A 122,825-nucleotide genomic window follows, 5' to 3' on the forward strand; every position below is an offset into this window, starting at 1 on the left:
TCATGGACTAGTTGCAGCCCAGAGAGTGGTGGGACGATGATGAGTGGTCAGAAGGAGAAGACAAGGAAGAGGTCTCAGAAGCTGAACAGATAACAGGGCTTAGTGAGCTGGGAGTGTCTGTGGCAGACAGAAGTCCAGAATCAGAGGCGAAAGCTGAAGCAAAAGAGTGGGAAGAGAGAAGCCAAGAGGCAGAGATGAGCCTGGAGAGTCACGGGTATCTCCTGCTGCTGTGACAAGCTCCCCTCTCCACTTGTCTCCCAGGACCAGAAGAGGCATGAAAAGGATGAGGCAGCAACAGGCTCCCATCAGCCCCCTTCAGCATGGCCAGTGGTCAGGGATGGTGGGAATTGTCTTCCACATGATCTCTGACAATATATTGTGCTCTATTGTGATGTGAGGGTTATAAAGGAAGCCCCTTATACACAGAAAAATCAGGAAATGAGAAGTAACCAGTATTCATATGAAGAAACTCATCCCCAAGGGCTGTAAAATCAAATTATAAGCCTGGCTAGGAAGACTCTGGACCTCTTAACATTTATCGCAAGTGCTAAATTAGTTAAAACATAATTGCATTTAAAACGGTGAAAGTGAATTGAAGATGGAGATGCTAATTATTCTCCCTGGTTTATTTTATAATTATGGGTTCGTTGAGTTAATGATAAAGAGACAGCAGCTATATTTTCTATTTCGGGACTACACTGGGGCTCAAGCTTGCCTACTTCACATGCTCTCTGTACTTAAAAACATAGCTCCTGCATCCAAGAGTTGATTGAATGCTTGTGGCACTCTCCACATTATTATTATTATTATTATTATTATTATTATTATTATTATTATTATTATTATTACACCCAATCCCTTTGACTGGTTTGCCCCAGCCACTCTGGGTAACTTCCAGCATAATAAAAACACAGCAAAATGTCAAACATCAAAAGCTTCCGATACCCGATACAGGGCTGCCTTCAGATGTCTTCAGAAAGTTGTGTAGTTCAGTGAACCCCTTTCCTTACTGTTGTTTCACATTTTAGTGCCTGAGCTCTGTATTTGTAGACACAATGGATTGTATCCATCTAATTTTTACTCAGAGCAGACCCACTGAAATTAAGAACCATGGCCAACTTAAATCCATTTCAATGGGTCTACTCTGAATGTCACACATTAAAAACTTCCCTGATCAGGGCTGCCTTCAGATGTCTTCTAAATGTCAGGTAGTTATTTATCTTTTTGACATCTGATAGGAGGGCATTCCAGAGGGTGGGCACCACTACCGAGAAGACCCTCTGCCTGGTTCCCTGTAGCTTTGCTTCTGACAGTGAGGGAACTGCCAGAAGGCCCTTGGTGCTGGACCTCAGTGTTCGGGAAGAACAATCAATCCACCCTGGCCCTATGGCTCATTTGACTGAAACTCCTGCTAAGTGGTTGGAAGTTCATGGGAGAAACTACACTGCCCTATGCTTGTATCATAATTATATTCCTATGTTTCTTTCTTTTCTTTTAAATCAAAGGGGCTAGCACACATGCAGTTGATCTCAGCAGGGTAGCCTTACCAGATCTCCAGCTTTGGCTCAGACATTCCAGCCTCACAGCCCAACCTTCTGAGCTCTGGGCCAACTACAGGTTTAGGAGGCCCTGGGAAAGTTGTGCTGTGCTGTGCTGTGCTCTGCAAGCACACACATGTGGCAAACTGCCAGCAGTCAGCAAAGACCCTGATGGTTATGATGTAACAATATAGTAGGTTCTTGTTCTTCCGTTTCACAATGCTTGATTCTTACAAGATAGCATATGTAATGTCTTGGAGGCTTCAGATATATGGTGGTGTAGGGGTTAATGTTGCAGATGAGGCTCTGAGGGACCAGAGTTGAAATCCCCATTCAACCATGATGCTGATGATGATAATAATAATAATAATTTTATTATTTATACCCCACCCATCTGACTGGGTTTCCAGCACATATAAAAACAATAAAGCGTCAAACATTTAAAATTTCCTGATACAGGACTGTCTTCAGATGTCTCTTAAAAGTTGTGTAGTTCTTTACCTCCTTGACATCTGAAGGGAGGGCATCCCACAGGCAGGGCGCCACCACTGAGAAGGTCCTCTGCCCTATTCCCTGTAACTTCGCTTCTCGCAGTGAGGGAACCACCAGAAAAGGCCCTTGGAGGTGGACCTCAGTGTCCGGGCTGAACTATGGGGGTGGAGACGCTCCTTCAGTGATCTTCAGCTAGTCCTTCTTTCTCAGCCCAGCCTGCTTCACAGGGTTGTTGGGAGGATAATGTGAGGAGAGGGAGAAATGTATATACTACCCCGAGCTCCTTGGAGGTACCTTTAATTGATAAGTTTAGTTAAACTTACTTAAGTGCTACACCAGAAACAAATGAACGAGGCCGTTTTTTCTTGGTGCTTGACTTTGTCAAAGCACCAAGCAGAAGGAGCACCCAAATCTGTTTTGTGCCTCTAGTTAAAATCTGTGACACTCGCCAATGCTATCAACACCGTCTCTTTAAAGAAAGGCACCATGAGTGGTCATCAAGGTAGTGGCATGAATTCGTCAACAGCGAGAGATTGTTGTCAGGGAAACTCACCAGAATGAGCTGTGTGGCGGGGTAAGGAATCAAACTTCATCTTAAAAGGATAACTAAAGACACTTCTTACAAACTCAAGATAAGGAAACAAACTGCAGGACATTCTGCAGAGACTGAAGGGCTCCTTTGTGGTCTACAGTGGTACAATCCAAGCAAAAAAATTGTGGGTGCCTGGGTCCCCAGACCCCCCTGGAGATGGTGCCAGTGACGGAATACCCGTGTGGCCCTCCAGGGTCCCATCATCCTTGACCACTTACTTACTTACCACTTACTTGCCATGCTGGCTGAGGCTAATGGGAACTGGAGTCAAACCACATCAGGAGGGCCGCATGTTCCCCTTCCTTGCGGAACTGACCTTTCCCCCCTCATCTGCCTTGGAAATTGCATACCCACAGAGCCCTCCATCAGAGCTGTCTTTGCCTGGGGGGTGGGGGGTGGGGGGTGGGGAACCAGGAGCTACAACCTGTCCAGCTACATAGGTGAAATATATTGTCTCCCACAGAGTCAAAAATGTCACAGTGACCCTCCCTGCTGGATCAGACCAAAGGCCCATCTAGCCCAGCATCTCGTTCTCATAGCAGCTAACCGGATGTCGGTGGTAAGTCCGCAACCCGGACATGGTCGCCAGGTACCACACACACAGGGAGAGGGAGATTCTCCTCCATGGTTACCAAGGAACCCACAAAGAGCATCATTTGAAACAGCCGCAGGGGTCTTGGGATTAGACATCGTCCATAGCTGTTCCCCCAGTGCCTGTACAAGCCATCACTGCCTTTTTAAAAAATAATCGTATTCTACGTACACAGGTTTTCACTTGGAGCTTCACTGTCTAGTAGAAAGGCAGGCTATAGAATCATCAAATCAGTTAATTGTATCCACGTACAGGCTCAAATGCCCTTATTATACAAGACCGAATATAGCAATCTTGGCTTTCAAGAACATGTTTAGGGGGAAAAACCTTCTCATGTGGGGCCAAGAGGCTGTCAAAGATGTCCCTTGCATTGTCCTAGGATCATCCTGACAGAATGGGCACCTGATATTTCTTTGCCATGCCATTTTGAAGCTGTCAATTGAGGGATTTAGCAGCAAGACTCCCATTGCAGCCAGCAGGAGACGAGCCATTAAAAAGCCCTTGTGAGAAGCTTTAGAAGCAACTCACTAATGTCCCCATTTCTGTGTCCAAACAGAACGGTTATCTGTCAGTAAGGAGGCGGCGGGTGGCACATCAAAACTTGGCTCTCCTGTTCGACAGGAGCTTCCATTTGCACACAGCAGGATAATTTGGGTTCTCTCAAAGCTTGGTTGGAAGTGTTTTAATTCTTCTCTGAGCGGACATAAAGATAGGCCTCCCAGATCTGGCCAAGGCTCCTGACCGCACCGCAAGGCCTCAGTCCCCCTTTGCTCTGTACTTTTCTACAGTCTTTCCCTTGAGAGACAGCCTCTTCAGCTGACCAAAGCATCAGGTCCTATTCTGGGGAGAAACAGACCAAACTGCAATGATGTCTGGGAAGGAAAGAGCGACAGTGAAGGTAACTGTCTTCACATCCGTGCAATGCTTTGAGTACAAAGTGGCTGGGGAAACCCAGCAGGATGGGTGGGGTATAAATAATAAAACAATTATTAATACAAGGCTTCTCAGCCCTTTCCCAGCCCTTAAACGTACGACTTACCCTTTGCGATCAATCCTGGCTACAGACACAAATCCCTCAGGAATCCTCTCCCCTTTCCGTTCCATTTGCCACAATCACATTATTCATATTTTAATTGCATTTTTGTTGCTGCTTTGATTTGGAGCATCACATGGCAGGACAGAGTCTCAAACAAAGATGTGCTCTTCCAAGCCCACAAGCTCAGCATGTTTGCACTCCTGTCTCAGCGATGTCTACGCTGGCTTGGTCGTGTGCACAGAATGGAAGATGGCAGGCTCCCCAAGGACGTGCTTGAAGGGGAGCTGGCTTTAGGCTCCATTCCTTTAATGTCTTCATTGGCATCCAGTGTTGGTGCATAAGCACTTAAAATAGTAGTAGCCTGTTGGTTTTTTGGTAAGTTTTATTTGAAAGGTTGAAAGTTGCTCATTAATGCCAGTAGGGACTTCACAAGATCATTTTTGATAGCAAAGCCTACCCCATGTATTCGATGTTCTTTTTTCAGGTAGACCTTTCCAGAAGAATGTATAACCTCCTCTTTCTTCCTTCAGTTGTCCCTCGCCTGCTCTTTGAGTTTCTTGAAGCGCTGCAATATCGATGTTAAAACATCGCAACTCTTTTGCAATGATGGCAGTCCTGCGTTCAGGACGCTCATTATCTTCGTTATATTGTTCTGTATATTCCATGTTCCAAAGGTCAATTTTTATGACCTCTGGGTGGTGACTCCACTGAGTGCAGTAATCCAGTCAGGGGGAAAGTGAGGCAGGCTATGTCTAGGGCACCTTTTCTAGCCCTTCCCCCTTTTGGGGGTAAGCAGAGTGGATCCTAAATAAGACTGCTCAGTCATGGATACAGCTGCCAAGCTACTCAGCTGCCTCATTCCTTGAGTCAGAACAACTGAGTCTGTATCCACTGCCCATGTGCCATGACTAGGAGCTTCCAGATTTCATGGTCCTTTCCCCGTTACCATGGGACTTTGCGGGGTTTGGGTTTGGGATGGGTTTTTGGAAAATGCCTATGCATGAATTTGTTTTATTTGTGTATTTATTTATTTGTGTAGATCAGTGCATGCTGACCAGCACATCGTCTTTGCAGTAAGGCTCTGTTCTGATGGCATGAATGTCACAATGACTGGTAGATTCTTATCTGCTGCAGCCCCCATCCACCTTCACAGCCATTGTAACATACCACCTGTTATCTTCTGCCTGTGCTGCCATTGAGAATTTCTTGGATCATTCTTTGTCTAGCTCCTCCCCCTTGACCTTACCGCCTTGGGTGACCCTCCTGGGAGTACGAGACTCTCCACAAGGATCATAGGAAGGTGCAAGCCCACTCACTACAACAAGGTGATGATCCAGCGAGTGATCCAGACGCATGCAAATTCCGAAGAGTGATTTTTGCTTAACTGAGCTTCAATTCAGTAGATAAGATTGGATTTTTGCAAGGTGCAGAGCAACGAGAAAAGCTCTCGGATGCCGGGAGAATTAATTGGTACACAATACAATTAAGAAAACGGGCCAAGCAAAAGTGTGGATGAGCACTCAGTGGAGAATAAAGCATTCTTGATATGCTCAAATCCCAACTTTACTTCTGATCTTCCAGGACTGTGTTGTGGCTCAAAATTAAAGCCTCATTATACTATTCATCTACTGACTACAGTTCTACACGACTCCTTCATCACATGCGCACACAAGGCAATAAAAATTGCTCTTCTTAGTTATGCGTTCCCCTTCCCCTTGCCAGAAGTTCAATCAAAGCAAAAGCTCTAGCTAAAGACACGACTTGGAAGTCAGCTCCTGGAGTGGCCTTGAACTTCTTGACTCTTCTCATTAAGCAGCTTGGCTCAGGAAGGGCAGACTGACTGAAGCCACCGCAGTGCCCCTTCGTGCAATATCCAATTACAGCCGCTTCTCTTTCAGTCTTTCAAACTACTAGATAGCGGGGGGGGGGGAAGGGTGCCACTCAAAAGCTAAATTTGGCACCTAGGCAGAGACATTATGATCTCCCCACCGTCTGATTCTTCCTTAGACACATGACATAATGAAGTGGCAAGGCCTGAAATGTCTGACTTGAGTTCCTACCAATTACAGCAGGCTTCCTCTGACATAAAGACCCTCGCTGCGGGTGTGACAGTATGATAAACTTGAAACAACCATCTGCATGAAGTCTGAGCCTAGGCATGCACCCCATAATACACTCCATCTCCATGTCAACCTCAGACTAGTTGACCTGCAGAGGTCAAAGTCTGAATTGCTGTCACTGGGTTAAGATATAAAACCTGCCTGCAGCAAGTATTCTGCTCATATTTGTAAAGTGGTACCTTGACTTACGAACGACTCGACAACCGAATTTTTCGACTTACGAATGGGGCAAATGGCCGCACGCTTACGAATTTCTCGACATTCGAACGGAAACCGTGGCGGTTTTAGATAGGGTTTTTTTCCCGACTTACGAATTTTTAGATGGGGCTGCTCTGACTTACGAATTTCCAATGCATTCCTATGGGAAATTGCGTTTCCAATGGCGCTTTTCGACTTATGAATTTTCCGACCTACGAAGGTGCCTTCGGAACGGATTAAATTTGTAAGTCGAGGCACCACTGTATCTCAATGTGCTGCATGCAGCTTCTATGCTTCTACCACAGGATTTTTTTCTTCAGTGTGAAATTCAGCATCTCCTGAAGCACATAGTAATCTTAATGCGATGTCCCTTAGGTTAGGGTGGTGTAACACGATTTCTTGCACTGTCCCCCACATCCCAATCATTGCCCCAGCTCCTTCACCTCCAGCTCTTCACTATAACTATTTCACCATGCAAGTTATCAAGATTTTGAACAGCCGCTTCCATTTCAACCTTGTAGATACATGTTGAAGTACAAAGGTCGAAATCACAGCTAAGAAGCTCAAATCATATACATGACTGACACTCTTCTTTGGAATGTCCAGACTTTAACATTCAAAAACTTGCATGTTACACTAGGGTAAAGTGTGCCTGTAAATGTGTAGCTCAAGAAAGCCATAAACAGAAAAGGTTGTGGGTGAGATGTTTTGTTGACTCCTTTTTCACTCTGAAGGGACAGCTAAAAACATTTGGTCATCCTACCTCACCTGGGCTGCATCAATAGGAGTATAGCATCTAGATCAAGGGAAGTAATAGTACCACTGTATTCTGCTCTGGTCAGACCTCACCTGGAGTACTGTGTCCAGTTCTGGGCACCACAGTTCAAGAAGGATACTGACAAGCTGGAGCGTGTCCAGAGGAGGGCAACCAAAATGGTCAAAGGCCTGGAAACAATGCCTTATGAGGAACGGCTAAGGGAGCTGGGTATGTTTAGCCTGGAGAAGAGAAGGTTAAGGGGTGATATGATAGCCATGTTCAAATATATGAAAGGATGTCATATAGAGGAGGGAGAAAGGTTGTTTTCTGCTGCTCCAGAGAAGCGGACACGGAACAATGGATTCAAGCTACAAGAAAGAAGATTCCACCTAAACATTAGGAAGAACTTCCTGACAGTAAGAGCTGTTCGACAGTGGAATTTGCTGCCAAGGAGTGTGGTGGAGTCTCCTTCTTTGGATGTCTTTAAGCGGAGGCTTGACAGCCATCTGTCAGGAATGCTTTGATGGTGTTTCCTGCTTGGCAGGGGGTTGGACTGGATGGCCCTTGTGGTCTCTTCCAACTCTATGATTCTATTACTCTAACAGGACACAGCCTCAGAAAACATATTTGGAACAAATCTAGGATGATTTATTAGCCTAATTCAGTTCAGGTTCTCACCTTCATATCATACAGACTCTGCACACACAGCAAAATGCACCTCAGGAATGCCCTTCTTGACAAATTCTTACAAGTAACAAGGGTAAGCTAGTTTTGAAACTCACTGGGGGAAATGGCAACAAAGAGAAGAAATCAGATATCCCTGACCGATTTTTTGGTGAATATAATATGCCACACCTTCAGCAGGAGGTTCCCAGATAGCTTACAAACACAAGAGAAAAATACAAGACAATAAAAAAAATCAATAAAAAGCAGAGGTAGATCAGCAAACTCAAGATGCTTTTAAACAAGTACAATATATAAAAAGCTGAGGAGAATTTTTAAGCGCTGGTAACTCACCAAACCAGGCCCTGAGTCAACAACTGCAGAGATTATTGTGATCAGAATCTAGGGGTGTGAATTAAGACCTGAATTTGGCTACACTTGTACGCCAGTATTACGAATGGGGCCTGCAACAGGATTATGGGTGTGCCCCACACAACCCCTGATTCCTGTCACCTCCTTTTCCTCACCTGACACTCCATTTGTGACTCTCTCTTTTGACCCCATTTTTTTGGGGGGGGGGGGAAACCTTTTCATTAAAGATTTCTGAGTTTACAAAAATACGCACATTGTCTCTTTTTTCAAGTTGTGTTACAGATCAGTTTCATTGGTTGTGAGACATTAGTGTTGCATACAGTATTAGGTTGGGAAGAAAAGAGGGGGAGGGTGCATGGGGTCGTGTGGTAATGCCTCTATCCTTCTACTTAGTGTATGTGTGGGGTTTTATGTCAGCGTCACTTGTGTGGGTTCCTTTTTCTGTTCACTTGTTATATTTCCTTGGGGGTGAGGGAGGTTGTGGGTGGCCCAGGGTTTGGTTAGTTGTCCTTGGTTGGCAGATTCTTGTTGTTGTCTTGTTGGGCTGTGTGTGATGAAGGGGAACCATACCGGAGTGAAGGCGTCTTCTTCTATTTGTCCCCGTGTCAGCTTCAGTTTATTGGTTAACTTTTCTAGTAAGGCTGTTTCCCATATTGTTTGATACCATTGGTCCATGTTTACTCCTGACAGCTCTCTCCAGTGCCTGGCTATGGTGCTTCTGCGTGCTGAGAGGTGGTGGGTTATGAGTTCTTTATAATGTGAACAGACATTGTTATCTTGGAAGATGTTGAGTAGGGTCAGTTCTGGGGTGACTTCTAATACCTGCTTAGTTATTTTGTGTATTTCTTATATGACTGATGTCCAGAAGAATTGGATTTTGGGACATTCCCACCACATGTGGAGGTACATGCCTGTGGAGGTGCAGCCACTCCAGCATTTTGGTGAGGCTCCTGGGCGTATCGGCGCTAGTTTCCGTGGTGATAGGTACTATCTGTAAGTGAGTTTCAGGGTTCTTTTCTTTTAGCTAAGATGGATTTAAAGGGGGGTTTAGACCACGCCCAATCCATTGGGTGAGGTTAACTCCATAGCCTATGTCGTCCTCCCATTGTTCTTTGATTATGTCGATGGGGGCTGTGGGATTTTGGTGCCGTATTTTTCATATTGTGGATACCATTCCCTTGCCATGTCCCTTTGCTGTTAGGACGAGGTTTTCAAAGGTTGTCAAGGGCCTGGTTGATGCTGATTTTACTACTGGATTGTTTAAGAAGGTATGTAATTGGTGGTGTGTTAGCCAGAGTATTTGGGTGTTCCCAAGTTTTTCTTGAGGCCACTTGATAACTCACTGCACCTGGTGGCAAGAGCTGGGAGGGATAAAAGCTCAGCATTTCCCTTCAGCTCTGCCACAGCAATGCGATCCCTGCCTTGTTGCATCTGGCCTCCTGTTCTTTGAGCCTTCGCCTTGCTCCTCGACCCTTGGACCTTTGCCTTGCTGACGCCTTGCTCCTTGACTCCCAGACCTTCGCCTCCGCCTTGCTCCTTGACCCCCGGACCCTTGCCTCCGTGACACCCTGCTTTCCAACCTTTGGTTCCTCGACCCTGCGACTGCCTGCTGCTGGACCCTCAGCCCTGCACCATCCGGACCCCATTCCTGCTTCCACACCACCATCTTGTCCCAGGTCCTGACGTCCTCAGGCGGGCCTGCTACCTCCCGCCAACCAGACCATGACACCAGGGGGATTAGTGGGGATGGTGTTGGGGACAGTTTGCCTGCTTCTTCCTTCCATGCTTTAAGTATGGTTTTGACCCCATTTCTAACCCCATCTTGCTCTTCCCTCCTTCTAGTCCTCTCTCCACCTTATCCACTTCTGCCCTTCTAGCTCTCAGCTGCTCATTCACCTCTTTCTCCCTCTCTGCCACCTTCTACCTCCTGTTTCCCCTCCCCAGCATGAAGAATCAAGCACCTGAACAATGTTTTCTTTGAAAGTGAGCCTTGCTCACACGAGACCAGAGAAAGTCAGGCCTGTCCGCACACATGTGTCATTGCCTTCTAAGCCTTCAGTTCCCATTTTGCCTACAAAGATGTTTGCACAGGTCACCCCAAGTTCAGCAATAGAGGGAGTGACCGAAAAGAGTACCACCTGCTCTTTTGGCTTCAAAGTTTCTGTGTATGCCAGATACGAAAAAACCCTAGTCAACAGAGTTGCAATTATGTGTTTTCCACAACAGGGAAATGTTCAAGTCAGTATCTCTCTCTCAAAAGGAAGCATTCTTCGGAGAGAAGCTGAGCTGCTTTTCTCACAGGTAAATATAATAATAATAATAATTTATTATTTATACCCCGCCCATCTGGCCGGGTTCCCCCAGCCACTCTGGGCGGCTCCAGCCACTCTGTAAAAATGCTTCTGTAATTCCCTGCTGTGAAATATTTGCTAGCAGCAGTGCTCTGTCACTACAGAAGATAGGCAGCACACTGTATATTGCAAAGTAGATCTTGTTATTTTGGTATATTTTGTATTCTGTCATTCTCCTTGAATGAAGATTTAGCCTTCCTCCTAAATGTTAGGCTGGGAGACAGCAGCTTTCCCAAAGCCATGCTGGGAGCCTCTTATTGGAACATAGATTTGAAACAAGTTTTCCAGACCTGAAGCCACATCTAGGCCACTCAGCGCACTGCAACACAAGTTGTTGATGAAATGCAGCCCTCTCAAGTGGAATATCCACTTTGATATGAATTCCATAAAAAAGGTGACTAAGGAACTATGACTCTAGGCACTGATCAGAGAACCTTGCCATTCCTTTCTACATTCTACAGTGATTCCACTCCTTAAGGTGAAACACATTAAAAAACGCCTTGCTGGATCCATCCAAAAAGTTTATGGCTTTGGAAGCTCACAAGAAGGACTCGGAGGTGGCCAACTTCTCCTGTGGTTTGCCCCAGCATCTGGTACTCATAGGCAGATGGCCTCATAACCTTATATTTCAAATTATTCATTAATTCATTGTTGAGAACTCACTGCTTGATAAGGTACTGGAAAAACCATTATCAGGAAGGACTCTGCTTCCCTCATCAGGACTGTACGTTTGTCTACAAAGGCTATTTAGTTCCTCTTGAAGCTACATGGTAGAGAGTAATTGGTTACACATGGCTAGTGTATGGCTTAGAGGCCTAGCTGGGAGGATGCTATATTCACTTGACCAGAGCAGTGAGGTGGCAAAAGTCTTGCAAACTGAGGCCAACAGAAATTATTGTACTCCAAATAGGTCACTTATTTCTAAGAGTCCATTAACTCCTGCTTAACCAATGATGAAGAGGGTCGTATAGATAGAACGGTAGAGTTTGCCCGAATACTAACTAATAGATTAATTCATTTATGACCCAAGCCATTACAGTTAAGGGAAAATGAAATCTTTTTTTAATGGAGCTGTAAAAATATTATAGGCACAGCAGATGAAAGGAGTCTCTGTAATAAAATGGGCATTTTGCTAGCAACCAGTGACCTGATTCCTCCATTAAGTCTAACATTAGTTATTACAGAATGACAAGTGTTGGATCCAAGTCCCGCAGGTTCATCAAGCTCCAGCTAGCAGAGCAATCAGGTACTTGCTGACCTATCAGAACCTCCCTGCTCAGCTCTTGTGCACCTCGGTTGTCAAACATTTCGGAAGTTGTACGGTCTTCCAGAACCAATTATGTTCAACAACCGAGATTCCTTTGTACACACACACACACACACACACATATACACACACCCCAGAAATAAAACAAGGCCTATAGTGCTAATCCAAACTATCTCTCTCTCTCTCTCTCTCTCTCTCTCTCTCTCTCTCTCTCTCTCTGTGTGTGTGTGTGTGTGTGTGTGTGTGTTTGGAGCAAATCCTCCCCATCTCACTTAAAGGATAAGCACAACAAGAGGCTGCATATGACTAGATACCCTCCAAATTAAGGATCAAACTTTTGGATAAATTAAAACGTTTTTACCTGTCACCTAAAAGCAATTGATGGCACCAGACATTCTTCCCTGGAGATAATGTTCCACAGACAGGGAGCTGCTGAAATGGCCAGATTTCTTTGTCGTCACCTCTCACACCTCCCTGAGAAAGCACATGGAGAGGGGCCCGTGCAGTCATACTAAGACTGGTGATGCTCGGATTGTCTTGCCCCAGTGAGCTACTGAAATCTGAGCTGCAGTTTCCAACCATCTTCAGAAATTCATTGAGGTAATCTAACCTGGAGGTTTTCTGTCAGCCACAACTGTACAGTGGTACCTCGGTTTATGAACACAATTGGTTCCGGAAGTCTGTTCATAAACTGAAGCATTCATAAACTGGAGTGAACTTTCCCATTGAAAGTAATGGAAAGTGGATTAATCTGTTCCAGACGGTCCGCGGAGTAACCGTTCATAAACTGAAGCGAACTTTTCCATTGAAAGTAATGGAAAGTGGATTAATCCGTTCCAGACGGGTCCACGGAGTACTCAACCTGAAGCGTACTTAACCCGAAGCATGGGTGTAATTGGTTCCGGAAGTCTGTTCATAAACTGAAGCGTTCATAAACTGAAGCGAACTTTCCCATTGAAAGTAATGGAAAGTGAATTAATCCGTTCCGGATGGGTCCGCGGCATTCGTAAACCGAAAATTCGTAAACCGAGGTGTTTGTAAACCGAGGTTCCACTGTACTTTACACATTTCAGTTTGTGTAAAGTCATGCTTACGTATTTAACATCACACACACACACACACACACACACACACACACCGCACATCAGGGTAGTCGGATTGTCTTTGTGAACTTTGAGAGAGATACTGTGTTGCATGTGTAATTCTTCAGTGTTGTCTGGAAGTAAGGAGAATTTCCCCAAATATCATGTGTGGCAAAATGTATCCATTCATGAACCAAAATATTACATGTACACTCTGTAATGCTGCTACACTACGCAAATGTCTATAACATACCCTCCAACATTTCTCTGGTGAAAATAGGGACATCCCATTCCATAAAAATAATTCTACTGTTTATACCCCACAGATCATACTAGGCTGCCTCAGACACTCTGGGCAGCTTCCAACATATATAAAAACATAATACAACATTTAAAAAATCTTCCCTATACAGGATTGCCTTCAGATGGCTCAGGGTTGGATAACTCCATACCCTCCAACGAAAATAGGGATGCCCTAAGGAAGAGTGGGACATTCCAGGATCACATCAGAAATAGAGACAGCTTCTCTAAATCAGGAACATCCCTGGAAAATAGGGACACTTGGGCCAAAAGTTCCTGTTTCAGTTAACTGGTAGTGTAGTAGTGTTGTATTGTTTTTAATATTCGGTTGGAAGCCGCCCAGAGTGGCTGGGGAAACCCAGCCAGATGGGCGGGGTATAAATAATAATAATAATAATAATAATAATAATAATAATAATTTTATTTTTATTATTTATTATGTGCATATTGAAGGGAAACAGGTGCTACTATCCATAGCAAGTACAAAAAAGTTTCCCCATAATTTTATGAAGGTAAAATTGCATGACTAAACTTAAGCCAGGCCTGCCTTTAGTTTAAAAAGGGGGGGGGGGGTTTGAAGGGAAATCTTGCTTGGTTTTCCACACATGGTTAATGGACCCTCCCTAAAGGCAGATGAGATCAACTGTGAAATGTCATACACTGTGGAAAAACAACTTGGTTGGTATTCAACCAAGTTTTATCCAGAGTGGTCTTATTGAAATTAATGGAAATTAGTCATGTTCATTGATTTCTTTGTTTTGTTTTGTTTTGTTTATACTTTTCAAGTATATACATTTCATTAGTTTTACAATCAAATTTAACATTTCAAAGTTTGACTTCCCCCTCTTTCTGCGGTTCCTTAAATTTATTTTAGTATCTTCTGCATATCCAAATCCATTTAATTTGCTCATTTAATTATCTACTTTAAATACGTACTCTTATGAAACTGCAGGTTATTACAATAAACCTGCTAATGTTTTTATCTGTTTCCAATTTATCTGTAAATATTTAATAGACCATTTCCATTCTTTTATAAACGGTTTATTATATTGATTTCTTATTCTTCTGGTAAGTTTCACCATTCCTGCATATTCCAAAAAAAAAAAAAAATTGTATCCATTCTTCCTTTGCTGGGACTTCTGCTTCTTTCCACTTTGGGGCAAGTAGCATTCTTGCTGCTGTAGTAGCATACGTAAATAAATTTCTATACAATTTGGGTAGTTCTATCCCTATAAGTCCTAAAGAAAAGCTTCTGGTTGTGTTTTTTTTTACAAAAGTTATTTTGAACATCCTTTTCAATTCATTTTATAGCATTTCATTGTATATCATTAATTGAAATTAATAAACATGTTTAATGAACAGGATATATACCGTATTTTTCCACGTATAAGACGCCCCCATGTATAAGACGGCCCCTATTTTTTAACCCAAAATTAAGAAAATTCACTATGCACTATCCATGTATAAGATGACCCCTTATTTTAAACTTCAAAAAATTAGGAAAAAATATAGTCTTCTACACGGAAAAATACGGTACATGTCCACTAATTTCAAGAGGTCTGCAGTGAGTAAAACTTCACTAAATATCAGGTAGTGGGGCAAACATCAAGAAAGAAGTGGTTTTTTTTTGTACCTTGTTTGTGAGTTCTTTGGAGACAACTGCTGGACCTCTGTTGGCTAGCAAAACAACCCTATGCATGTTTACTCAACAATAAGTATTCAATGGGGCTTACTCCACTGTGTAGGGGATTGCACTATGTTGCAGGAAATGTTTGGACTGTCATCAACCACACTTTGATTTCTGGATAGTTCTGGTTGATGTAATCAGGATCCCACGGTTAAGTGATACACAAGTTTCCTGACCTCAGAACCCAACCCAGGCTGTCAACATTTTTTCCACCAGTTACCAGTAAAAATATTTTCTCCTGTAGCAGTTGAGCATCTACTGCAGTATTGCCTGGCAACCACAACAGAGCCCCTGTGTTCCAGCTGGGTGGAGTTAAGTCTCCAAAGGTGTTGATGAGATTATTCACATTTTATTGAAGTAGATTAAAGGCAACCCATGGAGATGAGATCCTTTTATCAAAGCTGCAGAGCTGTGGAGATGAGAAAAGTAACTGAAAATAAATTCTGACAATGTTTGTTCTGTTTGTCTAAGAAATAACCCAAACCCCCAAAGCACAGAAAAATTAATTATTACCGTACCTTTGATGGAAAGACCAATGCTGGGGGCTTCTGACAGCAAGCAAACACCTCCGAGGAGCAGGAACATTGATGAAAAACGATTTCCATGGTTTCACTAGTAAGAGGTTAATTCAATGTCAATTTATCTAATGCTGATGAAAGGCTGGTGTCAACCAGAGTTATGATGATAAAAAGCTCAGCAATACTTACAATACCCCAGGGTCACCATGCAAAGGGGTAATTTACAGGCATCCAACAAGTCACAAGATATAATCAGACTTCTGAAATGTGTGTCGGGGGGGGGACACAATGGCACAAGCAAGAGTTGGTGAGAACAGGAGTTGGGGTACATAACTGATCTCAAGTTAGCTTTCTAAAAATGGAGCTGAATAGGCACTCAAAAGCCATTCTGTGGCAGTCAAACAGTGATTGTGATAGCGCTTACTAGCCTGGCTCTATGATGGGTGGTATGTATGTGAAGCCCTATGTATTAGGAACACAGGAAGCTACCTTACACCAAGTCAGACCATTGGTCTGTTTAGCTCAGGATTGCCTACACCAGCCTTCCACACTTTGGGGGCTTCCAGATGCTTTGGATTACAACTCCCATTATCCCCAGTTAGCATGGTGCATATTTAGGAATTATATAGGAGTTGCAATTGAAAAGGAGAGCAACAAGTTGAAGACTGGCAGACAGTGGTTCTCCAGGGTTTCAGAATTGGGTTTTCCCTAGCCCTTTTGGAGACAGGTGCCAGGGATTAGATCTGGGACTTACTGTACTGCATGCAAAGCATGTGTACTACAACAAAGCCTAGAGTCTGTCCAAATGGATCCTCCTTTGTGACCCGTTGGTGAACTAGTGTTGACCATTAGCGCAGAGGAAGCTCACTAAACTCCTTTCCAGCCTTTCCATTACTGGACATGGTGGTCTTCGGCATGCTTTTGTTGAACCTTCTCCAACTTGGCACCCCCTCCAGATGTTTTGGACTAAAACTCCTGTACCATATGTTCAACAGTATGCCATGCTGCTTGGGACTGACCTGAAGTATAGTCTCTGATATGATTTGGAGAAAATCAAGCCTAACCCTGGCTAATGCTTCATTGCTTGAGGGGTGGTCCCTGTTGTTTTGAAAGAGCCAGTGGTGTTGCTCCCAAAGAAATTAGCTCTGGACCCTTTAGACTCAAGCAACTATCAATCCATATCAAATATACCCCTTTGAGGAAAAGAGAGGGTTGTGGTAGGGCCACTGCAAGCATTCTTGGATGGCACAGATTATTTAGATCCATTCCAATGTGGCTTCAGGCCTGATGGATGATATTTGCAGAGACTGGGACAGGAGGAGTGTGACTTTGCTCCTGTTTCTTATCACCTGTTGTCTTTTGATACCATCAGCCATGGTATCCTCCTGGACTGGCTCTGGTTAAAAAGGCAGCCTGGTTCTTGTTGAATGGTATGCAAGTAGCAGTTGCCTTATGAATCCCTTCCTCACTGGTTCCATGTCGACATCCATTTCTCACGCCCTCTAGCTGCATTTTTTCCTGCAGGTCAGCTCAGCAGGTTGATGCAGTAATCTTCAAGCTCCATAGGAAAGAGCAGAAGTTATGACGAGCGCCGGAGGCAGAAGCAAACATTTGGTCATATTCAGCCTTGCATAGATCAGAAAACTGCCAGACATTCATGCAACGCTAAGAACACTGTCCTAGTTTGGGGAGAGAATAGGCTATTTGGAATGTGGAATAAAGAGGATTGATTTTTCTCTCTCAAGACTGTCAGCACTTTTCTAAAGAAGTGCAACATCGGGTAGCTTCAGATGGAAGCACTTTGAAAGGTATTTATCAAAATGTACGGTATTATACAGGGAGGAATTATTGACTGAATTCCGTTCTGTGCAAAATGTAAACCAACAAGCCAAACCAAAAGAGAGACTTACATAGTTTATGGCCTCAAAGACCGGTGGTGCAATTATCTCATTCAGCCCAAAGCACAATAAAACACTGCTTTCAACAGGTGAGAGCTCTTAAGATGCTTCCAGGCATCAAAATTTGGGCTGATACTTGTAACATTTATGTTCTAGCAGAGGATGGAGTTGCTTTTCATTCTGACGATGCAACTCTAGTGATTAACATGTAGAGAGGGTTAAGCAAAAATTACTGCGCTTAAACAGCAAAAATCCTTTGGAAATTACATATATGTGAAAGTTTTCTGCATTCACTAACCAGTGAAAAAGTCCATGTCATACATATATGCTATGGAAAGCCCACCTTTGATTAATTTAAAAATAAAAATCTGCCTGGGGGAATAGGTCCCCCTGATCCAGAAGCCCCACCCCTGAAGCAGAAAGGTTATTTGGTTCCCAATTCAGACATTATGGGTTGGCTCTAGATCAGTGGTTCCCAACCTTTATTTGGCCATGCCCCACCTAAGCATCTCTAAAATCCTGATTTCCCCACCCCCACCCCCCGTGACATATAATTCTTATTATTCCAAAAGTGAGCTCCTATTCACGTGGAGGAAGCCTTAAAGGCCATTCACTGTTAATAACTCATTCTTGAATTGCCCCACTTAAAAATCAAATTGCCCCACATTGGGAACCACAGATCTAGATGTACAGAGTAATTGTATGCATATCTACCCAGAAGAAAGAACAGGGTATAAGGACACAATCTCTGCCACCCAATTTAAACAAACAAGGAGCTTTGCAGAAGGCTCCTTGCTTCCAAGGTCATCCTCTACAAGTTGGAGAGTGACAAGAACAGTCATGAGGGGCAATGAGCTACCTTGTTCATCTCTAGACACCCATACCCAAATGTGGAATTAACATTTACATGTAACTGTAGCCAACTTCAGGCAATATTACAGTCACCTTTATTTCAATGAAAATCAAGACATGACTTATCTTTTCCCGCTAGTTTCAGTAGGATCTATATGCTATGTATTTTTTATATATTTTTTGTATTTTACTTTTTAAGTTGCTTTCAGACTTCCTCGACTGGGGAAAGCGATGAATAAATTAAGTCTGGATTCAACTCCATAGGTTGGATCTAGCTAACCCACAGTACTAGCAGAAGCCAGTACAAAGTCTCCTGCTAGCACAATGGGGCTCCCCCCCACACACTTCTTGTCCCCACATCTGCTCTGAAGGGTGGGGAAGAGAGCGGAGAACACTCCCTTTGGCAACCAGAAATGCTTGCGCTTATCATCTTAGCACAAGGTTGAATTCCCCCTATGAGTCTACCCTTATTTGTTCAAAACCTTCATACAAGTTCCTTACTCACCTGTAAAACAGGGAAATGGTGCAATTCAGTGGCAATGTATATGTTTTTTGCAGAAAGATATAGGTTCAATCTGCAGCTTTTCTGGGGACTGGGAAAGAGCAACTTGGTTGTAGAACATACAGTGGGGTGGGCTGGAAGAAGCTTGCCCCGAAGTTTGCAATTTATAGCAGTCTTATATTGGACTGCAGAAAGATTTATGAAGATTTTACTGGATTGGCATCTATTCAAAGTGAGGAGAAACCCTCCCAGCCCCACAGTATTCAGCCCTCTCCCCATGTCTTTTCTTCCCATAGCTATGAATTATAAATGCAACCAGCTGGAAATATGAGGCCTATGAATGATATACATTAATTACAAACATACTTTACTTGGGTTATCAATCACTCTCTGTTCCCCTCCTCCCACCAAAGTAATGACAGTTTCTTTCAGCTGAAGAGTTGTGGCTGAGCTAATTTGCTGCTGCTCACTGTCAAATATATTGTGAGTCGGGGAGAGAAAATTCAGAATACAGTTAAGTGTTTAATTTGTGATCCTCCCAACAGTGAGAACAGGAGACGTGAGGGGTAGACTGCAGCAACCACATTTGTCAAGGACCCAGTCATTGCAGAAAGAAGCTGTTTTTAATGCAGGCAGGGCAGGAGTTTCACATACCTTTTAAGAATTCACTTTCCCCCCATTAGCTTGCATCACAGTGCCCTCTGCTGCACAACAGCCAAAGCAAAGCATTTCTTTCTCCCATAAGCTTTGATTTAAAACAACAAGTGGGGAAGACAGAAATAACAGGCCTGCCCACTGGCACTGCAAAGCAGATATACAATTTCTGGGAGGTGCCAAAACTCATGTGACAATTTTACCCTGCTCCTTTCATGCCCAGGTTCTCTGTGTGTGAAATAGAAGCTAGATTGTGCTTCCTCTGGTAACTGTTCAGATTTACCTATTCCACACAAATTGCAAAAACCGAGTAGTAAGATCACCTTGCGAGGACTACCTAGTCAAAAAAATGTATGCTATTCAGAAGCACTGACACTGGAGGACCATCACAGTGCTGTGAAGAAGAAAGACCACATACTTTCACAAAAACAGCTCATGGTGCAACATCACCCTCTTCTAAATCATCCATTACCTTCTCTTGCCTCACACTCCCTTTTCCACTCTTGATTTGGAGAAAAGCAGGTGCTTCCTGGCTTGAGGCACATCTGACAAGAGAACAGCCTGCTCTTTCCAGTTAAAAAGTAGTAGTAATTGGAGTTGAATTGAACTAAGTTACCAGGCTTGGCCAGAGGGGCTAAATACTAGGTGCTTTGATTAAAGACTGGGTGAAGGAGGAACAGCTTCTTCTCGAACTGAGGTGGATTGCGTGCCAGGGGGTGATGCCTGCTTTGATCATTTAGTTGGACTCAGGTTGCCATAATAGATCTTTCTCTTTCTTCCTCTCCTGCAATCAATTTGTAGCATTTGAATAAGGGTAAACAATGTGGTGCCTTTCCAGATGATGTTGTACTACAGTTCCCATTAGCCCCTGCCATTGTGGTCAATGGTCATTCATAATGGGAGTTGTACCACGTGGGCTATGGCTGCATTAGAGCTCAAACTTCTTAGGGCTAGCTCAGAAACGGCATGGGCCCACTTGCTTTGTGAAGACACAAGCAGGAAACAGGAAGCAAGCAGCCAAAGCACTTCACATGCAATTGTTTTACTCAGCACTCGGAATGTTGAGTCCTATTTGTGGAAAGAGAGTTGGTACTTTGTCTCTTGTTTATTGCACAAATCTCAGCCTTGACTTTAATCCTTACCTCTAGGCTATTTAGTATACAGTAAGCCCATAACTTACATGCATGTAACTTGTGCGCATTTAGCTTTATGTGCTTGACCACTTTCTTTTACAATTAAAAAGTGGGCGGGTGTCGAGGAAATAAACTTTGGATATCCCAACTGCAATTGCACCCCATTTGTTTTGACTATATGCGATTTTGGCTTTAGGAGCAATCCACGGAACATAACCTCCACGTAAACTGAGGGCTTACTGCAATCCATTATGGGCTGGAGTAGACCAGTTCCTCTCCTCAAGCTGCCTCTTCCATTGGGTGCAGTGGTTTGATTGCTGGGCCTGGACATGGGAAATTCTGCTTTAAATCCTTTATGTGTTCGATGGGTGTCCTTGCCCAAGCGACTATCTGCCTAATGTACCTTACAGATGAAGAGATGCTAAAATGCTATTTGGAAGAGGACATCCCATGTAGTACAGTAGACAGGATGTTGGGAGTTAGGACTAGAGCAGGCATCCCCAAACTTTGGCCCTCCAGATGTTTTGGACTACAATTCCCATCTTCCCCGACCACTGGACCTGTTAGCTAGGGATCATGGGAGTTGTAGGCCAAAACATCTGGAGGGCCGCAGTTTGGGGATGCCTGGACTAGAGAGAGCTGGGGGCAAATTCATACAAGGCCTTTGAGCTCGCTCACGTTGGCCAGTCACTTTATGAAGGTGTTAAGAGGATTCAGCCAAGAAAACACCAGATCCTTGGAAAACATATGGCCTACAAATGTAGTAAGGGTGGATACAAAAATAAGTATTTACACAGAGCTAGGTGCTAAAGAAACACATGCTGAAATCACAGAAGGCCTGACATTGTTTTTTATGAAAGACAAGGAGTGAGTGGAGTGCATACTACATTTCAAGAACACGTAAGTCAACTCCCATCAAATGTGTGTGGGGCTTCAAAATGTGTGTCTGGATTGCAGTGTTTTATATCCAATGAAATCCAAGTTACCACATGAAATCCTTACTTTCAGAGCAGCAATCTGCAGAAACAGACTGCACAGACTGATGCAATATTAAAAAGCAGGGAAGTACAATAACTAGAATACTGGTCCCCTCCAATTATTAATATTTTACATGTTCAACTATTATACAGTGGTAACTCTGGTTAAGAACTTAATTTGTTCCGGAGGTCCATTCTTAACCTGAAACTTCTTAACCTGAGATACCACTTTAGCTAATAGTGCCTCCTGCTTACACCGTAGCACAATTTCTGTTCTCATCCTGAAGCAAAGTTCTTAACCCGAGGTACTATTTCTGGGTTAGCGGAGTTTGTAACCTGAAGCGTTTGTAACCGGAAACATTTGTAACCCGAGGTACCACTGTATAGACATTTTCTTCTGAGGAGGACAGCGAGATAGCACCAAATAACAGTAAGGATTAATACCGAAAGAGTGAAAAGATTGTTTTAAAAGATTGTTGTGGAGTGGTGTACTAGTAAATTTTGAAATAAAAGAGCACATCATGGCAGCCCCAAAGTCATTACCCCCAAGGAGTCTTAAAATGTAAGCAACTGTGCAGTCTTATACACCCAATCCAAAATCAACGGGACACGTAGTAACACTCAGTTTATTATGAATTAGCGTGACTGAATTCCTATGCATAGCTTGGGAGTAAGTTTGACTGAATGCAGTAGCATTAACTTTTGACTGGACGTGTTCAAAACATTTTTGTAGGACCCATTGTTGTCACTACCCCATTATTTCCATTATTCTGTTCATCTAAAATTATATTGGATTTCAGATGAGCCAACGGATTGTGATTTGTCCAGATTTCTGTTGACAACACTAGGCGGCAGAATAATCATTTTAAAATTAAGATCCAGAACACTCTGCATCTCCCAGAATCTACCCAAGCAAACCACAAAAATGGAGACAAATAACTTGTAACACACAAAGACATTCAGAATTATGAATTTTATTCACTAAAGCAACACGGAGGAAAGTCTTTACATACAAGTTTTTAAATCATCTTTACAAGCAAGTTCCAATATACAGTATTTACTTTAATATTTTTTAACGAAATACTATGTATTAAGGGTACTTTTGCAGCTAGTACCAAATATAATACTAACACTGCAGTTAATATTAATTTATTGTGGTGCTCTTGACATTTATGTAGGCAGTGAGCAGCTTTACCACAGCAGTGATCAAAATATTTTGGAGTTTTCCGAGAGCATGGTTGTAGAAGGGACTGAAACCCGGATCTACGGCCATGATTGCATTTCAGCAGGACAAATTTCACCAGCATTAAGCACACAAGTCCCACTGATTTCAATGAGGGAGAGCCAAGCACAAACCAAACTCGCCTATGGAAATCAGCAGACCTTAAAAGTGCTTAGCTTTGCCTGAATTGTGCCCATGGTTGTCAGAGAATCATTGCACCCAGGTGAAAACAAAGACAAAATGGAAACCCCATTCCAAAACCAATATCCATTTTAATGGTATAATAAAAATGCAGATAGTTATGGGGGGGGGGGGAGAAGGTAATTATGTTCCATCCGCAGGCGTGTTACTCTACCAGTATATGAAAGGTTTCATGAATGCACATGTATTGACATGCAAGGAACGAAGAAATCACAAATGCCATTCTAATTATCTATGCTGCATTAGAACAACAACAAAAAAACAAAAAACCAGCATTTGAGACCAGGGATTGGTTTCTGTGCAGTCAACTTAAACTTCACCATAGCTGGAGAGGGAGTTCATGTTATATGCTTGTCTGAGAACCACTTGAAAGAATTGATGCTCATTGATTACACAAATGATTCACTCAACTTTGGGGAGGTGGGTGCTTAGTATTGCACATGGTTTCATTAATATATCAAAAATCATACCTAACCATATAGAACAAAGTGGAGTATTTAAGCCTCTGTTCTGGTGTCTCCAGGGGCCTCTCCTTCAAAAGAAATTGCTCACAATTTTTTTTAGCGATAGTATGCAAATGCTAGGTATTAAATAAGTGGATGCTTAGTGAGACAAGCCTTTGGGGGGCAATACCTTGCAGTAACACTCAATGATACCATGAACATTTGGAGATAATAATGAACAGGTGGCAGGGAATGGAAGAGGCTGGCAGCATTTGTAAGCTGCATCATCCATGGAAAGCTGCCGTTGTTTTAAAAGCCCACTCTAATTCCAATGCATAATCAAAAACTATTTCACTAACTCAACCACAGGCATTTAGATTAAATTTAGGCACAACTCCAAGCAACGGAGCTCATAGTTTATAAAGTGCAAAATTAGTTTTGTTTCGCTTTTACAGCTATTGTTAAAAGATAGATATCTTCAATATATATATACGTTTTGAGGAGCTGTTTTAACACTTTAGGAACTATTGCATAACGTAGGAGGATCCAGAAAGGTAGAATGCACATGTTTAAAAACCTAATCAAAATCAAATTTTTAAATATCTGCATTTAAAATACTAATGGCATTTCTTCCCTTTAAGTATTAATATTTCTTGAAATATACAACCATTAGAGTCCCAATACAGGCCTGGCACTCCAAACAGCACTTTCTACAAACCGTCATGAGCCTTCAGTTTTCCCTCTCGTCACCTGAAAGAGCTTTGTCTCACACTCTGAACTTTCTCAACATACTTTGTAACTTTCTTTGATATAGTCATACTTGGGGAAAGATTACATATCCAGTTTAGAGATAGAGAAATGCCTGATGGTGAAAGCCCCTAGCTAAGCTTCCTCTGTCAGATAATTGCCTTTGGCAGTGTGGCAACTCATTCAATTTTTCTAGCAACAGTGGCAAACTCAGCCCACCCCAAAGTTTGCATGTGCTGGCAGCACAATCTATTTAGACTATCCATCTAAACCTTACATGTAATCAATCCGCTATCCTCAGCATTGATTCTAAATTGCCAGACTTTTTTTTTTTAATGGGGCATGCAATCTTAAAATTATATTTGGAAAATACTTCCTTTTCATTAGGTACTATATTTTAGTAATTTAAGAACTAAGACCAACTCCAGTGCTAACTATTCATTAAGTGCTCTGAGGAATAGAGTTATTTTAGTAATATTAATTTTTTTAAAAATAAATAATTTCTAATTTATATCCAAGGAAATCCATAAAAGTCCAAGCTTTAAAATGTGATGCAAAGGTCTTTAATAACTGAAAACAGCTTTTAGAGTAGTTGCCCTAGGCAAGCGACAATTTCCTTCCAGAAGAGCAAATTGTCGGACTGCTCATTATACATGTTGGGGGGTTGGCAAATTATTTTTTTGTATCTGGACTGAAATTGAATTAATAAGAGTAGGTGTAGAATGATAAGATACAATCAAATTATTCCTAAAACTTCATTTACCAATGACAAATGGTCTCTTTTCTTCAACAAGATGTCTGAACATATCTAAAAGGGCAAGAAGATGCATCAATAACTTCTGCTCCAGTAATGTTTGAATATTGGAAAACCATTGAGTATCAGCTGTATATGACAATATGGGATCATGCTATATTTGTTGTTCAAAGAGTATGCTGTAATTGCACCTTGACTCCAACCAGAAAGGAACACTATTGTAACACAAACTGCTGTGCCACTGTAAATGCTAAAGTATCTACTGTAAGGATCACATCTACTAAGTAACCATTTAATCAAACTATTTGGACAGATGGAATATAAAAGGAAGTGTTTAGTCTGTCTTAATTAAACAGCATAATGTGAGAATTTGAGTTATAATCCATTTCAATGTTTGAGAAAACCATTGTACAATTTAAATCTTAGGACCTCGTATTACCCCATCCCTGGTCACAAAAATGCAACTGACGTTTTAAAAAGTTGTGTAGCTTTAGGAAGTTAGTTGTACTTTAGCCCTTTTAATGCATTATTCATGCAAAAGGGTTATACAGGGGATGTGGGACTCATTCTGACCCTTCACAAATTGAAGGATAACTTCTTGGGAATCATGTAGACCCATGTGCCGCCTTCAAGCAATTTAGAGGGTTCTAAATTGCGTTGGGAGCCTACAATGATAGGGCTTCCCCATCAGTTATCACCAAAATGTGAGGTGTTGGGAGGCAAAATTCACAACCCTGCAGTTCCCATCGACCAGCTTTGCATCTTGAAAATGTTTCCTGCTGTTGACAATTCTTGGGCGGACGAGAGTATTCCCTAGTTGAGGACAGCAACCACAAACATATGCTCTTACAGGTTTAAGGTGCATAGATAAAGTTAACCTAAGAGGATATTCTTGGTCAGTCTTATGACTAAGGAACCATGTTTGATTTATGCAAGCATCTTTAACATCCCTTCAGAGGGAGGCATATATTCTTGGATTAAAGTAAGCCCAATCTGCAAATGCTCTGGTTTCATTTTTGAAGTATCAATGTTTGAGATAGCATTCAACAAAGGATTCAAACCTACTACTGTAATATACTCGCACCTGCTTCATTTAACAGTACAAAAGGCAGCGTTTGAAAAGGCTACCTTCTAACCGTTGTTCTCTGGTTGGCATTTGAGTAAGACTTAGATGCAGTTAACCTACTACATATTTGGTTTTGGGGTGTGTGCAGTGTTTCTCATAAGAGCATTTTATTGCATATTTGCTAATGTAAGTTACAGGTATATCTTTACACTTCATTGCGCCATAAATATTTAAACTGCAACCATCTTCATACAGAGTACCTAAGAGAATTTTTTCTCCTTTACCAGTCATTTTCCATCCCTCATTCAATACCTAGGAACTAGCCACAAATGCAATATTATTAATCTCTTGAAAGAGTACCAGTTCTGTTCTTATGACTCCACAAGATGTCCCAAAGTGTTTGTGTATCTTAAAAATATTTTCTTAAAAAACAAGCTTTTATTATGAAAAATAATTTTCAAATCCCTACATTTATGGCAAAGGTTTGTGCAAACATTTCAAGTTGGGTTCATAAGACTTGCAACAGCAACATAAATTAATAAATAATGTTACAATTAAGTTAAATCTTAACATGAAAGTTATGCTGTGAAAATCCACAACACAGGTGTCATGGAGTCATTATTCCCAGGGTCACAGCACATACCATTTTACAACTATCTGCATGAAAAGGTTTTGGATGGATTAATGTTTAAAATTTAACTAATATCCATTTCACCCTGTGAAATTTTGTTTGCCCCTTGTGAACAGTGAAATATAAATTCAAAAAGTAAATACAGCAATTTGGGATCCTCCTGGCATGAAATAAAAACCCCAATTCAACACCACATATACATCATTTAGACAGTCTTGGGTTCATTGTTGTAATAAATAGGAGCATTTTGCATAGGTCTCTGAGATACAGAGTCAGAATTATGGCTGAGATTGAGGATAAAAAAACTAATTTATCACATAGTTGATGTCAGAGCCAAACGTGTATCCATAACCACCTAACATTCAGTGGTCCAAACTACTAAGGGTTGGATTTCCAGCAAGCAGCCTGTCCTCCTCAAACAAATGGTGCTTTACTCTTAGCAACCAGTAGCCATTTCAAACTTTAGTATTAAGCCAAACAATCTTCAAAGGGGACATATGGGCAATGCAATCAATGGATAGCACAGACTTTTGTAAACCATATTTTGAAGGGATGATGCACATTTCTAAATGGCACAAAATCAAGAGATTAGACTATAATAGTTAAGTACCAAAAGAACTGAAGCATTCAGTGCATGCATGCTTTTGATGAAGATTCTTGACTGAGACAAGAAAGGGTGAGAGTAAGCAGCTTTACAATACAGGACACTGAGATGTTCATATGCAAGTCATGATTTCAATTATGTCTTTGGTTTAGGGAGGCGGGAATGCCGATTAGGAGCCACACTGTCACCAGAATGAATGTTTGAATCTTGATTCTGCATATTTTCTTTTGCTTGTATTAGTTGCCTTGAGTGGTTTGTCTTTGACCAGGTATTCTGAGATTCAGGAGGCATCATGATTTTTGGATTTGTCATTTGCTTGGGCCTAAAGGAAATCGTTGGAGGACGAAGCTTTGAGATTTTCTGGCTCTTATGACTCAGATCAGACTGACTGGATGCCAGCTGCAGTTGTGTTGGGTGGCTTGGCGGCAGCTGTTCAGGCTCCTTTGAAGCAGAAGAGCCATCTGCAGATGCTGCTGCAACCGTTACTGGAGGAGGCACTAAAGCATTTTGCTTCGGAGTCTTGGTAACTCTTGAACTCTTTGGCGCTGAAGCCTGGTTTGTCCGCGAGCAACTGTTTTTTAGAACTAATTTGGTCTGCACTTCTTGACTATTTACTTGGGAAGATGAGTGAGAAGAGGGATGCGAATGTAGTGTATTAAATTTTCTACCAGACAGTTCTTTAGGTTTCTCTCTAACTTTTACATTCTTGGTGGAATGTGCATTCTCCTCTGCCTTCCTTACATTTAACTGTGTATTTAAAGTGCTCAGTTCATTTAGGCTATTGGTGAAGGAGCCATCTGCAGCATTTTGAGATTCATGGCCAGCACTTTTCTTTTGGTCTTCTGTTGGTTCACTGTGGGCCCCGATGAGTGACGTTTTTGTTAATTTTCCCTGGGCGAGGTCTGTGAAACTGGGAAGGTGGCTGGAAGGCTGTAGTACTTGAGGCTATAGGAGAGAGAGTTAGATGCCAACAATTAGGTAAAAATCAGTTAATATAAATGAAAGACACACTGATCTGTTATAGTAGTTTGAAATCCAGCTTTTCACTCAAAAGTTTACATTTGAAAAACAGGTGAAACACATTCCCAGACATCTGCAACAACAAAATAAAATCCAGCAATCTAAAATAAATTGTGCAACACAGGGGGAAATTTATTGACTCAATTGTAGCAGGAAAAATAGCCAGATCAAACAATAAAAACACACACAAACATACTATTGTAGCAAAAAGAACGTTAATGCCCAAGAAATGGTAAGCAAATTTAATGGCACACACATGTAAATGAGAAGTTACACGTATAATTTCCTATTAAGTGCTCATATGCTATAGCTATGAATAAAATTCTTAAGGTTTTATTCTATAAGGTGGGGAGGGGAAACCTATAAGGGGAAAAAAGAGATTTTTTTTTTTAATGAAGTCACTGCATAATACGATTATACAGAATGAACCCAGATTTTAGGAACATTATATTGCAATTGTCACACCTGAGAAAAGGATGTAAGTATACAACAAAGAACTCATATCTAAGTGAAAGAGCATGAGCTTTGTGTGCAATAGCCACATTCATACTGCACAATTTTAATGAACACAGGTAGCAAGGTTGGAGAATATCTTTACCTGAGACCTCAAAAAGCTACTACCTGTCAGAGCAGACAGAACTGGGTGAGATAAAGCAGCCTATTATGTCCACTGCATGTTATGTATAGGTTCATCTCATTTTACCAATGGAATTTCGGGCACTTAAAAAAAACCCTACCCTACACAAAGGCTTACATTTAGTTCTGTAAGAAATATCAATGTGCCCCTCTCCCATAACTTTAGAAAGTGAAAGACCTGGAGACTATAGTTTGGAGTACCCTGGGCCCCCACAAGATCAACACATTGCAAATTAGTGGAACATACTGACTATCCAATCCCAATTTTTCTACATTAATACCTAAATTGGAATGTATCAAGACCTAGTCAAAGACCAGGACCACACACAACTGGCCATTGGCTTATTGCAAATGTGGAAGTTCTTGGAAAAGATATGGTATTTCTGCTGCTTTGCTGCTTCGCTGTCCTGCTGTGCTGGTCTGAGCTTTTTCATGGCTTGGTTTAGTGTGTAATCTGAACCAGAGTTCATAGTTTGTCTCACTCCAAACCACTGAGTCTAGGTTCAGATGACATGCCAAACTAGTCGTGGGGAACTAGATCTAGTAAGTGGGTCAGATGCTTACCTCCCTCACCCTTCATGTGCCATTTTCCTTTACCCACATGGTCTGACATCAAACCACGTGAGCAAAGGCATGGTGCTTTGCAAACACCAGTTGATTGTCAGTGGTTTCAAAGGCATAGGGCTTTGCAAGTGCTGCTGACCAGTGGTGCCTACAAACCCAATTTCAGCAGAGAGCTATACCTTTACCTGCCACATACTTCATGCTATAGATGACATCAGGGGTAGAGCATGTGAGCATGGCTTAACCAAAACAGCCTGGTGGGCCAAATGTGGGAGCTCAGTGGGTCTGATTAGGCCTGTGGGGCAGAGATTTCCCCACTGTGGCTTAGTTCACAGGAGAGCAGTAGGACTGGGGGAGTAAAGCGAACCTGATCTCCTCCCCAAGGCCTTACTCATTCATGCTAAGCTGTGTTTTGGCTTAGTGTCAACTGCAAACTGAGCCAATGTGACATGTTAAACCACAAATATAAAAATGGCATTACAATGATCATTATGTCAACACTGTGGACAGATATAGCTCTGTATATGTTAGGACTGGGTTGCTAGCCTATTTTTGTTCTCAATGAATTTCTGTATAGCAATCCTAGCTTTGTAGATGTGATATTAGACGACATACCACTGTTGCATGACTGTGCAGGACTGGAGGGAAGACTACAATGTTTTGTGGGGGTGGCAGGGAGAAAGAAGACGACACAGCTTCCCAGAAAAGCTAGTTTTAAAAGCAGGTACAGTAGAAAGTGACCCAAAATAAATATAATTAGTAACAGGGGGAAAGGGTGTGACGGCAAGATATATGCATGGATAACAGCTTATACCAGAATCAAGCTAGGAGGTTTCCCATACAGCAAGAGGGAGGAAAGCAAAACTCAAGCAGGTAATCAGAAAGTGATGTACAAATGCTGTACTTTTTTTCAGGTCAGCAATCATCCAGTGATCAGGTTGCAGAAGCACTTTTAGGACATTCTGCTTCCTCCCTAACCCCCTCTGGATGATGATGATCATCAGGGATCCAGGAGGCCACCATGTGTGAGTGAGAGTGTGCACACACTTCTACATTGCAGTACGTCATCACAACCCTCCAAACCTCAGTAATGTTTTTACAAGCTTCACCATCTTATTTTGACTGAAAAGTGAAAATAACTTTTTCTCAACAAGCCAGTATTTATGGTGCAGAGTGGAGCACTGGTTTCCTTATCAGTAGCTCCCCAACTGTACTCTTTTATTACTTAGGGGAGTTTAAAAAGCAGCTTGGGGACTTGCCTGGAAGCGGCAGGTTGCCTCAAATGAAAACATCCACATATTCTGCATGTGGTTAAGTGCATCTCCCTGGGCCAGAGATGCTTTAAGTGGTCTTCAAATTGCTCAGTCCTGGAGATTCATGACTGGGTGAGGTATAACATTTGTCAACTTTGCTAGGCAGATGTATTTGCAAAGTAATAAAATTCCCTTTTGCTATATGAAAACAACATTTGTGTGTGTGTGTGTATTTCCATACACACACACCTCCTATAATCATGGAAACTCCTTCTCCTTTCTTCACTGCACTCTAGGACTGCTCTTGTATTGTAGAAATCTAACTACAGCCAGCCACTACAAGGTCTCCTTTACAAAAAACCACTTCCGCATCCCACGGAGGCGGTGTTGTGGGCTTGGCCCGACTGAACTCTCGCGATGGGGGCTGAGAGCTCAGCCCCCTCGCGAGGGGGGAGTTCCTGCCTCCGGCATACCCGGGCTGACCAATCGGGTCAGCCGGGAGGCGGGGCTTCCCCACTTTAAACCAAGCCGGAGGCGGGAACTGAGCATCTTTCGCCCCGGCTCCCAGCTCGATCGGATCACCCACCCACCCGCCCTTTAGGTTAGGCAGGTTAGGCCGACGCTGCTATGGACATTGGTTGGTCGCCTTGGTTGGCCGGGGGGCCTGGTAGGACTTTTTCCACTTGGACTAGCCAAACTGGTTTTTTCGCCTACCTCATAGCAATTCGTCACAACTGGGTTTTGGCGGTTAGGCATTGGAAATTTGCATAAATGAAGAAGGGGGGGCAGATTACATCATCATCTGCCCGAAATTGGAGATTTAATCCCGTTAAAGGGGTTCCTGGGGCGGTAGCTTTGTCCTGAGCCTACGGAGGTCAGGGCTTTATAGCACCCCCCAACGGTGGCCACAGGAGGTGTTCCAGTAGATGTACATCACTGGGCTCCTTTCTGGTGGTTAATTTCTCTCAGACTGTAACACACGGGTTACAGTCGGATATAGTCGGTTAGGTTCCAATGCCTAAGCCAATACCGCTCAACATCCGAAACCAATAAAGTTGTGGCCTTTTCACCCACTTAAAATTAATTCACTGTGTCTCGTGTCTTATTTCCTGGGGAGGGAGGGACATTGCCACACAATGAAAGAGTTCTATTGACACAAAGTGTTTTAATATTCTAAGGTTGCAATCCTTGGCACATCTATCTGACAGTAAATACCACTTTACTATAAAACCTACTTCTGAGCAGATATGCACTTGACTGTTGTTAATGATTTAAGGGCCTTAAATATTTCTAAACTATCAACATTTCTTAACATTTTATGTTGTAATATTTACTCACTTCTTTATATTAATTCACTTCTTGTATTTCCCAGAAGTCCATCATTTCTGACCATATGCCCCAGTAAAAATACTGGCAACTCAAGGAAATGAAAATATATTACTACTAGAAGAAGGCATACAAGTACCAGGTACCGTAATGTGGTGTGGAGAAAATCCACCTGTAAATCCTACCCCTTGCCTAAAATTCATTCATTTTTTCTCATTGGTCCAGTGCCTACCTATAATCTTTTTGATGTTCTACTTCTTCATAAATTGTATGCCCACCTTTGCTCTTCTACATTTCCTCCAGCACCTAGAATTGCTCTCAACATAAGGAATTGCTAAGAAAGCAATTTGAAGATTTCTTAGCACAAATCAAACTGTTGGTACTGACCTTTAAAGCCCTAAATGGCCTCGGTCCTGTATATCTGAAGGAGCGTCTCCACCCCCACCATTCAGCCCGGACACTGAGATCCAGCACAGAGAACCTTCTGGCAGTTCCCTCATTGTGAGAAGTGAGGTTACAGGGAACCAGACAGAGGGCCTTCTCGGTAGTGGCACCCGCCCTGTGGAATGCCCTCCCAGCAGATGTCAAGGCAATAAGTAACTATTTTACTTTCAGAAAACAACTGAAGGCGGCCCTGTTTAGGAAAGTTTTAAATGTTTGATGCTATACTGTTTTTAATATTCAGTTGGAAGCCACCCAGAGTGGCTGGGGAAACCCAGCCAGATGGGCGGGGTATAAATAAATAAATTATTTATTTCCTAGTCTCAGGGAAGCTACGCACCACAAATACATTATGTAAACTAGGTGTATGTAAACTGCTGCAGGGGACTCCAAAGTAACACCGAGGTACATGCAACACTGTGTGTAGGTGTACTTAACATTCCACAGTTTACTATTTTAGGAGATGGGAAGGGAGAAATGAAATGGTTAACAGAAAAGGACATGCAGAAGAGCCAGAAAGATTGTCCTGGCTTGTATCTGCCATGACATCTCCGGACTGTCAAAGTGGAGAAGCATGGCAGTGAATGATAAAGACAAAAAGGGATAATTCAGCGCTTTACTGTGCAGATCCTTTCTCCATTTCTACCATTACCGAAGGTTACCATCCAATTATGCATTAAAAAAATCACTAGTTAGTAGTCATTGCAGTGCATCTTTGCACTAATGCATTAATGTAGTGGGCTGTGCCCTGTGACTTAACAGAAGAGCACTCCAGACTCTAAGGATTCCCCTCATTTGCACGAGCAAAGTATCAACACCTTTCGATGGCCTACTCAAACTAACTAATTTTCCTTATTTCCTGTTTCTTATACTGTAATCCAGCATTCCCCAACTTATGATGTTAGGCCTCAACTTCTACCAGTTCCATCCAACATAGCCAAAAGTACAGGATAACGTGAGCTGAGAATCTAACTACATCTGAAAGGCACCACACTGGAAAAGACTGCAATAACCCAATCCCCACTACACTGTGGCACTGCACTGCATTAATGCATTTCTCCTTATGCTCACAGTTCTTTGAATCAGTTTGCTTTAACAATTGGGGTCACTTTTGTAGTAAAAGGTCCCTAAACCTGCCAACTGGCCAAAGTAGAAAATTTCATTCCCTTGCAAGTAGGGCACACAGAAATCTTTTTCCCAATTTGTCATATGGAGCCAAGATTAGGGGAACAATGCAGACGGAACAGCTAGAAATTCCACAAAATAGATTTAAAATACTTCTATGCCAGAAGTTTGAATTAGGACAGAATTGAAATTTATAGCTAAAAAGTTCTGAATCCTTAAAGGTAAAGGTAAAGGGACCCCTGACCATTAGGTCCAGTCGTGACCGACTCTGGGGTTGCGCGCTCATCTCGCATTATTGGCCGAGGGAGCCGGCGTATAGCTTCCAGGTCATGTGGCCAGCATGACAAAGCTGCTTCTGGCAAACCAGAGCAGCACATGGAAACGTCGTTTACCTTCCCGCTGTAGCGGTTCCTATTTATCTACTTGCATTTTGACGTGCTTTCGAACTGCTAGGTTGGCAGGAGCTGGGACCAAGCAACGGGAGCTCACCCCGTCACAGGGATTCGAACCGCCGCCCTTCTGATCAGCAAGCCCTAGGCTCAGTGGTTTAACCACAGCGCCACCTGGGTCCCAAAACCAGAGCAGCGCATGGAAATGCCATTTACCTTCCCACTGTAGTGGTACCTATTTATCTACTTGCACTTTGATGTGCTTTCAAACTGCTAGGTTGGCAGGAGCTGGGACCGAGCAACGGGAGCTTACCCCGTCGTGGGGATTCGAACCGCCGACCTTCTGATCGGCAAGCCTTAGGCTCTGTGGTTTAACCCACAGCGCTACCTGCGTCCCTTTTTTCTGAATCCTTATGTAGTATTAAAAGCCTCTTAAAAAGGATAATACCTTATTAGCAAAGCAGAATCAAATCCAGAAACTGGATTTCAATGCCAAATTTAGGATCATTCCACTATATCTAAAATATCAATGCCAAGCAAAACAAACTACACACACCTTATCATAGCTAAATTAAGAAAACATTTCTCTAAAAGATGGAAATAATTTGCTCTTAATCTTCATTTTAAAAGACATTCCACTTTCTTTTCAGGTATTATCATGGTTTGTCCTGCATAAAATATTTCTCATATTGGCCACTTTGGATAATCTTACATTAACAATAAGCAGAGATATCACAAGCCATCCATGCAGTAAAGCCAGGAAGTCTTTAATTAACAAGGGTCTTCAGTTTCTGCCCCTAGATTCTTTCCTCTCTAGGCAAGCCTGCTTCATGGCCTATCCTAATGGAAGGGCCAATAGAGAACATGTTATCATAAAATGGAATTAAGGGGCTGTCTATGTGGGTACAAGTCTTGTTCGTATATTGGCTCAATCACCCAGGATATGATAATCTGAATATGGCTACTGATATTCCAAATCATGTCTACTTGTTATAAGGAATGGGATCAGAAAATTCATTGTTTTCGATTTGTTGAGCTCAGGTGATAAAAAAACATTTGTTTTTATGTACTTTTATTACTGACATTTATACTGAATCCAGAAGGAAATTTGCTAAGTTATTATTGAATCGTTTGGCCACTTTTAATAACCTTAGTTTAAAGATGCACCTTCTGCCTAAGCAAGAGAAATACGTTTACATATTCAAAATTACAGTATTTTCTATAATCACAATGAATAGGCCATTTATTGAAACAAATGCTATCAACTGTAAAAATCTGCATAGGCATTAATATGTGCTTTCCAGTGTATGGAATGCCTATGTACTACCAGTTTGTTTTAATTTAGGTCTAGTTTTATTTAAGCCTGAGTTTTCATTTACTTTCAGTTACAGAAGTATTTCAATAAGCTAATTGCTTAAATAAGTTGACTGGCTGGCTATTGCATGGCTGAAATTGCATGGCTGAGATGAAATTGGAGTGGGACTTTCACAAACACTTTCACCCACTACACAAAGCAGACTGCTTTGTAGCACTCATGTAAAAAATTGCTGCAGGGGAAGGGGGCAAACACGCTAATTTGTTTTATGGAGCAAATGTCAGAGAAATAGAAGACATATCTCCATTGCCAGGTTCCCCTCTAAAGCTCTATATTTACCCTTAAGTTGTTCACCGGCAAACACCTGCTACAGACCTAACTGAAATGTATACGATAGCTACTTGTTTAAACTGTTTTGTGGAGCTTTCCATTAATGTGGCAGATAAGAAACTAATGTTGCTTGACAGGAGAAGTTGTGAGTCAGGTCCCAATTTAAATTTCATTTCTCCCATGAACTCAATGGGAAGTGTTAAATAATCACTCTTTCAACCGTATCCCCATCTCACTTTGTAATATGGACGTAATAACAGCCTCTTACAAGGATGTTATAAGGATTAATGAAAACTCATATGCAATGCTGTGTGCACTAAAAAAAGCACTATATGTTTATTGTGCTGTAGAATACTTCCAATGCTGTCTAACCAAGGAAGCAGATTATGACAAAGTATTAAACACCAATTGTGCCTTTGGATATTGTCAACAGGTATTTTTTACAGTAAATATAGGTTCTAGAAATTATCCATTTCCAGATTTCTCTAGATGTTCTAGTATAAAGGATTCACACATACCCTGCCACAATATAGCAGCATCCTGTGAAGGCTGGTTCTACATGAGTTGTTGCAGGGTGCTCAATAGCAGAAAATCAATGAAGAGAATTGCCACATATAAGACACACACAGTAAACTGGAAATTACTTCAAATGTTTTGCAATTTTGCATACAACTTAATGCCACTCAGTAAGGTGTAGAAAAATACAGGCATGAAAAAGTGATTCTCTTGCTTATAACACAGGTGAGATGAAACATTTACTTTGATTTCATTAAGAACTACCAAACAGCCTTTTCCTATTAATGTTGTGAGGTATGGAGAAAACAAGACAACTCTGCATGCACAACTTTGACATGCATGCACCATGCGGGCAGCAAACACAATAGTGAAGAAGTGGAAGGAGGAAGAAATCTGAAGTTGTACTGTACCACGCTTTATCATAGAAGTAATGGACTAATTCCTCAACTCCTTGCCAATAGCAAAATGGAAAGCAGAGACAAGAAAAAGACAAGGACAGTGGTGTCAGAGGACCAAGACACAACAATGAGCAATTGCCATGACCAAAGAGTACCCTCTCTTTCATTACATGGTTGTGTATATGAACCTATTGAAGAAAGCTTTTATTCCAATGTACTAAAGCAGGTCTTTTACATAAAGCATGTATATCCCTGAATCTTAAGAACAAAGTTATGCCAACTTTTCAAAGGACAAAACTGACTTGGTACCTAATTTCTACTCACCTTTATCTGGAACTCAGCATTGACTCTAATTATGATAATTTGAAGGATTACACAGAAATTCTAATAGCCTCTTGATTTCCTGCTCATCACATTGTTTTGAAGGTCTTATTTGTCTATATCAGATGTAGGAAACCTATGCACTATATTCCAGATGTTGCTATATTCCAGCTCCCATCATGTTGGCTGGAGCTGATAGGGGCTGCCATCCAACAACATCCATAGGGCCACACATTGGCTGCCCCTGGTCTGCAGTTTATCATTAATGCTCAAAAGGTAATATGTGATGCGCTATAAACTCATATTCCTTTTGGCTTTCCCTCATCCAAAAATGAGTCAGGGTATTTTCACAGCTTATAATCCCCTAAATCCACAACTACTCTGCCCAACCCCCTAGCTGGTTTTGCATAAGTTTCTATCCTGAAATTATGGCAAATTTGTTCCACTTACTTCCACCATCCTGACTCAATATATGTATGATTGGCCCTTTGATCATCAAACTAACCAGCACTTCTGTGACTGTTCACATACCAAAGACTCTACAGAAAAGCTTCCAGGCAACTGGGTATGAGGGATTGAAGTTTACCAGTCTAGTTAGGGGATGGGGGAGCCTCCAGTCCCTTCATGTGTTGTTGGATTCCAATCCCATCAGCCATGGATGCTTGGAGTTGGAGTCCAACAACATGTGGAAGGTCACAGGTTTACCACACCTAGTCTAGACACATAAGCAGCTTCCTATGCTACTGTTCCACACTCCTGATGCTGCCGCACCATGGACAAATCAAGCCAGAATTAGGCTTGTCATTTCATCTGAACCCAGTTTGGACCTGTTTCTCTCAAACAAACTTAAAGCAGTGAGCAAACAACAAGCCTTGGGTTACTACTTGTGATTTGTTTAAAGGAAACAAACTATGAGCCCAGATTTGGACAACACACAAAGCAAACAGGTTTGTTTTAAATTAGGAATTGGAAAACATTTTCAGCCTGAAAACTATACTACCATCTGGACAGTGGGGAGTGGGGACCACATGCTAGTGCTGGGAAGGCAAAAGTGGGTAGCTCCTTTCTACAGTAGGTTAGTTTCTACACATGCTCACACACCTCTCTTTGTCCATCCCGACAAAAAAGGGGCCATTATCAGTGTTCAAGGACACATTCCAGCCAAGCAAAAACTCTAAAGGAGAATGTGAAGGAAGGCCAGTTAGGGGTGTAGTTTGGGGAAACAGTGTTGTTGGGGAGGGGGCTTTACCCGGATAGAATCCCAAAGTCTGGGCAGAGGCCAGTAGGGCTGTATTTAGCCCCTGGGCCGTAGGTGCTCCATCCTGTTTCAAACTTTGGCTTAATGTGATGTGTGAACTAAGCCAGTAAGTGCATGCTACTGAACTCTTTCATATTACTTATTTCATTGATTTTCTAGCCCTAAGCAACTTTCACTGCACAGCTCGTAGCACTGAAAATTAATGAACTACCCAATATGGAAGACATACTAAGATCATAAGGAGCATCCTATTGGACCACAACAGAGGTCTATCTAACCCAAACTCTGTGAGAAGATGGGCCCATGCAAATTCAGCTAAGCAACCAAAGTAGTTCCTTGTCCAAGTGTAGTTCAGTATAATGGAAACTAGGCATTCATTTGGGAATGAGAGACCCTTAATCTCAGGGGTCATTGATTTGAGCCACATGTTGGGAATGTAGTACATCCATGTGTTGCTATTTAGAACAGGGGCATGTCCACACCAGGCACTGCATGTAGCAAAGTCCAAATCCCAGGGAAAGGGTCAAATAATGCCAGTTCTCAGTTCCAATTCTGCCCACAATTTAAATAGGAGCAGGTTCTTGCTCTGTTCAAAAGAGAAAGAGAGAGCGCACACACACACATGCTTACCAGTTAGTATTGTCTTTGTTTAGTTCTTAAATAGCTTTCTTACAACATACATAGCCCTTTAGTTATCATCCTTTTAAATTCTTAAGAACATTGCCGAAGATCTTAATTTCTGCCCATACTAAATTTATTTTAGCAGCATCTAACTGAAACTGAGAATGCAAATTCTCAAACCACCCAAAAAAACTATGACACCACTCAACTTTTAATAAAACTGATTGGAATACATCCGTACTTTGCAAATCAGCTTTCTAGGTTACGGATAATTTAAAACGCAAAAAAACTACCATAAGCAAATGAAAATGTTTACACAAACAAGGTAGCCACTTTATATTTTCCCTGAAATATATTGTGAAACACTAGCTTAAATTATCAGTTTTACTAGTTTTCTACTCTATTTTAGTACAGTACAAATCAACAAATTTGTCTTTTCTATTGTGCATAAAGAACAATATCCCATTTTAGATCAAACTGTTGCTAGTTAATGAGTAATATTAATAAATCATGCATTGCTGGAAAAAGCACTTCTTCCTTAATTTGTTACACTGGCACATTGCTGATTTAGAGATCTCTTAGTAAAGCTTCACAGCTGAAAGAAAAGTGTAATTTTCCAAATATAGCACAATGTGTCACATACTGTTATCAAAGTATGACTTGTATGAACACATCTCCACAAATATCATACAAATATATTTGGATGAGCATACATGCTGATAACATGAACAAACGGGACAAACACGCACTTTAAAAGCCATGAAAGGGTGGAGAACAAGCAAACTTTCAGAATAGATGAAATAAAGGTTTCTATTATTAAACCATTTGATAAAGCTGTTAAGTTGCAGTTATATCGTTAAGTGAAAGAGGTGCTGAGGTTAGACCACAGACTCGCATGTGTCTTATGTTTTTGCTTGAAAGAACAGAATGCTACACAATGAACAGTGCGTGCAAAGGGGAAACTGCTACTGGAGCACAGTGAGGGATATGAGTGAGAAGTACAGACTCACTCTGTCTGCGTTGCGGTGGAACAGTCCGAGGGATGCCCTGGAATGAGCCCTGCCAGGGAGAGAAGGAAGGAGCAGAATACCCACCCTGTGCAGAGAAAGATGGGGGAGAAAGAATAATAAAAAAGAGAACGGAGAGGGGGCAAACAGCACCAAAAGCCACATTGTTCCTCTTACTAAGAACAAGTACTTTTAAATCTGAAATAATTCAAAAGATCAGCAAGGTTTGTAAAAGCTTGATTCTGGAAAATATTTGAAGGAAAAATTGGTTTTAGGTCTTTAAAATGTATTTATTAAATGCAACACCAAGTCAATCAAGACAAGCATAGCCTTTTTATATGCATTTTAAAATTGTTTCAGAGTACCTGGTGGAAGTAAGTGGTTTGTTTATCAAATTCTAATTTATTATAAAGATCAGCGAAGACGTCCAAAGAACAGGGAAGGCTTTAAAAGTGTACGCCTTTCAAACCTGAAAAGATTATAGCAAGGAACTTGGGGTAGATTCTCTATTGCCCGCATACGTCAATATCTTTGAAACATGTTTTAATGGAACACCACAATTCACATCTGGGATGAGATGTTAAGTCTGACGTACAAATAATTACAACTCACAAAATCCAATCAGCATAAACACAAGACAATACACTAATTTAAATGGCTCACTGAAATTGTAAAATTATTAGAAGTCCTGGGTAAATATAAATAGTTAGGCTGGCACCCAAAGGGCAGAATAGATCCTAGGTGCACTCCCTCTCTTTGTCCAACATCAGAACACCTACAGAGGAGTATTGGTAGATATCTGAATTTGTGGGCTGGGTGATGTTGAGAAAGGAGCTTTAGTGTCAACATGAGCAACTCAAACTGGGTTTGAAAATCAAATGGTGGCCAGTGAAGTTCTTTTGATACTGATGGGAGATGTCTCTAATGAGATGCCCTGGTTAACAGTCTCATAGTACAGTGTCTGTCTGTAGTTTCCAAACCATCTTTTAAGAATAGCCCCATATATAACACATTCATACTAACAAAAATGTTATCAGAGCATGGATAATTGCAATCGAGTGCATGCTTGGGTTTTAGGTTTGTTTCAGACTGTAAAAAGATGTAGCTCCAAAAAAGCTTAAATAGTTTAAGAAGCATCTAAAAATTATCCATGGCAATTGCCTTTCATTCCAGCCACTGCATAAAACAGTTGCCACGTGAAGGCCAGTTCATGCATCCTCTGGGCAGTAATCATCATGTGAAAACCAGTCTCAATTTTAACTTAGAAAAAGGGGTGTATGGTTTGTTTGTCTCCATGCTAATAAATAGAGAAATGCCGTTTTGAGGACAGTGAAACCATGCCCTCTCAATTTGTTCTGCAGCAGGTGCACACATGCATGAATCCTGAGTAACTCGGTTTTTTAAAAATGCATTTGGCAGCCACAATAGGACTTGCTCTCAAATAATATGCACAGGACTGCAACTTTAGAAAGAGTGGACAGATTTTGCTAAGTTGGAACCTAGGGAATTTTAGTCATTATATTGTGGTGGGGGTTATACACACACTACATTTAAATAAAATCTGACATATATAGTTAGCTAGAGGAAAATTTTCAGGTGAGACTAAATTCTTAAAACAGCTCGATAACCTGCATGTGTGGATTCTATACATTATGCTGAGCTCCAGAAGACAAAAGCTTTCAATACAAGTAGAACATTCAGCGACGTTGCTTGATATTACATGAGATATTGGTGATACTTTTGATCACGTATAATGAACGGTACAATGGTATGTAGAATAGACAATATAGTATTGTAGAACAGTTATGTAAATATCCATTGCATTGGTTGCCTATGTGAAGAATTAACTCTGAGCAACCTTTACATAAGATTTCTCCCTTTTCTACAAGGCTGTAGTAAATCTATGGTGCTTTGGTTGCACATGAGGAATCCATAGTTAAACATATGAAAGAATAAAACTATTTTTTTCCACTGACAGACTGCAAAGTTACCACTATCACTTCTTCCTTTGGCTGAACCCCTAGCACATAACTTGCACTCTTCTGAATCTTTTTGAAAACCAGCTATTAACGCTCAAGCTTTTTCTTTAATAAATTACAGCAATGAAGTACACAAATGGTGGCATTATAAAACTGCTAGCATGCCTGCCCTCCCATCTCTCTCTCTCTCTCTCGTGTAATATTTATGTGAGAGATGAATTAACAGCTGTAATTCCTAAGGTAATGCTTTAACCTTATTGCAGAGGGGGTGTAAAAAGGAAGTTTTAAAATGGGCTTAAATGTTTCCCTCTATCGTAAGCTGTGGAGCTGCCCTACCTATTTGTGGAAACATAAAGCTGCTGCGTTCTTTTTTCTCCACCCTTGCCAACTACTGGTAATTGGGGAGGAGAACTGAAAATGAACCGTGGGCAGAACCAGAAGTAGCACAACTCAGGGATAGGTTGCAGATTTTGATACATCACCATAGTGCCTGCCCTGAAAACTGCAGCAACAGAAGCTCTGTAGTGATTTGGTAAAACACAAGTCCTTCCTTTTGAAGCAAGTGTCCTGTCTACTCCTATTAAAATGAAAGGGAAAGGGACACTACCACACACTTTGGGCTAATTAGGGTTCATTTTGTCCCTAGCAACTTCTCAAAATTGGGTAGGAAAAAGAACTTCACATTTTGCCTATCACCATAAATTCCCCCCCTCTCTGTGTGTGTGGTTGGTTATACACCACTTCAAGAATGGTTCCCCTATTTTTAAAACAAATTATTACAGCACACTGCAGAATTCCATTAGACCACAAAAGTTGATTTTACCGCAGGGGATTAATTCTGTTCCAAGCTGATTTTTATCTTGAAAGAAAAGTTACTTAGATCAAACTTACTACTGGTAAGCAAGCAGTATGTTGATACCCTTCTAATTTCTGGATTCAGTAAGTGTTAAAATCTAAGCAAGGATTCAAATTCCTGGAATAGTCAGGTTAGCTTTCTGGTGATAGCTCTAAGTATGGGTCATTAAGGTAACAAAGGAAGTGGCTTTGTGTAGCAGATGTCTGTAGTTAGTAAGCTAAAGACTGAGTTGAGAGCTGAGTTTTGTGTGTGTGAGCTAGAAGCTGAAGGAAGAAGTATGCCTGATTTCTGCTCGTACCCAAGGCTGCGGCTATGGGTGAAGCTCATAGGCTCAGGTAGTAAATAAACCATTAACAATAACAATAATAATAATTTATTATTTATTCCCCGCCCATCTGGCTGGGTTTCCCCAGCAACTCTGGGTGGCTTCCAACAGAAGTATTAAAATACAATAATTTATTAAACATTAAAAGCTTCCCTAAACAGGGCTGCCTTCAGATGTCCTCTAAAAGTCTGGTAGCTATAGAATCATAGAATCATAGAGTTGGAAGAGACCACAAGGGCCATCCAGTCCAACCCCCTGCCAAGCAGGAAACACCATCAAAGCATTCCTGACAGATGGCTGTCAAGCCTCTGCTTAAAGACCTCCAAAGAAGGAGACTCCACCACACTCCTTGGCAGCAAATTCCACTGCCGAACAGCTCTTACTGTCAGGAAGTTCTTCCTAATGTTTAGGTGGAATCTTCTTTCTTGTAGTTTGAATCCGTTGCTCCGTGTCCGCTTCTCTGGAGCAGCAGAAAACAACCTTTCTCCCTCCTCTATATGACATCCTTTTATATATTTGAACATGGTTATCATATCACCCCTTAACCTTCTCTTCTCCAGGCTAAACATACCCAGCTCCCTAAGCCGCTCCTCATAAGGCATCGTTTCCAGGCCTTTGACCATTTTGGTTGCCCTCTTCTGGACACGTTCCAACTTATCAGTATCCTTCTTGAACTGTGGTGCCCAGAACTGGACACAGTACTCCAGGTGAGGTCTGACCAGAGCAGAATACAGTGGTACTATTACTTCCCTTGATCTAGATGCTATACTCCTATTGATGCAGCGCAGAATTGCATTGGCTTTTTTAGCTGCTGCATCACAATTTCTCTTTGACATCTGGTGGGAGGGCGTTCCACAGGGCAGGTGCCACTACCGAGAAGGCCCTCTGCCTGGTTCCTTGTAACTTGGTTTTCGCAGCGAGGGAACTGCCAGAAGGCCCTCGGCACTGGACGTCAGTGTCCGGGCAGAACAATGGAGGTGGAGACGCTCCACTGGACCAAGGCTGTTTAGGGCTTTAAAGGTCAGCACCAACACTTTGAACTGTGCTCAGAAACGTACTGGGAGCCAATGTAGATCTTTCAAGACTGGTGCTATGTGGTCTCGGCGGCGGCTCCCAGTCACCAGTCTAGTTACCTCATTCTGGATTAGTTGTAGTTTCCGGGTCACCTTCAAAGGTAGCCCCACATAGAGTGCATTGCAGTAGTCCAAGCGAGAGCATGCACCACTCTGGCGAGACAGTCCACGGGCAGGTAGGGTCTCAGCCTGCGTACCAGATGGAGCTGATAGACAGCTGCCCTGGATACAGAATTAACCTGTGCCTCCATGGACAGCTGTGAGTCCAAAATGACTCCCAGGCTGCGCACCTGGTCCTTCAGGGGCACAGTTACCCCATTCAGGACCAGGGAGTCCTCCACACCTGCCTGCCTCCTGTCCCCCACAAATAGTACTTCTGTCTTGTCAGGATTCAACCTCAATCTGTTAGCCGCCATCCAACCTCCAACCGCCTCCAGACACCCACACAGGACCTTCACCGCCTTCACTGGTTCTGATTTGAAAGAGAGGTAGAGCTGGGTATCATCCGCATACTGATGAACACCCAGCCCAAACCCCCTGATGATCTCTCCCTGCATATATATCATAAAGACACAGCATATATATCATATATGCTGCATATATATCATAAAGACACAGCAATCTCTGCTGTTCTTCATTCTGAAGGAAACACGAACCTGGGTGCCTGGAAACCCTGGAATCTCACACCGCTTTGGGATTGAGGTGGCATGCAACAATATCTTGTTCTGGGTGGGTGGGGGGAATATTAGGAGAAACATTCAACCCCTTTCATTATTTACTAGGGACCCAGTATTTCAGCTAGTCATTTATTTTTGTTTCTGTTCTGCTATAGCAAAATGACAGTGGTTTCTAATAATACTTCTTGTTTTTGTTTTATTATGCATTTTGGGTTTTTATGCTGAACCACCCTGAGATCTTTGGATGAAGGGCACTATACAAATTTTAAAAATAAACAAATTATTCAATATGAGGGTCTCAACAGGTCAACTAAAACATGTCTATATGTGTATAATCTATCTGTATACTGAATTAGTTTCAAATGAAAATAGTAAGAATAAAAATATAGTATATTATAGAATTTGTTGATGAAGCAGTGAGGTTCATTTAAAATGTCCTTCAAAAATTATTCAAAGTAGATTAGTGTCAAAATGTCAAGAAGAATTAAATCAGAAGTTCTGATTTATAGTTTTGGTTTAACCTAATCAAGTACGAATTCCAGTACCATCATATTGCACTGTGCTAGTTTTATTTGCCTACAATAGGGGTCGACAAGTTTACCTCGCCTGAGCCGGTTCACTCCAGTGGAGATCCCTCCATGGGCTGGATCGCGTGCGTGCACCCGCAATTTCTGGCATCTGCACCTGCGCAGATGCAATTTCCGGCACCATGGAAGCGAGTCCCTGCGCCACACTGCACTGGTTTAGTGCACTGCATGGAGACTCGCCGAGTGAGCGGCTCAGTTCGGGAGCAGCTCGCGGGCCGGTTAAATGACCCCTGTGGGCCACTTGTGGCCCATTGGCCTTAGGTTCCCGAACCCTGGCCTACAAATATACGAAACACGTCAAATCACTATGATCTCAGTATGGTTTTTTTGTTATTTGTTCTTCCAAATCATGTACTGAAAAATGTGAAAGATGATTTTTGAGCACAAAACCCTAAAGCTCACTTCTAGTCCACAACAAGGTGTCCACTAACTACTCTTAGAAATAGTCCAAGAGAGGCTTCTGGGGAAGTTTCATGGAATAATTTACAACTACAGACCATATAGTATTTCTCAAATCATGTCCTGGTTTGCATAGCATGTTAAACTACTATTTTCCCTACTACTGTCACTGCCACTGCACTGCCACGAAACAAGTCAGAGTTTGGCTTGTGATGACATCTGAACCCAGGTTCAGGTTTCACTGTAAACAATACGCAAAGAACAACCTTGGGATACTGCTCCTCTGTTTAGAGAGAAACAAGCCAAGGTTCAGGCATCACAATCCAGATGCTGGCTTGTTTCCTGGCAACATACCCACACTTAGCAACAGGAACTTTTCAGTGGTGTGCACTAGTACACTGCATGCTCACATTAAAATATGGGCTTGTTTTAAACCATGGTTTAATGTGCCATGAGAACTAGAGAAGTATAATGCTGTTTCAGGGCAATTCTTTTAGTGCTATTTTGCCTCTAGTTTACTACTGTAACAGTTGAGCAGGACAGAACTACAGGGCTAATTATGCCACAGCCAGGTCCACTGGTCCATTCGTTCGTGTCTAGCCATATTATGAAGTCCACACAGGTGCCTGTACCATTTGTGGGATACATTCTGCATACTAGCAACCCATGAACTACACTGCTAGGAAATTCCGTTAAAAATCAGTGATGTGTAGAGCATGTGACATCATAGAACACTTTGTTGCCATTTCAACATAGTCAAAATATATTGCTACAGTTTGCATATTAATTTTTCCTTTACCCTAGAAAAGATGCTCAACCATAAATGTTGAGTAAGATGCATAGAATTAGGATCCTCTCTTCCCTCCTCAGAAATATGAAAACACTAACCTCAAATTAGCTAAAAGGGGGTAAGGACAGGTTAACCCCAATTTTTCTCATTCAGATCTAGAACTAGTGCGATTTCTGGATTTCTGTTGGTGTCCAGCATTATTCTGAAATCCAAAAGGATCACAGTTTTCTTACGAGGACTTGTTTGCCCATTCCTTGTTATTATGTTTGTACAGGGGGACAGAAATGGTTAATGTAGATTGACCAATGAGAAAGCTCAGAGGCGGAGTCTACCTGGTTTTGAGGCTCAGTCCAGGGGTTTACGATGGGGGAGATAGAGGAGTGAGGGTCAGACAGAGGCAGTAAAAGTCAAACATAGTGGTTGTGACAGTTAGAGTGAGAGGCAGGGATAGAACTGAGAGAGAAGAGTGTGACAGTGTAAGATAGTGCCACATCTAGTTAATTTGAGAAACCATTCTGAACATATTTAAAACTTGTTTGTTCTTCAATAAACTTTAATCTTCATTGTTGACTTTACAACCTGACTGAGACTCAGTATTTCACCAGGAGAAACCTGGCTGGTGGCAGCGGAAAAATAAAGCAGGGGTGTACAGGTCAATAGTCCGTGAAACGACTGGGGGCTCTGTATGAACGCCACAGGGCTATTTCATATTTTTGGTATATGTGTGCTCCACTGCTGCTGTGCATTATGAATGCTAAAGGAGAAGATGTTCTACTAGAATCCATCAAACTTGTAAAGAATTATATTGTCATATACACCAATACTTCAGATTCCAAAATTGGAAACAGAAATAAACCCAGGACTAAAATTTGACAGTTATTAAAAAGACAAAGAGGTAACCTTGCCAGGAAAATATGTACTGGTAATAGGTTCTCATGAGATTTGAAAATAGTGGGTTATAGCCAACTAAGTTATACTCACAGCAGGCCCACTGAAACTAATTGACCTAAGTCACTAATGTCCATTCATTTCAATGGAACAATCCTGAGTAGGACAAATATTGGATACACGCCAGTGAATTTAATCCATAAGGATTAGAAATAGACTACAGAACCCATCTAAAATGATTTACTAAGATCCAGAATGGTTTTTCGATTCTGGAATGTCTGTGGTTCATATTAAAGTTTAATATGAACTACATTAGCTATATTGCATTTTGATGGCGTTCCTAAAAATGATATTTAGGAATCAGGAAGGACTAGAATCTGAACTTCTCTATTTATCTGATATCCTAAATTGTATTTTTAAGACTCAAATGAGAGTCAACACACACACAAAAATTCACAAAGAACTGTATGTCTCCGCCACCTGATAAATAACTGTATATACAATGTAGCAGATTGTGAAACATCTTTAAAATTGGTATATACAACTGAAAAGAAGAAATTGAAAAAACCTAGGTAACATGGCAAGATGACGAAACCTAATGGATCTAAACCAGGGGCCATCTTACATAAACAACTAACTTTTGATCAACTACTCACAGCACTTTTCCTCCAGGAGGTCTGTGTGTATTTGTCAGCATATGTGCACGCAGGCTGTTCAGATATCTTGCTGTCTCCGTTGCAGACACACCTAACAGACTTTTTGCATACACAAAAGACAAACGATTTGATGAATATTATTTATTACGTTTTTTAGTTACTTTACACAAGCATCTCAAAAGGTCTTACAGATAGTATAACACACAATATAACATTTAGCAAATGAATTAAAACAAAATATGAGGTAGTAAGGCCATAAAACAATCCCTCCATTAAATACCTCCTTCCATAATAGTTCCCCTAAATGTGTTAATATTGTAATTTAGGCTTTACATAAAAGAAACATCATTTGCTGCTGCTCTTTAAAGTTCAGTTAGATTATTCATGCCAAAGCTCATCACTTGATACAAATTGCTAAATGCAGCTGCATTAAGAGTAAAATAAATTGACAGTGTGTTATGTTAAAATGAAGAATGGTGCGGTTTGAACTCTTGCTATTTCAGAATCCTGTGCTCTAAAGTTAACGTACACAGCACATGGGCATAATATGTAAGAAGACTAAGGTATCATACTCCTGATCCAGAAATTCCTTTGACTTCTACAATTTACATAAGCAGCTCCTATAAAAGGATTTCCCACTGACTTAAATATTGAAGTTAGTCCCATGCAAGTGAACAGGAAGTGCTGTCACATTGATTTATAGAAATTATGGTAGATATCACATTCTCTGCAGAGTATATTGTATAATATACTCACAAGCCGATGCTCTAGTTGTTTGATTGTTTCATCCTTTTTCTTTAAATCTTCTTTAAGCTGTGTGATCTCATTCAGCAAATCATCAGTCTGGCAAACAAAAAGTGGAGATCTTAATGTTTTCCATGAAGTAGATAAATATAATTCTTATCTGTCCGGGGGGGTGGGGGAAGAGAGAAAGTAAAATCTTTGTCTAGGAGCAAATTGCTTTTTAAAGTTTAGGCTCTGCATTATTTTCATTACCAAATGTTGAGAACGAAAATGAAAAAGCAAAAAAATGCAAATATTGGACACATTCTGGTATGATAGTTAACAGTGGTGTAGAATGGGGGGCTGAGGGGGCCATCACCCCAGGCACAGTTTTTGGGCGGTGCATTACGGCGCTCTGCTGCATCGTGAGCTGTTGTGTCCTTAGCTGCCCTCCAGCTGTAGGGTGCAGTGAGAAGGATTCAACAGCATATGACACCCTCTGTGAGTCCACTGCCACTCACAAAAGCAGCGCTGGGCTCGTAGGGACCAGGGTGAGGCCTGTTGCTTTGCAACAGCTTGCGGTGCCCCATAAGTGTGCCCCGCTTTAAAGCAGTGGGCAGGTGTTCCTCTGGCAACATACCCCACCCCAAGGCATGCCCTGAACGCACCCTGGTGTATGCACGCCCTGGGCACAGGCGGTGAATGCTCCACCACTGGTAGTTAAGCTATGGTTTGAAAGTTCTGGGCAATTAAATGGACCACTAACTACTGTATAGCTTATTGGGGGGGCAACAGACCACTGGGTGATATCAAATCTACTGAAATAAATAGACTTAATCTGATTTCCCTGAATCTACTCCAACATTATGTCTGAATTAATAATAATAATAATAATAATAATAATAATAATAATAATAATAATAAATTATTTGTACCCCGCCCATCTGGTTGAGTCTCCCCAGCCACTCTGGGCGGCTTCCAATCGAATATTACAACAATACAGCATTAAATATTAAAAACTTCCCTAAACTACCCTGAAGTTAAGATCCTCCCTTAAGTTTGGTTAGTTTGCAATCTTGCCCAAGCCTATTACCAAATACATGTGGCAACAGCAGCTCGAAAACAAAACCTGCTCCCTAGGCCAAGTGTTTCTTAGTGGTGCTTTTCCTGAAACTGTCTTCTCTCCTCATTCTGCCTAGCAACATGGTTCTTTGCTTGCCCAGTTTTTCCACCACAATTCTTATCTCTCTAGACAGTCTGCAAAGTTTGCAGCTGCTTTGCAAAGAAAGAAAAATGTAAAGGGACTCCTCTCCTTGTCACACCTACTAAGGGTAAACAATATAATTCTTTAAATAAATAATAGTGCTGACCTACACACTTGAGGCTTTTCCCTTAGCTCCTTCATTCAAAAGGGTCAACTCTGAAATAAGCACAGTTGGTTTACCTTATAAACTGGTTCAGGCTCCTGCAGTTCTGGGCTTGAAGGAAGTGAAAATGTGATGTTGTGGAGTGACACATTTTCATCATTCTGCAACAAGAGAAAGGTTTCCATTTATTTGAGCACCTAAATCCTACAGTATTTGAATGATAAATACTACTAATTCCTGGATTATCCCTGACATTTTTAACAGACCTTGGGAGATCTGGTAGTTCCCAAATGGTTCCATTTTATCAGAGTTTTATTTCAAACAGATTTCCAAAACTAGATAGTGAGATCTGCTAATAAATTGTATGCACTGATTTTACTTTTCATTTTAGTTTCTCTAAGAATCTATCAGGTTCCTAAAATTGTCAAACAATTTCTGGTTTCAATCTTCAAAGAACCGCCCCCCAGCAGTATCCAACATGTTAAATACTAGCTTTATTATGAAATTGCAGAGAGAGAGAGAGAGAGAGAGAGAGAGAGAGAGAGAGAGAGAGAGAGAGAGAGAGAGAGAGAGAGATGAAAGTGTTTCTTAATGCATAGACCACATGATGATTTATTCAAAAATTATAAGGGCTGGAACTTAATTTGCTACTTCTAGTTTGTTTGTTGAATAATTAGGAAAAGGTCACATAGCTATGGGGTGTTATACCATTCCACTTTCACCAAAACTTTTTTGGTTTAGGGATTTACAGGAATCTTGCATCCTAGGCTACTGAACTACAGAAAAGTGAAGCTTGTATTTAAACTATTTCCTATGTGTAACCAGGCACTTTGGTTATATTAGTGCAAAAGATTCGGTAAGTTGAGATTGTAAATTTGTGTTTTAGCTGCACCACTAAAGGGGAGGAGGGGTTCCTCCATTCAAAACATCTCCACCACAATTGATGTTCACTTCATGAAGTATTCTACTGTATACTATTTACAGTGCACCAATTGGTATAAAAAACAATAAAAATGAATGTTTAAAAAAGGTGTTTGGGGATAGGGCTTGTATCTGCACCTTCTCCTCGGCATGCTAGTTTTCTATATACAGGAAGACATTCAATTTTATGAGCATCCCCCACCTGCAGTTTGAAGTGTTATACTGTAGTCCAAAGGCAGGATGAATGCCTAGTTCTCACTGGAGTGCAACAGCAAACTGAATATCACTATTTCCAGCCAGGATCCACACATAATAGGTTGTTACACTATATCCCTAGCTTGATAGGACACATACAGTGTAGCACCTTTGTGCATGCAAAAAGGACCAGGTTACATATGGTTACTTTTTTTAAAAAAGGCCCCCCTTTGAAATATTCCAAGTATTTGAAAACAACCTTTTCTCCCAATTTTACTTTCCGTCTACATGGCATATATTGAATTCTTCTTATACTTCCCAGACTAGCTGAAAGATACATAATCACCATACACTACTTAGTTGTTTTTAAGAACTAAGAATGTTGGGCTTCTTCTGTTCAAAGGGACCTCATCATTAGTGACATCATAACTGTAATAAGTGAAATTCCTCTACAAAGCCAGCACTGTACTGATATGTTAGAAAATGGAAGATTTCAGTTAATCATACATTTTACCAGTGTACCATAATTTGTACTAGCAGCACACATTAGACTTGGGGGCATACTGATGTGGTGTTTTATTTCACTTTCTCCAAGAAAAAGCAGTTTGAGGAGCAGGTACTGAAAACTGTTCCCTCACTACGTAGTGCTCTTAGACACAGCTGTAACTGAGAGGGAAAGGTGCGCAGGAGGAATCCGTCAAAATGCTGTGCTTTATATTTTTGTTCCAGCAGGCTTTCCCAGCTGGATAAATGGGTCTTTACCATGAGTGTCCATTTGTTGGGGTTTTAGTACTGTTTTAAATGTATCTGTTGTTTTTGTGTTTTTATCTTACATGTAAATGGCCTTGAGACAGTGGTTTACCAGGTGAGTAACAGATCAACTGTAATAATAATAAATAATAATAATAATACAGCAGACTGGCACTTAAGAGCAGTGCTTTACATACACAAGCACCCTGGAAGCACAGCCCCTAAAGAAAGGAGCGTCCTGCCTTTCCATCCAGGCTGCTCTGTAGCTAACAGCAGTACTCTACTCGCCAGAGGACCTGACTAGAGGGAGGGCATCTAGAGTGTCCATTACTGTGTAGGGTTTCTTGAAGCTGAAGTCTTTTTGTACTTAGAAAAGTCAGGTGTGTTATTCACAGGTACAAAAATAAAAAAGGCTGAGCCAAGACAGTTATGGGCAGCAAAAAAGGGATGACGTTTTCGGTTATTGTTCTCGCAACTTCAGAAGTTGGCCTCCCTCTCTCTAACAAGGCTTAGACTAAATATTTGCAAATCCAATCCAGAACAATTAGGTTAGCACTCAATTTAACTTACACATTTTCAGTTCTTTGACAAAGGTTTGTATGATCCTATCAATAAAGCTATGTATGCAAGTTTCTCTAACAATCGCACCTTTTTCTTTTTCGAATTATTATGCAGAAGAAAAACAATCCATACTCATGTGAATTAACACCATAGAAATATGAGCACTATAAATCTGGTTGAGAAGTGTTAGAACAATCTCCACCATTATTTCATCTAAAGCAGGTGTAGGGAACCCTTGGCTCTCCAGATGTTGAACTATAACTCCCATCAACATAGGCAATAGCCAGGGATGATGAGGGTCACAGTTCAGCAACTTCTGGAAGCCCAAAGGTTCCTCACATCTAATCTAACCCCCTGTACACAGGTTTATTTCCTCCCCATGATAGAACCACATCACACATTCGGCAAAACATGTACTTCTGCTCCCCTCTGCATGAAGGGAAACTTATGAAGTGACTTACAGTGACATAGGGCATTCGAAAAGATTTTGCTTCACCTCCATGGACTTGAGCACATCACAAACAGTGTTTGAAACTCCCATTGTTCTAGGCGCATTTTGCAACAGGGTATTTCATTAGCACAAGCAGTTTCTGAGCACTGGGCACACTACTGCACTCAAGATTTCGGGTTAAAACTTCAGAGTAGAAGGAAAGGAGGACCTTTTCTGCCTCCCCACTTCCAGCTACTCTCTGAAGCCTGGAGAAGAGACCCTCTTAAGAATATTAGGGGGATGGGCAGGGGAAGGACTAGACCATGTGAAAAATGAATGTATTATTTTAGCTGCATTTTCAGCTATGTATTCTTGTTATAAAAACAGTGCCCCTAGACATTCCGTTGTTGTGCCCATAACCTAGGTTTAAGGTGCCATTTAGCTCCTAGCTTTCATATCTCAGTTTCTAACACTGCTCACAAATGAAGCAATTTAATTCAAATGAAATATGATTGCTTGCTTTTTTTAAAAAAAAACCAAACAAACCACCAAACCACCCTAGTGTTTTACATGATAATAAAAACTAGAATCAAAGGAGGGCTAGGTCAGTGGTATGGTGGCGTGTATGTACACACACACTTATTAGTATCAAGTACTGTAACACAAACTAATGACAAGTGTCCCTTCAGTTCCCATGTTGTTAAAAACATGCTAACCTGATTAAATATTCTTTTCAATTTTAATAACTGAGTTTTCACAGATGTGCAGTCTTGAACCATATGCCGAAGGGTCATTTCATCCAGCATCACAGTGTTTGCCGGCAAACTTCTCAGAGGTGGGTACAAGCTTGGTGCTCCATATCCTTCAAGGTGACCGACAGGAGGAGAGTCAAAATAGTTGCAGCTCCTGAAAAGTGTTTTAGAAATGTTTTAATAGACAATCCTATGATGTACTTCAGTAAGAGACACATTCTGAAATCTGAAATATTACTACAGCTATCACTCCATCCTTCAATCAATCAATTATGCATAGGGCTCAAATAGTTTCGAAGAAAAAAGGATACTTTGTTTTTCGACAGCACATGTATATGTAGTAAAAAGTAGCCTTTTCTATGATATAAACTGTAGACTGCAAGCACTAAGTACTTTCAGTCAGCTTTAACTGAATGATTTCTGTTATCTCCCTAAACACCTTTTGCCAAAAAAAGTTGTACATATTTACACCCCCACCACGTGAACATAATTCCCCGTTTCCTCGCATCCCCTCCAACGTAACACCGAATAATCCTTGTTTATTTGATTTAATCTGACTGGTGCTAAATACCACCTCCAAACTAATTTATAGTAATTTTCTTTTATTATATACAGGGTGGATAAAAATCAATTATTTAAAAAAAAAATCAAAATCGGATTTTTTTATTTAAATCGGATTTTTTTAAATAAAATGCTTTTTGAGGAAAATATATTACCATCTAAACGTCATTCCATCATGAAATAAAGATTAGTTTTTTAATTATGTAGAATAAGGTTGTATATGTTTACTTTTGGGGGTAAATAAATTCCATTAATCCATTCACAATGTCATGCTCTTCCAGAGGTTTTTGTAATATTATTGGGCAGTTTCTCTGCCTACAAGATATTATCACAGATGCTTGGTTTACTTTTGCAGTTCTCAAAACTGAATTTGACTCAACAGAGATCACATGCCTCTTCTTCACAGCAAAAAATGTTGTAACATGAACAGAGTTGAGAAAAAGACCTTAATCCTATTGTTCTACATACCTATGAATACAGAAACAACCCCTTAGTGCTAAGTTTCAAGAAGTTCAGTGAATAGAATAGAAACAATATTTTTCTGATTGTTTGGAGTGGACAGTATTTAAGTTTTTCATGTGTAGGCTGGGCTGACAGTCTAAGTTTCTTAATATATATATATATATATTGTTTTTGTTTGCCAAATTAGTTAACAAACATGGATGTTTGTTTAAGCAAATAACATATGCTGTAATGTTACTGTTTCAGTTGAATAAATCTATTTAAATTGTTATTATTAAGGTAATGATTATTTTTCTCCTTCCTAAGTACAACAGTAAAGTTGTCCAAATATGAATGATTAACCTATTAAACTGGGGATAAAAAACTACAGTAATATGAAAAGTTGTTATTCTAAAAATCTTCATCTACTTGCATATTAAAGTTATACCAGCAAGAATTAGTCTTTATGTAGAAAACTATGATTTAAATCAAGCCTTACTGACTAGTGATTTAAATCGTGATTTAAATCGTGATTTAAATCAGTTTGATTTAAATCAAATCCACCCTGATTATATATATGGTAGTTTTAACAAAAAAAGAGTGAGAAGTAAGGGCCTTACCTGTTCAGATCGTTTCTACTATGGGAACAATGGTCAGTATGACCAAGATGATAATGGTCTTGGGCATTCCATCGTTGTGGTGTCCTCTTCCACAACCCCTCCTTCTGCTGTCGAATATTTCTTTCTGGCCGCTCATAACGATTCATATTTTCACAATCCACTACATAGATAATAGAAACTATTTCAATATTCATCTAAATAGAAATATGATCATCTAGAAATGCAAAGTGGCTGCCAGATTACTGATTTACAATGATGTACGAAAATAAGTACAGGAACTGATGTACAATAAATTTGTCTTATCAACTGCTACTGCTGCTAATTTGGTGCTTTTGATTATTTGTATAAAACTGTGATGGGGCTTTAATTACTGTTGTTTATCAGTTCAAGAGCAAAAGGCAGGATACATGTTTTAAATAACTGCATCCACACAGTCACATTACTACTTCAGTTAAGAAACTTATTGTTTCAATCACAAAGGAAAACAAGTAATCAAAACTTAACTGATGCTGACAGAATTCAGCAGTATTTTTTGTTGTAATGAATAATTCCCTTGCCATCAGAATGCTAAGATTTAAGAGCAACCTTTAAAAGCAACAGAAACAGCATTTCATTTTATGGCAAGATAGATATATGGATGTTTAAACAGAAAGCTTTTTTAAATACAGAAAAGTTTTAGCATATACATTCTATCGCTTATATTGAAGATGATATTTCAGAGATCTCTCAGTCTGCACGAGCAACAACAAAGTAGTCAGTGAAAGCTGTGACTGGCAGCTACTTACAAGCTATTAAAAGCCAAGTTAAAAAAATTAAAAATACTGCCAGGAAGGAAAAGTTTCAAGAAACCCTTTAGGCTTTCTACTTACCCAGACACTTTCTCTTCACATTGTCACATTGTGAGCAGTCTTAGTCTACTGCCTACTCAGACATACTTTTGCATAAGACCGTGGTAAACAGGCCTTCCTTCCTGCTCATTCCCTGCTTGCGTATTGCTGGGAAATGAGCCCAATTTGACCCTGTGATTTAGAACTACCGCCTTGCTCACTGAGAACATACTTGCTGCACTAGAACGGTTGCTATAAATAGAGCACAACTTCCCTCACAGACTCCAAAATGTAACAAGTAAAATATAGCCCTATGAACTATTCTAACAAACTTATTTAATAAACTTTTTAATGAGGAATCTAACAAGTATAAAGTAAGATGTATTAAAACATTCAACACAATCGTATATTAAAAGCTATTCTTCAACAGATATTAGAACTCGGTCTACATGTAACAGCTTTCACAACTTAATCCTAAAACAGCCAAATGTATTTGTATAAAATACTTTTTACACTCTGGCTGAGCTTTTACACAAAAAAAGTATGTGATTACTTTAAAAAAATCTCTTATTATATAGAATGCATTACAAAACACATCAACAATTCTCCTTAAAAGTACTTTGAAAGCTGAAAGCTATGACACTAAGTAAAATAACTTCTCATAAACTGTTTGAAAAGGGTATTAAGGAAATGCTGTTTTCAGAACAGGATGCTTTAGAAGCTGTATTGCAGTAATAGGAGCAACAATTTCCCCTGAATAAAGACATGAAGCTGAACACAGGGGCTCAGTATTGCTCTGTGGATGTTTCCCAAGTTCAGGAAATGACAGTCATAGTTGGCAAGGAAAGAGACAAAGAGAGATGGGCAACTAAAGTAGCCAGGGGAAGAGAAGTTGCAATAAAGCATTTAGACATATTCAAATTATTTCACTAACCATTATCACAGGGTGCGTCTTCAGGTAAGTCAACATCGAGCATAAGATCATCATCTTCAAGGTCGCATGAATCAAGATTATTCAAAATATCCTACAAGAAAATAAAAAAATACCTGCTACAAGATGTGCACATTTGCGTCTGTCTCTTCAGTTTAAAGTTAACTATGTGCCTTTTGAAAAAAAAACATTTCATTGACTCTCCAACTGTCTCACACATCAGAAAACCAAGGTGAAATTACCATGCTCCAAGCCAAGGTGTGTCATCTTTTCAAACTCCTGGAAGTACCAGGAGAACTAGCTTCCCTACCCTTTCTTATAATGCACTAGTTTTATGGTGCTGAATCTTCCACATAAAAAATAGAGAGGTTTAGAAACCAAGGCTAGAAAGGAACCAGAGCAGGTATTAGACCTGCCTGCCTGAATAGCTGCAATGCTAGTCACGCAGAGGGACAGAAGAATCATTCCAATGGCTACAGCAGATCCATCTACAGATGTAAATTGCCAGATGCAGAGGTTAGGGGAAACTTCAGGCCAGCTAGAACTGAGCAATCCCACAGGCCACTTTACTAGGTGGGTGCAGCTCTCCACCTGTCAGTCATCTGCCATCACCAGGCTGCGAAGGAAGATCCCTACCAAAAGTGGGGCTTGCAAGGATCAGCTGCCCTCAGGAGCTCCTGATCAGAAATTGCCTACTGCATTTGATCTGGGGGGATTGCGGTCAGTGCCAATCTGTACTTTAAGGCATCCAACTTTTCCTTCGTACCCAAGTCTTTACCTGCCTCACATTTGACATGATGGCAGATGTGGGGCAGGTGGGCATCACTTAGGGAAAATAACATTGTGGACAAAATTAGGATCCCTACAAGGTGGAGGTTCCCCCAGCCTGCTCTAAAGTGGTTATTAAATATAGTTACCAAGTAAACTTATAATTTTATCAATCTTAGTAAGTCTATTACATTAAAAAAATCTTAGCTGAAAATTACTCTGTCATTAAAAACAGCACAAATATATCTGTCAAAAGAAACCGAGAGTCCCTGTATCTCAGTAAATACCTTGCAGTAAAAAAAAAAACCTAGCCTAATTCTGATATTTAACTTCCTCATCATTAAAATTAAGAAAATGAAACAACATGGGAAACAAACTGATAGAGAACAATATGAACTTAGAAACATCTGAGCGGTGTAATCCCTGTTACTATTCCATTGGTCATGCCATAGTGTCAAGCTTAGTGATATCCTGCACACAAATAAATGAAGAATTGGCAGACAAGGTTTTGTTCTCCCCATTGCCTTACAACCATTACCTGAAACAAGTCAGAAAGTTACAGAAAAGTAAGCCTTGACTAGCAATCCCAACAGTGATATTCTCTTTCTCAAAAAGGAGGGGGGCAACTAGACTGATTTTGATATATAGAATTTTATGTTGTTATGTTTTGAGCTATCATCACACAATTTAACTCCCACCCAGGTAACACAATTAGCACAATGTAACAGCATTCATACCTTTAAGAATGAAAAAAGGAAGATGATTAAGTGTAAAAATGCTCCACAACTTAGGCTTACTATTACAGCTACCATAGAAACCATGTGGTAAGTCAGGGAGTCCTTCTAACCTTAATCAACTAGCTGTCCAATCAGGAAGCAGGAACCACTGACATTGCCTTAACATCTCCAGTCTCCCTGAAGCCAACTAAACAATCACATAGGTCAGTATGCCTGTTGTCATGGTTACAAAGAAGTGCTACTATTAGCATTTGAAGCTAATAGTAGCTTCCCCTCCATCATCTTATTGACTCAGGCAAGCAAGAAAAAAAAATCAAAACAAAAACATCTATGAAGTATTTGCTGAAGTAAATATTGGAGAATAATTTATTTGGACAAAAAATGTCTCTTCCAATATAACAAATTTAATTCATTTAGACTACGCAAACACCAAAAAATAGGGAGATTTAGCACACATTTGCTCTCCATGGTAGCTATGCATGTGAAGGCAATAACTAAACACAATAATAATTCATCTGTAATAACAAGCATTCATATTGCTTGTAATGCTGTTATCAAAAATATTAGCACATGCTCATTTTTTAACAAATTAAAAGAACTCATCAGATTTCTATCCTCTGCACTATAATGTGATTCCATTTCTTCAAGAAACATTTTACTCTCCCCGCCCATCCTACAAGAATGAGTGCATGAAGTTCAATTTTTTTTTACATGTTTAGAACATACGGATAAAAGGGTATGTCTCTAGCACATATGGAATTAAAATTAAAGGCATGCTTTTGCAAAGTTTCCCTGGTTCTTTTCAAAAACACTTGTGAAGGAGAACTTTCCACTGGCTTCTGCCCACAGAATTTGTACTGAAACCTCAACCTCCATCTCTACATTTTTATACTAGTTCTGTATGGAGTGTGTGAACTGGAATGGTTTCTATCAATATGGTACTTTTCACTAGCTTGTAAGATTTCAACATATAGATCAGTGCCAACTAAAGCAGTATTACTCATTCCTCGAGTTCTCGTCTACTTTGATTCCTCCCACATTTCTCTTTATAGGCTCATATTTGCTCAGCGTGGCAGGGCGTGCCTTCTACAACCCTCTATTTTATTTTGTTGCCAAAGGGAATCACCAAGCTTTGATAAGTTTGGAAACAAAATGCAGACTGGTAAAGCAGTTTTGGTTTTGAACAGCAACAAACCAACACCATTACTCTGAAAGAATCTGGGAAGCAGTCCCACATTCAACATGAAAATATAGATAATCTGGTTAAACAACGTTCGTTAGCATCTCTCAAGATTTTGGAGTAATATAATCAAGCTCTTTAAAACCAAATTCGAGAATGAATGCATACATACTACATACTAGAGGAGATTTTAAAAAAAGAAAAATGAGGACAGCTATCCTGTGTATAACGTCTGTGAGAAGAATGGAAAACAGCACTTACAATGCTGTCTTTGTTTTACATATTATAATATCTAAGGCCCAAGTTTAATGAACAGACTGAGATGACAAGCATGTTCATAGATTACCGGTATCTTTTTTTTAAAAAAAAAAAGCATTAGCATTACTGACATAAAATGCACATTTACCACCACTACTAAGGGATATACTTAGTTCATAGCACACCCATTTCCTGAAATGCACAAAAATATACCAGGAATACAACTATAGTTTGATAACATCCTGTAAGGCAGGGGCAGGCAGACTTTAGATCTTGCTTGGTATTTTCTTTAAAAACAACAATAAACAGACTAGAATTACTATGGTTCAAAGATGCATCTTATGTTATGAAACAAGAGACCTCAAGTATGCCTTCCTAACAGTTAAGGCATAACTAATCTGTGTTATGTGGTACTGAGTGTGTACCCTTTCCTTGCTGGTGGATAAAATCAATGCCTACATAGTCCAGCATTCTTCAGAAAAATCGCAGCTGCCTGTAGTTGTTACTAACTGTTAGGTGGTCAACCAGAAATTGCCCAACAGTCTACCAGTGGCACAAAATCTACTCTTTGCTCCCCCAGCAGCAACCCCAACCCCCAAATACTTAATTTAATACTTGCCTCTTCAAACAACTTTCAGGAAACCTATAGCACATACTATATAACACACACCTATAGCACACACTAGATACATAGGGTGGAGTTCAATATAGTGAACTCAGCTAGACTGATAAAGACAAAGCGATTTACCATATTTTTCGCTCCATAGACCGCACCTGACCATAGGACGCACCTAGTTTTTAGAGGAGGAAAACAAGGGAAAAAATTTTTTGCGTCCTTGAATTGTTCTAGGCATAGCAGCCAACTCCTAGAGGCTTAGGTGCCTTTGGCCCCCCCCCCATTAAATATTTGAGGAAGTTTCTTTTGCAAAGGGGGAAGCTCCATTTTTTTAAGGATCAGCTCAAAGTTGTGCAGCTTTTTTTGCAAATGGGAAAAGCCCCGTTTTTTGGGGGGGGGGTCAGCTCCATTTTTTAGAATCAGCTCAAAGTTGCAACAGCTCTGCAACTTCTCTAGGAAAGGGACCCATTTCTACAGTTTCCAGACGGATAATCTAATCAGCCAGTCACATGTCTCCCTCTGCAGACAACAATTGAGGCCTAGGCAAGGGGCCGGGAAGGGAGCTGGCTCTCTTATCTCCCTCCCAGATCTCTTGCAATCAGCTGCTCAGTGGGTTCCTTTCTCTTTCCCTCTTGTTAGCCTTTAGCTCTTTTTTTTTTTTTAAAAAAAGCACAATCTGCCTTTAGCCCCTGGGCAATTCAGCTCCAGGGACCACGCATTCGCTCCATAAGTCACACAGACATTTCCTCTTACTTTTTAGGAGGAAAAACTGCATCTTATGGAATGAAAAATACACTATATATGTTGTATGTGTGATATAACATGCTGCCACCAGATGGCAATGTAGTGTCCTGTTTTTCTCTACCTGTTTTCCCTGTTTAAACTTACGCTTTAAACTGAAACACTTCTTTGATGTGTCTAGATCAGGCATCCCCAAACCTCAGCCCTCCAGATGTTTTGGACTACAATTCCCATCATCCCTGACCACTGGTCCTGTTAGCTAGGGATCATGGAAGTTATAGGCCAAAACATCTGGAGGGCCGCAGTTTGGGGATGCCTGGTCTAGATCCAGCCAGTGTTAAGGGGGGTATGTAAGAGCAAAATGAAGTCTACTTGTACAACAGGACTCCCCCCCCTTGTGTAACACCACACCACCTAAATGGGGGGGGCATTTTAGGGAGTGTGAGGAGCGCACAGGGAGAGGGGAGAAAGTCCCATTGCATTAGCAAACCTTGCTCCACCTATTCAAAACCTTAGTTGAATTGAACCCAGAAAGCTGGGAACAGAAACATGAACATGATCTAGGACATCAGCAAAACCAAAACTTGCTTCACAACAAAATCACAGAAAGGAAATATTAAATTTTAAGTTCCTTTGAGCAGCTTTAAAAAAAATATTAATACTAACAATACGTTTGCTTATGCAAAGTTTAGCAGCTTATTACAAAACACTTAATAATCTGCTAATATAGAAGTATTAAAATTTGCATTATGAGAAGTATTCTCTACTTATAAATTAAATGGAAAACAAAGGTACTGAAAATGCAATTTGTTATATAGAATGGGAGCAAAATATGCAGAGCAAATATTTAAATATGTAAATTCACAAAGTCAAGCAAAGAACACATAGTAAATTTACATGATTAAATTTCATGGTATGAAAAGCAAAACTAAATTAGTGAACACCTTGCCGTGGGCTGGCAGGGCAGAACTGTATAAATAAATAAATAAATAATGACACCTTAAAAATAGTACAATAGCTGCAAATAGCTACTATCACCAGATATAAAATATAGGCAGGGTCATTTAAGTGGAACTAACACCATATTTATGATACTTTGTACCTGGTAAGTTTTTCTGAATTTTACTCATTGGAAAGCTATGGCAAGCTAACGTCTGTGCAAATAATTAGATATGTATAGCATAGACACTTTCACTATGGCAAATGAAAGTAGATACACTTACAGATGCTGATATTTGCATTTAATAATGTATTTTTATATTCAATTACATAAAGGATAAAGGAGGCACCCTGAAAGCTGTCTACCTGACATGATTTGAAGGATGTTTAAACCAATAGATTATGCTCTTATACTGCCATCTAGCCTCCATTCATGAAGTTACCAAGAAGTGCACTAGATATTCAGCACCCCAGAGAATTCAACCAACTTTACAGAGAGAGTTAGATTATATGTTTATTTTTAAGGCATTCTTCAAATGGAGAGAGCTACTATCATTAATGACTTTGTCAAGCTAAAGGAAGGCTTTCATTGGAATGGCATAGGGCCTTAGCCCTATGCTGTTCAACATTTTTTGCAAATGACTTTGTCAAAGTAGAGGGAAAGCTTATCAAATATGCAGCTTGCATTTAGCTTGGTTGGAACAATGGACCCAAACCAACATGATAAAATTTAGCAGAGATAAAAATAAAATCCTGCATTTAGGTACCAAGAATCAAATACACAAATATAGGAAGGGAATAAACCTAGCTTTGCAGCAGAACTTTGAAAAGATTTCCCTAAATTAGTCACAAGATAAAGCTGAACTAGCAGTTCTAAGAGGTTGGTAAAATAACAAATGCAATCTCTGGCAGCATTGACAGAAACACACACTATTCTCTGCTAAGCAGACCAGATCTGAAGTACTGTGCTCAGCTCTGGACACTGCCTTTTAAGGAGGACATTGACAATCTGCAGCATGTCCAGAGGAAGGTGACCAGGATGGTGAAGAATCTAGAAACTAAATCACATGAGGAACAGCTGGATACGTGTAGCTGGCGAGAAACAGGATGGTGATATTGTCATTCAGAAGGTAGAGCAGGCCACCTCTCTGTTACACTCTAGGACAAGACTAGAACTGGAATGGAAATGGAAACCAAGTTTTAGCTAAAAAATGTAAAAAGAGCCTTGCTTGATCAGGCCAAAGGCCCATCTAGTCCAGCATCTTGTTCTCCTAGTGGCCAACCTGTTGCCTTTGGGGAGCTGGCAAGCAGCACCAGAGTGTAAACAGGACCATTAGAGAAACTTCCTAACAGTAAGAGCTGTTCAACAATGTAAGAGCCTACCTCAGGAGGGGGTGGGCTCTACTTTAATGAAGATATTTAAGCAAAGGCTGGACAACCGTCTATCAGGGGTGCAATAGCTGCATTGAAGATCCTGCCACAGGGCAAGAGGTTGGATTAAATGAACTCCATGATCCGTTCCAAATCTAGGATTAAATGCCTGCATTTTTTCATACAGCTTACACATTTTGATTACAAATATTTATGAACAAGTCAGTAATTGTGGTTTTACTACAAAAATCTATAGGTTTCACAAAAAGAAAGATACGTTCTCGAAGGAGATAAATACTTAAGCAATAAATTTATTCTCTTTGATCTCTACAAGAGGGAGTTTCAACTGAACAAGAGCTCTAGGAATTTTACGCAGCCTTACAGAAATGCAGTTGTGGTTAGCCAAATAAAGACCTCCAGTTGCCTGGGAAACCAAACTAATCTTGCTAGACTCGAGAATTTCAATATATACTTTCAAAATGAAATATATTTTAGGCATAATGACTATCAAACAAATCTTGAAGCTACATTTATCTGAATTTCTCTCTTGCCTGATCTTCGGAGTTCAGAGCAGGTTACACATATATTTATTGTGCTAAAAATATAAAGGTGATTTCAGATTTCTTTAAGTAAAGCAGCAGCAGCAAAACAGACTGGGAGGCAGTGAAAGCACTGCTAAAAGAAGGACAGGGGGATTCATAAAGAAAATTAATTTCTTTTTGTCTGTCTTCAAGTACAGAACATTTTTTCCCTACATCATTATATTTGAAAGATATTTATCCAGAATTTGTCCTTCTGAAAAAATCAAAAGAATTTATACAGGCAACACATCTAGCAGTCTTTATAAGTAATCTAAATCAGAGTTTAACAATGTGGCTAAGTGAAATGAATTATATTAAAGTTGAAAGCTATTTTTTTACTTTTCACCAGTATCATCATTGCCAGTTTTGTTTTAAATATTTTCTTTGATGATTAGCCAAAGGCAGCTACAACACAGCCCATCTGCAACTTCAAGCAGATCATTCAATTGCAGCTAGAAGCTCTTCTGTGGTAAGAGGACACAAGCACAGTGCTTTATGCAGCAGCTGTAACCACAGAATGCAAGGAGATAACCACTAAAAAGCAAATGCAGGAAGCAATTGGAAGTTGTGCAATTTTTCACAGTAGGATCTCAGAACCCCGCTTTAGAAGAGCTATTCAGAGTTGCATTTGCTTTTACACTAAATTACAATTCTCAACCTAGACAATCCAAATTCAGCACCCTATGTAAGTTATACAAACTGAACAAAAGCACATTTTCTGGATTATGTAAAACCATTCTGCTCTCCAAACAATGAAGCCCACCTCCAGGCATGGGAAATTTTAGCCATTTCTTCAGTTTCTGAAATATCAGCTGGCATTGCCCACAAACATTTCAGCATATCCTTGCAGCAATAAGGGCTAGAAGTTTGAGAAGTTTATTTTAAAAAAATATTCTTCCTAAATTCTAAACCCAATACCACATTCTATCTATCCCAACAACAGAAGCAACTGCTACTGCGGGAAGTGTTTCTTAATGGAAATAATTCTGCAGTACCTGTTCTGACCAAAAGCTTTTATTTCTGTTTCATTTTCATGTAAGTGAGGACCACTAGTTGAAGAGTTTGATAAATGCAGACAATCATTCACGAAGATATAAAATATCCTCTGCATCATATATTACTTTGCTACATTTATGAATACATACTTCAGGTGACTAAACTACCGTGAGGCCTCCCAGGGAAAAAGATGGGGTACAGATAAATGAAAACTTGCAGCTCTGATTCCAACTATTTCCAGTCTACAATTCCAGATTTTAAATTAACATGCTACTGTTCTATTGGTTATGACTTTAAAAACTGAATTTCAGCAAGGTAAGACTGCAATTTACATGGGGGTTACATTCTAGGCATTGTGCCTAAAGCCAAAATTGCATGTAGTTAAAACATTGGGTTCAATGGAGCAGTGTTTCTCAACCAGTGTGCCTCCAGATGTTTTGGGACTACAACTCCCATCATTCCTGACCACTGGTCTTGCTAGCTAGGGATGATGGGAGTTGTAGTCCCAAAACATCTGGAGGCACACTGGTTGAGAAACACTGCAATGGAGGGTGGGATTACCCAAGTCATTTTCCCAAGAACCCCAACCCCCCCTTAAAAAAAGTGTCACACCCATAAAGCTGAATGCACCTTTGTTAAGAGTACACGTTGCAGGTTTACTGTATCAAATTGCAAGCAAGAACTTGTTTCTACATCATTTCATGATTTAAAGCAGATAGTCAGCAAAAAAAGAAAAAATTTCACGGTCCTCAAATATAATTATGATATTGGAATTGTAATAAATGTGATATCAGAAGTCTTGGCGTTTGAGCATAATACAAAATATTGCAATATATTTATTATATTCAGTGTTAGCTGCCCTGAGACCAGAAGTGTGTTGCCTATTTACAAAGGAAGCCATACTCCCTTTAAGTTAAACTCTGTTAAACTCTGTTTAACTTAAACTCTGTTAAACTCTGTTTAACTTAAATAAAAACTGTTTATTTAGTTTATTTAGTTAAATATACACAAGCATTTTACCTCCTGTGTCACTGGGAGACTAAACAAGCCAAAGCTTGGTTCATCATGTGCAAACCCAAACTAAGAGCAGAAACCAAGGTCTGTCAAATCAGCACAAGCTCAGGTTGCGCGTAATGTCAAACTAGGAACAGGGGAGCAGAACAGCAAAGCATTCATCTTCATTAAAGCACTCTTGTTTTAAGACTACAATTTAAGGTTGCAGGTGAACTAGGCTATTTGTGAGCCTTGCAGAAAGTTAACTGCTTTTGAATACTATCCCAATAATAATAAACAAGTTATACTTACTATACTATTCATTTCTGAAGAATCATAACTTCCACATGGATGGACACTTCCAATGGGCTCCAACCCTTCTTCATCCCACATATAGGTTCCATCGGAGCTATCAGATGGAGAAAGCTCAAAGGAAGAGCCAGCTCTGTAGTCCATGTCAGAGGAAATCACATTGCTCCCAGCAGGATGTTTTGCACTTTCACTCTTGTCATCTACTATTTAAATAAAAGCAAAAGCAAGAAGTTAACACTATACACAAACTCTCAAGATTTGCAATTTACATGCTGCATTACCCTGTTTCTCATATTTTAAGACATACCCATAAAATAAGCCATACTAGGATTTTTAAGCATTCAAGGAATATAAGACATACCCCGAAAATAAGACATAGTGATAGGTGCAGCAGCAATGCCGGCCGCGACAGGAGGAGAAGGAAAAAAATAAGACATCCCTTGAAAATAAGCCATAGTGTGTTTTTTTGAGGAAAAAATAAATATAAGACATGTCTTATAATATGAGAAACACGGTACCTACATGCAGTTATCAAGAGTCGCCTCAGTTTCTCTCTCTGTAATATTTCTAGTACGGTAAATATTCTAATGCAAATAGTTTAAGAGTTTTGTAAAGCAGGTCAACCAGCAACGTTACAAACATATTCAAGAATGGCAAGCTCACAATACTTTGTAACTTAGCTAAGCTACATAGTTCTTTCCTGTTGATATTCATAATTACTATTTTTATTTTTATTAACCTTCACCCCAATATTTCTGGATGGGTTACAACAATTAAAACACAATATTAACATTGGATGCTGAGAAAGTGGACCTATTCATGAGTTCCAGTAAGAATTGGCAGATTAGCAAATACTGTACTGTTGTTCAGAACCTCCTCCCAAACTAGATGGAACCTCATGTTGCAAACATTTTATATGTTCCACTGGAGTAAGCAGAAGCCAATTGTTTCCCCTTTTCAAATTTCAGACGCAACCAAGGAGAAGAAACAGGACTCTTGCTGTTGTTGGAATAAAGATACAGATGACCTCTTATATTCTGATCACAACTACAAGTATTCCCTCTGTCAACACTTTCTAAGAAATTGTTCAATTTATAAAGCAAACATACCAAAACCTACTGATATTAATTTACTTCCATGTGTACATGCTTAGGATCACAGCTCAAGCCATAGTTTGACAGTGTTTTATAGCAGACATGTCCAACAGGTAGATCATGATCTACCAGTAGATCACTGGATCATTGAGTACCAGTAGATCACTGAGTAAGTACCAGATCACTGGTAGATCACTGCTCATCCCAAAGAAGCTCAACAACTTTGGCTTCCCTCAAAAAAGCTCAACAACTTTGCCCTCCTAAAAAATGGGGCTTTCCTCCTCCCTAAAAAAAAGCTTAACAACGCACCCAAAAAGGGGGTAGATCACTGCCAGCTTTCAACTCTGTGAGTAGATCGCAGTCTCTTGGGAGTTGGCCACCCCTGTTTTATAGTATAAACTATTTTTCTTTTGGTGCTAAACATGGCTAAGAGAACATGAGGCAAGACTTTAACTTTCTAAAATTAGCCCTTCCAGAACAGACATAACTGATAAAGGGTGGTATATAAATAAAATAAAATAAATAAATAATAACAATGATAGCTTGCCATAGTTTCTTCTGCCACAAATGTTAGACTGTCACACCTAAACTGCTTCTTATATGTCGCAGTTTAAAGCTTACTAATAAACTCCATAGACTTCAGTAGCTACAAGTTAGGCATTTGCTTTTAACTCTTCCATCAAATTAAAGAGGACTTAAACTATGCTCAAATTTGGCTAGATCCGGCACATTATTTTAACACAGAATTTGCATCTGCACACTGTCCACTAGCATGATGGCACTAAGAATCCAGGAAGATGAACAGCAATCAATGGTAGAACAGCTTCATAGTTACCTTGTTTGAGGAGACGTAGTAATTAGCTTCTTGGTGGGACCATTAGGACAATTAAAAATAGTTTTGTAATAGAGCCAAGTTTCTTAGTGCCACTGTATATAGAACTAGTTAATAATGTGTTTGTGGACAAAACGCATTGGGGAAAACATCCTCCAGAGCATCTAAGTCCAAGAAATAACTTGTTTTTTCCTCTAAAACTGGCTGCGCATGTATCCTACTCTTTAAACACACATAAAAAAGCTAATAAAATTTTGAACAATCAACAAAACCTATTGGTAGACTTCTTCACATATTTGTTATTTATAATCTAACCAAAAATTTTAACAAAATAAAAAAATTCCTTCAGTAGCACCTTAAAGACCAACTAAGTTTATATTTTGGTATGAGCTTTCGTGTGCATGCACACTTCTTCAGATACACGCATGCACACGAAAGCGTGCATGCACACGAAAGCTCATACCAAAATATAAACTTAGTTGGTCTTTAAGGTGCTACTGAAGGAATTTTTTATTTTTTTATTTTTTTATTTTGCTTCGACTCAGACCAACACGGCTACCTACCTGTAACAAAAATTTTAATGCACACTATTAGGTGACAAAATAGTAGTGGCAATACTGTAAGAGCTTAGGTTCCCATTTTCAAAGAAAAACATAACATATATTTACCAGACACACGTATATTCAGCCATTCATCAGAATTACAGTTGGATCTTTCACTTTTCTTAAGAGACAAAATCTGATCTAGTGGTATTCCATTGCCATGCTCCAGCTCTTGAACAGAAACTACTTCTTCTTGAATTGTTATTGGTCGGTTGGGATCTTCTAGATCTATGAAGTCATCACTAAAGTCTTCGCTCAGATCATTTTTCTCAGAAGAGGACAAGGAAGATATAGATATTTCATCAACATCGCCATCCATGCTAATAATTTTATCTGCATTATTTTGTACAGTTTCTCCATCTTCAGTTCTTTCACTGTTTTGCATTCTTTTTGCATCAACTCCTCCACTGTTATTTGTTGAAATCAAGTCTTCTGTGCAGTTTTCGGTATCTTTACTTGTGCTGCCATCCACAGGGATCTTTCTTCCCAAATGTTGGTTGCTAGGCTTCAATAAAGATGGACGGGCTGTTCTAAATCTGAGAGAAGGTGCATCCCCAGAGCCATTGGATAGTGGTTGTTTTTTCAAACCAGGGGGAGCTAAAGCAGCATATGATCTAGAAAACCCATATCTTAATGGTTCATTGCCATTGGGCATATCCAACTGCCGTGCACTTCTTGACAATAGATTTGACCTCTGAGATGTTCTAATAGTTAAGTGTTGGTTTTGATAAGGCCTTGTAAGATCCACAGCTCTGTTAAAAGAGTGTGACCTGGTTATGGTTGCAGGGGGCAAGATAGAGCTTTGAATGGAATGTGAAAAGCTTTGTGACCTAACCATTTTTTCACAAGATGATTTATCATTGTCGGTCAATTTTGCCAGACTCTCCCCTGAGCTGCTCCTGGTGGCAGTAGAATTACCTCTATTCCTCTGCAAGCCTATAGTTGAACGGTTCCCACAAATTCCATTCAAGTGTGATTTTGGAGCATGAAGACCAGAAAATGAAGTTCTGCCTAACAAGGAACTTTTAGTGTACTTAGCAGAACTAGACAGCCCAGGCAAAGCCTTTTGGTTTAATTCTTCGGTAGGTGACACAAACATGCTGTTTTGCTTAGCTAGTTTTGAGAAGGTGTTGCTTGAACCCACCCTGAGCACTTCTTTACCAACTGCTCCTTCAGATTGAGGGCACTTTCCAGAATCTGTCAGCCTTTCATTGGAATTATGACTAGAGTCAGATTCACTGCTGACCTGATCGCCCAGTTGGTATTTATTTGATTTTCGCCAGTTAAAAGAGAAGGAAGACATACGAATAGTGCCATTGTGCTTGCCAAATTTTTTGTCAATGCTCCGAGTATTCCCTGATAAATTAACAGCTGTCCCATTTGGGATGGTCTGTAGCATATTTCCAGCAGGTTTTGTTCCATACTTTGGTAACCTGGAAACCAATGATGTCCTGATATGACTTTTCTCTTCCATTAGCTATAGTCCTTCCATGAGATATTGTCCTTTAACATTACTTGACTCTAGAAAGAGAAGAGAAAAAGATGAAAATGTTAACTGCACAACCTTGATTATAGACTGTACACCATATATTATATAAATCTGATCTGACATCCTTAAAGGAGCAACTATCTGTAACTCAAATACATTTACAATGAATAAAATGTGCTTACACAAGAACAAGTATTTCAGAAAGAGACCCAAGTAAATCTGCCAAATGCAATTTTACCACAGTTATGCTAGAAAAGGGGAGAAGACAGATGTAGGAACTAGTTCATGATTATAATAATGTTGGGAAAGGGTAATGATCTGGAGATAAATCTGAAGTAAACATGGGAGGTTTCATCAAAATGCATCATATATCCAACTTCTTCAGAAGCCATTCTGTGGGCTGCTGCCAATACAAATCATTGACCAAGGAATATTTCCAAATGTCATGTTAATATCAAGTGTTGTCACCAAGTAAGCTCAAGAGTCCACACTGATGCATGTACGGTAGCTGTTATCTCAAGATTATATTTTGTATTTCCAAGAACACCACAGCAACAGTTACAATTTATCCACACAATATCTAAGCTGTTGAGAGCACAGGCGGAAAGATAGAAACACTTTCATTAAAAGGAAGCCAAACATTGCGCAGGATCAGCTGTTCCATTTGAAAGAGAATAAAGGAATTCCTATGAATACAAGCCCAGAACATGATGTATGAGGTGGCAACACTGATCTAATCTACCAATATTCTTGTAAAGTATTAATTCCATATATTGAAAATGGCTTGAAACTGTGGAGGGCCTTATCGGTAGTGTCACCCACCCTGTGGAATGGCCTCCCATCAGATGTCAAGGAGATGGGTAATAACCTTCAGGAGACATCTGAAGGCAGCCCTGTTTAGGGAATCTTTTTAAGGTTTAATGTTTTTTTTTTTGTACGCAAATGGGTAAAATACTATTGGTGTTCAGTGAGCATGTCATGAGAAGCTTGGGTACCATACCTGATAAGTTTTTAACTACTGTTTGTAACTGCAAAACTAAGGAGACAACAAAATGGAAGCATTTTACTCTTAAGCATTTCAATCATGTTAACATGCATGCATAAAATTTCATTTTTGGACTTTGAATTCTACATTTTTTTATTTGTTTACACAAGAGTTCAGGGCATACTATGAACCGTAACATAATTACTGCGGGGTGTATCAAAACTACACATACATCAAGTATAATAAAATAAAACTGCCCTAGCAAGTAGCTTGGGCTGCTTCATGCTTGAGGCATTGCCAGCATTTTTTACATCTGAAACAGCTAAATTATATCTTTCATATCTAATAAGTAAAACTCCTTATAGTGGTAACTTGCTACCTTTGACTTCATTTCACTTAGATTAGTAATTTTTGAAATAGAAATGGGTCACCCAAAGCTCTATAAATCCTTATCAGCTTTGACCATAAGCTCTTATAGCAACTGTATAAAAATCAACTGCTACAGGAAAACATTTATAGCAAAAGCAGATAATAGGTATCAAATAACCTTGATGCATTGCTTTATGCATTCCATTATACATTAAAAATATAAATATTAAAGAAGGCTATGGTTTACAAATAGCTTACAGTAACAACTGAATAGTTAAATCAATCTCCAACCAATGTATGTACTCTACCGTAGTTTCCAGCTAGTTATGACCTACATTCCTTCATGAGAAATGTAGGTCACATGAAAAAGCCATATTTTCAATGTAGCACTGTAAAAACTGATATAGACAAGATTCATTCATCTCCTCCTCCAGTCAGCAAGACAGTAACTCTTTCTCCATCCTGCTACAGTCAGTTACCTATGCTGGGTGCACCTCAAGTATAATTTGGGAAGGAAAGATGCAGTCACCATACCAGAGCAGCACCGGGAGATAGGTCATAAACTTATCAGAATGGAATGTTTACTCAACTTTAGCCACCAGGTGTATAAATAATTCCAAGCATGCTGTTGACCAAAATTAACCATCTAAATTAAAAATCACTATTATGATTGCCTGGGAAGTTGATCCCATACAAATATAATCTGGCTAAGTTTATGCCTGTTTGTTTTTAATTTGATACAAAGAAACAAACAATTATTAAGTGAAGCTTTAACACTCCTATCCTTCACTACTCACTATTGTGCTTATTTGGTTGGTAGTGCTTGCATTGTTAAAGCGCTCTGATAACAGACTTGAACATAGAGAGGGGAAGATATTTTTTTTAAAAAAGTGAATCATTATTTTTGTGTTATGAGGCATAATGTAGTTCTGAGACCAGTGTGTAATGTGTTACTGATACATATTTTACAATGGGAACATGGGAAACAAGTCTACTGGCTATTCCACAATCCTTTGCAAAGGAGAAACACAAAGAAAAACTAAAGAATATTTGCAGCATTCTGTAATCAAGCCAGGTACAATAACTACAATATTGTTTGCTGTTGACACGTGCACGGTAAGTTTAATTATGAGATGGGGAAAAGTGTTCCAGCATTAGCTAAACCCAATTAGTCTTTGCTGGAATGCAACAGAGAGAGAGCACTTACTTTTTTTTAATGGACTACTGAATCCTAGCACGTATAATTTGACACATGTAAACATCCACTTGCCTGGTAATCTCAGTGTGCCATCTATGATCAACAAAAACATTCAACATCTGTGATGAAGAACAACAGTTGACCAGGCAGGGAATCTTTATAAATTTATACTGAATATAGCAGTGTAAGATTGGAATTATTAAAAAATATGGATTAACCAGCATCTTTACTGACCAAATTCAATACACGGTTAGGTTTATTGAATACAACTGCACCAACTATGTCTACTAAACATTTTGGATAAAACAATCTGACCAACATTTAGCATCTTTAAAAGGTAAAGGTAAAGCGACCCCTGACTATCAGGTCCAGTCATGTCCGACTCTGGGGTTGCGGCGCTCATCTAGTTCTATAGGCCGAGGGAGCCAGCATTTGTCCGCAGACAGCTTCCGGGTCATGTGGCCAGCATGACAAAGCTGCTTCTGGCGAACCAGAGCAGCGCACGGAAATGCCGTTTACCTTCCCGCCGGAAGTATTTATCTACTTGCACTTTGATGTGCTTTCGAACAACTGAACCAACTATGTCTACTAAACATTTTGGATAAAACAATCTGACCAACATTAAGCATCTTTAGGTACTATTAATTTGAATGGGAGAGTCAGGCAACTGCTGAAATCCTCCAGCAGCAGGCATAAATCCATTTAACTTTAGCTGGATCATGCTCTATGTTTATAGGCGTTGAGAGTCGTCCCCCACCATTAACCAGGAACTACCAATAAGCCTGTGAGAAAGTGATTTTATAACTTTCACTGGCATTCACAAGAGCAGAGTAGCCCTTAACTTTTGTACATTGTTTGTTTGCCTAAGTTTATAGACTGAATGCTGATAAGATTGTGGTAGTGTGGACAGGCAGTTCATTTCCAAGAATTTGTGAAGTAGCTTGTTCTGGATGAGGTAGTACTCCTTTTGCAGTGGCATGTATGTAGCTTTGGGGCACACCTTAACCCCATGCTGTCAATGGAGGCTCAGGGGGCCTTGGAGTACCTATTTCCAGATGTGGCTCACCAGCTAAAGCTGTTCCTGAACTGATGGTTTGCCATGAATACCATATACTCTGGTGACCTCGTATTTTGATTACTGCAACTCTAAGTGGTGTTGACCATGAAAATGGTCCAGAAGCTGCAGCAAGTATATAATGCTGCTGCCTGGTTATTAACTGGGAAAGTAAGATGGGAGCATAGAACAATGCTCTTAAAACCATTGTAATACCGTGTTTCTCATATTATAAGACACGTCTTATATTTATTTTTTCCTCAAAAAAACACACTATGGCTTATTTTCAAGGGATGTCTTATTTTTTTCCTCCTCCTCCTGCCGCGGCCGGCATTGCTGCTGCTCCTATCACTATGTCTTATTTTCGGGGTATGGCTTATATTCCTTGAATGCTTAAAAATCCTGCTATGGCTTATTTTATGGGGATGCCTTAAAATATGAGAAACAGGGTAGCTGCCTGTGGGCTGCTGGGCCTTAATGACTTGGAGTCTAGACATCTGCTGGAACACCTCCTTGATACAAGACAACTCAGTCAACAAAAAGCAGGGGGTTCTGCTTGTGGCCCCCACTAAAACTCATAGCTCAGGACATACAACAGGGCATTTTTCACGGTGGTGCCCTAACTTGAAAACCCTCTTCCCAAAATTGTTTCTCCTATGTCCTTTGAAGGCAGTCTTATTTCAAATTTGGAAGATACATAAGCACTTAAATATATATGAAGGGTTCTCCAAAACACCAGCCAAGAACCCAATAGTTTGTAATGTTTTATATTAGCATTTTTCCAAAGGGAACCCTGAACAGGCTTATCATATTATGATCAGAAAACTGAGACACTCAGTCACTAACCATCAAGCAGCTTAGCTTCCAGACAGAATCAGTTACTTCTCATTCACTTTTGTTACAAATGTATTATGTCAACAGGGTTTTAAAAAAAGCTTTTAAGGTGTTGTAGGACAGCTTGTAAAATAATTACACGTTGTCTCCATCTTCTCACTTATGTTGCTCATTGACACACCTGGGCAATATTGTAAGATTTGGTTACAAGGACTGTCTTGTGCTACATTTGACACTGCTTTGGACCAAATGGGCCTTAATTCTGCCCAATTAGGAATCATTTGAAGCAATGCAGAACTCATTACCATTGACAAAATTATTTCTTACAGCACCTGGTATTTCTTGATTTGCATTCATTTTCTCTTCAATATCAGATCAGCAGCACCCTTTGCTAATGGTACTTAGATAAAATATATACTCCGATACATTTCTGCAGTAGATATCAATTATACAGAGATCTACTGTGGCCAGCTAGCAAGGGAGAGGAGGATCTCACAATCTGTAGAGATTCCTTACACTTATAGTGAGGAACCTTTTGCCCATCTCCCAAAAATACCTTTTCAAGAGTTGTACACACATGGCTTTCCTCATGCTGCCTGAACATATTCACAGAAGCAGAACTGAGCACAAAGAAACTAAACCTGGATTGTGGGCAACAGGGAACATATTGCATTGGCACAGCTAACCTCCACTCCATAAGGAATGCTCAAAGACAACAAACAGTTGCTGTCTTGTCCTGAAAAAAGGTGATGAGAGAAAGGAAACTGAGTTCCTCATGAATATTTGGGTTGCATATTATGTTCTCTTTTACTAGATTCCAAGTGCTAGACTGAATCCTAGCACTAGCCTTTAAGGCAACCTTTCTCAACCTTAGGTCTCCAGATGTTGTTGGAATACAATTCCCATCATCTGTAGCTAGCAATACCAGTGGTCAAACAACATCTGGGGAGCCAAGGTTGAGAAAGGCTGCTTTGTGACACAACCCTTTTTTCTTTTTAAATTTCATTTCTTTCGTTCATTTTTTTTGTTACTATTGCTATTAGAATTTTACAGCCAAATGTTATTAATGTACTACATTCTGAGAAATGTGAATGCTCATCTCATGAAGGAACTTGCCAAGAACTGCAAGGAAACAGATGACACTGCAAATCATTAGAAAGATAGTAATGATACTAGCCTTAAAAGAGGCTAACGGGCAGCCCAGATTCCATCTGCAACTTCTTCTGTTTGATCCTCTGAAGAAAAGACACAACAATCTCAACTACAACCTTTATTTCTAGGGACCAAATAAAGACTTCCATATCACTAATACAAGAGGTATGCCCTCTTAGCATAATGATTTCTGAAGGGATCCGAACACTTCTAAAATAATTCTTAACTTTCCTAGAAATATTAAAGATTAACATTGTTTTGAAGACCACTACTTCAAAACCTATACTCAGCAACATTAACAGCATTTCTTATGGGCAACAATGAAAAAACTAGGACCTAGGTGGCGCTGTGGGTTAAACTGCAGAGTCTAGGGCAGGCATCCCCAAACTGCGGCCCTCCAGATGTTTTTGGCCTAGCTAAGAGGACTAGTGGTCAGGGATGATGGGAATTGCAGTCAAAACATCTGGAGGGCCGAAGTTTGGGGATGCCTGGTCTAGGGTTTGCTGATCAGAAGGTCGGTGGTTTGAATCCCTGCAATGGGGTGAGCTCCCATTGCTCGGTCCCAGCTCTTGCCCACCTAGCAGTTCGAAAGCACATCAAAGTGCAAGTAGATAAATAGGGACCACTCTGGCGGGAAGGTAAACAGTATTTCCGTGTGCTGCTCTGGTTCGCCAGAAGCAGCTTTGTCATGCTGGCCACATGACCCGGAAGCTGCCTGCGGACAAACGTTGGCTCCCTCGGCCTATAGCGCGAGATGAGCGCCGCAACCCCAGAGTCAGACACAACTGGACCTGATGGTCGGGGGCCCCTTTACCTTTACCTTACCCTATTTGCCACTAAGAAAAAGTGGGTGGAATTCAACACAATGTTAAGCAGATTGTTTTGTCAGCACAAGTATTTCTATTTGCCCAACTGAGCAACTTCCCCTCTCCTCCCACTGCATGCTGTTTCGGGGGCTTTCCCAGACCTCCAGTGTAAATTGGGGGAGCAGAGGGGGAGTCCTGCTGCATTAGTGGGAGTCATTGCACTGACCTACTAGCAGATCAGGGGTTAGCTGAATCCAGCTCAGTATTATTAATAACGTAACTTAAGGAAACTACTGTTTGTGAATAGTAAGAATCTAACTATGCTGTTACCTTCTGAATATAACATTAAATAAATTAAATTTAGTATTTGCAATTGCTTTTAACAATTGTGTAATGATTGTCATTACTGCTTATCATTACCTGGCAGCACAGACCACACCCAGGGAGACAAGACTCTCATCTCAGGAACCAGAAACCCTTTAAAGAACTATAACCCAATCTATGCTGAATGAGTCACCGACCCATCCAACCAATTTCAATAGGCTTTGGTGTACCTAACTCTGCAGAGGAACAGGCTGTTAGTCTTGTACAATTTCTAATCATTTACTTATCCAACAATAATTTTAAAAATACATACTTAAGACAAACAAGGAGATCCAATTACACAGAGAGACTCTATATATGGACAAAATCCTCCCTCTCTAGTTTCAGAAAGTTGAAATCAACTCCAACTATGTACTAGCGCCAAATGGGAGTGCAGGAAGCTTTTGTATGGATGAGCCCTTAGAGATTACAGTTGAATGTCAATCCACTGTGAGAAACCTGAGAGACTGCTCACCAGATTACCAAAGAGAAGTTTCTCCTCTTTTAAGACCCGCAAAAGAGATAAAATCATATTGCCTTCTACAACCCTATCATACACCCAAGCATAACATTTTTGCTAATTATTAATAACCCACACCACAGTTTGTGCTTTCAAATGTAAACTGGCAAACCATGGTTTAGAATTGCTTATTTGTTTTCATTTACAGTACTGTTTAGCACTTATCTTCATAAGTTCACTCCCAGCTCCACAAATCATCAACAAACTACATTTATGGCTGTAGCTCAGTCTCAAGAGGCTGTTGCACTGTGAACTCATATTTAATGGCAACTACAGCTGGGACAAGCTTTCCAGTGCAAACCAGTTTAAAACAATGTTTGTATATCCCAAAACACAAAGTCAGTGAGCAAACATGGGTTCAGATGTAAAAACAACCCATGAATTGCATGTCAGCTGAATTCAGCCTCCATCTCTCCCAAATGGATTGAATTGTTTGATGCCTGTCTGACCCCTCTCCTTATACCAGCTGTCAGGAAGCAGAAGGGACAAGACAGCAGAGGACAACAAGGGAAAAGGAGCTAGTCATACAAAACCATTCAAAATAATTTGAATGTGTGAAAGAGTAACCATGAATGTTGTTATCCTCAAGTTTCAGAAATGCTCTCAAATGGACTAAATGGTGAACTTATCTTCCAACTATTTGGAGAAAATTAAAATACTGTTGATTATTAGTTCAACATCACGTTCCATTTGCAAAGTGCTTTACAAACATTGTGTCTTTTATCCTCACAATAGCAGTAGGAGAGAATGGGCTGAGAAGTGATGACTTGCCCAAGGTCAGAGAGCTTCAAAGTCTGAAACATAAGAAAACAAAGAAAGACACTCAATATTACCTTCCCTGACAGGACAAGCTTATAATGAGTCATTGTATGTTTGAAAGAACGATAAACACAGTAGCACTCCTTCAGTTACCAGCCCAGGTACAGAAGCAGCAGCCTTTGTCTATTTTTAAGCAATATGGAGATGTCATCCGGCCTTTAGCCGGAAGATGTGTTACCCGGTCACACACACATATACATACACTTCTCAAATACTGCCCCCACCCTAGCATAAAAAGGACACCCCTACAGGAACACTAGTGGGCATGAAACACTCAAGCCAGCAAAGGTAGATTGAGAAAGGCCTGCAGTTAGGACGAGTGCTCAACTCCTGCCAGGTGTCCCCAGCATCTCTTTTCAAGGCCTGGGCTGAATCCAGGAACACATGCTGTAGGCAACCATGAGCAAGCACAAACTGAATTTCCCTCACCCTGCATAAACTAGGGGGTCCCCAAAAAGCTCAGGGACAAGGCTTCCCGGGCAGAGCCAGGGCGTTTCTCCGAGCAGATTTGAGCCCAGGCATCTCTCTCCCTCCCTCCATCAACCGGAGGGTTAGCAAATCTGTTCCCCGACGCAGCAGTTAAGTCCGCCCTCCCCGCTCTCTCTCCAAGACACGACACGAGCATCTCCTAAGCCTGGTTTTTCTTTAAGGGGAGATAGAGAGCTGGCTAGTGGTCACGACGGTGATGCAGCATCTTCGACTCCAGCAGTTAGTCACACGGCCGTGCAGCCAATCGCGCCCACCGAAGAACCACGAGATTCGCAGATGGGAGGGGGGGGAGAGAAGAGAGGTCAGAAGCCCTCCCCGCTCGGGGGAGAGAGAGAGAGAGAGAGATGGGACGAAGGTACCAGCTGTCCGCTGACTCAGCCCACGAGCGGGGAGGCCCCTCTCTGCCCCACCAACCTTACGATGCGAGAGAGGATGTTGGAAAGGGCATAGGGAGGGGGGGCACAACCAGAGACCCGGCTCCTTCCTCCTCGACCCCCGCCCGTCCTTTCAGCCGGCTCCTTACTCTCCATCTCAAGACACCCGCGGCTGACACTCACCCAAGGGCGAGGCGGGGAGGGAGGAGCAGCGCCTTGCAGGTGGCGGGTGGGCCTCGCCCGGCGTCCCTCAGCGTACCGGCAGTGTTGGGAGGGGGGATAGCGGTCGCAGCCTCGGTCGCGCTCTCTCTCTCCCTCTCCCTCACTCGCTCGCTCGCAGCCGGCCAGCGTCCTCCGAGAAACCCGCCTCCCTTCATGCACACGCCCCGGAACTCGCAGCCGGCCTCCTGCCCCATCCGCTGAGGCGGCGGCGGCTGACAGCTGACGCTGACGTAATGCGGCATGCAGTGCGCACGCGTGTTGTTGCCGCCGCCGAGCGCCGCCGAGCGCCGCTTCGCTTTGTCGGCCTGCGCCCTTCCTCCCCCCCCGCCCCGCCTCTTCTTCTATCACTTGTCTCGCGCTGCACAGTTACTGGGCAGGGAGTGCACGCGCCGCTCGTGCTTCGGCCCAATCCCAACGTTCCGAAGGTGGAAACCCCGCCCCCTTCCCCGCGACAACGGCTTTTCCCGCCCAAATTCAAACCGGCGACCGTAGCGTTTGTCCGGTGCCTTGATCCAAAAGTCCATAGGATCATAAGAGTTGAAAGGGACCCCCAGTGCCATCTAGTCCAACCCCCTGCAAGGCAGGAATCTCAACTAGCTAGTGCTTACATGACACAGATGATGGCCGTCCAACCTGTTAGCTGGGATACAGAGTAGATGCGTTGAAATTAATGGCAATGGTTAATCTAATCCATTAATTCCAATGGGTCCACTCGTGAGTAAAAGTTGGTGTACAATCCAATAACCATTTGCTTTGTGAGGGATGAGAAATTCCCCCAGCTAGCTGCAAAACATAAAGTTGTCTAATTTATAGTGGCCTTATATACATCACACCCGAAAAGGACACCGTTATAATTTTTCTGTTAGTTTTCAGGTTCAGACCCAAATTTAGAGAGATAAATCGTTATCATTTAAATAGAAATATATTTCACCTTAGGAAGGCAGCGCCTTGTGCTTCCTTCTCAATCTGTCCAAACAATGCTTGATGGGGACCCAAAGCCCACCTTTATCTTTAAACCAGGCTTGGTAGCTCTTCAGAAAGAAGGCTCCTTTAAATAGAGGGCTACTCTAAAGTAATGACCCACTCCACTTTTGCCTACCTACACTCATACTCTGCGTCCTCCAAAGCCTTTTGCTTTTTCATAGGACATTAAACCAGGAAGGGAATAATTATTTCCTCAAGCCTTTTAAGCCTTCCTCTTAAGCAGCTTTCACCTAGGAAGTGAGCATTTATTACCTACAAACCCCAAAATCAGGGATCCCCTTATAACAGGTGCCCAAGTTTTGTAATCATTTTGTAGTTATTTGTAGGGCCCCCATGTTTTGTAGCACCCCACGAAGGGAGCAACAGACACTCAAACCCAGGGGTGATGGGGTCCCCCCAAACCCAACACTGCCAGTCTGCTTGAAACTGGTAGCGAAAACCCTGCATTTTGCAGCACCCCATATGTGTTTGGAACATTTAAACTGATAATTTGGTTTTGTTAATCAAAATTCACAATTCACGAAGGAATTGTTAAAAAATAAGGATAAGTCAATATCTAAGATGTATAAACTATTGTTGGAATGGGAAACAAAGGATGAAATGGTGAAATCAGCAATAATTTGTTGGGCAAGAGATGTGGGTCACAATATATTAATGGACCTGTGGGAAACAGGGTTGAAATTTACAGCTTGCTATGCTTTGAAGGAAACGTATATGATACCAAGTAAATTAGCAAAAATGTGTAAGTCAGAGTCAGGTAATTGTTGGAAATGCAAGGATATGCACGGAACTTTCTGTCATGTGGTGGAGTAGCAAGGAAAATTGGGAAATGATTCATAATGAGTTGAAAAAAAAAGTTTTAAAAGTCTAGTCCCAAGAAGCCAAATGTTTTCCTTCTAGGTATAAATCTCTTCTCTTTCTTTCGCTCTCAGCCCTAGACCCGGAACTGCAGTTTTTATTGTTTCTTTTCACATAGTGATCTGGATTGCATCATCCTTATCTGGCGAGTATTTTATCTACCCTGTTCTCTGATCTGGTTTTCTTATTTTAACAATTGGCTCCCATTTGGGCACATCACCTGACATTCTGAGCTCTTAATACTCATTTGTCAAGAGCAAGACTCTGGCTCCATACTGTCTTAAGGTAAACCCACCATTATAGTCCTATTGACAGAAAACTGATAGCAAAACCCATAAGAGTTGAATTGTATGTGATTTTTTTTCAACATTATATGATGCCAGAAGAAGTATAGATATAGAGAGAGGGTGGGGGGAGAGAGTCCAGTAGCACCTTACAGACCAGCTAAGTTTGTTCTTGGTATGAGCTTTCGTGTTCACTACACAGATATATTTTGCAGAGGTTGTAAGATACACAAATACATATAGCAGGATTTCTGCCTCCCATCTTTGCACATAGGGCCCGATCCATTCTAACTTAAGATAAATATCACTAAATTGCCTGATTGATTTCACTGGAACTGTTGTATGATTAACTTTCTCTTAATTTGGTGCCAAACAAATTGATTCTTCTAAAATCTTTTTTTCTTCCATCTTCCCTCTTAAAATACATTTTAAACACCTTATATTTAGGCTTGTTTTCTATTCTCACTCGGGAAGGAATGGACCTTGAGAAAGTTGCTGAAACTCCTGTGGCACTCAGTTATTGCATCACAATTATGTGATTTTATGCCCTGAAATGGGCAAATAATTTCTAAAGTGTGTGTTTATAGCAACGTGGAAAGTGGGGTACAGGCACAGAAAACTATATGGCCATGCTTATATAAAACTGAGAAAAGCAAAACCAAGGCGTGCAGACAAGTGTTGTAAATGTATATACCGGTATATATACATGTACATGAATGTACAGGCACATGTCTGAAACAGCACAGGAGGACAGGCCTGACTGACACCATTTTGACTCTCTCTGACCAGAATCACACACACATTTCCACATGACTCTCAACTTGGGAGCCATAATCCTGTAAGGAGGCTCTGCCAACTGGACATTTCCTCATAAATGGTGCCAGACTACTAGCCATCTCATTCACAATGGAAGACTCCTCCGAACAAAAGATAGTGATCAACTTTTAAGAAACTGTTAATTTATCTTTGTGTTTAGGAATTCACACCTGGGAGGGGTAAGAGGAGGACTAGGAGAAGTGTCAAAAGTTGCTCAGATTTCTACCTTGAACCCTCCCTTTTTGTGAGGTATTGATTACGTAGCTGTGATGTAGGAATGATGTATTTTGGGGGTGTTTCTTGGTGATGGGAAAACTGATAAAAGTGGAGGTTCTCTCTTGTTCTGGGTTCCTTCCTTGATCTCTTGTATGAGGGGAAGGACCCTGTTGCAACAGCAAAAATAAAGGCTTTGCTTCTCAAAATTCTCTGGTTGGCCTCTGTTAATTCTCCGACCGATGGAGAACCCAATAAGGGCTCTTGTGTACCCCATAAGGGAATAAGCAGATTTTTGCTTATTACAGAAGACATAAAACAGAAAGAGGATGCTGAAAATCTGATTCAGATGGCAGTAGGTACCAGGAAATTTAGTAAGCAATCACTTTTCAGGGTGAGCAAAGAATGTTTGAAACAATCAGAAGCAGCAATGGAAATTGTTATTGGGGATGCATTACATGTAATAGTAGAAAAAGCACTTAGGTGGGAAACAATAGAGTGGGTGGAACATCGTAGATGGTGTGTTTGGCCTTCTTCCATTTCTAAATTGCTTTCGGTTATCTGTTTGGTTTGGAAGTATTTTGAACCAGGCACTATAAAAGTTGTCTTCAATTTTGTCATATATATTTTTATAGCCCCTAGCATCCTTCTCTTTTCAAGGGCAACGTAGTACAATGGGCACACACAGTGGATGGACTGAAGTGAACAAGAGGCTGATGTCTCAAGTGAACACTGCTTAATTATGTATGGCCAGCTGCTTTCATTGACTATGATACATATGTGGCAGAGGGGAGCTGGAAAAAAAAGATGTATGCGAGGAAATGAAGGCCTGGATCTTCCATTTATTTAGTTGAGAGCAATGCCAAAGGAATTTTAAAAAGTTATCTATGCTAGCATTACATTGTTAACAAGTCTCAGTATTTGGCAGCAGTATGAGGAATTCTACACATAGTCATACAAAACATGTTCCAACTGCATGCATCTTAATGCATTTGTAGAAAAGAGCAGTGTTAACATCCATCCCATCTGTAGGTGGAAGGGAGTACAGGAGAACAGCCACGTTTTAAAAAGAAATTTGTTTTTAACAAAACATTTAAAAGAAAGCACCTCCAAAAAAACAAATAAGCAGGGCAGAGTGGGGTAGTGACACAAACTTGCTCCCATAACGCTTTTAAATTTAAGAATGTTGTGCTCTTGGTTACAATATCTAGAAATCACAATCCTCTCTTAAATCCACATACTTGTCTGGCACAGGATTAGCCACATTCTTCTTCACTTCTCCACATCCTCCAAGTGTCCCTATTTTGCAGGGACAGTTCTGGATTTACAGAAGCTGTCCTTTTTTTCTGTTTTTATCCTGGAATGTCCCGCTTTGACTTAGGATGCCCCTATTTTCATCAGAAAAATGTGGGAGGGTATGGAGTTATCTGTCCCCCCCCCAAGTCATTTGAAGGCAGTCCTGTATAGGGAAGTTTTAAAATGTTTTGTGTTTTATTGTGTATTTACATATGTTGGAAGCCACCCAGAGTATAAATTTTAAAATTATTATTATGGAATAGGATGTCCCTATTTTCATTGGAGAAATGTTGGAGGGTATGCTTGTCACCGTCTCAGAGTGATTCCTAGTGCTAATTCCTAGTAAAATAAAAAAATCCTTCAGTAGCACCTTAAAGACCAACTAAGTTTTTATTTTGGTGTGAGCTTTCGTGTGCATGTATCTGAAGAAGTGTGCATGCACACGAAAGCTCATACCAAAATAAAAACTTAGTTGGTCTTTAAGGTGCTACTGAAGGAATTTTTTTATTTTGCATCGACTCAGACCAACACGGCTACCTACCTGTAACTAATTCCTAGTGTTAATCATGCTTTTCCTTGGATGGACTTGCCAACACACACCTCACACCTACCCCCAGGCAGCCCACACCACTAGTAGTTAGTCCCTCAGCTATGACCCTGTTGACTAGATGATATAAAACATTGGGACCTGGGTGGGGTGGGGTAAGCCTCTATTTTTTCACTCCTCAACCTTGCTAAGAGGCTCCAAGAACAACTAGAGCCGAACTTTCCAAACTTTTCATGTTGGTGACACACTTTTTAGACATGCATCATTTTACGACACAATCATTCAGTTTTACTAGCAAACCAGAGGTTAAACTAATCCCTTCTCAGCCCCAGGAGGACCGCTGGGTGTGTCGTGACATACAGCCACCCAGAGTGCCTGGGGAAACCCAGCCAGATGGGCAGGGTACAAATAATAAATGATTATTATTATTACAGTTTGGAAAGTTCTGTACAGAGTGTACATTGCTACATTATTAGCCAACCTGCTGAGTACGCTAAACTATTTCTCTTTGCTGCATATATTCACAGCTTTTCTCCCACTCACTTTATATATTGCTTTCATAAAAAGAAATCATTTGGAATATGAGTTTGACTATATTTCTGTACCACCCACCGAGGTTGCATGGTGCCACTAGCTTCACTTGCAACAATCATCTCCAAAGGAAAGAATACACACATATGTATTCCACAGATTTCAGATTACAGTGGGTGTTTCCGGCTATATGGACTCTGTTCTGAAACCATATGCTATCAGTGCTCCCAGCTACGTACGTGACACCACAGATTTTCTGAGGAAAATACAATCTTTGAACAATCTTCCTAACAATACTATACTAGCCACTATGGATGTGGAATCTTTATATACCAACATCCCACACAATGATGGTTTACAAGCCATAAGGAACACCATTTCAGATAAAACCACAGCGGACTTTGCTACCAAACTCTGCCACTTTGTCCTTACCCACAACCACTTCAAATTTGGTGATGACCTGTTCCTCCAGATCAGCGGCACAGCCATGGGCAGCCGCATGGCCCCACAGTATGCCAACATCTTCATGGCAGATTTAGAACAACGTTTCCTAAACTCCTACCCACTCAAACCTCTCTTGTACCTGCGATACATTGACGATATTTTTATTATCTGGACACATGGACAACAGACCCTGGAAACCTTCCACCAGACATTCAATGACTTTCACCCCACCATCAACCTAACAATGAACCAATCTATGCAAGAAATACATTTTTTGGACACTACTATAAAAATACAGGATGGACGTATAGACACCACCTTATACAGAAAACCAACTGACCGACAAACATATCTACATGCTTCTAGCTACCATCCCAAACATACCAAACAATCCATCGTATACAGCCAGGCCCTACGTTACAACCGCATCTGTTCCAACTCTACAGACAGAGAATCTTACCTAAGAGATCTACAGCAAACCTTTTTAGAACTAAAATATCCACCTGATGAAGTTAAACAACAGATCAACAGAGCCAGACTGATACCTAGAGAGAACCTGCTGCAAGACAGACCCAAAAAAGAAAATAACAGAACACCACTAGTCATCACATACAGCTCCCAAGTTAAAACAGTACAACGCATCATCAGAGATCTACAGCCTCTCCTGGACAATGACAGCTCCCTTTCTCAAGCTCTGGGAGGAAGACCTTTCATTGCCTACAGACAGCCACCCAATCTTAAACAACTCCTCACCCACAATAATACAACCACCAGACTTAACATGGACACTGGTACCAGAGCCTGCAATAAACCCAGATGCCAACTTTGCTGCCACATACACCCGGACAACATCATTACTGGCCCCAACAACATCCAACATACCATCTCAGGACTATTTAATTGCTCATCTTCTAACATTGTGTATGCCATCAAATGCCAACAGTGCCCTTCAGCTCTCTATATTGGACAAACAGGCCAAACCCTACGCCAAAGGATAAATGGACATAAATCTGACATCAGGAACCAGAAGACAGAGAAACCAGTAGGAGAACACTTCAATCTCCCAGGACATTCTATACAAGATCTCAAAGTAGCTGTCGTACTACAAAAGAATTTCAGAAATAGACTGGAAAGAGAAGTTGCTGAATTACAACTTATCACCAAGCTCAAAACCATGGAGGGACCTGGTTTGAAGAGATATATCGGATTCTTATCTCATTATACATGATAAGCGATCTTCAGCCATCTCAACCCTTGCTTTTTCATGCAAAACCATTTGCAGTCGTTTTCGGTCATCAACAGCTATCAGTCAGTCAATCACCCACTTCCACCACCCTTCTGAGTGATCCCCCCTCCCCTCCCCATCCCCACCCCTCCCCACCCCTTCTCTACATAAGTGCCTGGGGACTTCTATTTCACTGTATCTGAAGAAGTGTGCATGCACACGAAAGCTCATACCAAAATAAAAACTTAGTTGGTCTTTAAGGTGCTACTGAAGGAATTTTTTTATTTTACAGATTTCAGAGAAGCAGTTGTGCAAGATTCCATATTGGAAGGCTTATATACAAAGAGGTCTGTGTGCACAGCATCTGACCATACCATATAGATGCGGGAGGGGGGCAGTGCTGCAAAACCTTGAGAGTAGGACCGGAGACATAGGCCTGGAGCCCCATTCTACATTTGATTCCCTTTCATGCATGAAAGAAGTGCGAAACTACAGCATAAATTGTTGCATTACTTGGAGGAAGACCCTATGGTTTGAGCACTGGTACTACCTTTTCATTTATATATATACTGGGTATGTTTTTGTTTTTTACTGTTCAGTATGTCTTGGGATGAATATGCAAGTCATCTCGAGGGAACAAGTGGAAAGGCAGATTATATACAGTATTTTAAGATTAATAAACCAATAATCAACACACTAAAAAAGAAGCACATTTTAAAAACTAATCTCTGCATTCACTGAAACCAGAGGATTTTTTTGTATCCTCAACCTTTGAAAGAAAAGTCAATAAAAACTTGAGTCTTAATTATAAGTATACATACAGTAAATGCTGTAAAGCTATTTTTCTGCTGTGTAACACTTCTGACCTTCATTCCACATGCATGGCTGGGGCCAAGCACTTTTAAGCTCCATTGATTTTAGTGGGGAAGATTGAAGCATATGCTTATCTCCCTCGGTGGAATCAATGGGGCTTAGAAGTGCTAGGTTGGGAAGGATCATGTCCTACATAAATAATGTGTATGTAGAGCACAAGGAAGAAAATGCCTTACAGTTCTCTGGCAGTAAATAGGAGGGCTCCATGCCTGCCATACAGAGCTCCGTTAACAGATCCATGCCCATCTTTCATTAGCTTCAACTAAAGAAATATTGTTCTAGTCTCCAATATTATTTCACACGGCATAGGCACATAACGAGTTTGTGTGCTAGGATTGGCGCATTACCATTCTTGCAAGATCATTGTGCCGGAAAACTTGAAGACATAGCTTACAAGGCATTTTAAACAATTTTTATATACACTCATGTGGCATGCGGAGGCATACATTCTGTGCCTCCACGTCACGCATCCCCAAACTTCAGCCCTCCAGATGTTTTGGACTACAATTCCCATCTTCCCCGACCACTGGTCCTGTTAGCTAGGGATCATGGGAGTTGTAGGCCAAAACACCTGGAGGGCCACAGTTTGGGGATGCCTGCTCCACGTGTTTGTTGTCTGCATGTTTATCCTTGACCAGGAATCCCATTCTTTGACTAGCATCGCAAGCCTAACCATGTCTACTCAAAAGAAAATCTTTTTGAACACAACGGGACTTACTCCCAGGTAAGTGGAGTTCAGATTGCAGCCTCAGTAAAGTTACAGCACCCCTGTTTTTAGTCTTGGGTATCACAAATTAAATGTTTTTAATTCAGAACTAGGGTGGGGCAAGCCCATATAGATGCTTACATAGAAGTAGACATATTTTTTTGAGTAGGATTGCCTTGTTAAACTCTTTATATATTGGTTGTCCCATTACTAACTGGAAAACACCAATTTAGCATGGCTTTGCCTGGGAATGGGCCAAGGAGGAATGAATGCTTGCTTTGTCTCCTGAATTAGTAGCAGGCCCCTCCCACTTTCACACACACTGTCACATCAGTACATGTGTTGCTATCCTCTGCCACATGACATACTGAATCAGAAGAATGGACTCCCCAAGGAACCATTCTAATTCTGGTTTAGCCCCTTCAGCATTTTTAATGAAGTCACCACGCACAATGTTGTCACAATTAATGGCGGGGATGATGGGACTGCACCAAACCTGAGAAGAATATCCCATGGAACACTAACCTTATTAAATGTATGAGGTGGTTGAGACCGCCTTCAAACGGTTAGACTAGATGATCCATGGGGTCCCTTCACATTCTACAGTACTCTAATTCTATGAAGACACTCATTTTGAAGACATTATGAAGTCATTTTGAAGACACTCATTTTGAAGACATCTGAAAGCAGCCCTGTTCAGGGAAGTTTTTAATGTGTGACATTTTAAGGTATTTTAAATTTTTGTTGGAAGCCGCCCAGAGTGGCTGGGGAAACCCAGCCAGATAGGTGGGGTACAAATAATAAGTTGTTGTTGTTGTTGTTTTAGTGCAGGGCTCTTTGCACCTGTTATGTACTGAGCTGAATCCTAGAACAATAGGATTCAGAATCAGCGGGAGCTACCCAATCCAACTCCAGGTGGAAGTGAATCCGCAACCTGATTGGCCTGCTGGAGCAGCCAATCAGGCGGCTGGCAGAAGTGAATCTGCTACCTGATTGGCCTGTAGGAGCAGCCAATCAGGCTGCAGGCAGAAGTCAATCCACAATATAATTGGCCCACAGGTGTAGCCCTGAAGTAGCCAATCACGCAAGGCCCATTGTGTAAATAATGTATATAAGCAGATGGTTTTGGGAAAAGAGCCATTCGTCTTCTCTTCTTCTTGATGAATATGAGCTGAATAAAGAGCATGAAATTCACTCTCGACTCCGAGTATATTTCACTGGCGACGAGGATGGGATCCTGCTGAGCTGACCGCCACCACGCACTGCACCGCAGCACCGCCACCTGCTGCACCGCTGCATCGCACCGTGCATCCAGGTTTCAGCTCCAGGACCCAAGGAACCCAGAATGGCAACCGACAGCAGCTTCTTGCCATTCAAACCAGCATCAGGAGACTGGGAAGGGTACGCCGCCCGTTTCAACTTCCTCCTGCAAGCGAAAGAAGTCACCAACGATGCCATGAAGAGGGCGACATTCTTCAGCGTCTGTGGAGAGGAGACGTTTGAAATCGCCCGGGCTCTCCTTGCACCTAGAGATGTCGCTACCGTCTCTTACCAAACAATAATGGAACGGCTGAAGGAGCACTTTTCACCACAGCCCTCGGTGGTAGCTTGCCGAAATGCCTTCTACGCAAAGCGGCAAGCCCCGGGGGAAACCATAACTGGGTTTGTGACCTCCCTCCGCCAAGCCGCCCGGTTATGCAACTTCTCAGAGTTGGAGAACATGCTTCGTGACCGCCTCGTCGGTGGCCTGAGGGACGAGATGTTGCAACGACGCCTCTACGCCAAAAAAGACCTCACGTTCCAGATTGCTCTGGAGGAAGCCCTGGCAACCGAAGCCGCCGAGAGGTCAACGCAAGAGGCACGACCGGCCCCGCCATCCCAACCGAGGGTCTACCACGAAGACCTCACCGACGAATCCGAATCTGACAGGGAGGAAGTACACCGAGTACAGCGGCGCACTCAAGCAGCACACACACCACAGCAGCCTCGACGAGAAGGAGGGAACTGTGCAAGCTGCGGGGAGAACCACGAGAGGAGGACCTGTCGTTTCCGCAACGCAGAGTGCAGGCAGTGCAGAAAATTGGGACACATCGCCCGGGTGTGTCGGGCTCGACTCACCCGTCGACAAGCATCAGATGACCGACCCAGGAGCCCCAGGTCACACGGCACCATGCACCAAGGCAACTCGACGGAGATCACGGACTACCAGGTATTCCAGTTGCCCCATCCCAGCACAGAGAAAATTTATATAGAGGTACAGATAGAGGGAGCCCCATGCCGCATGGAGCTGGACACGGGTTCAACTCTATCCATAATCTCGGCCCGAACATTAAGGGAACTGTGCCCTAATGGGGGTCCCAAACTAAGGCCGGCCCCATTCACCCTCCGGGACTTCCAGAAACGTAAGGTCCCTACAATGGGGGTGGGGACCTTCAGGGTGCAATATCGAGGGCGAAAGCAACAATTGGACTTGCTGGTAGTTAAGGGCCCCTACGTTAGCTTACTGGGACTGGCATGGTTTGGACCTCTGGGGCTAGCCGTTACCGGGGTGAACCGCACTAGCTTACAAGTGGACGTGGACGCCATATGCAAAGAGTTTCCAGGGGTTTTCGATGGGGCATTGGGACGATATACAGGACCCCCCATTGCCCTACAGCTAGACCCCGCTGTACGACCCATCAGGCACAAGGCCCGCCGGGTCCCGTTCGCCCTGAAACCCCGCATAGACGAGGAATTGGACCGGCTCGTGGAGCAAGGAGTGCTGGAGCCGGTGCCCAACGCCCCCTGGGAAACTCCAATTGTCACACCCGTCAAGCCTAACGGTTCGGTCCGCATCTGTGCAGACTACAAATGCACCATAAACAAGGCTCTCACGGCCCATGCATACCCAGTGCCAGTGGTCAGCCATGTCCTCGCCACCCTGGCTGGGTCAAAAATCTTTGGCAAACTGGACTTGGCCCAAGCGTATCAACAGTTGCCTGTGGACGAAGCCACAGCAGAGGCTCAGACGATTGTGACGCACAGAGGGGCATTCAGAGTAAAGCGGCTGCAATTTGGCGTTAGCGTGGCACCAGGCATATTCCAGAATCTAATGGACTCTCTCCTTAAAGGGATTCCTGGCGTCACCCCCTTCTTCGATGATGTACTGATCGCCGGGCCCACACCAGAGGAATTTGAGGACCGCCTCCGCTCCGTCCTGCACCGTTTCCAGACGGCGGGCCTCAAGGTGAAGCGGGAAAAGTGTTTACTGGGAGTGCCGCAGGTGGACTTTCTGGGATTTAAGGTGGATGCAGAAGGGGTCCATCCAACCGGTGACAAGGTACGGGCCATTTGTGAGGCCCCAGCGCCCAAGAGCAAGCCCGAACTTCAGTCATTCTTGGGACTATTGAACTTTTACCATGCCTTCCTTCCCCATAAGGCAGCGGTAGTGGAGCCCCTACACAGACTCCTAGATAAAAGGGCCCCTTGGGTGTGGGGCCAGCGACAAAGGGCCGCATTCCAGGCAGTCAAGGACTTGCTCGTCTCAAACTCGGTCTTGGCACACTTCGACGAGAGGCTGCCAGTGGTGCTGGCATGCGACGCCTCTCCCTATGGCATCGGCGCTGTCCTGGGACACCAACTCCCGGATGGAAGAGAGGTGCCGGTGGCATACTTCTCCCAGACGCTTGCTGCAGCCGAACGAAACTACTCACAGATTGACAAGGAGGGTCTGGCAATCGTGAAGGGCGTAAAAAAATTCAATGATTTCTTGTACGGGCGGCCCTTTACCATAGTGACTGACCACAAGCCGTTGCTTGGCCTGTTTGCCCCCGAGAAGCAGACCCCCCAAGTGTTGTCTCCACGTGTCCTCAGGTGGTCAATTTTCCTTGCCGGCTACCAGTATGCACTAATCCACCGCCCTGGGAAGGCGATGGGCCACGCAGACGCCCTCAGCAGGCTACCACTACCAGAAACAGGCCCCGACCCAGCGCCTGCGCAAGAGGTTATGACCCTGGAGCTGCTTCCCGACCGACCCATTCAGGCACAAGAAGTTGCGCACCATTCCACAAAAGATAGGGTCATCTCCCGGGTCCTGGACTGGGTGTGGCGAGGATGGCCCAGCAGCAGCCCCGGGCCAGAATTCGCTGGCTACACAAACCGCAAACATGAACTGTCGGCCCACAAGGGGTGCCTGTTATGGGGAAGCAGGGTTGTTGTTCCCCAGCCCCTCCGCAAAAGGGTCCTCACAGCCCTACACGAGACACACCCAGGGGTAGTGAGGATGAAGGCCCTTGCCAGGAGTTATGTGTGGTGGCCGGGGATTGACAGAGAGATAGAGGCCTGGGTCCAACACTGCCAGACCTGCCAAGAATCCCGCCCGGATCCCCCAAGGGCCCCAGTCCAGCCCTGGGAGTCCGCCCGACATCCATGGTCACGCTTGCACGTGGACTTCGCTGGCCCCTTCCAGGGAAAAACATTCTTCATAGTGGTGGATTCCTACACCAAATGGCTGGAGGTCGCACTGGTACCGTCCACTTCTACGGCGGCAGCCATCCGGGTACTACGTAAGCTGTTTGCAACCCACGGGCTCCCTGACACCCTCGTCTCAGACAATGGAACCGCATTCACGTCAGAGGAGTTCCAGACCTTCACAGCGCAGAACGCCATCCGCCACATCCGCTCAGCACCATTCCACCCTGCCACCAATGGCCAAGCGGAGCGCATGGTGCGGACCACCAAGGACAGCCTCCGCCGCATGACACAAGGGGACTGGGAATACCGCCTTGCCGCATTTCTTCTAGCACAGCACAGCACCCCAAGCACAACGACGGGCCGGAGCCCAGCTGAACTACTCATGGGCCGGCGCCTTGCAACTAGACTGGACCGACTTCACCCCGACAGAGCTCAGGATGAGGTAGTGGTGGGGAAAGGCAGGAACCCCCGGACATTTGTGGCCCAGGACCCAGTGTATGCAAAGAATTTTGGGGCAGGCCCAGCATGGGTACCCGCCACAGTCACCAAGGTGACCGGTCCCGTGTCGTACGAGGTACTAACGGAAGGGGGGCAATGTTGGCGCCGCCACTGCGACCAGCTACGGCGACGATTCCCAGGAGGAACCCGGGAGGAGAGCGGGACAGAGGGGTCCCAAGGGGACAGCAGGGCAGTGAGGCCTGTAGAGCGAGAGGGGTGGGCAGGGGAAGCAGAAGCAGTAGGCACAGAGGGGCGCCCCGAGGCTGGAAGGACACCGGAACCAGAGTCACAACCTAGTGGTTCAGTGGCGCCAGACCAGACAGCCCCGGCACAGCCAGCAGCCTCGGAACACGAGCCAGAACCAGAACCCCTGACCAAGGAACACCCCAGGCCACAACGCACACGGAGGCGGCCAGCAGACCTTGGTGACTACGAATGCAACTTCCCGGGCAGGACTGGAACTTAGAGGGGAGGGGTGTTATGTACTGAGCTGAATCCTAGAACAATAGGATTCAGAATCAGCGGGAGCTACCCAATCCAACTCCAGGTGGAAGTGAATCCGCAACCTGATTGGCCTGCTGGAGCAGCCAATCAGGCGGCTGGCAGAAGTGTATCTGCTACCTGATTGGCCTGTAGGAGCAGCCAATCAGGCTGCAGGCAGAAGTCAATCCACAATATAATTGGCCCACAGGTGTAGCCCTGAAGTAGCCAATCACGCAAGGCCCATTGTGTAAATAATGTATATAAGCAGATGGTTTTGGGAAAAGAGCCATTCGTCTTCTCTTCTTCTCCTTGATGAATATGAGCTGAATAAAGAGCATGAAATTCACTCTCGACTCCGAGTATATTTCAGCACCCATCTTTACATCCGAGCTTTACTTGCTCTTAGAAAAGCACTGCTCATGCTCACAGTGGCGAGATGTTTCATGATCACATGGGCATTCTAGGAAGCATTTCTGGCATGTAAGCATTTGTTTGTAGAAAGAGACCCACATCTCAGCCAGCTTGAAATAAGTTTGAAGTGCAGAAGGGAAAGATTCATTGAACACTATAACCTGAGGACATTTGCTACAAAATGTCTTCAACATGTTCACTGGCCTATTTGCAGGTCATTTCAGTATACCCCCACCCAGTGCTTTTTTTTCTTTCTAAAAAAAATGTTTAGGGGTACTCTCGTTTTCCTACTCATGTAGAAATACTGCCCCTCAGTGAGGCCAAACTTAGATTCACAAAATGTTTAGGTATATGCGTACCCCTGTGTCTCCCCTGAAAAAAGCACTGACCCCACCTGACCGCACAAATTTCCTAAAAGGAGGGCTCAAAAGCTCCAGTGAATACTGCTGATGTAGCACAGAAAACAAGAGGGCAATTTTAAAATACAAAATATTAGGGAAGCTATGTTGACTGAAATATTTTAGTCAACAAAGCATCCTTTTCTGGCCCCCGCACCCACCTGAGTGCCTTGTAAGTATGCCTCCTCAAAGCCAGAAGAATGTGCCCTGCCATTATCAACCTCCAGAAGGAAAAAAGAGAGGTGTCATGTAGAATTTGCCGGGACTCAAAGCAATAAAAAATATACATGAATTGATAGAGACGGATCTTAGCAACAAGCTGTGGAGGCTAGGAAGTCACTAGCAGAATGTAGTAGGTGATTTGCTAGGCTCTTCTGTTTGGTATCCATTTTGCATTAACAACTCAGAGGCAGCTTGGATTTGACAGCTCTTTTGTAGCCTCTTAATGCAGCTGCGAAAACCCAAATGCAGCTCTGTGTCTTGAATACTAACCAGACACAACTATTTTCAGAATTGAAAACATTTACTTCTTATTACAGGAAATGCCTCTTTCCCAGCTACAGTGCCACTATCCTGGAACTAGTAGTACTGGGCATATTTTGGAAAGAATAGTATGCAGCACTAAAGATTTAGGGTTATCTGTTTGAGCAGCCACAAAAAGGGTTGGGGGGCAGAATTAATCATATTTATTTAAACCACTAGTTTAGAAGAATTGCAACAGACATGCTAATAATGAAATTAAATTCTAAACTATTATAATAAATTATTGGAGAATCAGAGCAGTGTTGGGAAGAAAGGGATTGTTTAACCCTCTCTTCCATGAGATATTTCCTGATCTACCTCTCAGCTCCAAAGAAACTGCTATAAGAATCATAGGGGGGAAGATGAATGGGCATAGCCAGGATTGGGGGGGGCAGAGCCTCAGTTTGCTATGTATTTTTATTTATTTTGCGGGCAACTGCCCCCCTGCCCCAGCCCCTTAGCTACAGCCATAGAAAGATACACATGTACCTACATTTCCCCTGCAAATGATCAGAAACGTGTGTTTGAAGTTAACCATTACTAACTTCTTCAGTTGGTTTTAATACAACAGTTATCGTTTGAGTTGGCTTCAGGCCATGATCTTTAGCACACATGTCATTTTAAAGGAATATGTTATCAGAGTTATGTACTTTGGATTCTACTCTCGCCCATGCCACTTAAAACATTACATTCAAAGTCTCAAGGCGAGATGGTAAGCAGGCTGAGATGCGATGCTGATTCTATTCCACTTCCTTCCATTTTCTTACTGCAAACACGCAGGTTGTCAGTTTGATCATAACCGTAAAATGGGCTTGGGGGGGGGGGTAACACTTTCCAACTCGCAGTTTTCCAAATCACCTCCCTCCCCTCCCCTCCTATAGTTTTGTCCATGGGAGAAAACAAGTACTCCTTGTTCCCAGGCCTCCCATGTCTCCTCTGGCCTGTTCCCTGGCTCTGCTTGTTTCCTGACTCATCTCAGACAGCTGCCTACAGGTCCAGTATACCTGAAGGAACGTTTCCACCCCCATCATTCTGCCCGGACACTGAGGTCCAGTGCTGAGGGCCTTCTGGCTGTTCCCTCGCTGCGAGAAGCCAAGTTACAGGGAACCAGGAAGAGGGCCTTCTCGGTAGTGGCGCCCGCCCTGTGGAACACCCTCCCACCAGATGTCACAAGAGAAAAACAACTACCAGACTTTTAGAGGACATTTGAAGGCAGCCCGGTTTAGGGAAGCTTTTAATGTTTAATAAATTATGAGTGGTCAAGTCAACCAAAGGTCTCACTTCCCTTGACCAAGGAACAATCATAGGGCTGCTATACGGCCCAGACAGTATACTTTTGGGGTGTCCTGGATTTTATTTTTTGAAATATGCCAACCCCTAAACTCCTGCACACAATGGGAAAACATTTTTTCACCTTCCTTCATTTCCAACTGCACGTGGGGAAGACATGGATTATTCAATTTCTAGACCGCTTAATATATTTAAAATTTCACCAAGTAGCATGGACAGGTGAAAAAGAAGGCAGGGCTCCTGAAGGTTTAATAATTATTTCAGGAGGCATAGTTTGTAATCATTCGCTTTCCCACGCACCTGTAAAAACGGTAGGACTCCTGTTTTCTTTTTTCTTTCTTTTTTTGTTTCTCTGCTATGCACAGTGTTTGAGGCCATTGCTGTTTTACGTACCATGTGTGCCAACTTACAAAAGCATACTTCTAATTTGACCCAATGAATTCTTAAATGCTGGAAGGCAGGCCTGTATCCGATTAAACTAGCCAGCCCTATGATGCTCCCAAATGTGCCATGTTCTTAGCCTTCTAAATTGCCCATCAGCCCAGAAAGTAAATGCGCATTTGCAGCACCCAGCAGACATTTTAATAGCCAAGCAGCCTAGGTATGGATGACTGCCCAGAACAACACATTGTTAATGCAAGCAGCACCAAAATTGGGGGAGGGGGAGGTATATTAATAACTTGGCACTGGGGCCTGTAGGTAGGAAATGAGGATGAAAAGCAGCACATCAGACTGTATTTGGCTTTTCCAGAACAGCCTAAATTCCAAGAAGTGGTGTGCAATGATGGGAATCTGAGAGATTATTAATGTTTGTTTGATGAGATGCTGTTTACTGCAGCATGCAGTCTGGGTCATAACGTTGTATCTTTATTACGCAGTTAGAGCTATTGGATGGCTAGAACTGGCAGAAGGCTGTACTCACAGTCCACTGCTCTTCACCCAGCTCCAGGATTTAGTGTTGCTGGGAGGAGCAGGGGCTTGTCTGTTTGGGGATAGGGAGCGGCAGTGCAGAGTGCAGGCTGGTCCCTTGGGGAGTGGCAGGAAAGAAGAAAGGCCTGAGGCATGACCAGATTGCAGAGCTGGGACATCCTCTCAGTGTCAGAAAACAAATCCCCAAAGAGGGAAGGGAAGGAGTGGGTTGAAAGCAACGAATTCTCATAATATCCGGGCCAGGGGGGGGGGAATATCAGGTATAGGAAGAAATGGGATCCCTTCCTTTCTGTTCTGATCCCAAAAGGTTCACACACACATGGTTTTGGCTTGCTTTTACATTTATCTGCTCTAATGGTCTCAGCAACTTCTTCATTCTAGCTCATGGGAAGGCAAACTAAGGCCCGGGGGCCGGATTTGGCCCAATCGCCTTTTAAATCTGGTCCGCGAACGGTCCAGGAATCAGCGTGTTTTTACATGAGTAGAATGTGTGCTTTTATTTTAAATGCATCTCTGGGTTATTTGTGGGGCATAAGAATTCATTCTTCTTTTTTCAAAATATCGTCCGGCCCCCCACAAGGTCTGAGGGGCAGTGGACCGGCCCGCTGCTGAAAAAGTTTGCTGACCCTTGTTCTAACTCATGCAGATGCAACATGGCAAACAACAAGCCAGAGGAAAAAGCAGTCACCTGAAATTACTGCTTTTATAAGCACCGAAGCATACATATAAGTGGCTTACGGAATGAAAGCATGTTTGAAAGCCAAAATACTGAGTTACTGTTGGGCAATGAAAGATTCGTGTGTGTTTCCCACCCCCACCCCCACCCCGATTCTGAACCCACACATGTCTGTGGGTACAACACGGCTGGACCTCTGCCAATGTTGCATTTATTTACGACCAAAATGCAGCTGTGTTTTGTGGGAAGGCAGGTCTGGCCAAGAAACAGAACTGATATTGCAGTGTGGATTTGAGTCATTTGCAATTTCATCTGCTGAGAAGGCAAGATGAGGGAAACACACCCAATAATATTTTCAGGAAGGCAGGAGACCCCCACCACCACCACCACCCTTAGGAAAGGAACAAATGGGTTGAGGAGAATCAGCTCCTCTAGCTCAAGCTATGCAATTACTCTATACAATAAATATATGGGTTTGGGGGGCCCATGCTGTTGTGACGTGGGGTTTGTGGTTTCAGCTCTCTTGACATAACATGCTGGAGACAGTTCTCTAGTAACAGCTCTTTATTAAAGTGAACAAGACTGACTGTGAGGGCAGGAAGGCTACATTTATAGGGACAGGGAACTAGCTAGAAAGGGATACATTTTGGAGGAAACAATATCAGGCATTCACAGTGCTGCCTTTTGGAGGAAACCAATAAGACAGAGGATCCAAATACAGCAGCTTAAATGAACCAATAGTAGCTGTACCCTCTGGAACCAAAAGGCAGTTACTTTATCCTAATGCAAATACAGACAATAATAATACAGATATAAAATCCTTTGACTCAATACACAACACAAAGCATGAACCCAAATCTCAAACCCAGATATCTCTCCGTCTGTACAAGCAGGGGAGCTTACCAGACATCATTGCTTTTTGCCTTATTGCTGAAATCCCTCTCTTGACGGGCAAAGAGAAAACAAAACAATCTGAGCTAATGGATTCGTAACAGATATCAACAGCAAACCACTTGGCCATTCCATTTTCTTCCTTTAACTCTCAAGAGCATCCGAAATGGGGAAATGCTAGCATCAGTCTGCAAGCTATTCTTAATGAAAATGGAGGCACTTTTGTCTAGAGCTTTCCAGGAAGTGGATGCTAAAAGAATCCTAGGCTGCATCTCCACCTCACCCCCCAAAAGGAAAGAATCCTGGGAACTGTACTCAGTTTAGGGTGCAGGGGACTGTAGCTTTTTGAGGGGTAAACTACAGTTCCCAGGGTGTGGGTGTGTGGGTGTTTTAAATATGATTGTGTGTGTATTCAGCCCTGGACATTCCACTCACAATGGAACAAACCACCGAGAGTCAGCTAACCAGGTCCTTCTCTGAAGCTGTTCCTTCTCTTGGAAGGCAAAACAGAGCAGGTGAGAAGCAGGCTTTGCGAGGGTGTTTTGTACTGCAAATAGCTGTCTTGCAGAAAGCTTGCCACTGTTTTGTCTTTTTAATAGAAAGTAGCTCTCACCCCAAGAAAAACCCCTCCCCTGTTGCAAAATAAATTTTATTTATTTATTTATTTATTTATTTATTTATTTATTTATTTATTATTGAATTTATATACTGCCCTATAACTGGAGGTCTCAGGGTGGTTGACAGAATAAAATCAAAATATAAAACCACAAAATACATAAAATAAAAGCAACAACTCAACAGCCCCCAATAAACTCACTGGGCAGAGACCTAGGTGCATGTTATGTTGTTCATTAACATGGATAGTACTATTAAAAATAATCAGGGCTTTTTTTCTGCCAGAACTCGCCAGAATTCAGTTCTGGCACCTCTCGGGGGGGGGGCATTGCCATTATAAGAGAATGAAGGAGGTGTTCGTGGTGAGTTCCGACTCCTCTTTTTCTACAAAAAATAGCACTAATTATAATTATGATCAGTGCTTTTTTCTATTAAAAAAATGTTTAGGAGTACTCTCATTTTCTTACTCATATTGAAATACTGCATCTCAATGAGACCAAACATAGATTTTTAAAAAATGTTTAGGGGGGGTATGTATACCCCTGTGTCCCCACAGGAAAAAAGCACTGATTATAATATGATTTCAAGGTAGCAAAAGATCTGAGCGCCATCCTTTTGGGAAATCTCAAAGAAGAAACTATCACTTGTGCAGGAACAGCACGAAACAAATGACCAAATCCAAAAGCAGATCACATGTGGTGAATTAACATTAAGAAGCAACAGCAGTGATCTAACCTACAGTGCAGACATACTTTAGTTCACTTCTGAAGCACCTTTCAGATGTTCTAATAAAGCAGGAACAATATGATGGGGCGACGGGGGACCAGGGGAGGTGTCATCACAACATCAAACTGTATGTTAATCTCCCTGTCTGGAAAAAAGCCTTTGTGTACATATTTGCAACTCTACAATTCTACGATTCTATAACTATGCAAGCATATAACTTCTGCATGCAGTGGAGAGAGTCCTAGTACAAAGAAAATTTAAGGGCAGGGAAATTAGCAGCGCACACATTGTGGTAGTAACGGGTGGGTGGGTGTTTAGTATATGTATGAGCTTTGTGCTGCTTCAAAAGCCAGGTTTCTGTAAATAACCTCGCCCAAGGTTTTAGGGAGGATTAAATTTTTTGGTTAATACTAGGTCAGGCATCCCATCCAGACAGTGACCGAGATAAGGAAATGACATTGTTCTAAAACTAATCACATCGCTCTGCACCCTCCCCTAGTTCTGTACGCAGCCGCTGTCTCTTGCCTTTTCTCTTTATCTCAAGCCTCTGGGTGGCTGCAGGGTTTTCACTTTCAGAGATGATAAGCAGGAAGAAAAGAGCTGAGATTGTTTAGACGTCATTGTGTGGTGGGGCTCCCCCCGCCCCGCCCCCAAATCTCCGTACATTCACTGGAATCTGTAGTTAAGAATGAAAAACTGCACATTCGTAGATGGGTTCAGGGCCCAATTGTCTGTCTTGGGTTTTGCTTTTTAACAGGTGGTGATCAGGGTTGGGATTACAACATGCGGAGAGGGGGCTTAACCCTTCTCCCTTGTATCTTGCTGCTGGTGAAAACCTCCCCTCACTCCTGCAGCCATTTCCATTAGTGTGTGTGTGTGTGTGTGTGTGTGTGTGTGTGTGTGTGTGTGTCATGGTTCCAGTGAGAGCCCCCTCTCTCTTGTGCAAATAGCAGCTGGGGAGGGGGCGTATTTTCACTGAGGCTGTGATCATCGCTCACGGTTGCATAAATGCTTCTCCCCCTCTCCATTTTATCCCCACAACAACCCTGTGCCGTAGGATAGACTGTGAGAGTGATTGGCCCAAGTGAGCTTCTTGGCTGGGTTGGGATTTGAACCCTGGTCTCCCATATCTTGGACCAATATTCCAGCCGCTACACTGCACTGGTTCTCATTAAAAACCAACTGTCCATGTGTCACAGTCCTGATTTTATCTCCCCCCCCAAACCCTGTTATTCTTTTTTTATTAAAAATTGTTTATTGGGTTTCTCAGATTAAAATTTTACAGTCACAACATACAACATAAAAACAAGATTCCAAAGAATTGCTTGGACTTCCCTCTTCCCCTTTGTGTGTCCTATTGCTAATCATTCCCTCCTGCATCTTTTATAATAATCCTAATTTTTTATCTCTCCATTGTATCCAAAATTCAACATTAAACTACAAGTGATATTCCAATCCTACTAACAATTTTAGCCATTTACAATGGTTTTTAATTACAGGTAGGTAGCCGTGTTGGTCTGACGTAGTCGAAACAAAATAAAAACATTCCTTCCAACAGCACCTTAAAGACCAACTAAGTTTTTTATTTTGGTATGAGCTTTCGTGTGCATGCACACTTCTTCAGATACACTGAAATAGAATGGTTATAAATTTCCCCCAATCCTTATTAAAATTTTGGTCTTCCAGGTTTCTGATTCTTCCAGTCATTATAGCCTTTCCGGCATAATCCATCAATTTGACCAGTCATTCTTCTCTGGCAGGGACTTTATCTTCTTTCCGTCTCTGGGTCAATAACATCCACGCAGCCATGGTTGCATACATAAATAATCTTTTCTGCTCTCTTGGGATTTTGGCACCTCAAACCTGTAGGTGTGTCATGAGAACATTCCCCGCTCTCTTCCCAGGGCTGGAAAGGGGCTAGTTTAACCTCAAGTTTGCTAGTAAAACTGAATTACCATGTGACAAAATGACATATGACTAAAAAGTGTGTCACCAACATGAAAAGTTTGGAAATCTCTGCTTTAACGGGTTATTCAGTTTGGCTATCTGCCCAGTAGGGTGTTATAGGCTGTGTTGGCTTTGCAAGAATCAGGCAGAGCAACTATATACGAGGCAGATTCAGGCCAGACACAGCAAGTCAACAGCTAGTAACTCTATGTTACTTTCTTTTCTGAAATGCCAGTCCCTCAAAGCCCATTGTTGTGACCCGACAATAAAATAATGTCAAAGCACCTACGTTTGCATAGAAAGCAGCATGGGAAATGCTGGTTGCTGGCCTTGAGCATGTGTAGATTCACTATTAAGGCTGCAATCCTGTACACACTTACCTGGAACTAAGCCCAGTAGGGCTTACTTCTAAGTAGACATATACATGTTGTTGTTTAGTCGTTTAGTCGTGTCCGACTCTTCGTGACCCCATGGACCATAGCACGCCAGGCACTCCTGTCTTGCACTGCCTCCCGCAGTTTGGTCAAACTCATGTTCGTAGCTTCGAGAACACTGTCCAACCATCTTGTCCTCTGTCGTCCCCTTCTCCTAGTGCCCTCAATCTTTCCCAACATCAGGGTCTTTTCCAAGGATTCTTCTCTTCTCATGAGGTGGCCAAAGTATTGGAGCCTCAGCTTCACGATCTGTCCTTCCAGGGAGCACTCAGGGCTGATTTCCTTAAGAATGGATAGGTTTGATCTTCTTGCAGTCCATGGGACTCTCAAGAGTCTCCTCCAGCACCATAATTCAAAAGCATCAATTCTTCGGCGATCAGCCTTCTTTATGGTCCAGCTCTCACTTCCATACATCACTACTGGGAAAACCATAGCTTTAACTATACGGACCTTTGTCGGCAAAGACATATACATAGCTGCCAAGTTTTCCCTTTTCTCACAAGGAAGCCTATTCAGCATAAGGGAATTTCCCTTTAAAAAAAGGGATAACTTGGCAGCTATGGACATATATAGAATTGCACTATAAGACACCAACTGCAACAAAGCTATATTTGGCCTGATTGCACCCCTACAGATCTATAGTGACCCCATTCTATGAGAACTCATTCTAGCTTTGTGGCTTGAAGTTCTCTCTGTTAATATGTAAAGCTGGCAGATAATTAAACAGAACTTTATAGATTTTTCCTTCAGGGCCAATTTACACATTATTAGGTGTTTGATTTGGGGGATTGATTGTTAAACCACTCTGGAAATTATAGCTCTGTGAGGGGAATAGGGGTCTCCTAACATCACCCTTAATAAATTACAGTTTCCTGGAGTCTTTAGGAGAAACAATGACTATTTGATGTGGTGTGATACTGCTTTAAACTGGTTATTTCAACAAGCCTTCTTATGGAAATGATTCCTTGTTTTTTATAAACTTATCTGACGGCCCATTTCTGTATTTCTGTTTCTCTAGCGTATTCTGCTTGATTTTACCTGCTTTGTTGTTTGTATCAATGTACAGTGGTACCTCGACTTATGAAGGCAATCCGTTCTGCGGCGCTCTTCGGAAGTCGAAAACTTCGGAAGTCGAAGCGTCCATCTTGCGCATGCGGTGCTTCTGCACATGCACACGGTGCTTCTGCACATGCACACATGTGCTTCTGCACATGCGCAGAACACGCACACGGCGAAAATACTTCCGGGTTAGCGGACTTCGGAAGTCAAAACCTTCGTAAGTCGAGGCATTCATAAGTTGAGGTACCACTGTATATATTTTGGTACACTTAAACTGACAAAAACAGCAGTGCAATATTCAGCAAAGCACGAAACCTGATTGATAAGCCTGTCTGATCCACATGTTAAATCAAAGAGGTGTGGACTGGGGTACTTCGTACTGGAATTAATAAATATCACATTTCTCAAGCAACCCAATACAACATCCCGGGTAATTGTGTGACATTGTCAAAACACCTTGAAGTCACGACATATCATAGTTGCATTATTGAATTCTGACCACTAGTTGTCTGGTGTAGTAATTTATGACAGCCCATAATGCATGAGTCATATATATTCAGAATAAAATGTCTTTCAAAGTTCATGACATTAATCATTAGCTGGTTATTTAATTTAGCATTGGCTGCAATATGATTTGTAATTACAAAATTCCTGCTCTAAGTCATGAAATGCAGAAGGAGGTAAAAATATATTAACAAAGGCAGAATATTTCATCTTACATACACAGAGTATTAACTCCAGCACTGTTACAATCTTCCTGCCCAGAAGTATATGCCTAAGACAGATGGATCCTTTTGATACGTACAGATGAACTGCTCTAATTACACCCCCTGCCTGCCTTTGCAGGGTTGGATCTTATAATTACTGAGCATGTGTCTAACAATCAATGGCATGCTTGACAGCTACTTCATGTCATAGATCATGGAGTAAATCCAATCTGGAAAATCTTTATTATATTGGCATAAACATCATGGTATCAAAGTGACTGAAAAGAATGCTTTCAGGAAAGGACTTGTGGAGGCGGGGGAGGGAAGAAAGAAAGAAAGAAAGAAGCCATGCTTTGCTTATAGCTCAAACAGTAGGATTTTCAAAATCTGGGCATTTAGAATATACACTACAGCTGTAGATATCCACTGCCTTGCAGAACATCTTTGGAAGGGGAAAAAGCTAAGGAGTAAACCCTACAGAAATCCAGAGTGGAGTCCCTAAGACAGTTGGCTGTTGCCTTGTATGCCTCCTTCCAGCAACTCCTGCAGCCAAGCTGATGCCAAATGTATCACTCTGCTTGCCTTTGGACCACACCAGCGAGGTTAAGAGGGGTTTTGTCATCTGGGCAGCCAAGGATTCCCAGAGGCACTGCCCAGAAGAGGTCAGTGCTGGAGGCAGTGAGTTGCAGGTCTCTGCAGCCACAGCGGGCGCTGTGATTCTTCAGCAATTTGACTTTATTCCTGGAGGTGCTCTCCATTGTCTCTTGAGACAGATGGATGCCAACAACAGCCATAGAACAGCTCCTACTATGTGATGAGCTAGATTAAGGTCAGGATTCAGCCCCTCATATGTGCGGTGCTTATTTCAGGAATCAAATATGTAAGGCCATCCTATTAGGCTCGTCATATGTCCAGAAAATTCTTGAGATGCCAGGAAATCAGATGCCTAAAATGGTGTCTTGGGAATTTTTGAATTTTAAGAGATGTCCAGAATTTCCCGTACATAATAAGAATAAATTTATTTTTATTTTTATGAGAGCCGGGCTCAGGGCAGCTGACATCAATAAAATCACAATTACAACAAAACGTAAAAGAAAAAAACAACAATTGGTTAAAATGCGGGTTAAAATACAATTTAAGAATTTTTTTAAAATGCAGCCTCATTTTAAGTGGCCCAAATCAAAACCATAAGGAAGGAAAAATATAGTGGTCAGACTGAGTCCAGCCCAAAGGCCAGAGGCAACCTGGGTTTTTCTCTCTGTTGTTTTCTGCTGAGCAGTGGGACGAATGTCCCACCCCCTTATGTGGGAGAATGTGGGAGACCCAAAGCACACTTGCGCCCCCACCTCCCCCCACGCAGCAGCCCCAACTGAGGAGGAGGGGAGCAAGGAAGATGGTGGAAAGCGGGCGAGAGCAGCCCCGAGTGCCCGCCCACCAGCCAGATAGTCAGTTATCCTGCCCCTGCCTTCCTCCCCCCTCAAGAGCTGCTGCGTTACCTTCTTGAAGCTTCCGCAGCTGCTGCCTCATGGAGACAATTGCTCCCCTTCCCAGCATGCAGAGCAGGAGGCAAGGAGCCTGGCTAAAAGGGAACAGGGTGCCTGTAGCTACTTGCTCGGGAGCAGGTCCAAAGGAACTTACCTCCTCAGTCCCACCCTCTGAAAGCAGGAGGGGGAAAAAACCTCAACAAGGAGTTGAGAAATGTGTCAACAACTTTGGGGATGTCAGGAATTCTACTTTTTGAAATACGGCAAGCCTATATGAAGGTGGCCACAGTTATTCCACAATTTACGTCAGAATAACTAGATGGGATCCCCTGCTTCAATCAGCACCAGCAGCAAAAGTCCAATAAGCAGAGCACAAAGAGAAGATGCCTTATCTTCTGGACAGCTCCTCTTCTGCACAGGACAAGACACTCCCCACCAAACGGCTGACACTGCTGGACAGCTCCCCAGGCACCAGCCAGACAAGGCCAAGCGAAACCTAAGCCTGGCCCATTCTCAACAGCCCTGCCAAGTCTCAGATCAGGGGAAACAAATGGGCTGCTGTAACGAAATAACCCTAGGATGATATATTTGGTTATAACCTGGAGGTATAAGGGTTAATCCATCTCCTACCCTGAGTTACATCACATGCTTGTGGGGGCGGGGTTACGAACATTCTATGAGGAGAAAACGGCAGTTAGTGACAGTTGAGAGTTGGGAGAGAGAGGAAGATGAAGCAGGAGAGTGTGAGCGTGGGTGAGGGTGGAATAGGTTTATAGAGTAGTGTTAGGTGAGGAATTAGTGAGGTTTGAAGTTATATGTTTAACAAGAACAGTTCCATTGAAACCACATGCTTGTACACATGAACCTTGAATGCAACCATTAAGTTCATAAGCCATTAAATGTTAAATTAAAGTTCCATCTGTATTATCTTCTGTGTGATCTTTCCAGCAGAGGTATCTATGGCTCATCTGGTGGAGATCCTCATTAGAAGGACAAAACCCATTTTCTAAGGAAGAAAGGATAGGTTGTTGTCCCTTGAGTGCACCGAGAGGAGGAGGAGGAAGAGGGAGACTGGTTTGAGGGTGACACAAAGTTTCCTCAGGTGGGAGGAAAGCTTCAAGTGGGGGAAAGCTCGAGTGAGGAAAACCCCTTACGGTTGTGTACATTAAGAATAGTCTCATATTTCCCCTCAGAGCTTAAAAGAAACCGTGCCACGCTTTGGGCTGGAAGAGCACTTTCATTTTACCTTTAAACTCCAAGCGTTGTGAGGGGGTTTATAAGGAGAATAACTGGCATAGTGGGAGGTGAACTTTACCTCAGGACATCCCCATTAAAGCCTTGCACAATCTGAGAAGTAGGTTGTACAATAAAGACGGAAAGTAGAGGACTTCCGTCACAGCTGCCTCAGTGGGCAGAGTCGCCCTTGAGCCCCTGGGACACTCTTCAGTCTTCGGCCCTTGCAGTTCTCAAGGGTCCTGGAAGCTTCATACATTATCCTCTTAATGGTGTGCACATCTATGCATGTAGTGTCTTGTTTAAAGGCCAAGGTGCAGAACAACCTTCAGTCATAAGGTACTAGCGGACAATAATAGCTGCTATACCTTGAAATCTGCAGACAAAATCACATGCAGAAAGGCCATTATCCGGCATGGCTGTCGTGGAGTGATAGATCACTGCTGCACAAGGACCAGGGGGCTTGTGGACTACAACCAGAATGATCTGAGCAGCAGCCCCAGGACTCCATGAAGAGCAGTTGGGATTAAGGTGGTGTTGCTGCTACAGAGGAATACAACTACTGCAAGTAAGAATTATTATTTTTTACAGCAAAATAGGGAACAAGGACAACTTCACAAAGGCTAACAATACATAATGGTCATTTCTTCTTCCTCCTCCCTGTCTAATCCCCAAACAGCTGTTGCCTGCCCCCACCCCCCACCCCCGGTGATTTGGAAAATTTGCTGAAACAAGTTCAATGTGAATGAGGAAGGAGCTGACTTGTGGATGAGACGGGACAAAAATATGGGGTGTGTGTGCTCCCTTCCAAAAAGTGTGTGTGTGGGGGTTTAAGCTCAGCAAACATCACCATCTGTCTCGTAATTCTGTGGCATTATGCAACTGACAGAAAAACTCATGTGGGAATAAAGCAATGACAGATTTCCAGATCCTCTGCATCTGGAAACACTCTACAATGTTATCGAAATATTTAATATACAGACATATTTAGGGAACAAAATTTTTTGGGGGAAAGAGGTGTTATATAGCTGTTATATGAACTATACTGAAAGATTGATTATGAGTTGCAGGCAATGCTGTTTCATCTTTGTATCTTTGGTGTGTAAGAACATGAAATATACTCGGAGTCCTGTAATGACTTCATGCTCTTTATTGCAGCTTGTAGAACAGTGAATGAAATGCCCCGCAAACCTCAGGCTTTTATATACATTATTTACACAATGAGTCCTGTCTGATTGACTGATTCTGCTTCCCTCCTGGAGCCTGATTGGTCTTTTCCTGCTGGCCAATCAATTGTTGCATTCTACGATTCTACCAGCCTAATAGGGTGATTAACTTCTTCCTGGAGCTTGATTTTGTCTTCTCCTGCAAGCCAATCAGTTGTTGCATTCTAGGATCCTACTTGCCTATTGTTCTAGGATCCAAACTTACTCATAACAGAACACTTTCTAGTGCACCATTTTAGTGCCGGAATATTTGAAAGTGACAGTAACTTTCTCATCAACCCTCTCTGTTCTTTTCCTCCCCAGCCTAATTACACGCTTTTAACGTTACCAAGCAATTACCTTCATGGAAAATTGGGTGCACTTTTTGATGAAATCTGCGCTACTCATTGAACATTAAGTAACTTCATGTTGCAATTAGGATCACTTTCACTCTACTCAGACTGAAATTCCACCATCTCTCCTCAAGCTTGTGTTATCTACACTTGAAACAAAAACTGGGTTGTGTGTCTCTGACCTCAAGAAGAGAAGCCAAAATCACATCCTCAGTCCAGGTATGCAGTAGAAGTCAATGGTAGTGATTCATTAGTTTATCCTGTAGTCCCATTAATAAATTAGGGGATTATATTTGTTTGTTTGATTGGTTTTATGTTTACGGGGCCTAGCTTTTGTTCCGTGTTAGTCAGTGTGGACAATGCTGGGCTAAGTGAAGCAACAAGGCAGGGATAAGACAGATTTTTAGAAGACATCTGAAGGCAGCCCTGTTTAGGGAGGCTTTTAATGTTTAATCAATTATTTTATTCTTCTGTTGGAAGCCGCCCAGAGTAGCTAGGGAAACCCAGCCAGATGGGTGGGGTATAAATTATTATTATTATTATTATTATTAGGAGAAGCAATGGTCTGATTTGGGATAAGGCAGGGATGGGAGGTCTCAGACCTGTGGGCCATTTTTGGCCCAACAGTGGTTCCACTTCGGCCCATGGGGTCTTTCTTTATTTTTATTTTTATTTTTTTTAAAAAACAACCACACTCACTTGTCAATCAACTAGATGGGCAAGAGGCAGTGTTCAATTCTGCTGAGTTTAGCTTTGCTGTTGATCCCTGCAGAAAGTAGGATTTAACCCACCTACTCATCAGCTGATTGTGAGAGGGGGTTAAATCCTGCCGGGTTGGCTGCATGAGCTAGTTCTCCGTCGTGAACTCCCACCCATAGCTCAACCTTGCAGTAAGCAGGATTTAACCCCCTGCCCATCAGCTGATGAGAGGAAGTTCAAATCCTTCTCCAGAGCTACCTCCCCAATTTTTCCAGGTGGGTGGGACCACCCATCTGTCAATCATCTGATGTCATCATTTCTGGGTGAAGAAAATTATCTGCTTCCCCATGCCAAAAGGGTTCTCCGCTCCAGGTAGAAAGCAACTTCTTTTGTTCCACTGGAATGGAAGTACCTGTACAATGGGGCCCATTCCTATAGCTTTGACATTTTCAACATGGTTGCTTTAGAGGAAACAAGAGGAAAGTGGTTCCCACATAATAATGCAAGGAATGAAGAGGTTCTTTATAGCTGTCCACTTTCTTAGAGCCATCCTTAGGATCCCCCCTTCTGTAGCGGGTGCGGTCATGAGATTAGAGGTTGGCTGGCAAGCATTCTGGTGCGTGGCCTTGAAGGCAAAACTCTGGCTATGGCTTAAGCTATGTTTTAACCCGGTGGGCATGGCCCCCTTGATATTGAGGTATGATTTCCAATCATCATGGGAAAAGGAGATCATAAATGAAGTGTAGGCCTGCGGATTGTCACATCTTTTCCTGGAGTCTATGACATTTAGTCAAGCCAGAGCTGTGATCTTTCAAAGACTGAGTGACATTGCTAGGCAAGAGGACATTGCCCTTGTGAAACCTGGGATGTTTTTGGGGGAATCAGATATTTCAGATTACACCAGCCCCTTATCTTGTGGAAATCCACTGTGTGGAATACCGTAGACTCCTCACAGCTGCTAGGTTAAATTTCCTGGAATCGGCGGTATTGTTGGGAAGGTACAGGGGATTCCCATATGCCCAGAGATCTTGTCATTGTGCCCTGGGAGTGGTTGAGTCAACCGAACATATTCTTTTGATCTGCCCATTCTATGCAGATCTTAGACAAAAACTCATAGCTCCACTCCTATGCCAACTTAGCCCAGAGAAAGACAGGTTTTGTTTTTGCTGAACAAGCCTACTGGAACAACAGCCTCCTTGGTGACCAAATTTCTTTTTCTGGCCCTTAAGCGCCATAAGGTTAAAATTGACAGCATTGACATGGGTCTAAATGTATAGCCTATTTCTTATTGTCGGTTTAAGTTTTAAGTTCCTTTAGATGTTTGATGTTTTCATTTTTGTATGGATAAATGTTTATTTCTGACTGACAGTCGAATAAAGTCTGATTGATATACCTGTCCACTATCCACAACATGTGTGTATGTGTGCTGAATGAATTCCAAACTGCCTGGTCTATACAGCTCAGTACTGACTCTCCAGGTTTTTAGGTAGGGGATGTTCCCAGCGCTAACAAGAGATGCAAGGATTGAACCTGCCACCTTCTGCATGAAAAGCAGATGCTTCACCCCCAAGCTAAAGCCCAAGCAGCAGTTATTGGGACATAGATATTGACGCAATGTATTGCTACGTGTTCTTTTCAAGTACAAAATGGTTTCCCCCCACAGGAGCGCTCTCTTTGCTCGCAGCTTTGCAATAAAGATAATTGCAATTTACGCAGAGTGCAACCCAAAAAGCAGCAGTATCCAACAATATTTTTTAGATCTAATAGCTAAGAAGAAAGTTATATTTAAATATATAGTAATCTTTGTGCTGATTTCTGCATACTTGTCTATGGTACACAGATGGAAAACACCACCATACAGAATTTGGACCTGATGCTTTGGTACAAGAACATCTGGAATATTGCTATTTTGGAAAAAGAGATACTCCGTACTCGAATGTTGCAAGGCACAGCTACGCCAGATATTTTTATGCCATCAGGTGGGATTTTATTATTAAGTAACAACTCACATCAGCTGCCCATGTGAACTGGAATTCTTGATTTATTGTTTTCTGTGGCAAAAGAAAAGTTATATGATTTGTACCATCCTATGTCCCAATGGTTCCTTATTTTCTCCCTCCCTCCCTCTCTCCCTCTCTCTCTCTCTCTCTCTCTCTCTCTCTCTCTTTCATACTTTTTTTTACATTAAAATCAATTTTTTTAAAAAAAATAAGAAAGTATTATATTCATTCTCTCCCCTCCTGTTCATAACTGAGCAGGGAATAATAAACAAAAACATCTGCAAAAGAAGCAGTAGATTTTAATACAATTAGCTGCCCTAACAGCAAACTGTAAAGACAATTTGCATAGCAAGACCATTTTCAGAATATCTACATGCCTCGTCATTCTGGGCTTCTCATTAAGCGGAAATGCAGTTTTAATCTAAAGTGTTTATTAATAATACTCATATTGTGGAGCAAAACACACCAAATATTAAAAGAAAACCATTTGCTTTTCGCCTCCTTGCTTGAAAGAGTTAGCCTTTAACAGCTCGCCCTCTGCTGGCTACAGAGCGAAATGAGCTGGAGCAGCAACAATAAATGAAGGATATGGTTGGAAAGCTGAAAATAAGAAAATAACCATCTGCAAAAACTGTCCCAGAGTGAAATGGAAAAGCCAACCAGCAACCCAGGTGTGGAGGATGTTGATTAGGGAGGGGCCCTAGCTCAGTGGAAGAACATCGGCTTTGGATCCAGAAGATCCTGGGTTCAATTCCTGCTATCTCCAGGGTGGGCTGGCAGAGATACCTGCCAGGAGCCCTAGAAAGCCAGACAATTGTCACTGCAGACAATACTAGCCTAGACAGGCCAATGGTTTGGCCCATTGTAAGGCAGCCCCCTATGTTCTTATTCCACCTTCCATATCATCTTTCAGAGAGCCTGTATGATGTAGTAATACAAAGGGAAAATATAGCTAGACAGAAATTTTGATCCAGGCCTCACTGGTGCAAGTTTGGGCACAATAGCTCAGTTGGTGAGAGCGTGATGCTGATAACACCAAGGTTGCAGGTTTGATTCCCATATCTGACAGCTGCATATTCCTGTGTTTCAGAGGGTTGGACTAGATGATCCTCAGAGTCACTTCCAACTCTACAATTCTATGATTCATAGTTCATTTACTTTAGCAAAAGTTCACTACGCCACATTGTTTCTCCATGTGGGTTTCACGAAGCAAAACAAAGGTGTGCAAGTTATAGCCAATTTGGAAATTTGCTGTTGACTCGAAAAGTTCTGTTGCTGCTTACTAGCTTTGGAGATCTTAGAAAATCCACAATTAATAAGTCTTTGAAACAGGTTTGAGTGGACCTAGCCACTCCTGTGGAGAACTTGCATTTTTAAGAATTTGCTTTCTATACGGTATCTACTTTGTATACTTTGCTTTCTATCCAGTATCTATTACAATGAATAGGCCTCTCATCCCATACTTCTCATAAACCCATGTCTGATGCCATAATATCCCAAGGATTTTCGGCCAGCTTGTGATATTTATTTTGGTGCATACCATATCACTCCTCAGCAGTGGCGCTCCCTGAGCAATCTTGAGCAAGTTTCTCTCTCTCTCTCTGTCTGTCTCTCTCGGCAACCGTTCTGCACAAATTGGCCAATTCAAGATTGCTGCCTGAAGCAAAAGAGAAGATTACCCACCCCATTCCACATACAACGATACGATACGATACGATATGATACGATAATCTTTATTGTCATTGTCCCACGCAGAACAACGAAATTGAGAATCTACATCAAACTTACAACAACCATCAGCCTACTATCCAAAAAATGCATATCGACTCACTTCCCAACCCACCTAAACATAATTAGCCCCCTGAAACTCTAATACCCCTCCTGATTTGCCCCCTAAAACTCTGATGCCCCACAACTGAATACAGACCCTCCCTCACAGGCTGCCTTTTGCCGAAATCACTCTTGGATAGAAGCTAGTTCTCCGGCAGCTTGCTCTGGTCTTTATGACCCTATACCTCCTTCCAGAAGGCAGAAGCTGAAAGAGATCATTTCCGGGCTGCACACTGTCCTGCACAATATCTGCAGCTTTCTTACAGTAGCCTTCCAGTCCCCATGGCTTAGTCAGTACAGCATCTTAATCTCAGGGTCGTGGGTTTGAGCCCCACATTGGGCAAAAGATTCCTGCATTGCAGGGGGTGGACTAGATGACTCCCATGGTCCCTTCCGATTTTACAATATTCTATGATTTTGAAGTCCCAGTTAGGCAAGAGAAACGTGGAGGGCTGTTGACCCTTGGCTGGGCCGCCATCTGTGATTAAAATTCTACTCAATATTGATCCAGAGTAGATTCCAATATATAGTTAGCAAAGTAAAAACTTAAACACGTTGCAGGATTCCCAGAAATAGACCAGAGGCAATTAATATTTCATCCAGCAGAGCTTTACTGCTACTGAAGGCAAATGAGCATAATGGTCACAAATCCAATACATTCACTGTCCATAAGAAATCCAGATGCAGCAGACTTAACTTAAACTTACAATAACTTATAGTAAGTCTAAAACTAAACAAACACCACACCAGAAGGAAAAGAGATAGAAAGAGAAAGTGAAACCCAGGCTTCTTCTGACCTATTTTTATAGGCAGCGTGACCTTGACAGAAGAGATAGCAGAACCAGTTCAAGCCAGCTGTACTCAGCTTCTTTGAAGGAATAACCCAAACATCATGAACCTTCTGCTTATTTCTTTCACACAGAGAAGCTTCTAGAACCCTCTTGAATTAATTAGAATAGGAAAGATCTCTACACATCAGATCAATACTTTCTACACCAAGAAATGCAAACTGACACCATCTGTGGCAGGTGAGCTGTGTCCATTTTGCTGCTTCCCAAGTTGATGCAGAATATCACATCACAACACTGAGCTGTCTTCCTCTCCCTATTTATTGAGGTCTATGGCTCTACAACATTTTGGCTCCCCTGGTGGCCTATTAAAGGAGATAAAATATATATACATCACATAAGATCAGCCAGTAAGTTGTTCTCCTTGGCAGATTCGACCAGCATGGCTGGGAGTGGAGCTACGGTACTTGTATCTGCCCTGAGAACTTTATTATCTGAGCCTTTTACCAGCAAGTCATGAAGAGAAAAAATATTTTCTTGAGCTAAGCAATAACACACATGGCCTTGTTAAAGTTAGAATGGGATGGGCACTGCTGCTTAGGTTTTCCAGATGTGTCGAATGAAAAATAATTCGTTTCCGCATGCAAGCGCTTGAGCCCTGAGTGGGAATGCAGAAGTCCTTAACTGAGAAGATCCCTTCTCCTTCCATCATAGACTATGTGGGTCATCATAATCATCACTCACAAACAAGAGCTAATCCCTTTTCAGTGACCTCAAAGAAAATCACCACGCATGTCCTCAGCAAATAAAGCCATCTTAGTGTCCCCTGTCCTTTTAACAACCGTCAATCACAGAGATAACTAAAAATGGCAAAGTATGCATTTCATTGGTCGCTAAAGCTCCAGGCAGAAGGAAAAGTTGCAAATGTAGTTCCTCTTTAATTTGGTGGGGCCTGTTAATATCCCTCATTGACTGCAGGTGCCGTGCGTTTGTTTAGGATGCAATTTTGCAGTGGAAGCTCAATAGCAAAGAGAAAAGAGAAGCCCCTTTTTATTGTTGCTTATTAAAAACAACAGTAACCTCTTTCCATTTCAGCAGCTTTGCATCTGGAGATTATCTATTAAAATACACACATGACAAAAAATAATAATTCATGGGTTTTTGATAAGCATTACCAGGAAAGAGATTAACAATATTATCCAGCTGAATTCAGGGAGCTCAACGAGGCTTTAACCTTCTGATTTTGTCACACTTGTGGAACTCAAGCAAATGTAATGAGTAAAAGTAAATGTCAAACCTTTGTCTAATGCGGAGGAGCTCTTTGCTCCTAGATTCCTGTGACAGCTGGCTGAACAAGAATGAGAGATGTAGCGGTCTTTCGTTTTATTCCTTAACTGAATATACAAAATATTGAACAAATGGGTATTCATCCCAACCTGGACTACTCCATTTAGAGTCTTAACCTTATTTTTAAATAGGCAGAGCAAGAAAAGTGTCTACGATGTCACAACCTTTGAGCTTAGCTGCATCTCTCTTTTTTAGAAAGTCTAAATTTGTGAAGGATTTTTGTTTCACAGCACTTTGAAATGTCTTTGATTTAGGATTTCATACTCCACTTTTCCAACAGCAACGTTGATCTCTCAGTGATAACAACAGATTTAAAAATCAGCAAACATCACAATCCCTATCATCATATCAAGAACACAATAGCATATAAATAAGGGTTTTTTTTTAAAAAAAAACAACAACCAGCAAACAATACAATTCTGTACAAACTCATAGTGTGGCAACATTTCAAGGATGGCCGGGGAGCATTGCTGCTGTTGCTGACATCCATCTGTCTTGAGAAGCAATGGAGTATGCCACCGGGGGTGAAGTCAAACTGCTGTGTTAGCAACACCCAAGTGACCTCCCTGAGGCACAAGCCTAGGCAGTGTGTATGGAAGTCCTGGGCTGCCCAGGTCCTTGTGGATACCAAGGAGTGAACCTGGGGCTTGAAGTACAACAGCAGGGTAATTCAGTTAGTAACCCATAGGTTAATTCTGTTGACAGTTAACCAACAAAGAGGTGGTCAGGGTGGTGTTACCTAGCAACCTGTCAGAATGGCATCATCCTTGCCATTCTGATCCATGCTCTGATTGGCCGTGCAGTTCTGAGGGAGTTTTCCCCTGTATGTTTCATTGTTGGATATCCTCCTACAATGAACTAGGTCTGAACAATGTGAAAGGGGGGGGGGACACACCTCTCCGTTTATTTCTCCTCTTCTCCCCACATTATTGTGTTCACTTTACCCTGCAAAGTATTATCGCTTTCTTTTTCTTTCTGTGTTGTTTAAGAGAACCTTCTAACACTGGGGAACTTCTGCAAACAAAGGAATATTCTCCTTTACTGAGCTACGGCTCTTCCTCAACTGGGCAGAAAAGCAGCTGCCACCAGCGCATCTATTTGGCTCTGATGTGATATAGCACAAGCATTTGTGACCACATGTCTGCCCAATGGCAATAGTGTGGCATTCACTGTTGTGCTGTCCACTTCCAGCTTGTGGCTGTGAGGGGATGGACACACATTGGGAAACAACCACCCACATTACATCCTGGTCCTTCAGGCCCTCTCCTCCGTACATCAGCTTAGTGATTGACGCCTTGCCTCTCCTTAAGTGCTCTGCCTGTTTCCTCGTTCCCAGCAACCAGAGAACCCTGATCTCCGAATGTCACGAGCGTGTTGCTATTTGACTACCGGGCAGACAACTTAATTGAATAATCACTAATATGAATAGAACCAGGGCACTTCCGATGTACATCTCAGAAGCAAGCAATCAGTTTAAGCTAAAGGACTAATGGAGACCTTGGGGAGAAGGAAATATAATACTAGGGTTGAGAGAGAATTAATCTTCAGACTCAGGTAGCTTGCTGCGTATTACTGCAGGCAGTATGGACAAGTCAGGGGGCTGTCACATTCTGCAAAGAGATAATTGGAAACCATTTTTTCGCCAAAGAGAGTTTCAGGGAAATAAATTGGTGGTATTGAAATGCGCTTGAGCTGTTAAATGGAGGAGGTCATCTGAAGGGCAAGCAATGGCATCGATGGGGTAATGGAGACACTGAGCTTGAGTAATGCAGATTGGGTCGGACATAATGAAGCAATCTGTCAACCTCTTGCCTTTCTCCTGACAACCCTACCACCACCACTTTGTGCATTAACTAGCATTAAACATGCAGGTTATATGCAGCTGAATTTCCCACAGATGGGAGTTGGAGTCCAACAAAATCTGAAGGGCGCCGCTTAGGGAAATCCAGTTTAGAGCCTGAGTCAGTCTTGTTGCAGTCAGGCCCACTTCACAGCAAACATGCACTGAATTGGGTTGCATGGTCCACCAAAATCAGTGCAATTGAGTTCTGTGTTGGATTTTGGTCCTGAAGTTCTCCACCCCTCCTTTTGTTCCTTGGTGTACAACAGGGGTGGCCAACTCCCAAGAGACTGTGATCTACTCACAGAGTTAAAAACTGGCAGTCATCTACCCCCTTTTGGGGGGTTCAGGTCAAAGTTGTTGAGTTTTTTTCAGAGAGGAGGTAAAATGTTGAGCTTTTTTTAGGGGAGCCACAGTTGTTCAGCTTCTTTGTGGGGAGCCAATGATCCACCAGTGATCTACCGCAGATGTCCAGTGATCTACTGGTAGATCATGATCTACCTGTTGGACATGCCTGGTGTACACGATACGAGATAAATGGAGAAAGAGTGCTACAAAAAAAGATTTCCTGCTTGGAGGGTCTCCCTTTCTTCTTCATGCATAATCTCCAAAAGTTTTAAAAAGGGAAAAAACAGTAGGTACTTATTTTTACAGTTTTTATTTGCGAGAGGTAAGCAATGGCTCAGGCATGACTATTTCCTTGTGATTCTTCCCTGCTTACTTAAATCAAGTCATGCTATGCTTCTATTTTCTGAATGCATAAGTTCTCTAGACCTGTTCCATGAACTGTGAAACAGCATGCTCAGGTTTGCAACTTCCAGAAAGGTAACTCTTGACTGAGGTGCTGAAGCCAGTGCTGCTGCTTCACAGATACCAGTATTACCGGTATTTGCATGTTCCCATGCAAAATGTGGATATCAGGCCCCCACATGTAACCAAGTATTGTGGCCGATCTAAGACCTTTAGTTGCCTAAGGAAAAGATGGTGCCCACCGCCCAATTCTACATACAGAATGTAGCCAGCCAGAATGTGTACTGTCAAAAAAGAAGAAACGCCTTCTATGAGATCTGAAAGAAACTAAGGCTGCCGCCCTATACATATTTTCCTAGGAGTCAGTCTCCAATGAATATGGTGCGGCTTTTGAGTAAACATAAACAGCTGGCAGCATTCGAAACACCCATTGTTCTAAGCGAATTTCATTAGTGCAAGCAGTTTCTGGGCTCTGGGCAAAGTACTGCGCCTAAGATATCAGATAAAAACTGCAGAGTGGAAGGAAAGGAGGACCTTTTTCTCCCTCCCCACTTCCAGCCACTATCTGAAGACTGGAGAAGAGACCCTCTTCAGAATATTAGAGTGGAAGGCAGGTAAAGCATGACTTTGTTTTTTGCAGTCTTCAGATGAGGACTAGAGTCCCAGGGGCCAGCAATCTTTTTCATCAGACCTTGGGGGGGCGGACTATATATATATTTTTTTTGGGGGGGGGGGTGAACGAATTCCTATGCCTCACAAATAACCCAGAGATGCATTTTAAATAAAAGCACACATTCTACTCATGTAAAAACACTAGGCAGGCCATACAAATAACCCAGAGATGCATTTTAAAGAAAAAGGACACATTCTACTCATGTAAAAACACGCTGATTCCCGGACCGTCTGCAGGCCGGATTTAGAAGGTGATTGAGCCGGATTCGGCCCCCAGGCCTCAGTTTGCCTAGTACCCATGGACTAGACCATGTGAAAAATGAACATAAGATTTTAGCTGCGGTTCATCCATTTTCAGCTTTGTATTCTCATTATAAAAAAGCACACCTAGACACTCCATTGCGGCACTCATAACCTAGGTTAAAGGTGCCATTTAGCTCCTAGCTTTCATATCTCAGTTTCTAACACTTACAGCTAGTGATTATGGGATTTGTAGTCCAAAACCTCTAGAAGGCAGCAGGTTGGGGAAATATTATACTGTTGGTGAATCAAACGATCTCGGGGTCTGAACTTTTGACTTCAGTGGAGCTCAGGCTGTACTGTAAGAGATTCAGTGACATACATTTGCTATGCGTCTCACATTTCTTCTTAATTAGCAGAAAACATCCCTTCTGCAGCTTTTGTTTGGTGTAGGGAAGCAAAACCCTTAGTGCTAAATGAATTGCCCCAGGTTGCACTTCATAATAATACCCAGTAGAGCACAGATAGATCAAGAAGCCTCCCCCCCCCATTTTTTTTTCATGGGAGACCAGTTTATTAGTGCCTGGCTTTGATCAAGGCACCCTGCAGAGAAATAACTAGAGGCACATTTACTGGGACCTCATTAAAGAGATGCTGGTTCCCAAAGGCCAAACCAAATCATCTCCCTTTAGTGTTTCCTCTGTCCTCCCCCCCCAACCCGCCTTCTTAAAGGGGCATAGGATACATTTTAAGCACTCGACAACACTGCATCTCCACAGTGCAGTCTACAATAATAAACAGGGCTCATGTTGGCTGGAAACATCAATTTTTTTTAAGAAGCAAATATGTTTGAACCGTGCACCTAAACACTGTAAAGCAGTTTTTGCGGAACCCCAGGGCCAGGCCCCACATGCAATGTGGCCCTCTATGCCTCTCTTTCCAGCTCTTGAGACTGTCCTCCGGCCATGGCCCTCAGTGGTGCTTATTTGCACCCTGAATGTTTCTGTGTTGCTGTAATGTGTCCCTGAACTCTAAACATGCCTCTTGCTTAGTGGTTCTCCAAGGGTGTGGCAGGAGAGGATGGCAAGGATGGCAGGAAGGTTCAAGGACAATCAAGGAAACATTTAAGTAGCTGCTGGTTGGGAAAGCAGTCTGTGTATGCTCACAGGCACCCTGAAAAGAGGCTCCAGAGCTTTGGTGACTAAACCTACACTCCAACACTCCTGACCATTAGCTGTTGAACTCAGAATTGTCTATACAATGGTCTTCCTGCCCAAAAAGGCTTAACAACTTTGGCTCCCCAAAATAAGCTCAAAAACTTTGACAGAGCCCCCCCAAAAGCTCTACAACTTTGTTGAAGGCTCCCCCCAAAATGCTGAACAACTTTGGCTCCCCAAAATAAGCTCAAAAACTTTGGCGAAGACTCCCCCAAAAGTTCTACAACTTTGTTGAAGGCTCCCCAAAAAGGCTCAACAACTTTGGCTCCCAAAAATAAGCTCAAAAACTTTGGTGAAGGCTCCCCCAAAAAAGCTCAACAATATTGGTCAATCCAATGGGCAGATCACTGCCAGTTTTTTTATATATATATAGTGGGAGTAGATCGCAATGTCTTGGGAACTGGACATGCCTGGTCTATACTCACTGTCAGATGTCACTGTCAGGAACGTACACACACACACACACACACACACACACACACACACACACACACACACCAGTGCAGGGGGTGAGTTAGACTCAGAGATTGAACTAGGTACTGACTCTGCAGATGAGAACGGCCTGTCAGAATCAAGAAAGGGCAGTTTGACCCCCCCTTTCTGGAGAGGATTCTACTAGCTCTCAAGGAGAGGAAGAATTGGAAGGCAGCCAAAGCATTGCTAGGCAACCAGCAGATAAGCAGAGGACTGAGTCTGGGTTGAGTGAGAGGGAGGAGGAGGGAGGAGGTCAGCCTCTCAGTCCCAAATCCAGGCATTTGGATCAAATCAAACAGCAACGGAAGGGCAGGAGGGGAAAGGTTGGGAGTTTGAGCAAAACCTCAGACTGACCAACCAACGTAATTGCAACCAGGCGAGAAGCCGGGCTCTGGGTGTGTCTTTTTGTAAATAAACATACATCAAAACTGCTGGAGCAGGCATCAGCAACCTCCGGCCCATGGAGGCCGTTTATCCAGCCCACCAGCGTGGCGCGGGGACTTGTCGAGCGGTGCTGGAAATCACGTCTACGCAGCCGCAGAAGCGATTTCTGGCACTGCAGACATTTTGGAAATAGGCAGCCAGCACCGGAAATCACTTCTGCGCAGCCACGGACATGCGCAGAAGCGATTTCTGGTGCTGCGCTGCCCATTTCCAAAATGTCTGCATGGGACATGGGCAGCGCGGCACCGGAAATTGCTTCTGTGCCTGTGAGGCCTATCGTCCGTGGGAATCCTCTGGCCCATGGGCAGAAAACGTTGCCGACACCTGTGCTGGAGTGTCAATTACTTCTTATCGGAGCTTGCTTGTCTGCTAGAGATCATTACAGCCAGAGATTGAACCAAGGACCTTCAGCATGCAAAACAGATGCCTTACCAGGGAGCTACCGTCCTTCCCTGGAACTGCAGCTTCACTTCCTACTACAGTGGTACCTCGGGTTACAAACGCTTCAGGTTACAGATGCTTCAGGTTACAGACTCCGCTAACCCAGAAATAGTACCTCAGGTTAAGAACTTTGCTTCAGGATGAGAACAGAAATCGTGCGGCGGCGGCAGGAGGCCCCATTAGCTAAAGTAGTACCTCAGGTTAAGAACAGTTTCAGGTTAAGAACGGACCTCCAGAACAAATTAAGTTCTTAACCAGAGGTACCACTGTCCTGTTGTTGTTGTTGTACCACCCTATACCTGCAAGTCTCAGGGCGGTTCACAAAATAAAATTACCAACAATACGTATGGAAATTTCAGAAGCCAGCCGGTTGGCTGGACAATATTTATTTCGAGTGGCTATGGACAGGATTTCAGTACCTTCCGGAGCTCTGTGCCTCTCCCATAACAGGCAAAGCCAGAATAATATATGAAATATAATAAGTAAGCAAAATAAGAGAGTTCCTGCAAAACCCACATTTTTCTTATCCCAGTTTTTTAGACATAGAATACACACATAGAATATACTGTCGGAGTTCTATGTTTCATCCTGTTTTTCTAGAAACCTGAATGTTCCTTTAGAGCTGGCACCCCTTTGAGTTGCCCCATTTGTTTGAAGCAGAGCCATTTGGGACCGTCCATAAAGTATGTCACACTTTGAAAGGTGCTTCTAAACAGATACACACAACCCTTGTAGGAATGGGGAGGCGATTTGGCTCAGTGTACATTTTCATGAATCCATTTGCGATTCCCCAAATGATGCACAAATTGAAACCAATCTGCACTTCTCTGAATTTCGTGATATACTTCTTCAACTGACAACAACAAAAACAACAATAAAATGCATATATTAGGAGGAAATGCCCCTGGTATTAATAATATTAGGAACGAGTTGTTAATCACCTTCTAAACCACCCTCTCAAGGAAATTTACATACATTCATATTAGGGAAAACTGCTTGCAAAAACGTGCATATAGGCAAAAATGGGCACTAAGATGCTCATTAATTTTGGGGGGAGGCAAGAAAAATTGCCAAACTGATGCAGAAATGTGAGTGACTGAATTTAAGACTGGGAAACGGAGAAAATGAGATAAGCTTAAATGGGGCAGATTTGTCTATGCCTAGGCCCTTATTGCTCAATTTTAGCCTGTACCAGCCCTTCATTCCCTCCTTGCCACATT

The 122,825-nt window shown here is 42.0% G+C and overlaps 1 protein-coding gene across 10 annotated transcripts; it reads right to left on the reverse strand.

Moving 5' to 3' along the window:
• Positions 1-22,539: 22,539 nt before the first annotated feature.
• Positions 22,540-79,986, reverse strand: CCSER2 (coiled-coil serine rich protein 2). Of its 10 annotated transcripts, none has more exons than XM_088670187.1 (12): positions 79,734-79,986; positions 69,165-70,619; positions 66,571-66,773; positions 57,082-57,172; positions 55,321-55,480; positions 53,663-53,852; positions 50,167-50,250; positions 48,756-48,842; positions 48,000-48,098; positions 39,773-39,857; positions 36,167-36,225; positions 26,165-28,194 (listed from the first exon to the last, which is right to left on the reverse strand). In XM_088670187.1, exons 2-12 carry the CDS (start codon positions 70,570-70,572, stop codon positions 27,385-27,387), a joined length of 3,276 nt encoding a protein of 1,091 aa, XP_088526313.1. In that variant the 5' UTR covers positions 70,573-70,619; positions 79,734-79,986; the 3' UTR covers positions 26,165-27,384. The 10 variants fall into 10 exon arrangements, with proteins under 10 accessions (XP_034993562.3, XP_034993559.3, XP_034993563.3 ...); XM_088670184.1 differs by lacking the exons at positions 26,165-28,194; positions 36,167-36,225 and adding exons at positions 36,284-36,614; positions 78,599-78,662; XM_035137671.3 differs by lacking the exon at positions 36,167-36,225 and having other exon boundaries at positions 22,540-28,194.
• Between the last annotated feature and the right edge of the window lie 42,839 nt (positions 79,987-122,825).

Source organism: Zootoca vivipara, chromosome 5, assembly GCF_965207765.1.
Source record: "Zootoca vivipara chromosome 5, rZooViv2.hap1.1, whole genome shotgun sequence".
Lineage (NCBI taxonomy): Eukaryota > Metazoa > Chordata > Lepidosauria > Squamata > Lacertidae > Zootoca > Zootoca vivipara.

What these genes read in the sequence shown, in the direction of transcription:
- CCSER2 (XM_088670187.1), bottom strand. Translation starts at nt 70,572, where the DNA reads ATGGAAGAGAAAAGTCATATCAGGACATCATTGGTTTCCAGGTTACCA. An exon ending in AGACGCACCCTGTGATAATG is followed by an intron (nt 55,481 to 57,081) that starts GTTAGTGAAATA and finishes TTATCTATGTAG; the next exon opens with TGGATTGTGAAAATATGAAT. An exon ending in TCCACCGCAACGCAGACAGA is followed by an intron (nt 36,226 to 39,772) that starts GTGAGTCTGTAC and finishes TCTGCTATTGAG; the next exon opens with CACCCTGCAACAACTCATGT.